Source organism: Drosophila novamexicana, unplaced genomic scaffold, assembly GCF_003285875.2.
Source record: "Drosophila novamexicana strain 15010-1031.04,08,12 unplaced genomic scaffold, DnovRS2.1 tig00001453-arrow-arrow-pilon, whole genome shotgun sequence".
Taxonomy (NCBI): Eukaryota; Metazoa; Arthropoda; class Insecta; order Diptera; family Drosophilidae; genus Drosophila; species Drosophila novamexicana.
In genome coordinates, this window is record NW_020824860.1 from 596,026 (window position 1) to 729,858 (window position 133,833).

General features: G+C 41.7%; 6 protein-coding genes across 6 annotated transcripts; 2 read left to right on the forward strand and 4 right to left on the reverse strand.

Moving 5' to 3' along the window:
• Positions 1-359: 359 nt before the first annotated feature.
• LOC115767737 (MAP kinase-activating death domain protein) lies at positions 360-35,757 on the forward strand. Its single transcript, XM_030712049.1, has 23 exons — positions 360-614; positions 8,204-8,368; positions 9,109-9,530; positions 9,656-10,163; positions 10,383-10,744; positions 11,236-11,362; positions 13,737-13,769; positions 14,887-14,981; positions 15,044-16,142; positions 16,207-16,410; positions 16,697-16,747; positions 17,794-18,163; positions 18,225-18,610; positions 18,764-19,249; positions 19,693-19,809; positions 20,088-20,345; positions 20,928-21,167; positions 21,790-22,062; positions 22,143-22,310; positions 25,954-25,962; positions 31,022-31,094; positions 31,182-31,228; positions 32,930-35,757. Exons 2-23 carry the CDS (start codon positions 8,246-8,248, stop codon positions 33,788-33,790), a joined length of 6,312 nt encoding a protein of 2,103 aa, XP_030567909.1. The 5' UTR covers positions 360-614; positions 8,204-8,245; the 3' UTR covers positions 33,791-35,757.
• LOC115767736 lies at positions 11,387-12,149 on the reverse strand. The gene has a single exon (XM_030712048.1). It carries the CDS (start codon positions 11,988-11,990, stop codon positions 11,562-11,564), a length of 429 nt encoding a protein of 142 aa, XP_030567908.1. The 5' UTR covers positions 11,991-12,149; the 3' UTR covers positions 11,387-11,561.
• A 1,630-nt stretch (positions 35,758-37,387) lies between the features above and the next one.
• LOC115767782 (probable cytochrome P450 4s3) lies at positions 37,388-40,011 on the reverse strand. Its single transcript, XM_030712111.1, has 4 exons — positions 39,705-40,011; positions 39,183-39,636; positions 37,774-38,492; positions 37,388-37,704 (listed from the first exon to the last, which is right to left on the reverse strand). Exons 1-4 carry the CDS (start codon positions 39,853-39,855, stop codon positions 37,547-37,549), a joined length of 1,482 nt encoding a protein of 493 aa, XP_030567971.1. The 5' UTR covers positions 39,856-40,011; the 3' UTR covers positions 37,388-37,546.
• A 15,246-nt stretch (positions 40,012-55,257) lies between these two features.
• On the forward strand, positions 55,258-73,458 carry LOC115767740 (nose resistant to fluoxetine protein 6). The gene is made up of 10 exons (XM_030712051.1): positions 55,258-55,297; positions 59,505-59,885; positions 67,056-67,202; positions 67,987-68,255; positions 69,176-69,464; positions 69,519-69,864; positions 70,583-70,945; positions 71,864-72,180; positions 72,249-72,397; positions 73,152-73,458. The coding sequence occupies exons 1-10, from the start codon at positions 55,258-55,260 to the stop codon at positions 73,383-73,385; spliced, it is 2,535 nt and encodes an 844-aa protein (XP_030567911.1). The 3' UTR covers positions 73,386-73,458.
• A 3,189-nt stretch (positions 73,459-76,647) lies between these two features.
• On the reverse strand, positions 76,648-77,463 carry LOC115767738 (probable 60S ribosomal protein L37-A). Its single transcript, XM_030712050.1, has 3 exons — positions 77,391-77,463; positions 76,998-77,133; positions 76,648-76,927 (listed from the first exon to the last, which is right to left on the reverse strand). Exons 1-3 carry the CDS (start codon positions 77,391-77,393, stop codon positions 76,785-76,787), a joined length of 282 nt encoding a protein of 93 aa, XP_030567910.1. The 5' UTR covers positions 77,394-77,463; the 3' UTR covers positions 76,648-76,784.
• Positions 77,464-78,759: 1,296 nt separating this feature from the next.
• On the reverse strand, positions 78,760-111,655 carry LOC115767755. The gene is made up of 10 exons (XM_030712074.1): positions 111,498-111,655; positions 93,771-93,947; positions 87,120-87,332; positions 84,850-85,668; positions 83,896-84,075; positions 83,422-83,841; positions 82,915-83,359; positions 79,867-79,968; positions 79,636-79,794; positions 78,760-79,055 (listed from the first exon to the last, which is right to left on the reverse strand). Exons 1-10 carry the CDS (start codon positions 111,604-111,606, stop codon positions 78,845-78,847), a joined length of 2,835 nt encoding a protein of 944 aa, XP_030567934.1. The 5' UTR covers positions 111,607-111,655; the 3' UTR covers positions 78,760-78,844.
• Between the last annotated feature and the right edge of the window lie 22,178 nt (positions 111,656-133,833).

Consider the following 133,833-nt stretch of genomic DNA (forward strand, 5'->3'; position numbering starts at 1 on the left):
GTGTGTGTGTGTGTGTGTGTGTGTGTGTGTGTGTGTGTGTGTTGTGCATTGGAACGCACGTGGCTGGCAATGGTCATGCGCAGTGTCTGGAAACGGAATCCAACAAGTGCGGCATGGAAATGAGTAGAGAAATAAAAAAAAGTGGCTAAGCGCCAAATGGCCGACTGGCGCGCACGTCATTTCCAGTCTGGCAACGCGTATAGGAATTTCAACATGCGGCCACACACAATAGCCACCACAACTCACCACAATCCACAGCACACCACAGCACAGCACAAAACGGGCCCGCGTCCTGGCTGCTTATTAGTCACAGTAATCAGTTATACTACGAACAGCGCGCAGCATAGACGCTTTAACGGCAGTTGACGAATTAGCACAGTTGCCAGTTGAAGCTGAGTAGCTGCATTTGAGCAAAATAAACAGTTAAACGTGTGCCTAATTGCTTTTGAGCGCGTGTTTTATACTTATAAACATTATTTTTTTCTTGTTCTCGTTGTTGTTGTTAATTATTGTTGGAGCAGTTTTGTGTGGCGCGTTCGCAGCGCAACAATTGTATTGCATAGAAAATGTTGACGCATTGAGCTGATTGACAACAATAATTGCCTGACGAACTGGTAAGTAAATGAATGCCAAAACTGTGCTATGCTTCTTTTGAAACACAGCTCTACGCATATGTATGTGTGTGTGTGTGTGTATACTACTACAGCAACAACAATAGCTTTGCTGCTGCGGCTGTTGTTGTCATTGCTTTTGTTACTGCTGCTGCTGCTGCTTAACGATTTTTCCAGTGACCTTGTTGCGTACGCGAACGCCCGCTGCGTGCGCCTGTGTGTGTGTGAGTGAGTACGCATGTGTGTGTGTGTCATTGTTACTCCTGCTCTGCTGCTTAGCCTTGTCAACCCACCTCACCTGCGTCGCGTTTTCTTTTGGCTGGCTTGGAAGTCCCAGCTGTCGGCGCAGCGGCGTTCATTTTGCCTATTTTTTTTGCTTTGCCTTTGTAGCACACTTTTGAGCGCATTTCGCATTTAATGCGGGCCTTTGCATGTGTGCGTGTGTGTGTGTGTGTGTTTGTGTTTGTGTTTGCTTTGGCCTTTGGCTTTACTTATTTTCCAATGAATTTTTAATGCAGCATTTTTATGTTTTGTTGCCCACTTTGCATTAATTGAATTTCCTCATCACATTTCGCGCTTGTTACTTGTTTTGCCGTTATTTCAGCTGTGCGTGTGTGTGCGTGTGTGTGTGCGATAAGCTTTGACAGCTTTGCTGTCACATTTTGTGGCCTTGATGATGTGGCTGGCTGCTCCGTTGGCTTTGCTTCAGCTTCAGCTACAGCTCCTCTGCTTCCTCTTGCCTCTTTCCCATTGCCCATTCCCCATTCCCCATTCCCCATTTATTCGCTGTTGCTGTCTCTGTCGCTCTGCTTGGCTTTGACCATCAGCCTAGCGTAACGCAATGCAATTGCCGAGCCTTTTATCGATTTTCTGGCCCAACAGCTAACAACTGGGCACGTGCGAGCCAACAATAACAACTAGAAAAACAACAACAACAAGTCATTCACACCACTCGACAGGCTCCAGGCGTGCACACACACACACACACACACACACGCACACACATGCATGCTTACACATGTAAAACGAGTCGCACAGCGTCAAATTAATTGAAAAAGCAACGCCCGAGAGACGTCGCCTCAACACTTGAGTTCATAAGTAAGTGGCCCAGCGAGCCGCAGACGGCGACGGCGACGTCGACGTCGACGTCGACGCAGCTACCCTTCGTCCAGCTCTTAAAGCAGTTGACGTGCAGCTGATTTGAGGTAGCATACTTTTGTGCTGCACTAAGGCCACATAACGGACGGCTCGACAGACGGACAAAGCAACAAAGAGAACAGAGCAAAGCCAGCACAGGCTGCATATACCCTGCCACACAAGCACGTCCAGCTAAGGCATGAGGCTTGCGCTCAAAGCGAGAAGGAAAGGTTATTGAAGAAATCAACTAAATATATTTGAAGGAATCTTTTCATGTTGGCAAATAGCACAATTTATTGAGCTATTGAAGCAACGCACAAGAAGAGGTGACTCAGTGGGGTGTTAGCGACTCGGAGATACCCTAAACCCAACGTTGAACGTTACTAATATTCTACGAGGCGCAGGGCAAAGGTATCCGAAAAAGTAATAAATCTCTGTATACAAAACTGTTTGTCCTAGCTGACTGACTGACTGAATGACTGATTGGCTGACTGAATGATTGACTGACTGACTAACTGAATGACTGATTAATTGACGGACTGAATGATTGACTGATTGACTGACCGAGTAATTGACTGACTGACGGATTGAGGGACTGACTGACTGATTGACTGATTGACGGACTGAATGACTTAACTGATTGGCTGACTGACTGACTGATTGACGGACTGAATGAATGACTGATTGACTGACCGAGTTATTAACTGACTGACTGATTGATGAACGGACTGACTGACTGACTGATTGACGGACTGAATGACTTAACAGATTGGCTGACTGACTGATTGACTGACTAAATGAATAAATTACTGACTGAATGACTAAATGACTGACTTATTGACTAACAGATTGACTGAATGATTGACTGACTGACTGATTGACTGTGGGAGTTGCTGCAAAAAAAGTTTGTTTTTATCGATGCTTATCGATTTTATAGCAATCGTGCATTGATTTACGGCTAAATGTAGTTCGCACTCCAATTGTTAGCTAACTTAGCCATTTAAAAGCTAGATTTTTGTCAATTTTTAGCCAATTTGGTGTCTCTAGTTGCGAGAGTTATGTGTCGATAACGATTTTTATCGATTTCATAGCAACTGGATTGATTGATTGATTTAATATACTCGGGGCATAGCAGAAGCTGAGCTCAAAATCGTACGAGTCCCTAGCTCTGACATTGCACAGGCAGAAGGACGAACAGGCAAAGGACGAATGTACAATAAGACCTCATAATAGGTTTGCCTTTGTACGCTTCTGGGAATGCATTTTCAATAAAAAAATAAATGTTCAAGGGAACTATTGCCTTGCACACTTTCCTCTTTGTGCAGCGGATGCTGCCTTTTGCTTGCCTTTCACCCAATTTCCTAGGAATATGTCCAATTAGACATAAATAGAAATTATATTTGAAAAGTTCTAAAGTCAAAGACGCAGCAAATTTTGAGAACGCAATCGATTTAATTAAAGAAAGTGCTTTCTTCCTTTAACTCAAGTAATGATTGAGCTATATATCAGATAATTAATGATATATATCATTTCTTAGGGTACTTCTTGGGTCGGTGTCTAACGCGTTTGTCGCGTTCTTTAAGCGCTTTCCTTATGCGCAGCTGCTTGCATTTGAGTTTTATTGTTAAGCTTATTGTGACACAGTATTTTGCCGTATTTTCCAACATTTCCTACTCGTCATTTCCGCCACGCTGCCGGGCAAAATAACTTTTTTGACAGATTGTCGTTATTGTTGCAATCTTTCTTGTGCTTCTTCCTGTTCTTGTTCTTCGCGATGAAACAATGTGCGGCAACCATTTTTAAGGCGCTTGCAACTTTTCGCCAGAATTTCCGAGAAGCTTACATGTTCGTTGAGCTCTTGCAGAGACAGAAAAATAGCCTTGATGCTGTTCAGTTTCTATTGAATATGAAACCGAGACTCTTTCCCCTTAAATACAGCTGAGTAGCTTAAATATTGATGGAACTATTGCCAAAGTTGAACAGGTAAAAGGTTTTTTTTATAATTTTTTGCCAAATTTCTCTTGATTTGAAAAAGACAGCAAATGCTTTTAAGCATATTGACAGCTTGTCCAAATCCTTAATGGACCAAAGAGAAACGCAAAGGGGCAGTTTTTTTTGCCCTCAACTCATTTACGACTGGCAGATACCCTGCAGCTGGCCTTACAAACATTCTAGCTTCTTCGTCAAACACTGAGACACGCAGAAGAGAGAAGGGCTGCGGTGCTTGTGCTTCTTCTTGCATAACTTCGGTGCATGGAACTTAAATGTATGTAAATACTGCGATGCTTAGCGAAGTGGGGAATATATCCCAGGAAATGGGGGTGTATATATAAGCTAAACTTGGTACGTTGCGAGTTTCACTTGGCAAATCCTGTGTGACAATCGATATGTATCGATGTACTGTAAATGGCAACAGATATTCAGAATTAAAATAAGTTCTTGTACCTATGATATACGAGTATCCATTTCCCTGGATATATGCAAGTATTCAGTTCTTGTAGCTTGCTTAAAAATGGCGTTCGACTTCGACATGATTAGAACGAATCAGTTCGTGCTGCATATATATATAAATACATATACATTATGTATACTTGCTGAGCTCGCAGCTGCTTGCTTCGGGTCACTTTTTAGACACTTTGATTGGTTTGAGGGCGTAGCCAATTTGGCTTTGATTGGGACGTGATTAATTTTTAATAGTTTGTCCAACATTTTGCCCAACTCTTGTTGGCCGATAATGACGGCTATTCTGGGAAACAATTATATTCGTGCCATTTGCCAGGGGCTAGTTAAATATTCATGATGCGACCAGAAATGACAGCTTAGATAAGAGTTTTAGTATTTGATTTTAAATGTTGAAGCTTGTTTAATGTGCCTTATCCAACACTGGCTAATTGAAGAGGCGAGAAACCCTCTGCAAACAGGAAACAGGCTTCAGAGGCGTGGGCTTTATTGAGAGAGTTATCTCTTTTATGGCAGCATTTCATAACAACGTCGTTGACAGTGTTTTCCATTTTCCCTTTTCCCTTTTCCCTTCTTTTTTTTTGTTCTATTCTTATTTTTGTTAATGACAGTTTTGCCTTTGGCTATTTTTATCGCGGGGGCGGAAACAATTGAAATGCGTCGCATTCTCGGCTACAGCCTCTGATGACGCGAGCTCTTGAAACGCGTTGGCGTCCTGCCTGCGTCCATTAAATGAAATTGACGACCAACTGGCAAGTGGAATGTGGCAAGTGCCACAGTAAATACACTAGCATATATATGTACAGATATATATTTATATATATATATGTATGTTGCAGCTGCAATTGCTCAGCAAACGTTTACTAAGCACCGCTGCCAGTTGGGGGAATAGAATATAGAAAACCGCAGCCTTGACATGATTAGCCATGGCATGTGGCATCCATGTTTATATGGCTTTTAGCTGGAAGAGTGCAACCGGCCAAATGCCCCGCCCACACACACACGCATACAAGAGTCGCATTCCTTGCTTGGCCTTGTGGCTTCAGCATAAAAACTTTGCGCAGTAATGAAAATTGTGAGATGCAAGGCCAAAACGCAGTCATCCTTCAATCCGATGCCGCCCTCAACCCCGCCCACAAGTACAAACAACATGTTCAAAGGGTATTACGAAGTTGTGCCCGTTTATGCAAATGCTAAAAGTTGGCGTTTATGCGAAGATTTTAAGTCTATCTAGTCTATCGATAATTATCGATTACCAGATATGCTAAAGGTAGGAGTTGGCATATATGCGATGACTTTTAGTCTATCGATAAATATCGTTTTTCGGAAATGAAGAAGTAATACCAGCTATCTATGCGGCGATTCTTAGCATATCGATGACTATCGATGTCTAAGTATGATAAAATCTATTCGACGACTTTTAGTCTATCGATAAATATCGATCTAGGGAAGTCTTGAAGTTGTTCTCACCATTGTAAATTGTAGAAATTGGCAACTATGCGACGTTTCTTAGCATATCGATGCTCAGATATAATAAAAGTCTATTCAACGACTTTTAGTCTATCGATAAATATCGATGCTCAGCTATGTTTCTTAAAGCATAGTTAGAGCTAGTTACACCAGAGAATTGTTATATACAGATGAGAAATATTTAACTTAGTTTTCCTTAAGAAAGAGCCTTGCGCTTTGGTGTTTGCACACTTTTGATCAAGGGAAAGTAGCAAAGGAAGCTAAAGTGTTTTGCATGCTCCGCTCAGCGTTGTGCCTAGGGTAACTTCTAGTCGTCTACGCCCGACTAGTTTAATTTTACTTGCTTTGCGCTTTGGAATTATGTGTTGCGCGTTGCAAATCCCACAGTAGTTGTCCTTGAGACAGTCCCAAGCTTGTCAAGTGCCATCAAGGTCTCAACCACTCTTGTTTCTCCTTCCGCTCTGCCTCACTCCCCCTCTCTCCCTCCTTCACTCTGCCTCTCCCTGCCGCCCCCTCGCAGCCGCATGTCAATCATGCCAAATGAACTTTCTGTCATGCCAATCATCAGAGTCAGAGCCAGAGCCAGAGCCGCAGCGAATATTTGCATGCCGCACTCGCCTTTTCCTAAACAATTTTTTCCATTTTCCGTGTTATTTTTTTTTTATTTTGCATTTCACTTTTTTTCTGCACATTTTTCTCATTTCCCCAAGACCAATGCTCAAGCTGTTTAACATCCGTTCGCGGCTGACGTCAATGCGATTGGTAATTTTGCAATTTGCGTTATTTTCTAAAGAATTCTCTTTTCTGCCAGCGACATGCGCTTGGCTTCTGCTGCTGACAGCAAGTCCCTGCCCCCTGCCTCATGTCCCATGTCCCCTGCACCATGTCCCTGCCCCTGGCAAGGTCATTAGCAGGCCACTGACTTGATGGGTCTGGTCCTTAGAGACTGATTGGCTCGAACTGTCTGCAGGTCGTTGATTTATAGAGCTTTAAAATACAAAATAAAAAGTAATTCGAATAGCGCTGACCTTTTGCCCAACAGCAGCTGGACTGGGCTGTAGTTAAGCTGATATGTGCTTAAAGGTCTTTCCGATATATAATAGGTCAAAAGTAAAGCTGACTTCTCGAGCAGGCGGCAGCCCTCCCGCTTTTCATTAACTTTTATTCAGCTTAAAGCCAATTTAACTTTCGCTAACCGCTTTCACTTATTAAATATACGCTGTGCGTTTATTGAGGATAACTTCTCTAATGCGCTAATTGGATGAAATTGTGCATTCGCAGGATTTCATATTCTCGCCCCCCTTTCTGTTTGCCAGCTTAGCATTAAAGGGAATTTAATTGAGCGTCTGGTCTTGGTCAACTTCCGAGAAAGCGCCAAAGTGAATTTATAAATACGGACCGCGACCGGGGGCGTAAGCTCCACTTTGCGCGTATTTATAGTTTCATAAAAAGGCTTGTCCGTCAATGTCCATGGTTAATTTTAGCTATTCCCCTTTGCATAGTTGACTGCGAGCAAATAAATGAAAAGAAACCCGTTTATTTATTATTTTTAAATCCCATTCAGTTTCCATTTTGCGTTGTGCTTTGTGCATAATAAATGCAAATAGGCACATGGAATAATTGAAAATTGCGACTGGATTTGCACCAGCAACTGAGTTCAACGTAGATTTGAGCCAGCGACTGCAAGCTTGCTAGTTTGACGAAGATTTGAACCAGCAACTTAACATAATAGAGTAATCGTAAACTCCTGCTGGATTTGAGCCAGCAACTTCACGCTTATTAGTTTTGCGCAGATTTGAACCAGAAACTTCACGATTGTAAGTTCGACGGAAATTTGAGCCAGCGACTACAAGCATGTTACTTTGAACAGATTTGAGCCAGCGACATTACGCTTGCTAGTTCGACGCAGACTTGAACCATCAACTTTACACTAGCTAGTTCAACGATGACTTGAATCATTAACAAGTAGAATAATTGATAATTGCGGTTGGATTGGAACCAGCGACTGCATGCTTGTTCGTTTGGATGCAGATTTGAACCAGCGACCGCACGCTTGTTAATTCTATGCATACTTATGTATACTCTATGAATAATATGTGTTTTTCTCTAGAGAAATGCAGCTTTTGAAATCCAGATGAATGAATGCAGAATTTATCAGAAATTAAATTAGTCATTTTTTTTTTGAGTTTGAATTTGATTTTATTTTGCATGTGCCACAGTCAAGGACCTGAGGAAAATCCGTCCTTTTAGTGGTAATTGTTGGCATGCGCTTGTTTTCAGGGCTCAAATTCAATTTACGGCTTACTGAAAGGCTGCCTCGTGTGGAGCTTAACTCGATTAGCAGACATGGCTAATGGATAGAAGCTCCTGCCCAAATGGCCTTGTGAACGGCAGCCCTCTGTTCCCTCACTTCCCCTTTGTTCCCTGTCTTCCCTGTGTTTACTAATGGTGTTTATCTTTGATTTCATCTTTCATCTAACCCCCCCTCTCTCTCTCTCTCTCTCTGTGTGTGTGTGTACTTACAGCAAGGTCCCCGCCCAAGGGTAGTGAGTAGAGCATCCCACAAAATGTCGGATCAGCAACGCGCCTCGTTATGCCCGCGACTCGTCGACTACATGGCCATTGTGGGTGCGCACACGACCCCGCCAATGCCCAAGGGCATGCAGGGCAGCAAAGCGCCGCCCGTTCAGGTGAGTCTTGCTTCTGAATATGCCACAATGTACAAATATTCAGCTTGTATACCCCGTGTACCCTGTGAAACTGCGCAATTGTTGTGCAAATGTACTTAACCAACGGGACGAGGGCATCCAAGACAACGATTAGAGTCCATTCGGCTTGTCAAGAGTCAAGTTTAGATGTGGGAACTCCTTTATTTTAATGATAGTCTGTTAATTTTACTTAAAATCGATAAATATCGATAGAATCTTGTATAACTCATGCTGAAGAAGATGTTCAGTTTTGGTATAGCTTAGATAGCTTAACTTAAGCAAAAGTGGTCGCAATTTCAAGGAGTTTGTCCTGTTTAACAGCTAGAAGGAAGCCTCTCCGAATCTATATGGGAAATATATTTGGGAACTCAGAAACTATAAGAGCTAAAAACTTGAAATTTGAAATATATATATTTGAAATATCGATAAAAATCGATTTCAAGGCATGATTCTTAAAGCAGCGAAATGTAGGTCCTCATGTAATAAGGAATGTATATTTCATGGAAAGCCCCCTATAAAGTAGCCAAGCTCTTTGTATGCAAATCTCACAAAGATCGGACTTTAAGAACCGAAGCTATTCAGAAATGCGGTACGCGGGGCAAAGAGAAGAGAAAGATGCACATACTATTCACTTGCAGAGCGGGTTACAGGGCATCTTCTAGTCGATAAGGCTCGATTAGAACATTTCGACATTTTGAGCTATTCCCTTGGACGTATTGCAGGTGCCCGACTTGCTGCGACGCTATCCACCATCAGACCATGCGGACTTTCCGCTGCCGCTGGACATGGTCTACTTTTGCCAGCCGGAGGGCTGCACCAGCGTGGGACCGCGACGGACCGGCTCCGCCATACGGGACATGACCTCGTTTGTGTTTGCGCTAACCGACAAGGATTCGGGCAAGACACGCTACGGCATCTGTGTTAATTTCTATCGGCCCATCGAGCGGCCCTGCTCGGCAACGGCCGCTGGCGCCGAACGTGGTAATCCGGCTGGCAATGGAGCGCCGGGTGGACACGCTGCTGGCGGCGTCGGCGGCAGCGGCGGCGTCGGGGCTGGAGGTGTGCGCGGTCGACGCTCATCGGCGTTCCGGCGGGAATCGTGGCGCAAGAGCATGGAGCGCAGCTCAGACTCGGCGTTCAGCAGGCAAGTGTGTGCGTGGCAGGCAGCTGCTGCTGCTGGTGCTGGGTGGCGGGACGCTTTTGGCTTTATTGATCTAACCGATTTCCAAACCATTTCCATAATAGTTACGGCCTCTTAACTACTTCTAGCGACTACAGAAGTAACGTAGCGCCCAGCGATTCGGATCGTGAACTGACCTCGCGTCGCGACTCTGACCAGCAGCGTCTCCATTCGCATCAATATCCGCCAACTCAAAGCGGTGCTTCGGCGCCCAAGTTGGGTCTAATGGCACCCTCAGCGGATTCCGAATCCGGCGGCAGTCATTCGCCATCGCCGCGGGCCTCACGCAAGCGCACCAAGCTGCGCAATCAGTCGCTCACCTCGCTCTGCATCATATCGCATCATCCGTTCTTCACCACGTTCCGTGAGTGCCTCTTCATACTGAAGAAGCTGATCGATGCCTGCAACGAGTCGTCGTCACCGAAGCGTGTCGGCGCCTCCCAGAAACTCAATCGGGACAATGTGTGGACGGTGCTGACGGGCCATGCCAGCGAGGCGACACCCTCCATTGTGCTGCACGATGTGCGCGAGATCGAGACATGGATATTGCGTCTGCTCTCCACGCCAGTGCCGGTGCCGGGCTCTACGCGTGTCGAGGTACGTTCCAAGATTCTCATCCATCATTTTCGGGCTAGACTTGTCTCAGTCTATTGGAATACCAGATCTAGAAAATCTAAAATTAAATCCTTCGATATGTGCTTGTTCCCATTTTTTAATATATATCTTAAGCCTAACGAGTTTTTCAAACAGATTCAATTATCATTTTTGCTATTTTTATAATTTGCCATTTATTTAATTCTTTTCATCATTTCACAGGTGGAGGTGCTGTCGCCAACTGTGCATGAACCATTGCTGTTCGCACTACCGGATCACACACGCTTCTCGCTGGTTGACTTTCCCTTGCATTTGCCACTCGAGCTGCTCGGCGTGGAGACATGCCTGAAGGTGTGGACTTTGATCATGTTGGAAAACAAGGTGCTATTCCAATCGCGCGATTATAATGCTCTCTCCATGTCGGTAATGGCATTCGTGACCATGCTCTATCCATTGGAGTATATGTTTCCAGTGATACCGTTGCTGCCCACATGCCTCAGCTGTGCCGAGCAGTTGCTGCTCGCGCCCACGCCCTTTGTCATCGGTGTGCCAGCCTCTTTTCTCATCTATAAAAAGAACTTTAGGTACGGATAGTGTCCTCCGGGTGGTGCATCGTAGCGCCCGGTAGTGCTGTTTAATGTTTCGTAGGGCTATCTTATGCCTGGTAGTTTCCGGTACAGCTCGGTAATGCCTGGTATAATTTGCAGTATCGGTAGTTCCGAGTACCTGGTAGTGCCTTGAAGTACTGGGCAGTGCCTGGTAGTACTTGGTTTGCCTGTTACTACCGGATGGTTCCTGCTAGTGACTGGTCGAGCCTGGTAGTGCCTGGTAGTACTTGGTTTATCTGTTACTACCGCATGGTTCCTGCCAATGCCCGGTACAGCCCGCTAGTGCCTGGTAGTACTTGGTTTGCCTGGTTCTACCGGATGATTCCTGCTATGACCCGGTATAGCCCGGTAGTGCCCGATAGTACTTGGTTTGCCTGGGAGTACTTGGTTTGCCAGGCCCTACCGGATGGTTCCTGCTAGTGCCCGGTAGTGTCTTACAAATATTTATGTAAATCAAAAACTTGCAGGTTGCCCGATGACATTTGGGTTGTGGATTTGGATTCTACCAAGCTGACGCCACCAACAGGTGGATACGATGAGATACCTCCATTGCCGGAGCCCGAGGGTACCATACTGAAGAATCATCTGAAACAGGTAAGCCCCTTGTTAGGATGGTTGTAATTAAAAATACATGGACATGCATTAAGATTTCTGTGCATCCATATAGTTGACTGGGGCACCATTTAATTTTGTTGCGACAACTACTTAATCGTGTTTAATTGATGTGATTGAGATGTGTATGTGTGTGGGTGTGTGTGTGTGCGTGTGTGTGTGCATGCGGGTGCGACCATGTCTATAGGGTCTGCTCTAGATTCTTCTTGCAGGCCTTAAGTAACTGCATACCCTTATCGTATAGGGATAGATTAATGCTCTTGAGGGCCTTCTCCCTATGCAGAAAGCGCTCGAATTTGTCGTACTCGTTGCGCATCTTGAAGACAATATCTGGTAGCATGCCCTGCACCTTCTTCACAACCTGCATTTGCACGTGTATGCGATTATCTTTGGCACCCTCGCACTTGAATCTCTCGAGGCGTAGCTGCTCCATGTCTCGCTCGTGCTCATAATGGAGCTTCTGTTGCAGCAAATGCTCCAGCACGGAGCTATACACCACCAGCTGATCCAAGCGTGGATCCATGGAGTTTGGCACTTTTCGCATGCTTTCTGCATTCCGGAGAGATTGCGTCACTTCTGTAGACATGGTCGCAATTTTTTGTCTCGGCATTTTTAATTGGCTATTTTCTGTTGGTTTATTGATTTTTCTTTTTTGAGCTTAAAAATCGGGAAACAAATTTTCCGATAATAACAAATCGAACCGCAAACGAAATTTCCTAATAAAACTATGCAGCAGAACGGAAACGAGGGGGCAAATAAAAACTGGCAAACTGACAGCTGAGTCGTGCACAACTTTCAAGCACAGGCCCAAAACGTCTACTTAACAATAAACAAAAAACTTTGTCTCACATTAATTTATTGCAGCAATTATTTATGATTTGTGCCCAGAGAAATTAATTCCGGTCAGAATTTCCGATTCAGTATAATAAACGTTTTGATTAGGATTTAAATAGCTAGGATATATGTTAGCCAAGCTAGATTGAGATTAATTAAGTTTTATTTTAGCCCAAAAAGTGAAAGACAAATGTCAAGACTGACAGACTCTCTTTACCCAGTAAATGGTATTCTAGTTTTATCATGAAATGTGTAACGCATAGAAGAAGACATCTCCAAACCCATAAAGTATCTATATTCTAGATCAGCATCCGTTTGTCTGTCCCTCAGCTATAAAGCTACCTTCTTAAAGTACAGTTCAGATGGGGAAACCGACCAGATCGGACCACTATATCAGATAGGTGCCATAGGAAAGATCGGTCGAAACGTAGGCAGGAAAACATTTCTGTTTATCAAGATACCTTACTCAAACTCGACATTTATAAGTCTTACTATGTCCCATACATATATACAAAATGATATCAACATCAATAAAGATCGGTCGAAAAGTAGTCTTTTGTATTGCAAAATATTCCGTTTTCCAAAATATTTTCAAGACATTTTCCTCGATTCTCACCTATATGTGTAAGGCAAGGGTATTTAATCTTCGGCGTGCCGAAAATATACTGACTTTCACGTTTTAATTTTTTATTTAAATCAGTTTAATTAAGGCGCCGCCGGGTAATTTCTTTTAGTGTATATATCTTTCCTGTACATATCAACACATATTGCTGGGTATTGGGTACAGGGTATCTGCTAGTTGCGATAATACTTAAATGTTAATTTGTGTGATTGTTAAAACACTTCCCGATGCTCGATACACGCATTTACTGATTTAACATGTCATATTTAATTGTATATCTATATCTAGATATAGGCTTTGATTGTCCATGTAAAATGGAGCTCAGCTCTGTTATGCGCCCGCTTCGAATGTTATAAAAGATATCGATATATTTTCGATACGAAGCGCGCATATCGATAGTCCAACGGTTAACCGTTGATAAGTGTACTGTTTAATTTATCGCCTCTTTCCCACACTTTTGTATGACTGTGCTCTATATATATAAATATATCTACATATTTAATACTGTATTATGAAATGTCTATATCGCCTTGGAGTCACACTTACAGAGCCGTCCATGATTTAAACCTAACTCTTTTTATATACACATACATATATATATATATATTTGTTTGTATACTTTTGTTTTTATTTCGAACACTTTTTCGATACTTTTATTGCTCTATCCGTCTCTCTCTTACTCTCTCTCTCTCTCTCTCTCTCTCTCTCTCGCCCATTCTATATTTGTGTCTATCTTTTTGTGGCTTTTACTTCGCTAATGCTGTACTCTACTCTACTTCTAACAATCATGCATTATCTGTTATACGAATTTCTTAAACTTGTTCACAACTACAACAACAACAACAAAAACTACAACAACAACAACAACAATAAAAACAACAACAACAACAACAAATGCAGGCTATGCTACTTATGGATGAAGCTGGACTTGGTGTAAATATCGTTCACATTTAACATATGTTAAATAACATTTCTTCCTTGGTTCTTATAACATTTTCTTATGATTATCATTTGGTTTTGAGTTGAAAGCGTTTTGTACATAACAACTACTAAAAATACTACTTATACTATGAATTGTTGTATACTAAACATAACATATTAACATATTATCTAGTATTTAACATACATTTAAACGCATGCAGACAGTCACATTATGCATAGAACATAACATTTAACTTTAGCTAACATAACTCATGCGTATGGGCATTTCCAGAAATGGTTCCACCACAATCAAAGTCCAAAAGAAAACGTATTTTTCTCATCGAGAAAAAGTATTATCAAAATGTAACGTGAAACAAATCTATAGTTAACAGTTGTGGAAAAAGATGTCACTTAACATAGATACAACTTAACATAGATGTAACATAACATAGATACAATATAACCATGTTAAACATGTTGAAAACCCATGAAACAGTTTTTGAAGTTTTCTTCATACTTCTCATCTATATTTAGAACCACATCTTTCGGTTCAAACCCTAGTTTGAACCATTTTTTCAGCTTTTTAAAGACGAATTCAAACGATTTTGTTAACATAAAATTCTTTTCTATCTGAATGAGACTGAGAATTAATCATGTTGAACTGAAAATATCTGCCAAAAGCTAAGAACTTTGGCTTTAATAAAGGTTACTTCGTAGCATCCACCCAAAGTGGTATCCAATTAGATGACCTTGAGAAGCATTAGAGAAGTCTCAGCATTTGACTAACCATAAACTCATCCTTCGATTTGTGGCCCTGGAAATGCCTATAGGTGCTTTGGCTAGCTCTCTGCACAAATAAATCTCGCTACATCTCTGAGCTCTGACTGGGGCCTAGCCCAGTTATTGGCTTTCTCTCATAGCGTCTCTCTCTTCCTTCTTCTGTGTGCATGCTGTATGTGTTTAAGCTTCACCTTGTAACTAGTTATCCCTAAAATGGCCCTAACCCCTGCCGCTCTTTCGGTCTAACCCATCCTTATAGCTAGCCCTGTTGAAGTTGCAGCCTAGTCAAGTTTTTTCTACAGCTGAGTTTACTAAAGCGACGATTTTTTCTTTCGATTCCTTGCGACAGGCTTTGACCTCAATGACGGCCTCCAATCAGGCTGTATCCTCGCAGCAGCTGTTGCCCTCGGTGCGCGATTGTCTCCAGGAGCCGCCACTATTGGGGTGAGTGTTGAGTGTGTTGAGCATGTACGGCGGTTCACCGGTTCTAATCGACATCTGTTTAGGGTCTCACAAGTGCGTCTGCCCTTGCAAACGCCTCCACACTCGGCACAGGCCAGTCAACGGAACTCGATGTCCGCACAGGGCGCAATGTTGTCCCGCCAGCCCAGTCCGATGAATTCGCCGGCACTGAATCCCTTTGTCTACGGCACCGACGTCGATTCGGTGGATGTCGCGACGCGTGTGGCCATGGTGCGCTTCTTCAATGCCCAGAATACCCTGGCCAATTTTGCGGAGCATACGCGCACGCTGCGTTTGTATCCGCGACCCGTTGTCGCCTTCCAAATCAATAGTTTTCTGCGTTCACGACCGCGCGCCTCCTCGTTCCTCAATCAGTTTTCGCGCACGCAGGCTGTGGAATTCCTGGCGGAATGGTCTCTAACGCCCACAAATGTCGCCTTCCTGCGCGTACAGACGGGCGTCATGGACCCGATGCAGGTGGGCGATAAGCCTAAATGGTTTGCCCACTCCCTGACGCCCATACGCTTCTCGGTGTGGGATGATGGCAGTTCGCTAAATGGTGCATTGCGCTCCTTGAAGCAGCTCGAGTGCCAGCCAACGGATGAGAGTGGCTCCGATTCGGAGGGTGCCGACAGCAGCAGCTCCTCGTATAGCTCACTGAGCGATTTTGTCTCGGAGATGGCCTCATCGGATTTGTCGCCCAGTCTGCATGATGTTTTTGGCTCCTATAATCGGCCGCATGTCGTGCCGCAGACGTTGTCCTCCAATCTGGATCCGGCACTGGTCTATCATCCGCCCAGCAAGCTGCAGTATCCGGAGGGTTTGGCCGGACCAGCGGCCAGCAAGGGGGATGAGGAGCGTGCCGATTCACCGGTATCATCCTCATCCAGTCGCTCGGACCTGAGCTCGCCCAGCTTCAATCGCGACTCGGAGTTTGATTTTCAGCCCAAGTCCGGTCAGCAGCCGGCGCCGGGTGCCTTTGAGCTGGCCACACCGCTGGCCATGCGACTCGAGGCGACAATTAAGATGGCCAGCCTGGAGGCCGAATCGGATACAACCTCCACGGTCACCGGCAAGAGCATAGCCAGCAGCAAATTGCAGCGCAATACCAGCGATATGGAGCGCACCGAGAAGAAGATACCGGTAAGCGAAAGATCTTCCCTTTTTTTTTTGAAAAAAAACCTAACCCAGTCCTGGTTCGTTGTAGCCACCGCTGACGCCGCCCGTTAAGCAACCGAGTGTCACCAATATATTGGCTCGCACTGGCAGCTCCGGCTCCAGTTCGAGCAGTCCGGGTCGCCAGAGTTCGCAGAGTTCCCTATTCGAAAACTTTGCCTCGCACGCCAAGGAGCTGGTGCGTGAGACGACGCGCCAGAGCAGCCAGGAGGGTCTGTTGGCCCATGTGGACAAGGTGAGTTGTGTCCGTAAGCAAATTGATATATATATATATGTTATATACATATATATATAGAATTGAATGTGCATCCATTGTCGGACTCAATGTGTGTTGTTGTGCTCTCTGTTGTTCATCTAATTTGATACTGTGATAAACGTAATTCGAAATTCGATTAACGATTAACGATTAATCGAAACGTTTCTCATCGATATCGATATCGATCAACCAAATCGATAATCGTAACATAATCGCACGTTCTATGTGTCTACTTCAATGTAAACCAATGTATAACTAAGTATAGCATGCACAGGACGAAGATCTAGATGATAAAATGCGTCACACCTTCGAAAAGGTTGGTACCCAGCCACTCGCACACTCGCCCTAACCTCTAAACACATTTAACATCAAAAAACACACAGACACATGCACACGCCCACGCCCACGCACGCACGAGCATTAATATTACCTTCTTCCATGCCCAGGCCCATACTTAAAGAATTTAGAGTTCGGTTAAGGATATCTCTGGTGTGGTGACAACTCTATAAATGTCAAACCTATTGGAGTTACAAGCTAAAAATTAATCATAAAGTCATACCAAAGAAAATACTGTATACTGTACTCATGCAAGTTAAGTTGAAGAGAATCAACTATTAAAGCATGGTGACAACCCTGATTTGATTTGAGCTGCAAATCTGGAGGACGAACTCCCATAGATAAGATAAAATCATTTTGAACAGGCACTTCAGGAATGTACTAGAAATTGTGTATAATCAAATGAAATGAAAACGATTTAAATAACATGGTGGCAACCCTGTTTTGAATTGAATCTGTAAAGCTTAAGGAGACATCTTAACAGGAATTCAAAAGATCATAGTAAAACAGGATAGGAAATGAATAGTAAAAATTACTGAATTGAATGGAAACTGTGTAAGAATGGTGACAACCCTGTTTTAATTTGCATTGCAAATCTGGGGAAGGAACCTCCATAGATAAGATACAAGTAAAGTATGGCGTTTCTTCATAAACAATTATCGAATGAAAGAGAAACTGTAACATAGGGTGACAACCCTGTTTTGCAATAGAGCCACAAAGCTGTGGGATGTAACTCCAAAGCTAAAAGTGAACTGTGAACTGTAAAGGACTGAAGGAAATCGATTTTTTATGTCACCACACAACAAAAATCTAAAAAAAAAAAACACTTTTCGAGGCAGCTGTCAACCCTAGAACCATTGTAGCTTGTAGATTGCATCATTTCGCTGTAGTTAGTTGTCCCGGCTGTCATTATACTGCACTCTGCGCTGTTGTTCTGTAGTAACTCTCAAGTTATACCTTGCATAGTGCCCGAATTGATATATTGCAAGCTTGGACTAATTTGATTTAATGCTCTGATCCTCACAGTTTACGCTGCACGCCAAGAAGGCGGCTGGCGAGGCTTCCAAGCAGGCGCTGGAGGTGTCCAAGCAGGCGGCTGGCGTTAGCAAGAACACCTTGGAGGATCTCACCTATGTGGGCAAATCAACGCTGGGTGATCTGACAAAGACGGCCAAAGAGGCGGCCACCAAGAAGGGCATCATCAAGATCGAAGAGCACGGCTCGGCTGCGTCCAGCAATGCGCCCGCAATGCCCAACTCTCAGCTGGCCACACAGAAGCAGGTGCAGCAAAGCGGCTGCGGCGGCCCGGGCAACAATTTCTTTTCCTCGATTGGCACCGATTTCAATGGTCTGGCCTCCACCACAACTACCATGTTCTCGGGCATGTTTGGCAAGAGTAAGTCCGGCATTGATGTTGCCGCATTTCAATTCCCAGCTCATGTTACCTTCACGCACAGAGAACCAACAGAAGCAGGCGGCGGTGCAGCACAAGCCCTCCAATATGGGCGGCGCTAAAAACAAGGCGGGCAGCAATTTTGATCCGTTTCCCAGTCGCAAGGGTCTGGTGGAGCGTACGCCGCTCATAAAGCATTCGGGACCGCGGCAAACCCAGGAGGATCTGACGCGCCAACAAAATCAGGAGCGTTCGCATAGCAATGCCGAGAATCAGGCATTCCTCAAGGATGTCACCAATCAGGTGCTCGCCGGCGAGGGTGTCGGTTGGCTCAAGCTCAATCGCTTCAAGAAGCTGATGGAGGATGAATCCTATCGCACGCTCGTGCTGAGCAAGCTTAACAAGACGCTGGACAAGAAGATAGCGCCCGATGATCATATTGACGATGTGGTACGTCAGAAAATGCCCCAAGTCCAAGGCTATAATTCACACTAATGATACGCCTTTTGGCCAATCCTTCATCTTTCAATGCTAACTAAGTGTTATTTTTATGGGACATATTCTATTAAACCCTTTCCCTTTTCGTTTCCGTTTCTCAAATAGTGTGTGACCAAGCCCGTGTGGAAGGGCATGCTGAAGTGTGTGCAGGCAATTGCCGGCGGCCTGGACGCGACTTTTAGCAATTTTGGTCTCGGCGGCATGGCGTCCGTGTTTCAGCTAATGGAGGTGGCGCACACGCACTATTGGAGCAAGGAGATCAACGAGGGCAGCGACATGTCGTCCAGCTTGTTGTCGAGTCATGCGGCTAGTCCCATGGGCAGTCGTGAGAATCTGCGCTCACCGAGCAGTCCGAATGGCTCACATTCGGGTCTGGGCAGTGAGTGGGCCTCGCCGCAGGAGTCGCGCAAGAGCTCAACCCATACGGCCCTGTCGGCCACAACGGCAGCGACGGCAACAACAACGGCCGCCGCCCGTCGTCTGTCCTCGGCGGACAGCCAGGATGGGCAGTCGACCACAGAGATGTTCAAGGATATGTTGTCGCAGAAGAGAAGTGCCTTGAAGAATATGCTCACCTCGTTCGATTCAGATGTGAGTGTGGCAATTGTAAAAGCTTACAGCATTAAATACTCGTTAGCTCAATCATTCAATCATAGCTGCCACGCCCATGCCCATGCCAACGCCCACGCCCATGTCCATGTCCATGTCCATGTCCATTTATGCCGTAGTCAGTGTATCAATGCTGTACACCATCGTATGCCAATATCGTGCATCGCTATCGTAATCGTAATCGTAATCGTTATCGTTGTCTATATATCGTATATATCTATATATATATAATTATATATATAAATGTAGCAAGCGCTTATCAGCATATTAATAATATATCGTAGTCGCATAATCGGGCCACGCCTCGAACTTCAATCAATGCTCAATGTCGGCCTGCTAAGAATAATCGTATATCGTATATCGTTTATCGTCTATCGTCTATCGCAATCAATACATATCGTATCGTATCGTATTGTAATTTGTAGGCTGCTGGCTCCACGGGCGCGCTATCCGTGGTCAGTGATCTGCTGCCAGCTGGCAGTCTGAGCGTCCGCATGCCATCCAGCTTCCGTTCCACAGTCTCAGACACCGAATACGAAAATGTAAGTACACAGCTCGATGACCCCGATCGATCGATTAATCGATTAAACGATTAAACGATAAAAATATTAATCCACCCATAAATCGATATGTTCAACTTGTCTCAGGCCCCGCCCAAATAGCCCACAAGGAGGCCAATTATCAGCTTGTCAACTTGTAGTTGGTTGTATTTTCTTTTGGCTCGAGATCTGCACCGATCACCAATTTATTTATATATATATATAGATATCTGATTTATCTGCCTTGATCTAAGCTGTGCATTGTCGCTGTTCTTTCACAGACCACCACATCGAAGGATTCGAAAAAGAGCACCGGAAATTTGTGGTCCGGCAAATCGACGCTCAGCGCCGGTTTCCGTTATACGGGCGGGCATTTGATTAACACCTCATCCTCACCATCGCCGGACAGTCCCCGGGTATATCTATTCGAGGGCCTTTTGGGCAAGGATCGCCTCAATCTGTGGAATCAAATGCAATTCTGGGAGGACGCCTTCTTGGATGCGGTCAGTCAGGAGCGTGATATGATCGGCATGGATCAGGTGAGCCGAGCTTTATCTAAATATTTGTGCAGGTATTTTATCGTCGCAATCTTATTTTAAATATTTTTTTCTCAATTTCCATCCATTGAAGTGAAAAAAGGGGGAAACTTTTGCATGAAGGAATTATTTTCTTCTAGATATGCAATTGTTTTTATTTTTTTTCGATCTTCAATGTGAAAACGCATTTCATTCAGGCTTCATAGATTTTGTCAAATTCACCTCACAAGGTGGATTCGGGACAACAAGATTGTATGAATGGAAGTTATTTCTTCATTCGATGAAAGTGTTTCTTAAGGACTTGGAGCGAAACATGAGTGGAAACGGCTCGATGAAATTGAATTGTGTTTTAACGATTTTATTGAATTCCACCTCCCAAGGTGGAAACTGGAATTTCGGGATTGTGTGAATGAAAGTTTTATTTTCATTGGATTAAGCGTATTTTTTTAAGTTTTAGAGCGAATAATTAATGGAAACTGTTTATGAAAAAAAGCCGAATCGAATTCACTTCCCTAGGCGGAAAATGCATGGAAAACTTGAAATCAATTTCATTATAATATGCATTTCTTCGATTTATCCATTCAGGGTCCCATTGAGATGATGGAGCGCTACAAATCGCTGAGCGAATCGGAGCGTAAGCGTTTGGAACACGATGAAGATCGACTGCTGAGCACCATGCTCTACAATCTGACGGCAATATTGGTGATGCTGAATGTGAGCAAGGATGAGATTCGACGCAAAATACGTCGCCTGCTGGGCAAGAGTCACATTGGGCTTGTCTACTCGCAGGAGGTGCACAATGTGGTTGATCAGATTAACAATCTGGTGAGTTCTTCTTGCATTCCCATGTGCCCTGAACTTATTGGAAATGAGTAAAGTATGTAAGAGGCGCTAGGCAGGATCTCCGTCTTGATTAGGTTGTCGAACGAGTCGAATGAGTCAGTCCTGATTGATTTTGGGAACTACAAAAGCTGCAGATTTATAATTTTCTATATATAAATTTGTCGCAAGCAAGTGTATCATATCATATCATATTTAGCCGATATCCGATACCGATAAATATCGATTTGGAGATATAGTCTTTTAAGCATAAATCGAGAATTTTGGTAAATAATTAGTTCAAACTTGGTATTTAGGCTCTTGAATAGTTTACATAGGTTGGAAATATTTCAGTTTTTGGCAACCTACCTCCAGTCTTATAGAAATTAGAACAAAAGCAAGCCTTTAAAGCCAGATCCTTGAGCTTTGGTATGCACACACTTGTTTAAGTTATGTTCAAGCACTGCAATTTTCATAAAGATCGGACTGTAAATACCAGAGTTACTCGGGAACACACTTCCCATAGATATTGTGGGGCTAGGCGAAGCAGAAGCTAGGGAACGTTGTGTTCAGGCTATATCTCTAAGAATTTTTACTGCCTACGATCAACTGTTTACCCGCCTTACAGAATGGCAATGACATAGATCTGAAGCCGCTGGGCTCCCGGCTGTTGCATCGCCAGAGCTTTACCGTACACCAGGGCGTCGATGTGAATGGACCGTTACGCTTTATGGAGGTGCGCGACGATGGCCTTGTGCTGCGCTCCGTGGACGGGACAATTGTGGAGCGCTGGTGGTACGAGCGTCTGGTCAACATGACCTATTCGCCAAAGACCAAGCTGCTCTGTCTCTGGCGACGCAACGGCGGACAAACGCAGCTGCATAAATACTACACGCGCAAGGTGAGACCCAATCATCATATATATATACATATATATATATATATATATTGCATAATATATGGAATTGTGTGTGTGTGCAGTGCAAGGAGCTGTATAATTGCATTAAGGAGGCAATGGAGCGAGGCGGCACGCCCACAAATGTACCCGAACTGGGCGGTGAGTTTCCGGTGCAGGACATGAACACGGGCGAGGGTGGACTGCTGCAGGTCTGTCTCGAGGGTGTCGGTTTGTTGTTCTCCAACAGCAAGGTAAGTGTTATTGTCTTGATCTCTTGATTACGCACACGCACACACACACACACACACACGCACACGCACGCACACACAAGCACACTCATAGACACACGCACACACACGCATACACACATACATCTATATCGACATCTACATCGACATATACCTCGCCGCTCTCTAAAAATACTCGTTTTGTGTACAACTCTCTGCATCTATATAAAAAGCCATAAACATATATAAGCATCAAGTCCATTCGCCGGCCCACTAAATCTCCCAAATTTCCCATCTCCCAAGCCCAAACCAAAAAAAAGAAAAAAAAGAAGGGACACATATTCACATCTAATGAAAAGTCTACCCAAATTCATTTCAAAATCTTTCACACACACTCTCTCTCTCTCTCTCTCTCCCCCTCTCTCTCCCTCTCTCTCTGTCTCTCTCCCCCGTCCTTGTGGAGCCAGAAAGTTCCCAGCTGTTCACATAACTACAGACATTTACATACATAATATATGTATTAATCACTTATGTATATCCGAAATCTATATACGATATGCCCGGGCAATTGGTGTTGGTTTTTTTTTTATCCGTTTTTCGTTCGTTTTCTTTTTTTCTTTGGTTATTTGTTTTGGGGGCGTGTCACAGCCTCAGCGTCCACCATTTGCCGCAGGCCAGCCCCCGTCTCCCATCCGCAAAGTCGCAAAGGTTCAAACCCCAAAAATGTTTCCCATGTGCGTCCATAACTTCTATGTATCAGATATATATACATCGAAATATGTATATATACATATATATATAGATACGACAAAAAAGTACAGTACAAATTCAATATGAAGGATATACATACTCAAATACTTGTACTCAAATTTTTTGGGCCAATTTTGTTTTGTGTTATCGTTTTCGTCTTAACATTTCTTTTCGATTTCCTTTATAATTTTGCTTTCGATTTGCCTTGGTTTGCTTTTGCCTCTTGGTTCATTCGAATTTCCCTTTACTTTATTGATCTACTTAATATTCTCGTTTTTCCTGCGTTTTATACAAGGACCTTCTCAATATTTTGCATTATGATTTTTCAACTATCACAAATAGCTTAGTTCCTAAGCATAGGCTAGACTGCCCTTCAAAAGAACTTCACAATAGATATATTAGCTACACGCAGTTGCTTGTTACCGTAACGTCTTGGATGTACAGTGTTGGGCCATTATAGCTGGACGATCTGCTGGGTCAGTCAACTGTTTCGTAGCACCCCAACAAAGCCCCAAGGCGAAGGGCATTCAATAAATGGAATATATATATCTCAAGTAGCTTTGCATAAAACTCTGAAAATGTTAGCTTACCCGCCCCACTTTCCCGTTTCACATTTGATATATATATATGTTTCAATATTGTTTTGAGCAAGTTTTCTTTTTATTTTGTTTTTGACTGTTTTATTTGCGTTCATTCACGTACGCCTCTTACCCCTAGCCCCCTAAACCCAAACGATTATCATAATATAGAAAATGACCGACATACATTTACATTTCGAAACTTTCGCTCGTTTCGATTGTCTTTGCTTTCATTTCATATGTTTTATTTGTCTCGCCCTCTTTGATATACTTATTTTACTTAGACAACGAGCGGTACCGTATCTTGAATCCAATAATAAGACAATCCACTCGAACGATATAAAAAATATATGAAAAAAAAATAAAATAAAAATAAAAGAAATCCATATATCATATAATCCATATATTGTGCTAGTGAATGTACTGAATGCTATATTCATTATACTCTCTCTCTCTCTCTAATTTATTTTTATTATCCTAACCAAATTGAACACATTCTCTTACGTCGACTTATGATTACGCTTACGATTTTGATATCATTGGGCTGCGCCATTTTGTTTTTTTCTACTTCTACTTTGGTCTCTTCTTCTTTTCTTTGTTTTTTTGTTTTTTTTACTATTGATTTCTTTTTTCTAACAATTGTTCTTGATATTTATTATATCGCATTTGAGCTGCTCTCAAACGATATCCGATAATTCTTCATCATTGCCATCAAGTTTTTCTGCAAATTCTTTTCGCTACTTTTTTGTAATGTGTACAATTTTTGATTATCGAAAATAAATTTAAAAAAAAAAACACAACTCTACAAACAATAACCTAAAAAAAAATATATATATATATATTTGATAGGGCTATATATATATATATCTAAAGTTAAGATACGCTCAGGCCCCAACAAAATGGAGAAATCGTTGTGTGAATGAGGTTACAATTCTTTTTTTTTTTTTGGTTATCGCTTTTCAGTTTTTGCGCTGTGTGACAACTAAAGGTAACCAATTACCGTTATTTGAAAACTGTTTATCACGGTGCGCTGTGTGAAAGCTAACGGTAAGCAATTACCGTTATTAACGCGCTGCGCTCTTTCGTATGCCGTTGCCGAAGAGAGCGAGAGAGCATGTCTGCGTTTCTGTGTGTGTGTGTGTGTGTGTGTGTGCGTGTGTGTCGGCAAGCCGTTTACCGTTAAGTGCTTTGTTTCCTTTAATCTCTTTTGTCAATGTTACCACAATTATTTTTGAAATTTCTTTTTTTTTCGTGTTAAAATCCTGGAATATGACCACATCTTGGAGTAGGCGTATTATCCCCACCCCCACCCTATCTAAAGCAAAGAAACGTATATATATATATTAAAAAAAAAAAAAGAATATACTAAAAAAAAAATACCAGTTGTTTTTGTGCATATACCAAAAACTGGTCGCTTTTGAGATGGTCCTTGTGTATATTTGCAGTTTATCGTTTGTCTCTAGAGCTTCTTTATTTTCAATTCTCTTTAACTTCAGTTTTGGTATTTTATTTGGTGTTTGGTATTTTCATAACTACCTCTGTCCTATCTCTCTCTCTCTCTCTCTCGCTCTCTTCTTTCACTTGTGTCTCTCTCTCTCTCTCTGTCTCTTTCTTATCTCGATTGTTTGTTAGCTTTTTTACAGCTTCAATTTGTAATTTGGTTTGCTTATTTTACTTTGGTATTTTCTATGCGTTTTTCTTCTACTCAATTTGTCTTATTTTTCTTATGTACGAGTAATAAACCACAACAACAACAACAGCAACAACAACAAATAACTAAGATTTAGCTGTCCTACCAAATGTCCCAATTTCCAAAAAAATGATAATAAATAAAAAAAAATAATAACTCTACACAACAACAACAACAACAACCACATTTCATATCGTTTCTCCTTAGTGCTACAAAAACCAAAAAATACCAAAAAAATACCAAAAATTCGCTAGATATGCTATTTCCAAAATTTTGCAAACAGTTACCAAAAAAAAAAAACCAAAAAAAAATATATATATATAAATATATGAAAATCATCTAAAATTAAATTAAAATGCGTTTTGTCAACTTTCTTTTTATAATTTTCTTTGTTGTTTGTTTAATGTTTTTTGTCGTACGTGGAACGCTGCTCCGTTGCTCTCCCATTTTGTGGACTTTGATTCAAACACACACGTTCCCTACGAATCGAATCGAAACGTTACGAATAATTCGAATGATTGGTCTGCCTCTCTTACATGCCAAAAATGAACAAAAAACAATCAAAAACAAAAAAATACCTAAAAAAAATACTAAAAAAAAAAATAATACTAAAAACATATATGAACTGAATATGTCGTTTACGATAAAGGATTTCGAGGTATTGCAATGAACAAATTTCTTGTTATATTTGAACTTAAATTTTATATAAGCAACTATTGTTCTTTAAGCCCTGCCCCCTAATTTACTTTCCCAACAACATTTGCGTTTCTTTCAATTCAAATAACAATTTCATTTTGTGTTTGTTTCTTTTTTGTGTTTTCCAACACCTAGTTCACTATTTTCGTTAGCAAACACTTGATTTTCTTTTGTAAACACCCACGCAAAAAAAAAAAAAAAAACCCTAAAGAAAAAAAAAACAACAACAACAAATGGCATACAACAGTTAAAGAACCCTATACAAAAAAAAAAATTAAATCTAGTAGTAGATATATTTGATTCGAAATAATATATATATATAAAATTATGTATATTATTTGTAAGCTTTTACGTTTTGAAATTAATTTATAATCGAAATTGTTGGCTGGATGGTTGGTTTGTTTGTTACGTTTGAAACAGAGCCGTAAACAACTTGTTGACGTTTTCCCACACTCTTTTTACTTTCTGATCGAATTGAACGAAATGAATATCGTGTACATTTCCATTCCATTCGTTTCATTTCTCACAGTTATTTCGTATTACGTTTCCGTTTCCGTTTCATTTTCATTTCGTTTGCGTTTCAATTCCAAATACGAATACTGCATATACATAGCGGGCGTTTGGAACGTTTTGGAACTAATACATCAACTAGATATATATATATATATATTTATATATTTTATTGTGTGTGTTGTTCTACAGTTTTTTTCAGTTATACTCTCTCTCTCTCTCTCTCTCTCTCTCTCACTCTCTCGCTATCTCTATCTCGCTCTCTCTCTGTCTGTCTATCTCTCTCTCTCTCTACACACACGCACACGCACACATACTCAGACGCAGGCTACACTTTTGGGGGCTTACTCAACCAGCTTTCAGTTTCAATAACTGCTCGATAAATTGCTATCGATATCGATAACGATAACGATAACGATAACCATATGTTGGACTTTTAAGCCCACTTATTTCCATTTCTTTTTTAATGTTTTCTTGTCAGTCTGTTTGATATTGGGAATGCTCGAACTGAACGCAAGTCTGCGCTTTTTTCAATCTGGTTGCTTAACCCCTCACACACACACACACACAACAAAAATCAAGTGCATTTAGGATTATCCTGCAGAGGGTATTGAGTGTGCAGCACTTAGAAGAAGATGTCGCAGATTCCAGAATTGATATATATATATCTATCAGTCGAGTCATGTCTCTCTGCCTAGTTCTAAGCGAAGTAATCGCTCAGTTTTCAAAGCTATCCTAATGAAATGTGTTATAGCTCTTTCTTTCTGTGCCATGCAGTACATATATTAAGGTCCAAGCGGAATCGGAACATTATATCATCCAATTTTCGATTAGTCGCCTTCAGTTCACACAGCTATATAGATGAAACATCGCATAGCTTGATCTTTATGTTGTGCGCAGTAAATATGTCGAGGAACAAGTGGAATTGGAACATTATATCCTCATATTCTCGATCACTCTCGTCTATGAACGAATGTCTGTCTGTCTAATTCAATGCTAAGTTCGCTTAGTTCTTGAAGCTATTCACATATTCATGTATGCACATCTACCTCTTTCTGTTGCGGAACATACATATGTCGAGGTCCAAGCGGAATCGGAACATTATATTATGATATTCACGATCTGTCGAGTCTTTGTAGGCCTAACTGTCTGTCAACGTGAACTTTTTAGTCAGTTCTCAAAGCCATCGAGATGAAATTACGAATAGCTTCCTCTTAAATGTCGAGGCTCATGTGCATATGTCGAGGTCCACGCGGAATTGGAACATTACATATGCTGAAGTTCTTGTGTGTAAAGCTCATTAGTCTATCATATTACCCCGACCAAAGTCTGCTTACTCACGATCTGATCCATATCGGTTAACTATAATGTCTAGGAACAATCGGTCGAAAAATTTGATCTAAATCGAACACAATGGATTCAAAGTATATCCAAATGTCTGCAAGGGTATTTAAGCATCGGCTAGCCGATGTTTTGCTTTCCTCCGACGTTCGTTTTGCTTATGTTTTGGCACTGTTTAGCGAGCACTTGCTCCTTGAATGTTTCAATCACAACACACATACCCTTACACCTACACAACTGCAACATGTCACACATACACACAGTTCTATCTGTCCTACTCAACAGACTTTGTTCACAATTTCCTATATATAACTTCCATAGTTTGTAGCCGTAGCCGTAGCTATTCGAATGCCCAAATTAGTTGGGCCTCGCATCAAGTGGGAACAGCTTGGAAACCGAAACCGAAACCGGGCCCAAGTTTCCAATTGGAAAAGTTGAGCTAGCAAAATGTTTGTTCGGCTTGCCGTACAACGATTATTTGAAGCACTTAGATACTAATTAGACGGCATGTAGCTTCACGTTCTGCTAGCATCTTTCATTAGTTAGTTCGTGTTTTTGGTAGAACTGCAAGCTCAGTAAAGCTCAAGACACTCGACTTTGGTTATATTTGTATCTCTCGCTTGCTCTTTAAACGAAAACCTCACCAAAAAAAAAAAACTTAAATAAAGTTAAATAATAGAAAAAAACTTGTTTTATATTTATAATTTTGCTTGTGTAGTTTTGAGTTTCAAAGGCAAATTGTAGTTCTAGTTTATAAAAAAAACCAAAAAAAAAAGGTTAGCTAACTTTCAACTTTCGAAGAAAACAAATAATTGTTTTCGACGACATGAAATGACACTCGTTTGCGCTTTATTTAATATTTATTTGAAGCTCTTGCTAGTGCGAGCACTTGCCCTCTCACTCTTGCTCTTGCTCTATCTCTATCTCTGATTGTTAAAGTTTCGCTCTATCTGTCTCTGTCTTACACTTACTTTTACTGTGTTCCTATCTCTGTCTTACATTCTCTCTTACTGTGTTACTTTCTCTGTCAATATTTATCTTAGGCTCTCGCTCTATCTGTCTGTTCCCCCCCCGCCCCCCTCTCTCTCTCTCTCTCTCTGCCTTATGCATACTCCTGCTTTGTTACTTTATCTTTTTACTCCTTTCCCAAAATGTCTACCTATATATTTCTTTCTCTCTTTCTCTGACTTGTACGTACTCCTTCTATGTTCCTTTTACTTTCTACATCTAGCTTTAGGTTTCACTCTATCTGTTTCCATCTTTCTCTCTCTGTCTTTTTGTTCTCCATATGTCTTATGTTAACTCTCTTAATGTTACGATCTCTCTCTCTCTCTCTATCTATCTATCTATTTGTCTTACATCTATTCCAAGAGTCTATTTTCTGTTAACTGTTAACTGCGTCTTTCTTTTATGTTTCATTCCTGCGTTCCTAACCTTAAATTTGCCAATTATGTTCTACTCCTTATGAACGTAGACTACAAATATTCAAATAAATTATACTTGTTGATGCCAGTGCCCTGTCGCTCTCATACTGAACCGCCCGTACCGTTCGAAATTAGCATAAGCATGCTCTTACTCTAATCCCATGCCTAAACCCAAAATAAAAATAAAAAAGAAAAGCTCAAGCAGCCTACACACATCGTACCATTTAAGACAATTACCGATCAGTAGAAAAGATATCCAAAGTTTTCTTTTATTATCAGGCTGGGCGTATTTATTTCCACCCAATCGCCGATCAAACCATCCGTTCCCTTTGAGACTCTAAAACCCTCTCAACTAATCCACATTAACGACTTTCGTCTTGATTTGATTTTATGGTTTACTTCTTTCTAAACTTATATCCATGATATTTTTTGGACACACACACACACACATATATATATATACACACACTCGACACAGTTAAATGCATAGTGTTGTTTTTGAAAGTTTATTCCAATTGAATAGTTCTTCTACTTTACCCCCGCCCCACCACTCGTTAGAATCTATATATATATACAAACTTATATATATATATATATATGTATATAACCGATTCCCAGCTAATTTATGAACGACCATCTCACAAGTGCTAATTAGAACAAAACAAACTCGAACCCGAAAAAGATCACAAATCAAAATAATAATAAAAACAAATACGTTTTTTTTTTTTTGTTTTTCTTTTCATATATATAATAAATTATGATCAATTAAAAGTATAAAAGAAAAACAGTTCGTTTACCTGAGTTTGCTGCATACTCATTTCAAATTCAATTGCCATCGTTTCGTTTTGATTGAGTTCCATTTTGTTCCGGTGCAAAACCAACGGTAAAGTGTATCATTTGTGTTCCGTTTTTACGTTTTGCTGTTTCGTTTGCCTTCCATTCGTTTCCCTTATGAAGAAAAACCAAAAAAAAACCAAAAGAATACAAAATATCTTAATCCCAAACAATTGACCTTTTGGATGCAATCGATAATCGATAAACGATGATCGATACTAACCGTTAACCTGCCTGCTGCTGGCTGGCTGCTACGGCACTCGCAGCTGATTTTCGCTTTCCTTTTGCTTTGCTTTTGCTTTTGCTTTGCTTGTGCATGCCCCGCCTGCCTCTGCTGCCACTGGTTCTGCTTTTGCTTCTGCTTCTGCTTCTGCTTCTGCCTGTTCATGCGCTTGCGTAGCATTTAGCTTTTGTTTGAGTTACTGTTACTGTTTCTGTTTCGTTTCCGTTTCGTTGCGTTGAACGTTAGTTCCACTCTCACACACACACACACACACACATACACACACGCAAAAGAATACACGTACACAAAACAATAAATGATATGAAACTGAGAAAAGCAAATACAAATATTTGTTAATTTAATATTATTTCATGCATATGCATATTAACCGATACATGATTATTACGTACTATCCACAAATCTAACTGTGTGACAATTGAATTAAATAAATACAATTCTTTGTTTCTCTACCGATTTGTTCCCTTTTCATTTGCATTTCGTTTCGTTTCGTTTCGTTTCGTTGCACTTTTGCGTTTCATGCCGCACTCTTTTGTGACGGTTAAACCGAAAGTAAAAAAATATATTTAAAAAAAAAAAGAAAAGAAGAAGCTGAAGTTGAGAAATCCCATGCAATTGTTCGGTTCGAGTCAAGCTAAACTTTTCATATTCTTGTACACAAATAATTTCAGTTCTTTGTGCGTTTGGATCACATACGCAAATGCTTTACACAGAAGGGCGGCATTTTCGTATTGGAGGAGTACAGTAAGTGCCCGACAAACAGTGTTCCATAATCGTTTACGTATTCAATGCTCTGTTCCAATTTCCATTTGTTCCACACATCACTTGCAGATCCGAAGACGCGCAATCTCATCCAGCGAAAATATCAATCTAGCATGGTAAGTGCTCTATGCGTACAGACCCAAATGCCTCGCACTGCACCACATGCATTCGCACAGCACCACAATTATGTTCAAAAGATTTTGGTTGATTTTTGGTTTTTTTTTTTGAAAAACTTTTGCAAATTTGTTGTGTACAAAATGGAATTGAAACAGCACCTTTTTTTGGCACTTGAATCACATCATACGTATGCATACGTTTGTATATAATTATATATAAATATATACTTTCTCTTTTTTTTCGGTTTTTTTTTTCCATCACAATAATATAATATATAAATATATAACTATATTTGATTTGCCTTACCTTTTTCTATTCGTTTTGTTTCGTTCTTTGCTGCCACTTTCGTTTCGTTACCTTGTCAACATTTCTATGTACGAACAACAACAACAACAACAACAACAACTACAACAACATCAAATTAACAACAACAACAACATGCCTGCCACCATCTCCACCAACTAACACAATCACTTCACATCACACATCAATCAATCAATCAATCAATCATTGCATTCAACATCAAAAAAACACGCTGCAAAACCCGTGAATGAAACGTGAAACTGAAACAAAAAAAATAAATCGAATGAAAATGTAACAAAAATAAGGCCTCGGAAATTGTGCTCAGCTTTCATCGTGTGACGTCCGTGCGTTTCGCCTACGTATGTCATCTGAACGGCAAGGAGCAGGCGTCAGCATTACCGGAGAGCACGGGCGCTGAAACGTTGGCATTGGAACACGGCCGCAACGCGACAGCGGCAATCAATTCCAATGTTCCCACTGAAAATGTGCTTTAGGCTAAATTGATATAGTAAAAAGAGAAAAAAGAGTAACTCCTTTTTTTTTGTAAATAAAATTTGCACACAAATTGTTTATTTTATTTTCTGTTTTGTTTATACCCTGTTCACAAAGCGCAGTAAACGAGCATATGGGTTGCGTGCACTGTTCGTCCGACTTGGAATACCAATATTTGCCACAATTCTAGACTGCAGGCAGACTTCTCAAGACTTTCATTACATTTTCAGCTTACGTTGGGTTTCAGGAAGGTTTCTAGATGTTTTTTTAATTCGATTACGATCTTAGCTGTGGGCTCTTGGCAGGTTTATAATGCCTACGTTCCCTTTCCTTCATTATCCTAAATCCAAATAGTCTATAGATTCCCGATATACTTCATGATCTGATGATCTGTTTTATGTCAGAAAGCGTTTCTCATGAACAAATGTTGAAAGCTTCAAGAAGCAACTGTGTACAGGGTATTGTGCAGTCGGTTGCATCCGACTGCAATATTCCTGTAATGTATATGTGTGCGTGTGTGTGTATGTGTGTGTGTGTGTTTGTGCTTCCAACAACAAGAACAACAAAACTCACAAAAGCAACAACAACATGTAAGAAAAAAAAAATATCGTTCACTTCATAAGCGCAATTTGTACAAATGTGATGTTTTCAGTTTTTTTTTTGTTCCATTCCATTGTTCCAGTTGCATGCTATTTATGATTTTGGTTAGTTTGGGCGTTCGTTGGTTCGTTGCTCGATGTGATTAATTCACCACAAAATAACCCACCACACACGATCACAACCACCTCCATCTCCACCTCCACCACACGTCACCAACTGTTAACCAACACACAGCCCCAAACAGTTATTCAGCTATTGCCCAACACTAACGTACGTGTAATTGCCTTGGTGATCCCGTCATGCAGTCGGATCAGATATGCTACTCGGTGCTGTGCGTCTTCAGCTATGTGGCCGCCGGACAGGATCAGAAGAAGAATCCGGTGGTGATAACGCCGCAAATACAGGACATTCATGCGCAGCAGAAGCAGAAGCATCAGCAGAAAGCCAGTGTTAACAACGCGCCAACAGCAACAGCTGCTGCAACAACAACAGCAACAGCAACAACAACAACAACAACAGCAACAACAACGGCAACAACAGCTGCGCCTGCAAGGCAAAGCGCCGGCAACAAGCCCGGCAATGTAACCATAAGGCACACGGTGCCCATCCAGAAGCCCACCATAACCATGTCGACGGTGCAGCCGAATGCGAAGCTGCCCCAACTGCCGCCACGCGTCCAAGCGCAGCCATCGCAGGAGAGCAGCAGCTGCAGCTCATCGCCAACGGCCAAGCTGCGGCACGGACAGCCGCCCGGACCGCCGCCGGCGATACCGCCGCGAACCGGCGCCATTGCGCGCGCCGGTTCGATGCAATCGCCGCCGAGCCGGCATTTCGTGCGACAGGCATCGGCGAACTCAACGCCGCCGCAATATACGCCACAGCCGCCGCCCCCATTTGTCATACCCAAGCGTTTGGCGCGCGCCTCCACGCTGACAGCAGCCCCACATCATATGCAGCATTCCCAATCCCAGCAGCAGTCGCAGTCACAGCAGCGCGCCAGCTACGGCAGCGTCGCCGCTGCGCTGCAGTCATTGCCTGAGGGCAGCGTCGGGCACGTAGCCAGCGCTGGCTCCAATTCAAATTCCAATTCCAACTCTAGCATCAGTCCTATTTCCAGCACTGGCCACGTAGCGGGCGCATCGCCTCAGACGCATCGCAAGCACTGACGAAGGAGTTCCTTTTTCAAGTTTAGTTCAGGTGGGGGCGGAGGCGGTCCCAATGGCGAGGAGCCGCATCCGCAGCCGCACAGACGCGACGTCTGTCGCACCATATGCATACCCTGGCTATGAGCGAAGCTCTAAGGATATCCTTGCGGCCCTTTAACCATCGTAAACCCATCATCCATTTGGAGTCTAGCTTTATAATGCCGTGGTCTGCGATTTCACTGAATATACTAGATATTCCGTATAATTTATAATCTAAGGAAGCTTCCCAGTCTCGACCTCAGCTCTATAATACATATGATCCGTTCGCTTCTTATATTGCTAAAATCCTAGAACTTGCTCTTAAAATGTTCTTCCAACATTTCCGTTTTTCCGCTTCTGCATTTTTCCAGATTTACAACATAAGATATTCCAAGAAATATTTCACTCGATAGTTCTCTATCTAGAATTCGGGCTCTTTACGCTTCCAGCTTTGTGGAATTCTTAATAGAAACAGATAACTTTAACAGATCTTTCAGATATGCTGCCAGGTTTTCAATCATGTTTGTAAGCAAGTTTCCCAGATGGTTCGGCGCTATCAAAATTCTCTGCTCTTCCAAACTCTGAGCTCTACTGCATTTCTCTGCGAACCTTCTTTTCGCTCTCTAGCATACTTAGATTATATATATATGCTTTTATCTGGTAAAGTTTCTCCAAAGGTTCTGTTTTTTACCCTAAGCAGAATTCGTTTTCGATCGCAGATTAAAGACAAATTCCTAATGCTTTATACGAGACACGATCCGATTCGATTTGATCGCAACCCTCGCTTGTTCCTATGAAAACTGTTTAGGTTTAGGTCTGTCGATTCGCTAGACACGAGTTACATAATATGCTATATATATAGATATATATATATATATATGTGTACGATTACTCGAGCATACAATTGTTATCTATATATAAATACTTGTTAATGCAAGGGTATTTGCTAGTCTAGTCTAAAAAGTGTTGTTCTCTGTATGAAAAAAAAAAGAAAATGTTCATATACCACATGCTATATACGATACGATATATTTACATATATACATATATATATATATAACTACGATATTTTATGTTATCCAATGCTAGCCTAGACGCATCATATCATTAGCTCACACACACACACGCACACACACACACACACACGCACACATACATATACCACATATAACTAGAGGATTACGATATATAGGAGAGTAACAGGCGATGTATATAGATGGTTTATATATCGAATATGGGCACAAAATTAAACAACAACAAACAAAACAAAACAAAAAAAAAAAAACAACACAAAAAGGTAATTGAAGGCAATCTAGATAGGGAAATGTAACATACCAAATATGATAGATACCATAAAACCTAAAGGAAACCAAATTATTTCCAGGCTAATGTCAAGGAATTTAACTAGTTGTTAAACCAAAAAATTTGAAAAATTACCCAAAAAAAATATATTTAAAAGATAAACGAATTGAAAAGAATCAGATGCGACTCGCGCGGAATAAAATATATATATAGATATATATATATATATATAAAGGTTTATAGCTTAAGGAATTGTCAGGGAACATAACATAACAGCCAGCAGAGTTAACAGAGCTTTAACAGAGTTGAGCAGCAATATGTGGGCGTGCGCGTAACAGAGATTTAACAGAGTTCGACATAGGTATATCTATATATATATGTATATATATACCATATATCGATAACTTATCCATACCTACGACTTACTGTCTATATATGGGGCAGACAATATCTGCCCCAAGCATATATATATATATATATTTTTTTGTTGTTGGCTTTGGATGTTAACAGGAGCACAATATTATGCTAACCAAACATACATATATATGTATATACAAGAATATATATGACGTCTTATCCTACAAATAATAATACATATATATCTATATAAAATTGTATTTTCCAAAGTTCAAAAACGTGTGCAAATAAACACAAAATACCACAACAAATTTCATGTTGATTTATTTCGGTTCGGTTAGGCTTAATATCATTATCTATGTTCGGGGTCGGGGTTTATACTATATAAACATTGCCAGATAAGGCAGCAGCATTTTTATTTGTCCCAGTTTCAAAGTCTAAGGCCGGGCGCTCGCCTGATCGCGCCCACTTCCAAGTGCGTCACGATGAGTTTGCCAAATTCGAATATTACTTAAAATAGGCTCGATTTACTGCTTCATCCCCTCCCCCAAACAAGAAACAAACAATAACAACTTATCTCCACTTATTTACAAGCTCATAATGTTGGACTCTTTAGCCAGCAATCCGTAGAGACTTTATTTTATATGGTTTATGAGGCAAAGAATTGTTTGCGGCACCTTATAAAAAGACCATCTGGCAATTGACTGAACTATCTGAACTTTGTTATAAAAAGAAATGCTGGGCATTTTGGCATTAGAGGGAGAGGGAGAAAGAGAGTGAGGGAGGGGTATATGGAGCGCTTATCAATAGAGCTAATGGATCTCTGGTGCTATAGGAGCGAGAGAGAGAGAGAGAGAGAGAGAGAGAGAGAGAGGGAGAGAGAGAGAGAGAGAGAGAGAGAGAGAGAGGGAGAGAGAGAGAGAGAGAGAGAGAGAGAGAGAGAGAGAGAGAGAGAGAGAGAGAGGGATTAAGAGAAAGGGAGAGTGATTATAAGCCAGAGATCTCTAATGCGAGAAGAGCTAGAGCTAGAGAGAGAGAGAATGAGAGAGAGGGAAGGAGAAGGGAAAGGGAAAGGGAGAGACAGAGGCAGTGAAAGAGAGGGAATGAGAGTGAAAGAAATCACAGATCTCTGATGCTAGAAAAGCTATAGCTACATATATGGAGATATCTCTTTCTATACCATGATAAATAAAGATTTTGGGAATTGGGTGTTCCAAACATAACTCGAGAAATTTGAGAACTATATATATACCAAACTTGTTATGCAATTTTACGTATGGCACACACAGTTGAAGAATATTTCTCCTTTCTACATATAAATATCGATTTTCAGACACGGTCTTTTGAGCATAACTCGGGAAATAAGAGAGTTAGGCAAGCCATATTTAGCAAATAGGTTCTCACATGGCATACACAGATATCAAGTATTTCACTATTAAGAAACCTTGCTACATTTTGCCAATATCGCCTAACATTTACAGAATATCGATAAATATCGATTGTTGTACGTGGTTTTTTAGGCCTTACTTGAGAATTGTGAGAGTTAGGCAAGCAAAACTTGGTATTTAGGCTCTCATATTGTATAGATAGATGACGAATATCTCACAAAATAGAAAATTCCAATATCTTCTACCATTTTTGGAATACCGATGATTATCGTTTCTGTGACATGGTTTTTTTAGTTATAACCCGAGAATTATGAGAGCTAGAGCAGCTAAATTTGGTATGTGGACTACGAATGTCTCATATTTTGAATACCACGCTACATTTTCCCTAGAATTCGAAAAGAAAGCCCTAATATTAGAGTTAGAGCAATAGATGCCATATTTAAGCGCTGAAAATAACATAAAGATCGGACTATAGACACCGAAGTTCATAGAGATTGAATTGCCGGCACACATTCAGATCATATGTTATCTAAGTGGGTATTCACACGCTGAATTGAGATTAGGTTTTATTTGAATTGCTTTTGAGCTAAAAAAAAAATAAAAAAAAAGACATTTAAAGATTAAATACATGCAATACAAATAGAGCTATATTATATAAACGATACTTGGGCGTGAGCTAGTTTGGAGGGTATTAGGGGCGTGGCCGTATGCGCACCCGAATCCCATTGCCGCTCTTCATCACCAGCTCGGCGAGCGGCTGCGGCTGATGTTCGTGGACGGGCAGGAACTGATAATGCCGCAAGAGCATGGCCAGCGAGCACTTGAGCTCCAGCATGGCGAACTTTTGACCTGCAGATAGCATATTTAATTTTCGGGTGTGTGGAGGGGGGGGGGGGGGGGGGATTGGGGTCGACTTACCTATGCAATTGCGCGGTCCGGCGCTGAAGGCGGCAAAGGCAAATGGATGCAGCTGATGTTCGTTCAAATAGAAACGATCCGGATCGAAGCGTTCCGGCTCGGGAAAGCTGTCCGGATCACGATGCAGCATATACACCAGGCAGCTAATGGAGGCGCCCTTGGGCACCGTCACCTGGCCCACCTGCAGATCCTCGTGCACGTTGCGAGAAAAGAACGGCACCGACGGATACAGACGCAGCGTCTCCTTGATGACCGCCTCCAGATACGGCATCGACTCCTTCTCCCTGCCCTCCAGCTCGAGCGCCTCCTCGTAGACGCGCTGCTGCACATCCGCGTGCTTGGACAGCAGACTGATGGCGAACGCAATTGCCGAGCTGGTCGTGTCGTGGCCCTCAAACATGAACGTGTCCACCTCCTCCCGGATGTCCACGTCGCTCAGCTCGCCGCCGCCCTCCATTTGCGAGAGCAGCAGCATGTCCAGAAATGCCAAACGCCGCTTTCCCCCAATATCGTTGTGCTCCTCCTCCTCCTTGCCGTTCTGCTTGCCCAGCTCCTGCTGCTGCTGCAGCAGCTTGCGGCGCATGTTGATCACGCGATGCGTCTCCTCGTGCAGCACGCGCAACGCCGCATTTCGCTGGCGACCCGCCGCGGACAGATTGAAGAGCAAATTGAATCTCTGCCAGAAGGAGAAGCTCTGACGATGCAGTATGCGGCAAATGCTAAAGCAGCGACAGCGAAAACTTGGTCAGAATATTGGTTTCAGCTACAAAGTTCTTATTTTAAGCACATATTTCGTTTTCACTTGTCACACAATATGGAATTCAAGAGCTGTTGTTCTTTCACTGAGAACGTTTTCGCCTATTTCAAGCATGCACAGTTTTGTTTCAAGTTTGCCGAGATGAAGACTCAATCTCGAAAACTTCCAATAGCTGGAAACTGGGAATTTTATTTCCATTTTCACAATATCGATAAATATCGATTGTAGCACATGGATTTGGATATGGGCTTAACTTGCGAACAATGAGAGCTAGAAAAGCCAAACATGGTATGCGGATTCTCATATTGTATACACAGATGTGAAGTATTAGGAATATATTCAATATTTTATGCCTTTTTCGTACTACCGATAAATATCGATTTTGCGTCATGGTTTTTTTGGGCATAACTTGAGAACTATGAGAGCTAGAAAAGCCAAACTTGGTATGTGGGTTTTCACATAGTGCAGCTTGCGAATAGTTTATATATTTTGTATGCCACGCCACATTTCCCCTAGAATTTAAACCTTGAGAATGTCATAAAGATCAGTCTACGATAACCGAAGTTAATCGGGAATGCATTTTGCATATGCGTGGTATCTCCTAGTCGAGCACGTTTCATTGTGCTCTCTGTGATGATTTGCTTTGACTTACGTCTGAACGGCGCGCACATACTCCGAATCGCTCTGCATCTGAGCGTGCTTCTTGATGCCCATCGCCGTCTCGCAGATGGCATCGAGGGCGAAGAGCGTGATGTAGGGATAGATATCGAAGGGCTCGCCATCGGCATGCTCGCGCAGTCGACTGACCAAAATGCGACAATTCTCCTCCATCGGCTCCTTGAACTCGCTGAGTATGCGAAAATGGAAGCCCGGCGTGAGTAGCTTGCGCCGGCGATGCCACGACTCGCCGCCGTTCGTGAGCAGGCCTCTGCCCAGCCAGGGCTCCAATAGCTGATAGTTGCGCGATTTGCTCAGCAGCGTATTGTTGCCGAGCAGCTGTTTAATGTCCTCGGGCGACGTGAAGAACACCATCAGATCCTTGCCGAACCAAATGCGAAAAACTGGCCCATGCCGTGCGCGCAGCTCCTTCAGCCAGTTGAGTACCTCTGACGTTTCATGGCATACATTATATTATTGTTTTTTTGTTTCTTTCTGGCTCTCAGCTTCAACTTACCGCCCTTCTTCACATTGGCTATAAGCTCGCCCACGCTGGGGCCGGGCAGTGTTCTGGAAAAGCGCTGCAGCTGCACAAACTTGAGTATGTGCGGCAAGTAGCGCAAGAAAAGCGCCCACAATGCAAATGCGAACAATGCCAAGGTATTCATTTTATGAAAAACAAAAAACAACTACACGAGCTGTGCAGGTGTGCAGGTGTGTGCAGCTGTGTGTGTGTGTGTGCGTGTCCAACTTTCTGCACAGCTCAGTATTTATTTGTCTAGGTTTTTTATGATGTTGTTGACTTAAACAATGCGTAGCGCAGCACCGTTCGCTTCTCGACAACTAACTGAACTAAACTCATTTTAGAAATCAACGACAACACGAAACAACACGAAATCGCCAGCTGCGAGCCAACCACAGAAGATTACATACTCTAACTAACACAAATTGAGCAGCAATAAAAAAATATACATGGCACTAGCACGATAGTTATACAAGTTGCAGCATAAACGATTATAGATGCACAAGATACAGATACATTTACAGGGTGAAACTTGTTTTCTAGCCTGTAAGATACAAAATACGCCCTTGCAAGGAGATCTGGGATAAGAGTTGTAAGCTAAGAATAATAAGATACTTTATCAAGATAATATATATTCTAGCAAAAATGATACTAGATACAAGATACAGATACATTTACAGGGTAAAACATGCTTTCTAGCATATTAGATACAAGAGATACGACATGAGATGAGTTTTAGGATATAAGGTATAAGAAAATAAAAATAAGATACTTTTTAATGATTTAAAATGCAAACGAGATACAAGCTTTAAGATACTTTCTAGCATAAATGATTTTAGATACAAGATACATTTACAGGGTAGAAGATGCTTTCTAGCATATAAGATACAAGATACGGATATGAGCTGAGTTTTAAGATATAAGATACAAGAAAATGACAATGAGATACTTTTTCGAAGATATACAAGTAAGAGGTTCTAGTCGGGAGCTCCCGACTAGGGGATACCCTGAATTCTCTTCTTCCAACATCAAATGCATATATGTATATATTCTATTTTAGAAGCTATATGTCAAGTTTGCTGACTCTAGCTCTTATTATTTACCAAAATTGCCCAAAAAACAGGATATCGATATCGATTCTTATCGACTGCTTGGAAACGGATTAAGTTATCGATTATCGGAAACAAACTCGATCTGCGCAGGCACTAGGAGCATCTACATCTAAAATTTCAATTTCTCTAGCTCTTATAGGTTCGGAGATCCTTGCGTTCATACATACGGACAGACAGACAGATGAACGGACGGGCAGACGAACAGACATGGCTAGATCGACTCGGCTATTGATGCTGATCAAGAATATATATACTTTATGGGGTCGGAGATGCTTCCTTCTGCCAGTTACATACATTTGCATTTTGCACAAATACAATATACCGTGTTTACCCATTTTTAATGGGTTTAGGGTTTACAAAAAAATAACATGTAAAGATATCAAAGCTGCTTGACTCAATTCAAATATGAAGTCTGCGATAGGTTTAAAAGGTAAGATACTTTACAAAGGAGATGAAACAGATACCAGATGCCTTCTAGGAAACAAGATAAAAGACTTTATTTATACAGATAAAAGATACAATATACAGATACAAGGTAAATCCTGCTTTTTGGAGTGTATCAGATGTATCAGATCAATATATTAGATCGATATACAACTTTGAGGAATTAGAAAAGAATTACAAATCGTGATATAGTTGTGATCTGTCTATGCCAGCCGAGAATCTGCATAGCCTACATAAAGCCTAGGCTGAATATCGATATTTATCGAGAAATTATCGATTAACTTTGAGCGTCCACATACCCTAATAAATGTCTCTAGTTGTGATAATCTTCGAGCCAGAAGAAGAGACAATCGCTTTGCTGGACTTCGATCGAATTGTATGCCTCTTACTTGTCATATAGCCAATATACCCAATGGACTGTAGCTACTCTTTTTCTCATATAAAGCGAGGTATATTTTTAAATGTCAACTCACGATGGTCAGCTTCTGACTGATCGATCGCATATGCCCAACCGCAGGCAGTGCACATCGAACCTGTCGCGATCTGTTGCTTCCCATGTCGCTCACTCTCTCGGAGGGGGCGTAGGCGCTACGTAGAGGGAGAGAGAGGGGTAGAGGGGTGTGTGTGGAATGATTGTAACGTATTGTAAATCGTATTATGACCGTCGTGAAAAATCGTATCAAAACAAGTTCCATAAAAGCGTCGCGCCTGACCTACATGAAAATGACGAGCATCGGCGCTGGAGGCCAATGCGTAGAGCTGCTCGGCTTTAAGCTGGTTTGAAACTCGGAAAACCAGAGACCAGAGAAATATGTAAAAAATTAAGAATTCAAAAATATTTCAAGTATAAGGCACAAAATCGGGGCCGAAAATGCATGCCGCTTGCGTCTCAATCTCAAACGAAATTTTACAACAACGAAGCAAAGCTAGAAAACTTTTCTTTTGCTTCTGTTCAAGCTACGTTGAACAATTATTAGAAAGTTTTCTGGTTCAATTCGCTGCGGTTCAAACTCAGTTGAATTTACATTACATTTACATTAACTATTAAGCTTGTCATACTATATTAATCTATGTATATATATATAATATTATACAGTTCCATGTAGAACCGACTGATCTTTGCACATTTATCTGGCATTTGGGGCCACCCTAATAATGCCTGAGTCTTATTATGCAATCGACGAATTGCTTCCCTATTGTACAATGCACATTCCAAAGTTCATTTGGTTTTGCGCTTCAACATAAATATCTATATGGAATACTAGTGTGTGTAGCCCGGCGTTGCGCGCACTTTTTTTTTTACTAATAAGTTCAAGAAAATATTTTTTTCCACATTTTCAACACAGAAAAACTCTATACTAAAACAATATATACTATATACTCAGAGAGAAACTAGATTTATATATAAGTCAATCGAATGAAAAACAGAATTGTTTCACGCAACAGTTTTACGCGCATTTTCCGCAGCTGGAGGTGGATTTGGAGCAAAAACTTGTGCATTGTGAACTGTTTTCTATAGCTCTTACCTGATTTTTATCATTTCTACCAGTTGAAAGTTAATGCAGCTATGCTTTCAGGCATTTGCTTTATTTTACAGGGTGTCTCTGTGTTGTTCAGCTTTTTCGTGCGGCTTTTTTTTTTAGAACAGTGCTAAGACTTACACAAATCAGTTCGATTGTTAAAAAGTGCTTATAAAAATACGCAATAAATGGCATTTTTGATGCAACAAAAAAAAATTGGCGACAGTGTGCGACTAGGCGATACCCTGTACCCAGCAACTATAGATTATCTTCGGTGTTTATAGTCCGATCTCTGTGAATATGGCATAGAAAAGTGTGTACTTAGGCAGAGTGAGGGTCTACCTTTTGTCTTTGCATGTTTTAAAGCAAAAGCAAATCTCAACATCGATTTTTATCGATATAATATCGATAAATCAAAATAGGAATTGATAAAATTAAAAGAAATGGTATAGTTCGCCTTCACACAGAGAAATACGGCTAGATTGACGCAGCTTGTCGTTCTAAACATGGCTATACTTTATATTCTAAATGGGGTAGGCCATGTTTCGTACTGCCATTTGCACAACAGCCTTATATACCCTATATTACGCAAAAGATGATGTGCGTAAAAGTCATGGAATACATAAAGAAAACTAAATATTGAGCACAGCTGAAATTGGGGCACGCAATCAGTCAAGTTTAAATAGTTGAGCAAGAGCGCGAAGATAAGAACTGATGTATTTATAGACTTAAGTTTGCCAACAACCCTTCCCTCCCCTCCCCACACCCCCTTGCTAACAGCTAAACTCAGAGCCAGATGGTTCAACTTAAACTTATTCACATTCATTTAAAGCCTGGCATACTTTTAGGCTGTTTTCTTATATGCCTATAGATAGTATTTTGTATTGTTTAAGTATATGTTAGTTTTTTACACTGGGATAAAAACTACGCCCAGCTATGAGTATAGGCATAGCTTGCATCTCACAGGCTAACAAATGTTCCCAATCGGACCAGATTTCCTGTCGCTATATTTCTACCATATCTGTTGAATATAATATTAAATAACTTTCAATTATAATTGAGTATTTCTCTCTATTCTGTACTTCTCTCTATTCTGTATTTCTCTCTATTTGTACACTCTACTCCAAAAATAGAACCTAGCGGCTTGATCAAATGTAGCAATAAATATGTTTAGCCTAAAACATTTCAAATAGGCTTAACATGTTTCTAAATGGAATACAAGTTCTTCGGGCGAACATTGAATTAGCTGAAACTAGTTCAAATTAGGTGAAACTAGTTCAAATTAGTTGAAACTAGTTCGAGCTGGTTCTTAAATGATTTACTGGTTCAACTGGTTCAAGAGTGAATTTCATCTGCTTAAAATCTGGTTTCAAAACTGAATTTTAACTAGTTCAAAACTGAGTTAAACTGCATCAAAATTGGTTCCAAGTGGTTCAAAATTTGGATTGAACTGGATCAAAATTGGTTTCAAATAGCTTTTAAACTAGTTACAAATTGTTCACAACTAGTTCAAAACGAAGTGTACTCCGGTTCCGAAGTGAGCTGGAACTGGTTCAAAATTGTGTAAAAACTGGCTCAAATCTTGTTTAAACTAGTTCAAAAATGGCCTTAGCCATATCTGAGCATAATAAGTTTTAAACAATTGAATAACTAAGAAGCTTCAAAAATTAGGTCAATGGAAAAGCTCTCATAAAAGAATCTCTCTTCGATAGGCATAAAATGTGCTTGGTACAAGTTTCTTTCAATGGCAATAATTGTATTAATTGTGGATTGTTGAAGGCCAGCAGAGAGTGGCAAAGTTTGTTCGAAAAAGTTGCCATTATCGGGTCAAGGTCGACGCACGATTTGGCGCTGTTCCACGTTAGGCAACACGTGCGTCTGGCGGACCGTCAGCCAAAGGCGACGTGCCCAGCTGTGTTGTTGGACTCGCGGATTGTCCCATGACAAGCGACACGGACTTAATCCACGAGCGTGGGTTACGCACTTGAACGTGTCGGCCCGAACGTGTGTCGCCTCTTTGAGCTGTTCTCCATAGTCGCAAATAATTGGAATGAAATGGCAGCGCGTTGTGCACTTGGCATGTGCTTATTAAACGCTTTGATTAACGATAAATTAAGTGATAAAACCAGTTGGTAAGTGACTAAAATAAACTCTATAGGTGTCCTCCTCATGCTGAGTGAGTTCTCTGGGCCTAGCAGTTATCTAGGTTAACCCATTTACAGGGTATTCATATGCTGTCAAATTTTGTGTAATGCCGCAGATCATCTTAACTTCTCGCTTTTATGTATATTCGAATTCTTATGAATTTATATATTTGCTTGGAACAGAAGCTTTTTCCTTTGTGCAATTCAGGCCAACAAGTTCGGTATTGAGTTTGCCTGCGTGCGACGCCGGGTAATTTCCTCCAGTATATATCTGCCATCTACACTTGACCGCCTGGCTTAGACGTTTAAGGTAATGTATTTTCTATTAACAAGCTATGCAAAGTGGTCGCAGTTCAATGCCCAACGAACCCGCCGCCGACCCGCCGACCCGCCGACCTTTGACCTATGCGACCCGCCCCCTGCCTGACCGCGATGCCTTGGGCTGAGCGCATGAATTCGCTGAGTGCAGCTTTTGAATAGTTTGCTATTAAGTTGATAATTGTATTTTAATTATAATTCAGTTTTTTTAGCGTTTGCTTTGGCCTGTTTAGCTCTGAGAAATGTCACAGCAAGCGCTGAGGCAGCACTGACCCAAGACCCCCCCCCCCCCCCCCAGCCCACCCTGGCCCCCGTCTCACACCTTGCAAAGTGAGAAATTGAAATAATTTCAATGTGAATGCATCAAAAACAACGCATTGCATTGGTTCGCCTCAGATCTTGACCTTGGCATACCAAAAACGCTGAACACGACCCACAAATGCAGCTGCTGCTGCTGTCCAGTGAAAGAGCGGGCCTATGCCAGGGGGAGGGGGGAGCTTGGGAGCAGGTGGGGGAGGGGTTGAAATTTGATCAATATCAATATGCTGACAATTTGCATTCGGGCAGCTGACAATGGGCAGCTGACCCATCGATATGAACGCCCGATTCGATTGATTGACCCAACGAACTGCTCAACACCTACACGAGCGTCGGACATATACCCTGTAACCACTGGAAACGATTGAGCAAAGGGGCATATCAGAGACTAAGAGACTAAGAGCTGAGTCTATCTATCTATCCAGCCATCTGTCTATTTATCTATATATCTATCTATGTATGTATGTGTGTATGTATGTATCTATCTATCTATCTATCCATATATATAATACATATATATTTATCTATCTATCTATCTATGTATGTATCTATCTATCTATCTATCTATTTAGCTATCCATATATCTATCTATCTATCTATCCATATATATATCTATCTATCTATCAGTTTATCTATATGACTATCTCTCCAGCTATCTATGTATCTATCTATCTATCGGTCTATATATCCATCCATCCTATCTTTCTATCTATCCATCTTTCTATCTAACAGTTCATCTATCAGTCCAGGCTACTCAACTTCTCCCCTTTGTTATGATTAATTTGCGTCTGGGAAAGCTGTGTAATGGATATGCCTAAAATTATCATTCCAATTAACTTAATTATAAATTGAAATGCAAATAAATTACGTGAAGGGAAGAATATTATCGAAGTATTTTAATCAACAAAACAAATTGCAATTTGCTAAAAAGCTACATTTTTTGTTGTCTTCAATACACATATGAGTACAGTCAAACTTCTATGTGAACAACAAGAAGAGAATAAAAACTCGGGCCACTTGACCGAAATTATCTTATTCAATCAATCAGTCAGTTAATCAATCACTTAGTGAATTAGTCAATCAGGCAGTCAGTTTATCAGACATTCACTTTGTTAATCATTCAGTCAATCAGTTGGTCAGTCAGTTAGTCAGTCAATACAATAAGCTATAAGGTAATAAAACAGTCAATCAATCAGTCAGTCTGTCCATACACGACTGAGCGACTGATTGATATTTAAAGATAATACATTTAAATATATGTATAGACTGGCTGACTGAGTGATTGGCTGATTAACTTGATTGATTGATTGGCTTACAGAGTGACTGATTGATTGATTGACTGATTGATTAACTGACTGATTGACTCTCTGAATAACTGATTGATTGCTTGAGCGAATGACTGAACAGCTGACTGATTGATCGATTAACTAACTGACTGACTGATTGATTGATTGACATATGTAGATAATAAATTGAAATAGTCCATACATAGACTGACTGACTGATTGACTGACTGATTGATTGTCTGGTTAAATAAATCTTATAGCTGTAAGTAACCAATTCCTCAAACCATCTAATTGCTTGCCTTGATGTGTAACTTGAGGTCATTCATTAAGAATTCGAACCTTCGACTTCTCGAAAATAATTTGCTCTACACACCCTTTTTTCTATAATTTTCAAGCATTGTCATGTTTATTTCCTCTAGTTGAACTCAGCATTTTAATTTCATTCACTTTTGAAATAGTATTTCTGGTAGAGAGAGAGACGAAGAAAGAGAGCGAGAGAGGGAAGGGACTGTAATATTTGATCAGTGCGACAATCCAATTGACGACTCATCACTCGCCAAATAGGTGAGGTAAATATTTGGAGACTCAAGCTTGTCGGACAACTACAGAGACACAAGTAAGTACATGAACGAGACGATGGACTTCCGTTGAGACTTGGGCAAATATCAGTTTAGTTGGATCAATAGATCCACGAGTGTGCATGAGTTGGCAGATTCGATGGAATAGGCGTTACCAGATAGGTCAAGCTCCATTGCGGCTACTTTTATCTGCAACATTGGAACTATTATTAACTGCCGGCACTTAGTCTGCATCACATTCGTGTGCAAAGCTCGAAAACTCCCACCGTTAACTTTGGAATTCGATGTGATCTATTCACAAAAGACGCGCCTCACTGGAGATTGTTTAGTTCCGGGCCGGGCAAAGAGTTGGACGCCAAAACTTTGATTATCGCAAATATTTGTAAACTGAAGGACGCAGCTTTCAAATATCGCTTCGATTTTATGGTATTAACAGATGGATTAAACTAGGTAACAGGCAGACGGACAGTCGCCGATGCTGATCAAGAATATCATATATATGTACTTTATGGGCTCGGAGATGTCTTTTTCTATGCGTTGCACATTTAATGACAAAATGATGATGCCCTTTACAGAAGTATAGAAGAGAAAAGCTTTCATATGTTCATTTTTAGCTTTGAACTGGAAACAAAATAGTCGCTGGTTCGATTAACTGTTCGCACCTGACTTAAGATGTACTTCGTCATATATTTTCGCTATTTTTTTTGGAAGCAAATCGGAGACTTGAAACTTGAAACTACATATCGATAATCGATAATCGATAACTTGTCCCGCTTTCAAGCAAACGATAAGTATCGATATCGAAATCCTGTTTTTTTGGGCAAATCTCTTAGATATTGACAGCTACTGTCGCCAAATTTGACATTTAGCTGCTAGATAAAGTATCTAGCATTTTTTAGCTAAAGCCGCCTCCTTCCTCAGCATTTGCTATTCATAAAGGCAGTTCCAGGGTAACACCTAGTGGGGCACTCCCAACTAGAGCACTCTCACTTGTTTTATTTCATTATTTACTTAACCGAACTATATATAGGAAATGTTGGGTTCGACTCGGACTACGGCTAAAATTTGAACACATGACTCAAATTCATGTTTTTCAAATTTTCCGGCTTGGAATTGATTCGGTTCGAAGTCTGACTTCTTTCTTCGAGATAGTTATTATTATCGCAGGGCATATGATTGCAGTTTGTGACCGCTTGGTATTAACAAAGAAAAGTCATGCAAATGGTCAAATTGTTGCGGACTTAAATTAATTTGGCGACTAATAAAAAGCGCTGGAACAACTTTCAAAGACATAAAAAAAAACATAGACCCACGCATTCTAAAGCCAATGATTATCATTTTGGCGCGCAGATAATGATTAATTAAGCAGCCGGCAGAACTTGCTGACAATTTTAGACTGTTTTTTTGTTTTTTTTTTTGCAATAGACGAGCCTTAAAAAGCTCAACGAACGGGCCCAAAGGTCACTTACCAAGACGCCACGAGCAGACATTCCGGGCAGCCTCCAGCAGGCGAATGGCCAGAAACCAGAAACTCTGATGTAAGCAAAAGAAAACAAGCTAAATAGATAGCTATGCTTAGCCGACTATCGAATACCCTGTTGATATTTGCAGATATGCGAGAAATTGTGTGAAGCTCGTAATTGTTAAGTTTGCCAGATAGATACCTTCTACAAGAAAATGAGCTTATATGAATCTTAACCAAACAAGTTGCGTACAAATTCTTGAAAAGTTTTCCCTCTTAGCAAAACTTTCTCAGCTAACTCTGTTGTTTCTCGTGCGTTAACCTTCAAATTTTCTGTATTTGCGCCAAATATAGAAAAATATTTATATTCTAAAGTTGACGAGCGAAGCTCCTAAAGTTCTCGAGCGCGAAGAGTTTGAGTCAAAAGTTGCGCCTCGTTTTTTATTAAAGAGAATTCAACAGAGTTCGCAGAGCTGCCAACTGAATATGCTCCACTTCAAGTGCTCTCTAGCTACAGGGTATGCCAGCAACTACTTAATATATTTGGTATTTTAATATAAACATAAATTTTGTTTAGTTATTTCTTCTTTTTCATTTTTTTTCTTTGGCTTTTGCGCTTTGCGAATTGTATAAATATAAATCTTTGTATTATTTTATGAGCAGCTGCCTTGAACTTGAGCACGTTTAAGAGCTAGTTGCGGGGCAGGGGCAGGGGAGTGGGAGGTGGATTTAGTTATGGTTAGTACAGCGCTTAAACGAGCGTATGTTCATATGTTTAAGCCAACATACACACACGCACACACACACGCACACGCATGTGTGTAAGGGACATTAAATATGTGCACATAAATCGCTTTTATGGCATTCAAATTGTTGTCAGCAATTGTTGTTGATTGTTGTTGTTGTTGATTGTTGTTGTTGTTGTTAAGATTCCACATTTGTTTATAGTAGATATATAAGATCTGCTAACTGCTTGGCCAGATTGTCTTCCCGCTGGCCTTTTCATTTTCGCTCTAGCACTTGTTTCCTTGTTCTGGGAGTGTCTTCAATTACGGCCAAGCACAGCAACAACAGCAACAACAGCAACAACAACAACAACAACAGGAATATCCCACACATTAAGCAAAGGCGACAAAACTTTGTGTTAATTGAACAGGTTCTGGAACTACTTCCAAAGTCAGCGTAGACCAATCTTCAGTCATGTAAGAAACGCAGTTGATAAAGTCTGCTCGACTGTGAGTTGCCCTAAAGATGTTCAAGCAAAAACTCACATGCCTCTATTTATTGCCCCGTATACCCTGTATAGCCTCAAGCCCAAGAGACTGGTTCTTAAGACTACTTACGACACATTTCTTTCCCCATTCAATAAAGCACTTAAGCAAGACAAAGATAGCATAAACAATGCAAGTACTCGAGTAATTGGGGCTAGAAACAAATCAATGGGTATCTGTTAGTCGAGCGTTTGCTGCGTTAAGTACAGAATATTGATGATGTTTTGAATTAATACAGTTATAAAAGTTGAGCTCATCAAAGGGAGAGAGTGAGCGGGAAGACACAGAGAGTGAGAGAGAGGGAGAGAGAAAGGGGGAGAGAGAGCGAGAGAGAGAGAGAGAGAGAGAGAGAGAGGGAGAGAGAGAGAGACAGAGATGGTATACATTTAGCTCTTGGCCCAAAGTTTGTTTATCTCTTCAGGCATTCACCCTAGAATCCCTGCTGCTCTGCCTCCTCCAACCCCTGATCCTCTCGCTCGGCTTTAGATCAATGTACCCAAATGCTGTTCCAGCTTTTATGAACTTTTGGCTAACTGAAATGTTCAACTCGCTGTTGAACTTAATTGCTCGTTCAATTTGAGCGTAATAAATAAAGCAGAGGCAATGAAAAGTCCGTAATTCAATTAAATGAAATACCCTAGCATGAATGGAGTGTGAAGATTTATAATTAACTAATGTTAGACTTAAAGTAAGAACTAGTTTAAACCTTATTCCGTCTTAATTTGATCGAGAATTTAGGCCCATAACTAAGGCTTTTGCACAGCTATAAATGAAAATAAGTTTGAGATTCTAGTCGGGAGTTGGCGACTAGGGAATACCCTGAACACTCTTCCACTGAGAGCGCATTTGCTTTAGCAGTAATCATAAAATTAAATAAATACATAAATAAAATCGGACTCGAACCCGTATCGACCCGCATTACGACAATCTGTTGTCAAAAGTAGACATAGGTCAAAATATCCCACGACTATAACCCGGTAAAATCTCATCCGATTTTGACGAGCTTTGGCTCTTTGTTCATGGTTTGGCCTCTGCATCAATTTGGCATCTAAATCGGGCAACTTTATTCTGGCTAAGAATTCATGTGAAAGTTGTACCCTCAAGTAACCCTAATACACATAGGTCGAAATTTCCCACCCCCATAACTTGGTCAAATCTCATCCAATGCTCACGAGGTTTAGCTCTTTGTTCATGGCAATACGGAAAAGAAGTATTAGTTCTTGAATCGAAATTTAAGACATATGTTTATATGCATATATATTTCCGTTCGACTTATGTTGAATATAGTTTTCCATACGTTCAAGACTTGTATAGCCGGACTCGAACCCGTTCGGCTGTGTACTTGACTCAAAATGCCCTTTCAAATTGTCCACACAAAGCGTATAAAACTAAATGACTTAGACGAGCAAGCTTGAGACAGTAGGAAATTAAAAATTCTGGATAATTTTTGGTTTTTTAATTAATTTGTTAGTTATTTGCGCAGCGCAATTTGAATTTGAAGTGCGGCATTAGAGGCGAATTAAGGCATTAACGTATTATCGCTGCGACTTGTTAATGGGACAAAGAGCCCAAATTAAGACAATGCCCAATCATGACGTCACTTGGCTCGGGCTGGTTCGGGGCTTGGAACAGACCTTCGAAGAGCAGCTGCGACTTGGGCCAATAGCCAAATAGGCAAACCCCAAGCCAATGCCCGCCCTGCCCCTTCGAACAAAGCCAAATGCGAGACATGGGCAATCGAATGGCAACAACAACAACAACAACAATTGAGGCAATGTTTAAAATTCCAGCTACGAATCGTTGCAGTCGCAACTGCCACTGCGACTGTTATAAATGGGTTAACAATTGCCAAGGTCGCTGCAAGACATATATCGATAAATACAAAATGTACGTATCAAATATATCAATGCATAAATTGCCCTAGAGGAAAGTGCTCGACTAGCAGATACCCTGCTAGTTGCCTACAATACGTACACAAGCATACCATGCCATTCCATCTTGACTTTCGAAACCAAAGCGCAAGTCTTTAACTTGTCAAATACAAGTCTTAACAGTTTTCTGGGGCAAAGGGGCGTGGCATTTCAAAAGTGTACTCCATAAACCTTACCAGAAGCTGCCTGCCAAGTTTGCTGCAGCTGGTTTTCAAGATCTTCGAGCTATGTGAAGAGAAAAACCATATCTGAAAATCGATATTAATCGATATTTATCGATATTATGCGCAGATATATCGGAAATTTCAAGTCTCTATTGGCAATATGCCCGTTTCGTATGCATTTTCAATGGGTATACAAAAAAGCATAAAGCAAAACAAAAGACTTAAGCGAGCAACTTGGCTGGGCGGGCGGCCGACTGGCCCATCATCATTATTGGGCACATGGGTGGGCAAAGCCCATCGGTGCTACACCCCACAACACAGCTTGTGCACACCACCACCACCACCCCCCCCCCCCCTTCGCCCTGGCCGAAACAGTCAGTGTTGGGCAGCGTCTGGTTTCCCACGGCGTCAAGTCTTTAGGCTCGTGTCGCGACTTGCAGCTCGTCCACATTCGGACAAAGACGAGTTTCGAAAGTTCTGTTCAGCTCTCGGCTTGCAGTTCGAATGCATTTCAGACGTTTTATTGGTTTTGCAATGCGATGTCGAAAGGCCGCCAACAAGTCGTGTTTTTTTTGGAGGGGGGGGTGCTTAGACACTGTAAAAACTTAATTTTCCGTGCATAGTTTGTAGCTTTTCATTTGCATTTGAGCTAATCTTTGGTATTACAACGCACCTGAAAATTCAACTGCGTAAGCTGCGCAAATTCTTTTGCATATCTTTGATATTTTACGTAATTCTCTCATTTTTACTGAGATTTTATTCGAGCTGATTTTTGGATTCGCACTTAAGCATAAGCTAAGAAACTTTTTCAAGCATAAAATCGCACTTTGCTCGTTTTCGAAAACTAATTTCATATATTCTCAAATATTTGAATTCAATAAGGCTTAACTAAGTGAGGTTAGGTTGAATTATGTGAGGTTAGGTTGGGTTTAGTTAGGTTAGGTTGACCAAAGTGAGGTTAAGTCAACTCATATTAGCATAGGTTATTATAAATTGAGCCAGATTGGTTTAGATTAGAAGGGATTTGTTTGGATTGGGTTAGCTGGGCATCGGTTTGCTTAGTTTAAATTAGGTTAGGTTGAGTTCAGTTAGGTTAGGTTGAGATAAGTTAGGTTAAGTCCGTTCATATTAGATTTGGTCATGCCAAATAGGGTAAGATTGGCTTTAACTAGATGGGATTAGCTAAGATATGGTTAGCTGGGAATCGGTGAGCTTAGTTTAAGTTACGTTAGATTTGGGTTTGATAAGGTACGGTAATGGTATGTAAGCTTAGAGTAAGGTTAATTGAATTGGAGTGTGTTGAATGGGGTTAAGAGAAGCTTGTTTTCACGTAGAACTCGACACGAATGAATCATTTCAGGTGAAAGAAGATATATATGTAACTAATTCGAACCTATTATCAGTTTTAATTGTCTCAACTTTAAAAAGAGATACTAAAGCAGATACATCTGCCGCTTCTTCTTGCTTTTATCTATTACAGCTTAAGATTCAATTGCAAAAGCAAACGCCCCGATTTCGCATCGCGCTGACATTTTGATTTTTATTGCCCAACAGTTCAATAGATCAGATATATGTGGTAGATCACGTTTGGTTTTGTTTTTGTTTTCAGATTCGAGATTTTGTGAAGCCGCATTTGTTTGGTTTTGAATGCGGTTCATAGAAATACATTTTATGGCTCGTTTTCGTACAATGTAGGCCCAAATAGACCAAAACAAATTTGCGTTAAACTGTTTGGTCGTCATACCACAATCGCCCCTCGATTCCCTCTGCCCTCGCCCCTCTCCACCCCTTCCCACTACCCGCTCGTATTGAATGCATTTGGATTTGCATTCGCTGGTTTTGTTGTTGTGACTGTTTGTGGCTGTTAAAAAGGGCTCAGCATTTGCATTTCCAGTTAACTGGGCCCCGAAAATCTTTTGACCAAAAGCCGCGGCGTGACCTGCCTCAAAATTGGTTTCGTTTTGCCAGACGCTCTGCGTGTTAAGTTTATTTGTTTGCTGTTCGCATACCCTGTAAACTATGTAAATGTGGACATTATAATGCCAAGAACAGATACCTTTGGCCCTGGTGAGCTTGGGCAGTCATATCTCGAGAACTCTCAGCATTAGAGCTGGAAAATTTAGAATACATATTCTCGCAGTCCTTAGTCTGATAAATGATATACCATATTTTAAATCAGCCGTCTCACTCCTGAGTTCATGCGGCCAATAGCTATGGAAACAGAGTAATATTGCAGAATTTGCTGCAGATACTTATTATTTATATTACAAACGCCAGACAATTACATTCTTAAACCAATTCTGGCTCTGTTCCATATATAAATCGAAAATTATTATGAATTTGAAGAACTTTAAGGCCAATTACAGGGCAGCTGCTGTCGAGCTTTCTGGTTGCTTGCTGTGCAAATAAGAATTCATCATCTTTAGCGCGTACTTTAAGTGCGTGTTGTGCTAAAGGTTTTGGGGCGCTCTTTTCTTTGGTTTGGTCAATTGCACAAGCACAACAAAATCAGTCCTGAAAACTGCAAATTCGCACGAAATGCCAATATGCCAGTCAGCCAACAGCAAGAGCAACAACACTTCAATTGGCAACGCCAGCTTGCCCAATAGCCAAAAACATAAACAACAAGAAAGAACAGCTTAGCGCTTCGGCACGCCGAAGATCCAATACACTTGCTGGCATTCGGCAGATGTGCCTTGCATCTACTCAAAGCTGAGTCGATTGAGGTTATCTGGGATTACTTGAGCTTGGATCTCGGCTCCATTGCGATTGTCAGGTCGATAAGTATTGTTAATTTGCCTACATTTTCCTCTAATTTGTATTTTCAATTGCTTTTTATTGCTGTTTGCCTTAGAATATGTCATTAAACATGGATTTGAACCAGCAACTTCTCTTTTGCTGGCTCGACGTTACGGCAAGTATTCTATTTCAATTGTCAGGTCGATAAATATTGTTGATTTGCCTCTAATTTGTGTTTTCCTTAGAATACGTGATTAAACATGGAGCAAGTTCTCTTTTGCTGGTTCGACGTTACAGCAAGTGAGCCAAGCAGATTCGCAGAGCACACTTCTTTGCCAGAAATTTGGTCTAATTATCCAATATACCGCAGAAGCTAAGGCAAATACACAATTTGCCAGCTTTTGGATTCTACATCAAATGAATCACATTCAATCAAATGAAATACACTTTTGTTATGACATTTTATGTAGACTCTGGCAACTTTTCAGCGACAACTTCGACAAAAAGGCTGGCCACAAATCGCAACAGTTTGAGACTAACAAAAATCTATATGCGTTACGAATTGTGTCAGTAAATTACAAGACTCTCGTTGCAAGTGCAACCAAACGTAAATAGCCAGCCAGGGGCAGCTGGGGAAGTAAGCTGGGAGGGGGTCGTGGTTGGGGCGGGGGGAGGGGTTGCGGCAACTGGCGCTGGGGCAACAAGTGCCCGCAACTAAATCAAGTCGCTGCAGTTGCAGTAGCTGTTGCATTCACTGTTGGCTGTTGGCTGTTGCCGCTTGCCACTTGAAAAGTGTGTGTGTGTGTGTGTGTGTGTGTGTGCAACATGCAACTAGCCCCCCCTCCCCCACCCTCCGTGAGCAGCGCCTAATCAGTCGCTGGTTCCGCGGAACCAAAAACTCGTTCAGCTGTGAGCCGCAGCGCCGCCAGTTGCCACATTCTTTCTTGGCCAGCGTGCGGCCCAATTCGCTGCCAGAAAGAGAATGTTTGGCTTGACTTGGCTAGAGTTGTCTTGGCGTTTGCTGGTTCCGTTTGCAATTTGGTTTGTCGCAAGAAGCAACAACAACAACAACAACAGTAACAACAACAACAAGAGCCGGCTTTGGTATTGTTGTTTATTTTATTTTATGGCCAACCGAGCTGCAAATTGTTGCTGCCCGGCGCTTGGGTAATTTGATATTGGCAACCAGAAGCTCACTTTCGTTGCATTTTGCGTCAGTTTATGTTGCTTCTTTTATTTTCATTTAATTTTTTTTAAATATTTAACACAATAAGTGAACTATTTCTATCGCTTGGTCCATAAATATTCCCTGCCTAAGATCGATAAGATATCGATCTTAAAGCAAGTTACTTTTAGATTATTTCATAGATTGTAGAATCAATTCTATTTAATTTATTTATTTATAATTTGTTTACCCTGTATAACAAAAGCCTTTAGACATGTATATTTATCGATATTTATCGATGCTAGGCAATAAAAAGTTATCCATCGACAAAAGAAAAACACATACGCATATTTATATACCCTATATCGTAGTTTTTTTTCCTATATGCCCTTTGACATAAGCAGAATAAGCTCATTCATAATATCGATAAATATCGAACTGGAAACTGGAACTGCTTTTGGCTTATATCATGGAACTTAGCTTATCTATTTAGCCACAGTTATCATATTTTTAGATAACTCTGGAAGTGCTGAATGGGGCTAAAGACAACCAAGTTATTTCGGAATGTACTTTCGATCAATTGAAGCTGGGCGGTTGCCTTGCATCGAAGGAAGTTGTATTCTTGTTGTCATACATTTGTTGTTGCGCGGATTACAGGGCATCTGCTAGTCGAGCACTCTACGCGCAACGCTCACTTGTTGTACTTATATCAGTTGTGCGCTTTGCACAAGTGACGAGTCACTTGCCACCTGCCACCTGCCGCATGCCACCTGCCACTTCTGCTGCTTTGTCTTCTTCATTGCAGTTGGTCGCTCTTCAGCTGGAAACCTTTGCCCGTTGCCCAAGCCTAATTAAGCAGCTTAGCCGCAACATCATTTGCGACGAGATCCCGCAAAAAAAAGCTCATTGAACGATTCTCTCGGATCTTTTAGTTGCCATTAATGCCCTAACAATGGGTATATCGCTCTTGGCAGTCGATATGTACATGTCATGCGTCATGCTAGAGCAGAAGGTTTGCTTGTTGTCTTCGAACCGGCGACCTCTCGCCTGACAGTTCAACGCTCCGCCCCGAAAAGCACAGCTGACTAGACGCGCCACCCAATACACACTTGGCTTGTTAGGGTATTTGACGTTCGGCCACATTGTAGCTAACAGTTCCTTCTAGCTGCTTGGCCTCAGCGCTTGGAGCTTTAGTTGTTTATTTTTGTTTTCTATATAGGCGCTGCGTCTAGTCAAAAAAAAAAAAAAAAAAACAAGTTGCTGTTGGCCAATAACTTGACTATAATTATTTGTAGACTTTTTGCCAGTCGAGCGTTCGGCCAGTTGCAAAATCGCTTATCATCGCATACAGACCCGATATCTGACAACTTGGTCAACTGGCAGCCCAACTGAACCGAGCCAAGCTCAACTCAAGTCTTCGAACTCAACTGAACTAATTCGTCTAATTCGCTTAGCCACTCGCTGCCCACTTTTATTTGGCTTAAATGGGGCTCTTATGAGTCTTGCCAGCCAGATCTTATGCTTTAATCGTACAAATAAAGCTGACTCAATAAAGAATTATCATTCTCGGCAATTACATAGAAATGATTATTTCTCTTTTCGAATCTTTATATTTGCATAGCTCACTCGAAACTGAATCGCCTTTCAGACGTCTCCAGCTTCTTAGAGAATATATATATTCCTGATCAATATATATATATAAATTATAACACATATGTATTTCCCATAGGAACATTTGATAATGACTATTTTTTTTATATAAACCCAAAATAGATTCTGTGATGGTTCGGTTCACGGTTCAAGCAATATTACTGCCTTTCGTTTCGAGGCGGGTTTCATGCTTAACTAAACCTCGATAGAGGTTCAAGCCCCGTTCTATCAAGCCTAAACCCGGTACGCTGTCTCGATAAAAACACATCACGGTTTGTTTTTGGGAAGCTTGGTTCAAGCTTCGATTCGCGGCAAATGAATAATCTGTAAGTACTGTCACGAACCGGTTCAACTGAAAACCGGTTCGCTGTCTCGATAAAAACACATCACGGTTTGTATTTGGGAAGCTTGTTTGGTTCAAGCTTCGATTCGCGGCAAATGATTAATCTGTAAGTACTGGCACGAACCGGTTCAACTGAAAACCGGTTCGCAGCCTTGCTGAAAACCCTTCTCGGTTAGCTTTTGGGCAAATTGTTTGGTTTCAGGTTCGATTCAAGGCGAGAAATCATGCTCGAACCGGTTCAGTCAAGAACCGATTTATAGTCTAATCAAAATATATGTGTTCTCCAGATGCTCAATGCATAATAATAAATAAAGCTAACTATATGCTGGCTGCGCATTTGCACTGACTCCGAAGCGTGTTTAAATTCCCAGCCATATATACTATATGGAATCTGAATATGCGAAAGATGCTTCGATCGGGCGCAACTATTTGGCTGAGGGTTGAAAAAAAAACTCCCATTATTGTGTCGTACAAATATGTTAAATTGATATTTCTATTGCTTTGGGGCGCGCATAATCTTTGCTGGATCTGTGGGAACTGAGCGAGATCGAAGCCCAATCAGGGGGGGGAGTGGGGGTGGAAAGGGGGTAGGCAGCAACTAGCTTTAGCTAAAACAAATAGATTTCGCAGCGCTAACGATTCGCATGCACATCACGAAACACAATGCAATCGACAATTCTTGACGAGATGTGCAGCAGGCATCGAGCAGCCGCTAAAAATTCGGTTTGCATTTGGTTTTGAAATGTTTTTCGGTCTGCGGCTAAAACAGACCAACACGAGCACAGCACATATGTGTGTGCGCGAGACACACACATACACACACACACCTGACTGTGGCTGCGACTGCGACTGCGGCCGAGCCGCCGCCGAAACCGTCGAAACGGCCGTCTGAACGGTCTTCGTACGCTTCGCGGCACTTGGACAATCAGTTGACGTTGAATGTTACGTCTTGACGGTCGCTAAATTAGTCGCTGGGCTCTGCCAATACACACAAACACACACACGCACACACACAAGCTGCGCCCGCGCGCTGCTCAGCAATAAAAAAAAAAAACACACAGCTAAATAATCAAAGAATTCTACACAGAAATTCTTTTCGATCTTCTGCACATTTTTTTCGTGTCATTTTTTTTTGTTGCTTTTCTTTTTTCTTGGTTTTTTTTTTTTTGTATCGTGCATACGCCGTGTGTGTTAAAGTTTCTGGTGTTGTTATGTGCCCAGTTTCCTTCCGAAAGGAATCCATTTGAAGCGCGTTTCTCGGTGCCTCGCTTCCTGCTGTGTCATGTGGTGCCCGCTGCCGTTGCTGGCGCTGTTGTGCTGCTGCCTGAGCGGCCGCTGCTGGGCGCTAGATGGCGCTGCGGCCGCTGTAGCGAATCCCACATGCAGCCTGAAGGACAATTGCAATCCGGGCGAGAATCTGCTGTCGGTGAACGCGGACAGCGATCCAGTTGAATCGCACATCGCCTCCATATTCGAGGATAAGGTCAACTATAGCCTAAAGCTGTTCGCGGATGATGCCAATGCGGCAACAACAACAACAACAACAACAACAACTGGCAGCAGCACCTCGACCACAGTGCTGGATGTGCTCCACGATGCGCTCGCTGCCGCCAATCTCAGCGAGCTGCACCACGCAACCACCACAACGAGCCGCAGCACCGCCAACTACACGCTGCGTCAATTGAGCGACAAGCGCGAGGATAACGATCAGATCGAGGATGACGAGCGCGGTAAGTCTCCCCATCGATATGCCCTGTCAAAGCCAGAACATTCTAGGGTAACTCGGCAACTATGAGAGTTAGACTTGGCAAATAACGTATGTGGACTTGATTTAATCATACGATGATAAATACTTTGATTCTGTTAAATAGAACTAGGCTAAAATATTTGCAACATCTCTAGCCTGATGGAACTCGGGAACTTTAGAAGCTAGACAGGAAAAGTTTGGTATGTGGGTTTGATTAAACCAAAAGATGATAAATTTGTATAAACTGCTTTGCAAACCATATTTCGTTATAGTTGTCTAATCGAACTCGGGCACCTTAGGAGCTAGACTGTGCACATTTGGTATGAGCTTCTTATTAAGCCATACGAGAATTAATATTATGTTTCACTTGGAATAATCTGTTTCGCAAATCTGTTAAATAGAATAAGTCAAAAATGACTTACAGTTCAGGATCTTTCGGAGCTAAAAGGTGTTTTTTTTGTCACATTATAAATACCCTGTTCTACTCCCGCACAAATGTCAGTTGTGAGTCAAACAGTCAAACAGACTAAAGGAACTCAGGAGGTATACAAGCTGCACTTGACAAACTTGGTACTCAGATACCCTAAGCTGAGAAATGTGCGAGGAAATGCAATTATGGAATGCAATCAATCAAGTTTATATGAACATATCCATACAGTCGAGCCAATCCAGACAGTCTGAGAGATCTCGGGAACTATCCGAGTTAGACTTTGCAGATTGGATATGTGGTCTGCTTAATACCCTACACAGAAGTATATTTTGTTTTATTTTGTTTGTAAAGCTTAATATGCTAATTTATATAAACAAAGAGAGAGAGAGAGAGAGAGAGCTCATCTAGTTACAGGGTATCTTTTAGCTCAGCACTCTTCACTTGTTGCTTGTTATTTTTGATTTTATAATTTCCAAAAATGTATTTGGCATAGTTACAAATCATTTCAATTGGGACTTTCTCACGCCACCCGCGCTCCACACTTCAATGTTGTTTATTTTGTTTTTGTATTTTCTTTGTTATTTCTCTTGCTGTCCCCTTTTATGCGATTTCAATTGTTATTGTCATTTATAGCTGTTAATGTTATTACACACACTCTTCGAGTGGACAGTACCCCCCCCCCCCACTCTCCGCTCCGCCTCCCTTCGGAACACTTCAAGCTTCAAGCTGTCCCTTTGCGTACTTTTGCACAACGTCAAATGTTGCATAAATGTTGCGCGTGCGTTAAATAAAATCAATTGCCCCTCCCCCTCCCCACAGACAGGTGTCTCTTGTGATACGTACCACGTACGACGCCATCAACCTTAATGGCCACAAAGACCTCCATGGGCAGCGCTACGTGATCAAATCGAACCCTTGAACAAGAACCGCCCACAGCCCAATTACAGAGCACTCAAATCCGTAGAGCAACAAGTTCATATACGACTTGCAGTTACCCTCTAAAAAAAGAAAAACAAGCTAAATGCATTTCTGCTAACTTAAGCAACATGGTCAAGGCTATTTCCCGAGAATTGTGTAATTCAATTTCAAGTTCTCGCAAATATTTGACGCGATTTTAATTTTCATGCTGTTGTGATATGTTAGCGTATTTCTTGGCTCTAGTTTTTATAGTCTCTGAGTTATAGTTGGGCAAATGTATATGATTATCATTTATTAGTTTATTTGATAATCTGGCAAATGATTCTTTCAATTAGCTAAAAGCGTAGAAGATATGCATATCTTGAGATGAAACAAACAAGGAACATAGCTTTAGATCTTACAGTCTCTGAGTTATGAATCTATAGTGCATATTAGAGTCTGCATACCAAATTGCACAGTTGCAGCTTTTGTAGTCTCTGAGTTACAGATAGTTGGACAGCTGAGTGCTCAGATATACGCAGATATCTCTATCTATATGCCTATCGTCCAAATAGTTAAGCTCAGTCTTTTATCTATTTGTATGTAATGTTCACTAGAGTCTGCGTAGCAAGTTTTATACTTAGATCCAAACTAACTATTTTGGCATTTGGCAGCCCACACACGAATTGTCAATTCATATTTATGTTTAGTTCCATTCAAAATATATATATTCTTTTTTTATGATAAAGGGCATAAATGTGAAGAGATTTAAATGTTAGCTACTTGTACGTAGGCTGAGACAATTGTCAGCGAGCACTTCCGGCTCGATGCGTCACGCCGCGCGTCTCATTAACAAGTCCAAGTGTCTGTCCACACATTCCAAGCCCGCGCACCTGCTCTCGCACCCGCCCCCTTCGCTTGTCGCAGCTGCAGAGTCTCTGTACTGTGCCCAATTTAAATTGTTGTCCACTTATTCTTGCTAAAAGGTTCGGCCTTGTTGTTAAGTTTTGGTCAAATATTTGCGCTGTGATTGCGGGCGGGCCAAGCGCAGTCGAAAAAAAAGCCCCGTGCACTGGGCTAGAACAGACTCTGTACATATAGAGTCATATATATTTATATATATATATATATTTTTTATAGGCCTAAACGATAAGCTGTGCTCCCGAACCCGAGCCCAAGCCCAGAGGCCGTTGCAATGTGTCAACTTGCACGGAACTTGTGAGTTTCAAGTGTTGACATATGATCTTTCCCTCAAAGACAGGTTGTTGCAAAACAATCTTGATCTGTTTATCGTTAATCAACACTAGACCTCAGTCTAAAACGTTAATCAACACTAGACCTTGGGTTGAAGCTTACGAGTAAGGGTTGGCTGATAAATAAAGCCCTCTGGGCACACGTTTCGCTCAGAAAGAAAGTGTAGTGTTAAACAATGTTGATATATTTAGCGTTAACCAACACTAGACTATTAATGGGTGTTGGCAGTTAATCTAAGCCCACTTAGCCCGTGTCCTGCTCCACCACCAAGCGCGTATCCTTCTCGTAAGGACTTAACTTATTGTTCAGCACTGTTGGCATGTTTAGCATTAATCAACACTAGATATTAAGTACAGCCGCACATGGCTGGCACAAGGTGCAACTGTTGGCACATAATCCTCTCTTATTGTTTAACACTGTTTGGCATTAATCAACACTGGATTAGATGCAAGCGTACATTGTGCAGCACTCGTGCAGCCTCGCACGAACGCAACGTGACTTTGGGCCTTTGACCAAAAACTCGTTGCTGGCCAATAGACCAAGCAGCTCATAAAGCTAAGAGTACTCTGGCTGCGACTTTAATTGTTGTTTATGATTATGAGGATGACGATGTCGACGACGATGCTGATGATGATGATGGCAATGATGATTTGGCACTTAAAAGGTTACTCAACGATAGGAGCTTGTCAACTGAAGCGTTTATTAACTGAATCAATCAGCATTTAGATAGGCCAAATAGAGAATTCTGATTATCAAATTGAAATTAACAAAAACGGTAGCGAATCTTTGCAATAACAGTTGCACTTATAAATGGTTTAGGTTTAGCTGAAGGCGCCCAACTAGTGAATACCCTGTAAACAAGTGCAATACTGATTTGATCTTTTGAAAATCTGGAAAATCTTTAAGAATTTGAAATTGAATTACATATTTACATACTAGCTGCAACTAAAACACCTCGCTTCAATCACTTATAGGGTATTCCTTAAGAGCTTAAGCTAACTGCAAATTTTATTAGCAAACATGTTAAAGATACATGCTTGAGAGTACAAGATATTTCAGATGATGCCACGCTAATTGGCCGCAAGAATAACAATAACAAAACGAGAAGAGAAAAAAGAAAAAGCACACAATCGATAACTTGCAGATCGATTAAAACTGCGGAGTCATGATCAGTTAACTTGAATGACAACAAAAGAAATAACAAGATAATCCGCAAGAATGAAGAACACACAAAAACAAAGAACTTTCAATTCTTGTGTACGCCAGAAAGAAAGAGCTTGAACGAGGGAGAAGGTGAGGCCACATTAGAGTTATGTATGAAAGACCACAACGAAGATTTAATACTCTTCCAATTAGTACAAACATTTGTTTGAGAATAACTTTATCTATATGTGACTCTATCGACTAGGCTGTTTAGATTTATCGATATCGATTAACCTTAAGTTGATAGTCGATCATTTATTTGTTCTAATCGAATGTCGTTTTCCTTTTGTGCATCTCATTTCTAAAGGACCAAATAGTTGCTCTCCTGCAAAGCATCTGCTGTCAATCGGTTCAAAAGGAAATCGATTATTAATCGATGCAAGTCTTTTGTTCTTTGCTCATGAATTTTATCGCCTCGAATCGATTACTTATCGATTAAAGCATGCAGATTGGGCTGCATACTCTGATATACACGTCAACTCTTCTTCCAGTCGCCACCTTCACTATTTCCGCCAATTGTCTTGAATCGATTATTAATCGATCCGCGTTTCTTAATTATGCAATAGCTTTTTACTTCCTGCACGTTATCGGTGTTCAAGTTCTTTGTCTCTTGAACTTTTAATTGTCTAGAGAAGCTGCTTTCATATTTCCCAAACGTTTCAATCGCATTTACCATGCCGGACACATCATTTAGTTGGCCCTAACTGAAGATTTACGAGTACCGCCAGCCTGTGGAATTTCCAATTCTTCCTTGTCTACGGGCATAGGGTATGAGTGTGAGCATTAACATATGAGAGGCAATGCGAGTATTTGCATTTATTTTCCTATACGCTGTTCGCTAAGCAATATAGGGTATATTGGTTTTGTGTCCGAGCAGACTTGAAACTTTATATAAATGTATTCATGACATTTCTCTCAGTGGAAAGAAGCGTATGCCACAATAAGTTTAAGGTATTTCTTAGTCGGTCACAGCAACAGCGAACAGGGTATTGCGCAGTCGGTAGCATCCGATTGAAAGCCTTCAACTGGCTTTCCATATGGCTGCGGCAATTTTAGATTCTAATGTGGATTATCGCATCTTTGGACGTATATAGAATATGACGACAGGGCAGACACACACACACACACACACGCGCGCGCAGACAACAGAAACACACACACGCCCACACACAACAGACACACACGCATTACGCAGTCGTCGCTTGTCGCCGCGCTTATCTGACGCACTTTGTCAGTTTGGGGACTGCCCAGCTCCCGCCCACGCCCCCTCCCCCACTTCACCTGTCACGCTCCATACGCGCGCGCGCGCTTGCCACGCCCCGCGGCATCGATGCGCCCCAAGACGGATGCAGGCAATGAAGCGTAACTAGCTGACAGATATGTCGGAGCGACGTCGTCGTCGTCGTCGTCAGACGCAACGCATGCGGAATGCCAAATGAGAGCTTGACAAATTGAAGATTTGTTCAGCTTGAGCATAAAAAAAAACCCAGAAGAAGAAGAAGAAGCAGAGGCAGCAGCAGCAGAAGCAGAAGACAGCAGGCGACAGCCCAACAATGATAATGATAATGTTAATAAGAACAAAGCAACAACAACAACAACAACAACAACAACAGCAACAACTCGCAAATTGCGTGCTGCATGCTGATTGTGGCACGAGCACAAAACCAAGCCAAAGCCAAGCTGAACTGGAATTCGAATTGGAATTGGAATTGGAATCGGAATCGGACTTGAAATTGGAATTAGAATTGGGGTCTAGCTTTGGGCTTGGCACGCACGCAATGCCATAGAAAATACAATAAATAAATAATAATTTATAAATAAATAAATAATATGAGTAAATAAATAAAAGGCAGCAACATTTGTTTGTTATGTGGCGCCTCATTAGCAGACATTTCTATGCACTCGGCTTCTGTTTGGGCTTGCAGCGGTTTTTCTTTGGTTTTTGGCCGCGTTGCCAACTGCGGCTGTTCACAGTTCCACTTCCTGTTTGCGGGCACGCGTCAATTTCACAAAAGGTGGCAACATTTATTTCGATAAGTGCTCGTTATGCGATAAATTGCCTAGCCCCAAAACTAAGATACCCTGTGTTTTTCTTTAGGCAAAGGACTCTCTCTCTCTCTCTCTCTCTCTCTATAAAGGTTGTCTAGGCCAGAAAGTCGGCCGAAAAAAATAATGTAAATGTGGCTCAGTTTGCTGCAAAACAACTTTTTCATATTTGACTTTCAAATAATTTCGGCAAATATCATAAATTCAAACAGAATGCATATTTAATATTTGCCCCAATTTGTTCCTCTTTCTCTCAACTTTAAACAAACTATTTCAGTCTATTATATTTACATAATTTCTTTGCTCTAAAACTGTGAACTATTTTCAAATGTTAAAAGAAAAGAAGCAGCAAATTGGTGAAACAGAATCTTTTTCTAAAGAAAGCTCTATTTGGGCTTAGGTAGGGTATTTTTTTGGGTTATCGATTTGGCTTTAGGCCCTGTTTATTGTGTGACTCAGCTATACTATATGCATCTTATTAAACAGGCTAGAAGATATATAAGAACTCGCGCTTAAAACCTAAGAGATTTAGAGGATTGTGGTATCTATTCTAATCGATTGCTTGGCAATGGGGCATGTTATCGATTATTGGACAACCAGACAGAAGGGGAGACAGACGGACGGATGAATCGACAGAAGGACCTCGGCTATTGGTGCTGATCACGAATATATACTATACTCTATGGGTTTAGAGATGCTGCCTTCTGACTGTTACATACTATTGCACAAAAACAGTATACCCTTTTAATCATTTTCAATGGGTTCAGTGTATGGGAGACAACACTTATCTTCGCGATGCGGTACATTAAATACGCTTGACAAACATATTTACATAGATTTGTGTTATAAGAGGCAAGTTGTAACAAAGCATCGATGCTACTTTTGAGTGATTGAACCATGCGAATCGTCGTGTCGAGTGTTTAAAGAAACATATAAACAAATAGGAAAAGACTGCAAACTCAGCACAATTAATAGATATTAACTTTGTTTCAAGCATAACATAGCATATCGATATCCAATGCAGATGAACTAGGCAAAGAGTCAAAGGAGGCAACTAAAATCCTCCGAACATGTTTGCTCCACAAGCATTAAAAGTCAATTGTTATAATTATCAATTGTAAAACTATCGTTAATCAATGCTATCGATAGACAGCGTTAATTTGCCATCTCTAGCAGCGCAATACCTTGGCGCAATCCCTAAGCGAATGGGCAGCGCCAATGTCACTTGCAGTTTTGGCCGCCAGGGGGCGCCAGGGCTTGAATTCGACTGGCACATCATTTGATGTAGATTGTAATTTATGTGAAATTTGGTTTGTTTTGCAGTTTATTTGTACAACATTGGCAAACGGTTTCTGGCCATCTCGCAGCCTTTCGATGCGGCACGCAATCCGGATGCCTCGCCGCTGTGCCGCGCGCAGATGCGACGCTATATGACGGCGTTGAACAATTTCGATTTGTGGGCCTTGAAAAGTGAGTATCTAAGTGCAAGTGTGTGTGTTGTGTGTGGCAGTGCTGCCAAAGCTCGAATCAGAATCAGAATTCGAGTCATTGCCAACCGGGCAAGAGGCAGGCGAGAACCGCAGACGCGACGACATGAATTGAAAGAGTGCAAAGTCAAATGAATTAAATAATCAAGTTCTGAAATTGCAAACACACTCAAACACACACACACATGTGTGTCGTGCGGCTAAAGTGAAGGTGAAGCGTCGAACTTTACCCACATTTTGCGCGACTCAAGCAACGACAGCCGCCCCAATGCCAAACGCAACAACTGAATTTAAGCCAACTGCAGCAAATTGCAGCAGCAGCAGCAACAGAAGCAACAGCAGCAACAAAAACTTTGCGAACTTGGCATCAAACTGCGGCCAGCTGGCTGCGAGCTCAGCATCAGAACTAGAGTTGGGCGCGTGACACGAAACGAGCACGACTCACTAAGAACTGTAAAGAATCGCACGAAAAACTTATATATAGAAACTGCATACTTTAGAAAATATGGAGCGTGCACGACTGGCAGATACCCTGCTGCGTTCACTTAAGCCTAGATAACCTGCATAAAAATATAAATATATCGTGTTTGATGTGCGTATCATCGAATTGCGGCGCGCGCCCATCTCTAATCAGAACGAGTTGTGCGATGAAATCACAGTCAAGGTCGCGGCGCTTGTCGTCTATGCACTTGTGTGTGTGTGTGTTTTTATTTATTTTGATGTAGCATGCAACGCCTGATAACTAACTAATACGCCATTTCTTGCAGTGCACGATGCCAGCGGCAAACTGAACTCGGGCATACTCAATGGCAACATCAACCAGCCGGGCGACTTTGATCAATGCATGGGCATACAGCAGGCAAACGATGACGTCACAAGCGGCAACAATAACGATGACACGCAGGCGAATTCGACGCTGCGCGGCCAATACTGTTTGGCCTACGCACAGCCAGTGCTACCACATAAATCGAAACGTTTGCAGACCTTCTTCAAGCTGCTGCAATCGCACGGGCCCTTCAAGAGCGAATTCAATGACGTAAGTGGAGCGAGCGAGCGTGAGAGAGCGAGAGCGTCGATTAGAGAGAGCAGTGACGCACGCAGCCAACTGCACAGAAAGAAGTACAACCTTATAGCCGGCTCCTTTATTTTGGCTTGCCAAAATGCGGTTCTAAGTTCGGCTTAGAACCGGTTTGCAGCATGCGTATAAAGCATCGCTGTCAGCCTAGGCTTTAAGGTTTTTATATTTCACATTGTATTTTATGCCTTTTATGTGCAGCGCTCAAGTTCTCAAGTTCGTTGGCCAAGTGCTCGCACTTAATGCACTCGAAATGGCGCGCTTTGCACGTGACTGCGATTGCAAATGGATTAAAAGCCATAAAAGGCAAAGGCGTCCATGTGTATATATGTGTATGTGTGTGTGTGTGTGCATTAGCTTAGGCGCGGCGACATTTATAAAAATAGCCTCACGAAAGTTAGTTCAGCTTTCGCTCGCACAATTCGCCGCGTTGCTGGCCAGCATTAGAGAGCGAGAGAGAGAGAGAGCGCAAGAGCGAGCGAAATGCCGCAACAAACAGCCACAGTTGTAGTTTTTGCGGCGAGTTCGACATTGAACTTGACGAGAAATGCGAGCAAGGCGAAGCATTCGATTTGATTTCGCCACAAGAAAAAAAAGAAGAGCAGCAAAAAACAAAGTCGCATAAAAACTAAAAACTATTTGGCATAATATGCTAATCATTGGGCTAGTCAAACGGCTGAGGTTCAGTGAACCCAATAAAGCGGTTTCTTTTTTAATCGAATTCTACTTTTTCGATTTTTACGATCACAACAAATCGTTGGAATTTGCGTAAATTCGCCATGTTTTCTGTTCGCCAGCAAGTGACTTAAGCAACAAACTTGCGCATTTGACACAACTCAAATGAAATCATCCTCCTTCCACCCACCTTCACACTCTTACAGCCGGGTCACCGTGTGCCGCGCTACTCCCTGATCAATTGGGGCATCTGCGTGCCGTCGGGCTGCACGTACCGCGACGTCGAGTACAGCGTGGCAGAGTATCTGCGGAACCAGACGGCCGCGACGGGTATCAGCTTCAATGTGCGCGTCGAGCCGCAGATGTGCCAGGTGCGGGATCCACAGCCCTGGGATCGGAACACCACCTGGGCGGTGCGTTTCTTTGTGCTGGTCGTCTGCTTGGCGATACTCTCCACGGTCTACGATCGCAGCACCAAGACGCAGCCGAAGCAGAGTAAGTGCAGCTGCCAGATGTGAGCGATATCCATCCTAAATTCCTGCCCTGCAGATGACTGGTGCACCGCCTTCTCGCTGGACAAGAATCTGCGCTGGCTTTTCAGCACGCGCAGCTCGCCGGGCGACATCGAGGCTGTGCATGGCATTCGATTCCTGAATGCGATTATGCTCATCTTCTCCCACAAGTCGATGGCCATGTTCTTCAATCCGTACAACAATCGAACGGCCATGTCGGAGAGTCTGGGTCAGCCATGGACGGTCATCGGACGCGCCGCCTCCCTCTACACGGATCCCTTTCTCCTGTTCAGCGGCATGTTGACCTCCTACTCGCTGTTCGGGCGTCTCATGAAGCAGCAGCCCATTCGGCTCAAGAATGAGTACATCAGTCGTCTGATGCGGTAAGTTGGGCTGAATCTTGATTTAATAACATATACACTTGTTTTAGTCAGTTACAGGGTATCTCAAAGTCGACTATTTTCCTTTAAGCCAGCTGATTTTCTATTTCTAGCAAATATTTGAAAAAGTAGCTACTTCAAATAAAACTATATTTTCCAGGATATTTACTACACAACTACTACAATAAAATTCCAGGGTATTTACTAGGCGACTACTTTCACAAGCTTACGAACTGAAATCTTTTACTTTTTGCCAAAACTTCCAAAGATTTGGCAGAAATATAATTGAGAATCAATCAAAAATAACAGGGTATCTGCTATTCGACTACTCGTTAGCTTGATACGAACTAACTTGCTTAGTTTTATTCTTATTTAATTCAATAAAGTCTTGATATAGGCATTATTTATAACGAGACGTAAAGTTACAGGGTATCTGCTAGTCGACTACTTTCACAAGCTAACAAACTGAATTCCTTGACATTTTTTTTAGAAATTTGTCAGAAGTATTTGTGAGAACCAACTGAAAATTAGAGGGTATCTGCTAGTCGACTACGCTCACAAGCTCACGAACTAAATTCCTTAATCTTTTCTCTCAAACCTAAGAGACATAATTGAGAATCAATTGAAAATAACAGGGTATCTGCTAGTCGACTACACATATCAAAATTTTTATAAATATATATCCTAATTGTTTCATCTCCCGCCTCTTCCCTTTTCGCAGCATTGTTCCGCCCCTGGCCGCCCTGATACTCTTCTGTACGTACGTGCTGCCCCTCTGGGGCTCCGGCCCGCAGTGGAACCTAGTCGTGGGCCACCATGCGGACATCTGCAAGCAGCATTGGTGGCGCAACCTGTTGTTCATCCACAACTATTTTGGATTCAGCGAGATGTGCCTGACGCACACCCATCATCTGGGCATCGATACGGAACTGTTCGCAGTGGCGCCGCTCTTCATCTTGATCCTCTGGCGTTGGCCTCGTCGCGGCCTTCTTGCCCTGCTGCTGCTCTGCACGATCGGCACTGCGGCGCGCTATTACACAACCATTGTCAACCAGCTCTCCAACTACATATACTTTGGCACCAAGTGAGTAGATGCACACTCTTCCTATACCCTGTACGCATTAAAAGTGGGTCATGTCCGATTGCATGGTCGGTATGTATTCTTGATTCTTGGAGTTGTGATATTATCCGTTCGATATCAATTTTAAAATATCGATAAGTATCGATTTTTAAGCATGTCAAAGCATCGATAAACTGTTTCGATATCTCTTGCCTTTAACGCAATATCGATAAGTATCGAGTTTTAAGCATGTTTCTTTTAAACATGTCTGAGACTATGTGAGCATATCTTGTCTTATAGCTCTTTCAGATTCATGTCGTTTCAAAGCATCGATAAGTTGCTTTGATATCTTCCTAATATCGATAAGTATCGATGTTTAACCACAGCTTTTTTTAACATATCTAAGAGAATTTTATGAGCATATCTCCTATTGCTCGCACATATAACGTTCTTTTCAAAGCATCGATAAGTTGTATCGATATCGCCCCCCATTTGCCTTATATCGATAAATATCGAGTGTGTAAAGTGTCACAGAGACTATATGAGCTAGAGACTCGAAATTCTCCCGCTCCGTTTGATTTGTCGCAAGTAATCGATAAATTGCTTCGTTTCGATTAAAATCGATAAAAATCGATTTGCAAATTCTGTTTTTCGAGCACAACTCGGCGCCTATACGAGCTAGAGACAACTAATTTCGTATGTAGACTCTCATGTAGTATATCTTTGGATCTATTTGAACTGTTCCCAAGCAAAACTAAAAGAAGCGCCGTATTTGAAGCTACAGTCTGGGCCTTTGGTATTCACACACATTTGTGTGCCATATTTTAGATCGGACAACAAACACCTAAGTTATGCAAGAACGGAGAAAGAATAAGATCACTTTTACCTTCTCTTTAATCAACTCTCTTTCCCCTTTCTCCTCTCTCTCTCTCTCTCGCTTAGCATACAGCGGCTGTTCCGCACTGCGGACTACATGTACTCGTTCCCGCCGCACCGCTCCACGGTGTACATCATGGGCATCCTGCTGGGCTATGCGCTGCGCAAGTATCAGGGCGTCCAGCTGAGTCCGCTGCAGCTGCGTCTCGGCTGGCTGGCGGCGACAGTCTGTGTGCTGGCCTCGCTGTTGGGCCCGGCGCCGATGGGGCACATCGACTACGTCTACAACTCGACGCATGCGGCGATCTACGCGGCATTTGCGCCGATTGCCTGGTGCCTGTTCTTCTCCTGGATTGTCTTCGTCTCCCACAATGGCTACAAGAGTGCGTAAATTGGCCGCAGTTGCTTCCGTTTTCGCATTCCGACTTATCGTTTGGGCTTTTCCTTCCAGATAAACTGACCAGACTGTTCAGCTGGCGCGGCTTCCAGGTCTCCACGAAGCTCTCGTATGCCATTTACCTCACGCAGTTCCCCGTCTTCTTTTACAACGTCGGACGAAGGCGTCACATACACCACTATTACAACTTTGTCTCCATTATTGTGAGTATATTGCAAGGTCGAATATATATATATATATTCCTGATCCTGGTGCAGTTGATGTAGACACATGTCCGCTCAAAAATATGTAAATGTTCCCATGGGAAGCTAAGATAAATCCTATTCCGATTAAAACCGATTCCAATCCAATATAAATATAGTTCCCATGGGAATTTAAGATAAATCCTATTCCGATTTGAACATATTCCAATTGAAACCATGCAAATATGATTCCCGCGGGGAAATACGTGAAATCCTATTCTGATCGGAACTTATGCCAATCCGAATTATATAAATATAGTTCAAATACAAATATAGTTCCCATTGGAACAATTGGTCCAAATTTCCATGGAGAGTGAAGATAAATCCTATTCCGAGCGGTACCTATTCCAATCGGAACTATTCACATATATAGTTCCCACGGAAAGTCAAGTTAAATCTGGTTCCAATTGGAACTTATTCTAATCGGAACAATATACATATAGTTCCCATGGGAAAATAAGTAAAATCTTATTCTAATCCGGATTATCTAAATATATAGTTTTAATGGAAAGTGAAGATAAATCCTATTCCGATCGGAAGCTAGTCCAATCGGAACTGTACAAATATAGTTTCCCCAATGGAAAGCTATGTTGCATCTGATTCCAATCGGAACTATTATGAATTCATATAAGTATTGCAAAACTGTGGGATTCTATTTACTTGTTGCTGTTAAACTTTAGCTATTCGCAATTAATTGAAAACTTGTCTGCTTCAGCTCGATACCAACGAATTCATCTCGATCTTCTTGGCCTCCGTCGCGCTGACGGTGCTCTTCGATGCGCCCTTCCAGAACCTCAAGAAGCTGCTGATCAAGCGGCCCGCCATCCAGTCGAAGGCGCCAGCGACAACGTCCAGCACAATGCCAACAACTGGCACTGCCTTACGGGAGCAGCAACTGGAACCAGAACCGGAACTGGTTCCACATCAGCCGCATCCGCACGCCGATTAGCCTGAAGCTTTCTTTGTATTTGTATTTTGTAAATTTGTCTTAGCATTTAGTGGCAATGTATTTAATTACCCGAATACCCTACCCCCCCCCCCCCCTCCCCAACCGCCCCACACAGCATCTCGCTCTCTCATTTACACTGCCTAACCCCGCCCCTTCCCCCCCAAACTCCCCACCTAGTCTTAGTGAAACGCTTTATACATTGTAAATTGTACATTTAGTCAGATTTCGCGTTGAGAAAAATACGTTTTATTTGCATTTTTCTTCCTTTTCTTTTCTTTTCGTTTTATTTTTTTTTTTTTGATAGTCTTTAATTAACCGGCATTATCTTTATCAAAATCCTGCTTTGCTATAAAGATTGTCAGCATAATACTAGATATATATATATATATATATACGAGATATCTAATCTTAAGCCAGGTCGATTGCGCTTTATTTTATTTTATTTTTATGATTTTTTTTTTATTTTTGATTTTGTCCTAATTTAATAAAATCGTGAAGCACGTAAATATGCTGTACTTCTATAAGTTGTAATTTCTCATTTTTATAGTCGACTTTTGGGCGGAAAGATGCAAAAAAAAAAAGAAGAATGCTGTTTGGCGCATTAAGCGGCCTTGCCCGGCTCGAGTGCATTAAACTGAACTAACTTAAACGATTTTGAAGTTTATTCTCCAGATTATTTCTGCATATTGTTAAATACAATTGCTTCCTGCCCCTCTTCTTTTATTTTTGCAAAAGTATTATGTGCTCTCCTTTAATCTTTGAAGTAAAACACTTATTTCTGAACTAAGAAACTTGGCATTGGATTTGTCAAAACATAAAAGCGATAACTGCGTCCGATCTGATGACATTTTGGCTGATGCCCTCGAAATTTCAGCATGATCGGACTTCAAGCACCGATGAACGTCTGAAGCGAAGTGAAAGCAGGTAGCATGCTGGTAAAGTGCACTCGACGCTGGGTTCAAACTATTTCCCAGTCGCACATATACCCTAGCACTAGCACAAGGTCTCAAGAGTATCTACAAATTTGGCGCTTCTTCGTTGGAATTTGACGAACATTTCGAAAAGACAATATTGATATGAATGTGAACAGCTCACAATGGCTACGAACATAAAACAAAGGAATATAGACTCTTGTAGAGTGAACTAAAATATAGGGTATATGCTCTTGTAGCATAGCCTATGTCCTACATCTTAAGTTCCCAGGCAATTGTTGGCTTCTCAAAACAAAGAAAACAAGCATCTTCTTTCGAGTAAAAACGAGTATGAGAAAGAATATCTTCGGCACGTCGAAGATTCAATACCCTTGTAGCCATTTCCCTTTTGCAGTTAGGTGAGAAAAGTGAAGCTTGCAAATACTGAACTCAAGAACGAACTTTACAACCGATCTTTCCTATGGCAGCAGCTATAGCATATAGTCGTCCGATTTTGATGAGATGTTGCATTTATGTAGGATTCATAGTGAAACTTATAAATGACGAGTTTGATCAAGATATCTTCATAAACAACAAGTAAGAGGTTCTAGTCGGGAGCTCCCGACTAGGGGATACCCTCAACCCTCTTCTTCCCACATCAAACGCATATATATATTATATTTAAGAAGCTATATGTCAAGTTTGCTTACTCTAGCTCTTATTATTTTCCAAAATTGACCAAAAAACAGGATATCGATATCGATTTTTATCGATTGCTTGGAAACGAAGTAAGTTATCGATTATCGGAAACAAACTCGAACTGCGCAGGCACTAGGAGCACCTACATCTAAAATTTCAAGTCTCTAGCTTTTAAAGGTTCTGAGATCCTTGCGTTCATACATACGGACAGACGGACGGACGGGCAGGCGGACATACCTAGATCGACTCAACTATTGATGCTGATCAAGAATATATATACTTTATGGGGTCGGAAAAGCTTCCTTCTGCCTGTTACATACATTTGCATTTTGCACAAATCCAATATACCCTGTTTACCCATTTTTAATGGGTTCAGGGTATAAAAACAGTTCCCATACAAGAGCCCACCTTTCGACCGATCTTTTCTGACAGATATATGACATAGTGGTCCGATCCGACTCGCTTCGACATATGTACTGTGAGGGACCTTTAACACTGAGAGACTAGTTCGCATAGAAACAGACGAACGGGACAGTCGGACCTGGCTATAACGACTCGTCTGATCTAGAGTACATATACTTAATGAAGTCGGAGATGTTTCCTTCTATGCGTTACATACTGCACGACAAAACTATAATACCCTCAACAAGGCTACAATGATCTGCGAAGGCAGTGGGAGGGCCTAGGTTCAAATTTCAAGTCTTTAGCTTTTATAATCTTCGAGATACATTCGGAAATTGCATGAAAGTATATATGCTTTCTTCTGCCTATTCAACACGGATTAACCTTTTTTACAGGGTATTAAGATCGTTTCTGGACTAACTGAATTATATGCCATTCGAAGTGTTTGCTTACACAGATAATATTAAAATATATGCATGTATCTAAAATCTCTTCAATTGATAAATAATATTTAACTATTTAGAGGCAGCCACTTACCAAGCATGTATCAGAGAATGCCTAAATCAGTACAAAATTTCCTGCTGGGTCGTGATTTTGCTGCTCATGCATAAAGCAAATACAGTTATGCTGCCTGCCAAAACTCCATTAACTGTTATCCTAGTGTGGAATGCCAAAACTCGATTAACTGTTATCCTAGTGTGGAGTGCCAAAACTCGATCAACTGTTATCCTAGTGTGAAATGCTTAAACTCCACACGCACTAATTAATTAATTTGTTTTCCTTATTATTGTAGTTTAACGATTTAAAGCGAGATAAAGATTTGCTGCCATTTTCCTCGATTCTGCTTGCTGCTGCGCCCGCTCACGTTTACAGTTAGATACAAATGTGAACGTGCCGCCCCTTCCAGTTCAAGCATCAAAGCGCAGAAGGTAGCGCAAACAATGCTTAAGCTCCTTCTCCTTGAACCTGCTGCTATTCCAGTGCAGTGGTAAATAAAAAAGAGAAGGTTGCACCAATCTTGGCCTTGCGCTGCAGCTACTCTACGTCACAACAACAAAATGTTCAGCTGGCATTCACCTGGAACGCCAGCAATGTGCAATTGCGATTCACAATAAAAAAAAAAAGTAACATAAAAAAAATTATAAAATAAAAAAACACACATTTAAGCTCTTCCTAGTTGCACTTCCTGTTGTTGTTGCGCCGCATGCCACATTTTTCACAGAAAACCGATAAAAAAAATATAAGCACAATTTTCACTTAATGAAAAAAAAAAACATGTTAATTTATTAACTCCAACCAAATGTTGAAGCATTCATTTTTGTTGTTGTTGCTGCTGCTGGATGTTTAAATTGTGGTAACTGCTGCTGCACGCCCGGAAGCCGAGAGCCTATTTGCCGGACTGAGCCTTCTTGGGCTTGGCCTGGGTGCCCTCGCGGAAGCCGTTGCGGAAACGGCGACGCACCACCTTCAGGTGGCTCATGCGGCCGGTGCCGGTGGTCTTCCTCCTCTTGGCCTTGACGGACCAGTTGTCTGTTACCGAAAAGCAACCAATATTAGTAAAGAGAGTGGAGGGGTGAGGGCAGGCAGGGTAGGTACTTACATGAACGCAACTTGGCAGCGGGATAGCCGCACTGGGCGCAAGTGGACTTCTGGATGTGGTAGGAGGAGCGTCCACAGCGACGGCACAGAGTGTGCGTCTTGTTGTGGCGTTTACCAAAGCTCGAGGTACCCTTCGTCTGTAATCGAAAATCGCAATTAGTATTGTGCACAATAATGGGCGCGCCACCATAGATTCGCCAATTTGTTTGTTATTTTTTGTTGCGGCCGCCAGTGCATATTCGGCACGGGGCCATGGCAAATTTTAACATAATCACACTTGGCGGCACACACGGTAAAATTACAATATATTTTTATTAAAAAATATGCGCGGATGTTTAGTGAAATTGGCGATTTTATTTTGGCTTGAACGTGGATAAATTTTTTGTTAACGCACCATCTTGTATGGCGAACGCTCGTAGAAGAAAGAGCGAAAGAGAGGCCCAGCGCACAAATGTCAGTTTGACAGCAGCTGTCACAAATATGGCGTGCTGGCAGGGTTGCACACGGATACAGCGCCCTCTGCTGGCCAACAAGCGATGACTATCGATAGTGAGCGCGCAGCCAACTTCATGTGTGTGCAACCGATTACACACGATAGATGGCGCTAGCAGCAGGGCGCGCAATTCAAATTTGAATTAAAATCAACTTTATTTCGCATTTTAGTTAAAATATTCATTGTTTTATTTATGAAATAAATTATTATTATTTACATTGGAAATAATGCACGAAATACAAATAATATTGCATACAAAAAAAAAAATGATTAAAGAAACATTCGCTTTATCCAATAAAATTGTACACACGCGCGAAATATATGCAAAAAGGTTAACTATATATATAGAGAGAGAAAATTGTGGTGTGTGTGGGTGTGTGTGGTGTGCAGCGAGAAATGGAACTAAGTGCAGAGATATATGTTAATTGCCGAATAAATTGTCTAAAGACTTTTTCGAGTACTTCTTTCTTTTTTTTTTTGCCGTCAATGGCACGCGTACTACAAATATTATTAACTTGATTCGATTTACTGATCATGGGCTATATAGGGCAGATATATATGCATGTACTGGGCACTAACGTTACGTAACTAAGTTTTAATTTGCGACTATGCGCAAGTCGATTTGGCCTAAGGCCTCGCCTCAGGCTAAACCAAGTTGCACATAATTCCTGCTCTGGGTTAAGGCTGATCGGTTGATATCGGTATTATTTACGGTGCTCTTCCTTTTCTTTGTTTCTTTTTGTTTTCTTTTTTCTCAACTAAATTCTAAGTTATATAAACCACGCCACGCCTCGCCTCGCGCCTCACACATATTTCGCTTTTATTAACTAATTCATAAACAAATTTCAACTAAAAACTTTGCAGCAAGCTTATACGAGAAGGGGGGAGGGATGGGGGGGGGGGGGGGGGGGGGGGGGTTAGTCAATTGAAAACTAGTCACGATTTCTATATATATATATATATATATGTATGTATATGTATATATATATAGCATATATGCTTTTGCAGCTGATTGAATTTTACAAAAGTTTTCAGAATTTCTTAAGCTCTAATATGCCTGCTTTTCTTCTTCTTCTTTAGCTGTCATTTCTGCTTCTTCTTTTACTTAATTTTTCTTCTTCTTCTTCTTATTTTTTTGCTATAAACAGAAAGTGTGCACCTACAACTAGGTCGCAGCTCGAAATTCAACAAAAAAAAAAAATCAAGCTCAAGTTGAAAAACAAAAAAAAAATTTGTAAATTTAAAATTAAAATTAAAATGAATTTTGTTGTTGTTGTTGTTTTTTTTTTTTCTTGTTTCGTTGTGCGTTCGCCTCCCTATTGCTCCTCCACGCTGATGGTGATGATCATGGTTGGTCAATAGTGTCCGCCGGGTCCGACGCCGCCGCCTCCGCTGTGTCTGTGATGTTCGCGCCGTCCGGCGGACTGATCCCTATCGCGATAATCGCCGTTGCGCGAGCTGCTCTTGTGATGATGATGATGATGCCGCTTCTTCTCGCCCTTGAGGCACACATCCGACACGACCATCTCCGAGTTGTCGCGCATGCCATAATTATCCCGGCCGCATCTGTGAATCGAGGTGAATTTAAAGCTATTAGGTTTTGTATTTAACATGAACTTTAACATGCACTTTAACAAGCACTTCAGCATTCACTTCAACAAAGACTTTATGCTTGTACCTTATGCATGTAGTTAAACATGTACTTTAACATGTACTTTTAAATGCGCTTTAACATGTACTTTGACATACAGATTTATGTGTAGTTAAAAGCCCGTATACTTTAACATATACTTAAACATGCAGTTAAACATGTGCATACATTAACTTGCACTTGCGCACAAGTACTTTAACATATAGTTTAACATGTAGTTTAACATGCAGTTAAAAATACATTTTATCTATTAAGTGGCAACATCTGGTTCAACTTGAATTTATCTTTGTTTGTCATTAGATCCACTTGGCAAATATAGACAACAGTGTTGCCACCTTGTAAATAAATGAAGTGGCAACACTTTATCATGTTTAACAGCTGCTTGTCAAATATATTCAACAAGCAGCTGTTTGCCATGAACATGCGAACACGCTTAGCCATTTATCCGCTTGTTAACTTTATCCTCTTGGCAAATTTTGACATTTGTTAACTTACCTGTCCAGATTCTCGCGGGAGCGTTGCATATTGTCGCGCAAATTGTCGCGAGAGCGCGTCATGCTGGGCGGATCGAGCGTCTCCTTGCGGCGCAGTGCATTGTGCGAGCTGTTCTTGGAGGCGGACTCGTGCAGGTTCTCCCACGCCTGGCGATAATATCTGTAAGCGAGAGAGAGAGAGAGAGAGAGGGAGAGCTTTAGCTGTGAACTATCAATTGGCATAGATACGAACCTGTTGAGGCCATTGCGAGAGCCGGAGGTGGAGCTGTCAAAGCTGGCGACCGTGTTGCAGTCGGGCGAGGCGCGATGCCGATAATGCTGCGTGGTGCGGTTTCTAAGAGAGAGCAAGAGAAAGAAGAGAGAGATCATTTGTTAATTAGTTAACTTTTTGTGTTCAAGAGCGAGTGAGAGAGAAAGGGCGTGCACTACAAGGTCCACAACTGGTCGGTGTTAGTTACAAGAGAAAGAGAGAAAAGAGAACACAAGAGAGAGAGAGAGAGAGAGAGAGAGAGAGAGAGAGAGGGTAATAAAGAGTGCGGGAGATTAGATACACATAATATACAAATGAGTTGAGAGATGCAACACAAAAATACGAGAGCAGAGAGAAACGTGCAATGTATGAAGAGAGAGAGAGAGAGAGAGCAAGAGAGAGAGCAAGAGGGAGAGAGAGAGAGAGAGGGAGGGAGAAATAGAGAAAATGTATGCAAAGATCATGTGTGTATTCGTATGTGTATCTGTGTGTGTTTGTGTCTATGTGTGTGTGTGTGTGTGTGTGTGTGTGTATGTGTGGCCCGACAACAGCGTTTGATTGATTGAATAACTGATTGATTGATTGATGAAAAGTAACAGCAAAAACAGGCAGCCCCCACAGCATTCGATCGAAAAGTCACTTTCAAGTTCCTGAATTAAAATTGCATTGCATTCAGTTTTGTTTGATTGATTGATTGATTGTGTGTCTTGGCTTGTTGATTGAGCGTGTGCTGTTGTATTTGTATTGTGTTGTTGTTTTAATATGAGGTATATGTGTTGTAGTTGTTGTTGTTGTTGTTGTTGTTTTGGCTGCTTACATTTGTGTGTATGGCCGTTGTGCGGTTTGATTGAAGGCACACAGTTTCGTTTTGATTGATCTGATTGATTTGATTGATTTGTTTTGGTTTTGCTTAAATTGCTTGATGCTCGATCGAGTTGTTGAGTTGTTTGATTGTAGCTCATCTTTGGCACACGTTCACATTACGTTCGCAGGTAGTCTTCGGTATTTGGTTGCACATTTCAAATTCGTTTCGTTTCGCTTCGCTTCGTTTCGTTTCATTCCCATTTCATTCCACGTCTCTACGCTTTGGTCACTCTTTGGCTTGTCCTTTCGCTCTCTTTGCCTGCTTACATGTGGCTGCTGCTAAAGAGCCCCGCCCTCGCTCGATAGCCACGCCCATAGGTGCTCAGCTCGCGCCGCGCCAGCTTCTGATCGTCGAAGGGCAGCGCCAGGACGCTGTACCAGAGCGAGGCCGCCGGCTCGCAGCGCGTACTCGAACTGATGCTGCCGTATCCATCGCCAAAGAGCCGCATATGATAGCCACCGAGCAGGCCGCCGCCGCCGCCGCCGCCGCCGCCGCTCCCAATCTTGCCGCTGCAGCGCGTCAGCTGCGCCGTCGAGGCGTAGCTGGTGGCGCTTCTGGCCGTTGCCGTTGCATAGCTGGGCAATCGGTTTGACGGCGCCCCGCTGCCCCCCCTTGCCTCCTGCTGCGGCCTCTCCTGCTTCTGCTGCTGCTGGCGTCGCTGCTGCTGCTGCTGCTGCTGCTTCCAGTGGAGCTGCTGGTGGTGGTGCGGCCGCGGATGCTGCTGCTGGTGGTGATGATGGTGGTTGTGATGATTGTAATTGGTAAAATGTTTAGCGAGGTGCCGCCGTTTGCTGTTCGGGGTGCTGACGAATGATTTGCCGAGGGGTGAGAAGAGAGCGAAAACGAAAACGAAAAAAGAGAGTTGTACAACAAGAAAGAGAAAGCGTTTCGATGTAACGATGTATGCGTGTTTGCGTGTGTGTTTGAGTGTGCGTGTTGGTGTGTGTGTGTGTGTGTGTGCAAGGCAGAGAGAGAGAGAGAGCGAGAGCGAGAGCGAGAGAGAGAGAGAGAGAGAGAGAGACGCTGCTCTACTTTTGAGTATGTACAATTATGGGCGAATATACAAATGAGAGCGAGCTGAGCAGCTGGGTGAGAGAGAGTGAGAGAGAGAGAGAGAGAGAGAGAGAGAGACAGATAGAGAGAGAGAGAGCGAGAGAGAGAACAACAACAAACAACAACGACAACAACAAAACAATGGAACAACATGGGAGAGAGGAAGCGAGCAACAATTACAGGGTATACAGGGTACATAGGGTATACAGGGTATACAGCATGGAAAGGGTATATAGTTTGTGTCAAAATTTTGGTGTATTTGCAGACATTAAATACGTAAAACTATGTTAAGCACCTAAAAGTAAAGCCATCGTATTACTTTCCAGTCTTTACTCAGATTCAATCTACAAGTTTTCTTTTATTGAAATTGTATTTTGTTTCAATATTCAATTTTAAGCCTTGATCTTCAGCTTTTAGTCGATCTTAAGCTTCAGATTTAACTTTTACTATTTTCAATTCAATTAAATTTTGTTTCAATTTCAACTTCCGACTTCATTTCAATTGTGGCTTTCAATTTCAGTTTCAATCCTTTTTCTTATTTCAATTTCAAGCAGCTTTACTTGGACTTTCAATTTTGATTTTTTCTCCTTTCAACTGTGGCTTTCAATATTGGTTTCAACTTCTTGTAAAATCTGAGTTTATAATTTAACTTCAAAAACAATTTCAACATTTAATGTAACTTGATCTTAATTGAGCTTAAATGAGCTTTAACTTCAATTTTACCATTCAAATTTAGCTTTCAATTTTGGCTTTCAATTTCGGCTTTCAACTGTTGCATTCAATTTCAATATCAATCTAAACTTCTTATAAAAAGTTAACCTTTTAGTTTTAATGTTAGCTTGTAAGCTCGACTTTTTAATTCTGCTTTCAATTTCTGCATTCAACAACTTTAATCAAGTTCTGAGTTTCAATTTCAGCTGTCAGCTTCAATTTTTTTGGTTTACCTTTCAACTGTAATTTTCAATATCGATTTCAATTTATAAAATTTGTATATTAGTTTCAATCTGAGCTTACAACTTCGACTTTCAATTTCGTCATTCAATTTCACTTTTCAATTGAACAGACTGTTCAATCAGCTTGTATGTTATTTATCAGCTGAAAGAGGCACTCACCTTCTGACGAGAATGACAATCGTGGTGATAACAGCGGCCAGGAAGACGAAGCCACCAAAAGCACCAAGAGCCACAATGGCGCCCAGATTGAGTTTGGCCTCTTTGGTCTCCTTGCGGTCGGGATTGTCGACGGCGAACGGAACGTTGACATTGGGCGATTGATTCTGTCGTATGTTGACGCTGTCCGCAATCTCATTATCCTGCGGATGCGAATTGAGTATGATCTGCTGTGTGTTCCGTGTGCTCGTCTCCAGCGTGGGACGCGTGCGCGCCGGAGTCGGCGCATAGGTGGAAACTGGCGCCGGCGCATGCTGTGTGGTGCTCGTGGCCGGCGTGCTGCTCGGCTTCTTGGGAATGAGCACGGGCCGGACGGTGCGCCGGGGCGGAAACTCCTCGCGCACCGTTCCCGGCACGGGCACATTGATATTGTCCTCCTCGGAGTCGGCTACAGATTGGATTGTGTTTAAGAATCTATCTACAATATGCTCTGCTTCCGCCTTTACTCACCCTCGCCGTTGATCTCCACGTGCGGTGTGCTGTGACTGGGATGTGGATGCGGATAGCTGGCAGCGGTGCTGGGCGTGGCACTGCTGCTGCTGCTGGAGGAGGAGGATGAGGGACGATAGGCTGGCGTGCGGCTCGTGCTGGCCGTGATCTTGGGCCTATACGAGGGCGGCGCGGGCGTTGCAGCCGTGGAAGGCGGCAAAGGTGGTGCAGCGGGCGTGGTCAGCGTTGAGGGCTCCAGCTTGATGCAGCGCGGCAAGGCGCTGCTCCACTGTCCCGTAGCCAGGCAGCTGAGCACACGCGGACCCTCCATGCGGTAGCCGGGTGGGCAGCTGATCTCCGCCTTGGAGCCATAATAGGTGCCATTCGGCGCACTGATTATCGTATTGTAATAGTTGCCCGGCAGCGTATCGCACTCGACAACTGTGGAAATGCCAGGATTAGTCGATTGCAAGGATTTCACAGACATGGACTTACTCTCGCAGCGTGGTGGCGGTCCATTCCAGCGCTCGTCAAAGTCGCAGGTGAGCAGCGCCCGTCCGATCATCTCGTAGCCCTCGTCGCAGGCGTACTTCACCAGGCTGAGGTAGCCGACGGTGCCATTGAGCAGCCCATACGAGCCGTGCGCTATGCTGGCGGGCAGGCCGCATTCAATGTCTGAAACGAAGGCAAAGGCTATTCAAAATCTCTCTCAGAAAATTCAGCCCTAACCCCACAATTTGACTTAACTCTCTTTGCGATTGAATCAATAATTGAAATGATTGAAATGAACGATTGAAAAGATCGAAAGGGAATAATGGAAATAAATGATTGACATGAAAACAGGCAATGACAAGCGCGATTATTGAACTCCACGGTTGTGACGAACGATTGAAAGGAATGATTGAATTGAACGATTGAAAACGAACAATTGAAACGAAAGATTGGATTGAGCAATTGAATCGAACGATTAGAAGGGTTGATTAAAGCGAACGATTGAAAAAAAATAGCTAAAGTGAATGATTGAAACGAACGATTGATACAAATGATTACAATTAATGATTGAAACAAGCTATCACTATTGAACCGAACGACTAAAGGGAAAGATTGAAACGAATGCTTGAATTGAGCAATTGAATCGAACGATTGAAAGGAACAATAGAAGTGCATGGTTGAAGTGAATGGTTCACACGAATAACTAAAATGAATGATTGATATGAACTAGCACCAATCAATCAAAAGATTGAAGACAATTGAAGGGAACGATTGAAACGATAATCTGGAACTTAGTTGAATCGAACTTATCCAGAAAGATAAGAGGTCTACCATTCAGTACCATGTTTGACTTTCAACTAGGCTTAGGTAAAAGTACATATTCCTATGGTCTTCACATGATATACTACGCATGCATCCACCCCGGATCATTTTCTTAGTATGCTGTTGGGTACTTACATTTGCAGACGGGCGGAAATTCGTTGTAGAAGCCGGTCTCAAGGCAGGTGCGTGTTGCAGGTCCCACAAGCAAATGATTCGCATCGCAGCTGTATTTAATCTGAGCGCCAACCTCGTAACCATTGAGCGCAATCATTGTGGAGTTCGGCGGCTGTTCGGGCCGGCCGCAGGTCTTCGGCTGATGCTGGCATATGAAGTTGAGCAGCGTATTGCAGTTGGTGTCGCTCCATAGCCAGCCCTTGGAGCCGTCAAAGCGGGCGCAGTCCTCATCGCCGCCGGGATGATTCCAGAACGAGACGGTCAGCTCATCGCCATTGACCCACTTCCAGCTGCTGCGATCGCTGCCGTCGCGCACAGCGCCCATCCAGTACTGGGAGCTGACATCGCTGCGATGGCGACGCCACAGCTCCCAGCTGATGAAGCCCTGCAGCGCCGGATTGCTCTCGCTGATCAGCGTGCCGCCGCGTGAACGGCAGAACGAGAGCGCGTCCAGAAAATTCAACGGCTGGCGATTGTAGAATATATAGCATTTGCCATTGTAGGAGGCCAGCGCGCCCGGCGGCTGATCCCGGAACGTGGGACAACGTTCGATGGGCAGCGCCTGATCCGTATAGACGAATGCCTCGCATATGGACAACGGATTCGGTGTATTGTTCTCCAGATGTACGCTAACAAAGGCGCCCGGCATTGGCGGATTGCACGGCAGAAAGAGCGGCTGTCCGGCCTCCAGCAGGCCCGTAAAACGATTGCATATTGGATTTGTGCCCAAATCCGGACGATTGTTGCCAACGCGCACCACAATTGTCGCCGGCTTGTTGCCTGCAAATCAATAAGAAGACGAAACAATGAGCAAATGTTGCATGTGGCATGCGGCATGCGGCATGTGGCATGCGGCATGTGGCATGCGGCATGTGCAGCGGGTCAGCGAAGTTCAGTGCACAGTGAAAGTAATCATAAATATTCGGCTGACATTCGTGCCCCAGCACCTGCCCCCGCCTCCGTCCCTCCGTCTCTGCCCCCTGCCGCTGGCCCTGCGACTGAGCCGCCGCTTGAAAATCACATAACATTTTTGTTGTATTTTCTGATTGCTTGCGGCAGCCACAACTTGTTGCAGCCAAGTGAAAGCATTTGGGAAAAAAACACACACACACACACACATTGGCTGACTCGTCCCAGCTCGTCCCACCCTTTGCCAACCTGCGAACCCGTCCGGCGAGTTCGTGCCCAATGCTGAGCGCCTGCAAAAAAAAAACAATCTTCGCATCGAACTGGCCTTAAAACTGCCTTTTTATAACTGGAGTGTATTTGAATTTGTACACGAAATGTGCTATGCATATATATTCTCGATCAGCATCAACAGCCGAGTCGTTATAGCCAGCAAAACTTATTTCTGACCAAGATATCTTGACCAAGCCCCTCACCTTTAAGCCAAACTATGCTGCTTAAGCACGTGCCAAATCCCATCAAGATCTCGCATCTATATTATGTAGTTCTATGGGAAGAATCGAAATGAGTTCTTCCATAGCAAGATGTTCTGTTTCTCGAAGATATTTTCATCGAGCTCAGCATTTACAAGCTTTACTTTTCTCACGTATCTGCAAAAGCTGAAGGCAATTGACTAAAAGAGTATTAAATCTTCCGAGATAAGTATGTATTCTTTCCAGATTCTCTATTAGTAATAGATAAAACCCCAAACTAAAAAGTAATACAAGAAAGCTTCACTTCACTAAGCTATTAAAAATATACTCTTTAGTATATTACTTCTTATTTTAAGTAAGCTTTTAATATGTCTTATTAAAGCTACAAGCTAGAAGCTCTCCTAGCTAATTCCTGCTTATAAAGCTTTCAATAAATAAAAGAGCTTTAAAAGCAGCGGAAAGCCTTCAGTTAAAAGCTTAAAGCTCAATTTTGATGTTTGTGCAGCGAGCTTTTGCTTTGTAAGCAGCTGAAAGCTCTTTCAAAAGCTTGTCCAAATAAATAAATGCTTAACTTATTTCGTATTAATATGAAAAACAAATTAAAGCTTTTACTTAAAGCTCGAAATTGCTTGAACTTCATGCAATTTAAAACGATTGAAAGCCTTCCCAAAAGCTTGCTTAAAGCTTAAAGCTCTTCAAATTTGTTTTTCCTTAAAGTCAACTTGGCATTTTTTTTTTATACTTAACTCTAAAAGGGAAATGCCTGAAACTTAAAGCTCGCATAAAGCTCAAAGCTTCACACATTTCAGGCAAATTGAACTTTTGTGAGCAACGTTTGATTGTGAAACTTACCGCAACAGGATTTACCAAAGTCCAGACGCACCAGCTGCACCATGTAGGGCTCCAGCAGATTGACGTACCACCAGGGCGAGCGTTCGGGTTTCGTTAGGGAGCACGTCTCCGGCGTAAAGAAGGCCGAGGTGGAGCCATCGATGGCCTTCTGTGGTGCGCCGGCCCCATCCGTTGATATTTGCATTGGCGCCTTGCCAGCGGCCACATTTAGCACTGCAAAGATGAGAAATATTTCGCAGGGTTAAGATTCGAAGAGATTCGCATACAGATTGAGTGTGTTTTGTATGTCTTCAGGCTTTTGTCTTATTGTTTTTGGTGTGTTTTTCTTTTTCGACATTTCCCAGGCCAAGACAAGGTCTGCCCAGCTGGCCAGGGCTAACACAGTGCGCCGCATAAGTCTGTGCCTGGCCCTGACACGCTTTCTGGGCTACAAAACGAACAAATTTAAACAACAAATCTAACTGAAACAAAAAAGTTCTATCTGCCTGCAAATTTGTCAAGTCAAAGTCGCCAACTCGTCTGACCTCCACTGGCCAATTAGTTGAGCGAAGGGGCGGGGGGCGGTAGGCGGGACGGCTAGAATCCAGCGAGTGTTACAAGGCCCAAACAAAATGTGGGCAACTACGTACATATCTCAGAGTGCATAACTAGGGAGTGCCTGATCTGTAGATACCCTGTAGATACCCTGCAGATACCCTGTAGATACCCAGTAGATACTCTGTAGATGCCCTGTAGATACTCTGTAGATGCCTTGTAGATACCCTGTAGATGGCCATTAGATACCCTGTAGATACCCTGTAGATACCCTGTATATACTCTGTAGATACCCAGTAGATACTCTGTAGATGCCCTGTAAATACCCAGTAGATAATCTGTAGATGCCCTGTAGATACCCAATAGATACCCTGTAGATACTCTGTAGATACTTAGTAGATACCCTGTAGATACCATATAGGTATCCTGTAGATACCCTGTAGATACTCTCTACATGCCCCGTAGATACCCTGAAGATGCCCTGTAGATACCCTGTAGATACTCTGTAGATGCCCTGTAAATACCCAGTAGATACTCTGTAGATACCCAATAGATACCCTGTAGATACTCTGTAGATACTTAGTAGATACCCTGTAGATACCATATAGGTACCCTGTAAATACCCTGTAGATACCCTGTACAGGCAGCTGGCTACTTTTTATGCACACACTGGCTGTGCTTCTTCTTCCTTTAGTTCCAGACTCTGTTTGAGATTTGCAGCCTTGAATAACTTCGGTGCTTATAGTCCGATCCTTGTGATATTTTCAGGGATTTAATATGGCATACCAAAATATGGGAATACCAAAGCGCAAGTTTATATCATTAAAAATTTCTATTTATTGTTATTATAACATTTTATTAGATATCGAGAAAACATTCTAAGCTCGTGCTGTGTATATTATGGAAAGAATATCAACCTAATATGTCAAGTCTCTTCCTAGTTTCCGGAATCGATTCGTTCACACAATAGACGAACATAACAAGATCGACTTTTATCGTGATCCTCTTCTCAAATATGTCTACTTTTTGGGCTCAATTCGAGCCTCTTTTCTCATATTCATACGTTTCTTTCAACATATTTTTTGCCCATTTTGAATGGGTACAGGGCATAACATATATATTTAAGCAAAAGTGAAATTTTGGATAATTTTTTGTTTCTTTCAACTTTTTCTTTCAACTGTTTTTGTTGTTGTTGTTGTAATTGTTGTTGCTTGGGCTTAATTACATTGCTACGCACTTGTGTGTGTGTGTGTGTGTGTGTGTGTGTGTGTGTGTGTGTGTGTGGCAGCATAGAGATTCATTAATCAGATGCATCTGTCGGATAAAAGGCACTCGGGCTCACTCAGCTCTAAAGCTAGGTAGGCAGCGGCTCATGACGCGCTCTCAGATCGCAGATCGCAGATCGTAAAAAAATCTTCCTCTTCTTCTTCAACTTCTTCTTCATTTCTTTTGGCTTGAACTGACTTTCTACAGAGCAGAGCAACTGCTTCCACTGATCCATGCTTATCTGGCTGGCAGGTGCCTCCACTTGGCTCCACTTGGCTCCACTTCCAGCTCCATTTCGGCTTCAAGTTCAAGTTTCAAGTTTCAAGTTTAATTGGATAGTCGGCTTTGGACAGCTTTGTGACAAATGCATTTGCATTGGCGATTTCATTTGAATTCAATTTCAATTTAATTACAATTATTTTTACAATTCCATGTTAAGTTTGCAGTTTTCTTGCTGTTTCCATTTCAATTTCCATTACTTTAACACTTAAACAATTTCATTTCAATTTCAATTGTGTTATCTTAGTTAATTTTAATTAAATTTTATTTCAATTAGATTAAATTTTTAATTGACTTTATTTAAATTCAATTTCAATCGGACTTAAATCAAATTTCTATTCAATATTAATTCAATTTTTATTCAATTCAAATTAAGTTTCTGTTCAAGTTCAATTTTATTTAAAATCATTATTCAATTTCATTATTCATTTTCAATTCAAGTCAATTTAAGTTCAATTTTATTTTATATTTATTCAATTTAAATGAAACTTCTATTCAATTTGATTTAAATTCAATTTCAATTCAATTTCAATTTGATTTAAATTCAATTTCAGTTGAACACAATTTTAGTTCAATTTTATTTCATATTAATTAAATTTTATTTTTTAATGAATTCAATTATTTATTTGAATTAGTTCAATTTCTATTCAATTTCAATCAACATTTTATTAATTCAATTTCAATTTCAACCGATATTTAAATTGACTTTTTTGTTCTATGTTTTTCTGACTTGAAATTAGCTGGTCTCTTCAATTATATTTCAATTAAATATAATTTTAGTATCAATTCAAAAATTAATCAATTTCAATTTGATTTAAATTCAATTTCAATCTGCATTATCCAAATCACTTTTTAATTGAAAGTTTCCACCATACATTTTCATAGCTTTCCATTTGTTTTTAACTTCACGCTCTGAACTCCGTCATTTTTTGGTTCTAGCTCTCCAATTTCTTGCTTCAATTCGATTTCAGCCTTTCAATTTCGCTGTCTCCTCGCAGTTTCAGTTTCAACTTTAACCTCACTTTTAAATGCTTTCCCTCTGTGACAAATGCCTTTGAACTGTCCCACTTTTGTTTCTGTTACTGTTACTGTTTCTGTTTCAATTTTCAATTTTCGAACTTCAATCTTCAATTTCCATTTGATTTGAGCTCTCAACTATTCAGTTGTGCGCGCCACCGCCTGCTGCGTCATCGTATCCCAATCATCGGCATATTCAATTTTGCGCTACGCTCTTTCAATTCTCCATTGTTCAATTAATCAATGAAACTTACGATTCGTACCGCCGGCTGTTCGTTGCCATCATCATTCAGTTCGGACAATTTGTCTGCAGGGCGCAATTTGCCACTCGAAAACCAGTGACAGCCGTAAATCAACAAAAACAACACACACACAAAAACCGTTAACGCTTATCGAACTATTCCCGATCCGTAGTAGCTGGCGACAAAATTGACACGCACACCAAGTCGTGTTCAGCTGGCCCTCAACCTAATCCCAACCAGTTGTAACTGAAGCAATCAAATACAATTCTCTTCTATCCTCGCATAAGGCATGCATCATTGAAAAAGTTATGGATAAATTGTGTCGCAGATCGATTAATGAATCTCGATATAGTTATAGATAGATTGTTAGATTAAGATTCAGGTATCAAGTGTGAATAGCAGCTCCAACAGGATTGTATTTACGAGCCATAATCCTCATTCATAGCTCTCCTAGTTATCGATGTATAAAATTGACGATCGAGTATTCAATCTCATATAGATATTAATACAGAATTATCTATCAAGTGTGCACACCAGCTTTAAGCCCGACCACGTCGAGCTCTAACATGCATCAGTAGTTGCCTCAGTTATCGATAAATGTTGTTGACTATCGATAAATGTTGTTGACTATCGATTAGTTACTCGAAGCGAAGGATAGAGGTTCATGCAGATATAGTTATCGAGTGTAGTTTTGCATCATATTTAAGAATTTCATCAATAGTTCACTTAGTTATCGATAAAATGATCGATACCACCCAAGATTAAAATGGAAGTAGAAATGAAGATATCGATTCATAGATGTGAAAACCCGGGCTTCAGACTCTATCATTTATTCATTGGTTCAAACCAAAAGTCGAACCGACGGCGTTTCCTTCGACTGGCAGCCTTGCTAGCTCTTTGCAGGTGCATTTACTAGTCAGGTATTAATTGTTCTTCCCAGTTGAATAGAAAGAACTTCGCAACTGCGGAGGTATTCGAGTTTGGCATGCAGGCAGGCAGGCAGGTTGAATCGTATCTATTACAAAACAGTTGTAAGTCGATTCGAAACTGGTTTGACTAATGACCAAAATGTGCCCCGAAACAGTTATGCAAACTAATCCGTGAAAAGAAAAGAGAATAAAACAAGTTTCCAGTCGCGTGGGCGTAGCTAAACGATGTTTAGAAAAGAACTATTTCTGTTTGAGCTGTCACTTCAGACAGCCTCATTCAAGACCGAAGTGCAGCAGATGTGCTGCCCAAGCAGCTATAAGAAAAGGGTCAAGGCTGTGGTCGCCCAATCAGTTGCTAGCCAATTCAATTTCCAATCTAAAGCTGTTTATTTCTTGTTCAATTTCAATTCAATTTGAGTTCTATTTCGATTTGAAGTCAACTAAATTTCAAATGTGAATCCGTTTCAATGAAAGTTTAAGTCAATTTCTTTTCAAATGTTCAAAGTTAATTTCAAGCAAGTGTATTTCAATTAAATCCTGGTTTTATTTCAATAAGGCTCCAACCAACTTTTTAAGTCCATTTCAATTTCAGCTTAATTTCAATTTATATTTTTGTCAATGCAAGTGCATTTCAGCTTAAAAGGAAGTTATTCTGTCTATTTCAATTCAATGTCAGATCCATTTATTTTTTTTTTCATTTCAATTCAATTCAATTTAAGTCTTGTTTCCATTTTAAGTAAATTGCATTTTAAATTTTCTTTTAATATTTAAATTTTGTTTATTTTAATTCAGTTTAATTTCAATTTATTTGTAATTTATTTCAATTAAGCTCAAAGTTTATTCAATTCTTTGGTAATGCATTTCAATTCAATCATTAACTCGATTCAATTTCAATTTAATATTTGAACAATTTCTGTTAAATTTGATTATTAAAAAATTCATTTATTTACATTTTAATTTGGATTCAATTCAATTTTAGCTACCATTCAGCTTCAATTCAATCTGAGCACACTTTCAAATCAATTTCGATTTCAATGCTATTCCGAATCATTTTCCAATTCAGCTTTGCTTTGTTTTAGTTTCAATAGAAGTGTTAATTGAATTTGAACTAAACTAAGATTTGGTTTCTCTGCATATAAAATCCACATTATATTTCAATTTCGACATATTTTCTATATAGCTTCAATTTGAATGCGATTTGCGTGAACCGCTTCTGTCAATCAATTTTCACGTTGTTTGCCTTAACGGGCGGAAGTTGTTGTCAAGTCAACTCCACTTGGTAAATCACTTAGAACATTATTTTTTTATATATCTTAAATGTTGTTCGTGGTGTTTGAGACGAGCCACAAGAAAAAAAACAAACACGAGCACGAAACGAACCACCAAAAATGTGGGTCAATTCGTTGCGTTCAATTCTCGACTCGCATTTTTTTTTGTGGACGCTTTTTTGTTGTACTTTGTGTCTGTGTGTTCCGCCTTTCATCGAGAAGACACACACTCGCACACACACACACACGCACACACACACTCGCACACCAAATTGTGCGTCGTGTTAATCATGTTTCACTTGGCAACTCCACACGACAACTTTGCATTTGGAATTGGTTTTCGGATCTGGGATTCGGGTTTGAAATTGGAATTCCGATGGCGCGTGTATCATTGAGAACGTTCGATTCGTCGTGTCGTTTTTGTTGTTGTTGTTGTTCGTGGTGAAAGTTGTTGTACACATATGGAGAGCACATGCCTTCGTTTTCAGCAGCTACCTAGTTGAAGGTGCTAATTGACTCTACAAAATGCTCAACTGGCCAATTGGATGTGGCAAGTTTGTGGCTTAAGTCTTTTGTTTGCCTCTGGCACTTTTGAATACCCTCTATTTGATGTGGTTAGGGAAATGATGGAAAAGGTAGCGCAAGTGCACGGAACAGGCAGTAAAAGACTTCTAAATACCCTATATAAATACCCCGTAATAGCACAAAATGTGGCAAGTTTGTGGCTTAAGTCTTTTGTTTACTACAAACACTTTTCAATACCCTGTCCCCATTTGTGTAAGGAAATGATTGAATAAGTAGGGGTAGATACCCAAATACCCTATAGAAATACCCTACAATGTTTATATGTTCGAGCATATGGCTAGCATATTGTTTGCGCTTACAGGGTATTTGCCATGTGCATGTGCCGCATAGACCAGCAGGCAGAACGTATGTTTTGTCTTTTGAAAGCATCTTGATATCTTAAAATAGGGTATCTGCTGGTCGTATAGTTCTTCTAGCAAGCCCGCGTCGGCCATAAAAATGGAATGTGCTTAAGCAATAATTGGCCAAAATGTGATTTTGTTGTTTACAGGGTAACTGCCAGTCGAGCAGTCACTGCCTTGGTTTACTTACCACAGAAGGGTATACCCTCCGGCACCCATTGGCCCTTGTCACAGACACGTCGCGCGGGTCCCAGCAGCTCAAAGCCGCGCTCGCAGCTGTAGGAGGCGACGGTGCCCTGCGTCAGGTTCGCGCTGGAGAAGACGACGCTGCTGTGCGCCGGCGAGCCCGGAAAACTGCAGTCCCCATCTGAAAGAGAGAGAGCGAGAGCGAGAGAGAGAGAGAGAGAGGGTAGGTTAAGTTAATTTTTGTAAATATTTCGGGTGAAATTTGTTTAAAAATTAATATGCATTTATGCATGGGAACTTCTAGCCGTCTATTAAAAATTCATCAATAATCAGCGCTGCGAATTGGCCTCTGGCCAGACAACAACTGAGTGAGCTCTTAATTTGGCTGATTTGATGAGCCCTAGCATCCAAGTTGAACTACCTCTCCAGTCATGCATATAAGCCCATGCATATTGCCCCTAGTGTTCAGCTGAATAACGAGCTTCGAATTCCCGATTTGCAGTCTCCAACTTCCAGGCCAGGCTCTACTGAAATTCTTTAGCTATAGGACTTAGGCTTAGTTCCAGAGAACTGTACGACAAAAGAGAGCAGACTTTCATAACGCAGTTTATTTCACGAGTACTGCAAATCCACCTCTTTGAGTGGAAATGGAAGCACCAGGGTAGAAAACGGATGAATTGATTGTTGCTAAAACTCAAGAAATATACTTGAACTATTTATAAAAATCAAGTACGTGAAATATGTACAAATACAGTCCAACATATGCGACATTTGCAAAATTCCAAATAAAGTAACATTTCGATGGAGATTAGGAAACACATTGGAGCACCTTTCGAGCCGGAAATTGTGATTGCAGTTGCACAAAAGAAAAACGCGCGATTCAATACGAATCCTACGGGCAACTCATAATATTTCGACGGCAATGTCGACATTTGTCGGCCAACAACCTGTCAAATTCCCAAGTCAACTGGCCAACTAGCTGGCCAATGGCTTTGGACTGGGCAATTAAGCAAGTTCCGTTCCAGTTTGCATTTGCACGCTGGACACCAAGTTGTTGACTCGCTTGTTGGCGTTGGTAAAACGCCTCAAAAATGCCAAGCATTCGGCATTGCAAAATGTTCTCAGCCTCTGTTGTTGCTGTTGCCTGCCTGCAATTGCTGTCAATGCAAAGCGTGAGAAAAAGTCCACAACAACAACAGCAGCGACAACTATCGCTGTCAAGCATAAGGCAACAAAATGCTTCCAGTTGTGCGATACTCTGTTCTGGCTGGGACAAAAGCTTAAGATTTTGATTTGAGGGAGTGTGTGAGAAAGTCGGACCAAAGTCAGGACTTATAAGCGAGTGTGAGATATGTCCAAAAAACCTGGTTGATATATCGATATTTATCGATTTTATGCATCATATTCGCAAATATCGAAGAAATACATATCAAATATTATGTCATTAGAATATTTTCCAATAGCTATATTACATAAATATTTACCATATATACCAATGAAATTTTTGGTGTAATCGATTCTTATCGATATACACGTATATAGTCGATATTTATCGATTTTAAGCTACATATTGTCAAATATCGAATAAATACTTTGAAATTGTAGTCTGTACTTCATATAAATAGTTTCCATTAGCCACATTCCAGAAATATTTACTAGATATGCTCAAAATTATTTTATAGATTGTAATACTATACTACTATCGATAGTAAGCAACGTATTGAAATATATCGTAGAATAACTATAAACTTTTAGTCTCCAGTTCATAAAAACAGGTCCCACTAGCCATATTCATAAGTATTTACAAGATTTTCTTCTTCTTCTGGATGTGAAATCGATATTTATCGATATTACTGTATATGGCGGCAGATATCGATATCGAAAGAAACATAAACTGCTTCTGCGCACAATATACAGTATAAGAGTTTGTATATAACTTGTCTCTAATCAGGTGAGAATTACGCATGAAATAATTTTCCACCCAAATTCCACACTTTGTTGTGGAATTTGTCTTTGTTTTACTTGCAAAAAGTGAAACCTTTTCTGCAACATTGAATTGTTTCTGGTGCTTGCTGTTAAGTGCTAAATCGAGCAATTATCACAAACAGTTTTCCATATATATATAGAGGCTATTTCTAGCTAAAATGCATGGGTACAATTGCTGCTGGTTTAGAGAAAAAAAAAACCTTAGTAACTTGCGCCGCACCTCGCTGCAACCTTAAGGTAACTGAATATCTTTAAATCTGTGAGATTTGCGAACAACGTATCGTATGCCAAATCAAATGTCTGGCAATTGTTGTTGCTGCTGCCGTTGTTGTTGTTGTTGCCTTTCAGTGATTATATTTTCAATTTAGCTAGTTCCCAGGCGCATTTGCATGTCATGCGATGGCGACGGCGACGGCGACGGCAAGCTGCGGCGTCTGTTCATCATTCGGATGTGAATTGCTGCTGACCGCTGACCATAGATCATGATGTTGCTGCTGTAGCTGTTGCTGTTGCAGTTGCTATTGCTGCTGCTGCTGCTGCTGCTGCTGCTGCTGCTCCATATGTGAGTCAGTTTGATATTGCTGCCGCCTGTTGCTGTCGTGTCGGCAGCAAATTCCAAGCAAAACATTATCATTCCCCAGATACAGACTCTGAGCTTGAGTTCTGAGCTGTTGCTGTTGTTGTTGCTGCTGTAGTTGTTGCTGCTGTCGTTGTTATGTATGTCATTTCATGCTGCACACAGCTGGCAGATCATTAGGCAGCGCTTGCTTTATAGACTGTGCACACTCTTGGGCATTCAGTCATGCCATAAATGCTCGAATAACTGCAGCATCATTTGACCAATGCAACTTTCCAAGCAACTCCAAGCAACTCCAAGCAGAGCCAAGCAGCTGCAACAACAGCAACAATTGCTGGCGTGTTATGGCCAGTTGCAAGTGGCAGACAGCCGCTGCTTATACAATCAATGTCGAGCAATTTCATCATAACGGTTACCCGTTGCCTGCCCCATGTTGCTGCTGATGCTGCCTGTTGCTGTTGCTGTTACCTGTTGCTGCTGCCTCTGCTTTGTCTACAAATTGCTGCGACCGGCACTAATCAAATTAGTGCAGCCAAATTTAAATTCATCACACAAAATGAAAATAAATAAAGCAGAAAATCAAGCAGGAAAGAAAGAAAATATACATAAAACGGGGAGACAATTGCAATTGCCGGAGCCAGAAATTAAGAAATCAAGTTCATGAAAATTTTCAATTTCAGTTTCAGTGCGCCGCGAGGAAGAGAGAGGGGCAAAGATGAGGTGTAACTCCCACGCTGTGTGCTGAGACGAGCCGAAAAAGAAATTGGAACTGGAACTGGAACTGGCGAGCTCTGCTGCCCGAAGAGAGCTAAGGAAAAGGTTGAGCCAAGGCGTCAGCCAAGCATGGCAATTGTGTGCGGGTCGCCTAGCTGACTATATATACATATCTATATATATGTATATATATATATATATATCTATATATATGCTATATAGGGTATAAGCATAAGCTGTTGTTGTTGTTGTTGTTGTTACCTGCCGCAACGTGCAACGTTTTGTTTGTCAGCTTTTTTTTGTTGTTGTTTGCTTTTCGTTTTTTTGCCTTTGCTTTGCTTTCATTTGGCTTTCTACGTGCGCCAACCTAGTGAAAGTGATAGCCCGCATATAAAGCTATAACTATATGTACACACACACACACACACACACACACACACACGCGCGCACACACACACTTGCGGCCAGTGACAACCAGAGCAATTTGTTCAAAAGACGCAGCAACATTTTTGTAGCTTGGCATATTCATTGTGTGCACGGCATTTAAAATCTTCGTATATAATTCATAATAAACATAATAATGTTAATAATTGTAATGAGCCATAAAATAACATTAATAATTTGCAGTCAGCTGTTGCTTTTGTTGCTGCTACAAATTGCCCATCAACGCCTGTTGCTGTTGTTCAGAAATCGAATTGTTTACACAAAGACTGGCCAAAGAGCAGGCCACAGCAGGAGTATATGTAAGGGGAGTGCGGGGTTAAAGTGACGGAGGGGGGTGGGGCTTGGTAAACAACTTACAGATAAAAAGCATTCATCGAGCCAAGAAAACACACACACACACAAAAAAGCGAAAGCTTCGCACAGCCGCGCGCCGTCCAGCCGGGTCAGCAAGGCCACCAACAATGCGCCGCGCTGCTGTGTTGCGGGGGCACGTGCACCAGGGGGGTGGAGGGGGGGGGGAGGGTGTAGCGAGGAGGGCAAGGGTGTGCTGGCAGGCAAGTGGAAGTATTGTTGCTGTGTTGTGCTCTTTTCGCGAGCGCAGGTGAAATGTTAATTGCATGTGAATTGAATGGGCGCTGATCAGTCAATTAGTGTGGAACTAGTTCAATGAACTGTGCGAGCAGCCAAAACTGGTTCAATGACTTGAGCGCCAACTGAACTGCAGCAAGATGAACTAGCTAGGTTTAGAACAACTAGTTCACTGACAAGTCAAGCAGCAAATGTAGCTAAAAGGGCTGAAAAGCTGACAACACGAAATGGTCAAATGAACTAGTTCAGCGGCTAACTAAGGGCAGCTACATAACTGAAATATTGCAAAAATGAGCATTCGAAAGTAAAACAAACAATAATTAGCTCCAACCTAACTAGTTCCAAAGCTTAAGAACTAGTTCCGAGCTAGTAAATGAAGCCAGAAGGGAAGTTATAACGCGAAATGAACGGGCGAACTGGCTCGGCATGTTGAACAAATCAAAGCCTGAAGCCAATGTGAATAGTTAATGTAACTAAGGGAACTAAGTGCTTCGTATGTACAGAAATTAACCGAATGAACTAGTTCCGAAGCACAAAGGTCAGCTAAAGAACTAGCTGCGAAATGGCAAACAAAGCCTGAAGTTAACTATTGTGAAACTGAAGGAACTATTGTGTTTTCCATGCACAGAAATGAACCGAATGAGCCGAAGAACTAGTTCAGCTGAGCTGCAAACTCCAGGCAAATGTTGCCGAATGGACTAAACTCTAATAAGCAGCTGCTTGGCTTGAGCAATTGCCCAGGCTTCCCCTCGAAACCCCCCCTGACTGGAGTGCCCCTCACCTGGCACGATAATTGCCGGTTGCACGACGCTTTCTACTTGCAACCAAAAATTGTGAGACGCAACTTGAGGCAGAAGAGTCGGAAAACAATTCGCATGCCACGGCGACAACAATTTGCGTATGCCGCTTAATTTCATTTTAAATGCACGACAAGTGCAACAACAACAACAACAGCAACAACAATAAGAGAAATACAGCCTAATTGCCTCTAGAGGGAGAGGGGTAGAGTTGGGGCTGCGGAAAGGCCAGCCGCCCCGCAATTAGCTTGTCTTTCTTCGCTCTGGTCTGCAGTTTGCGTGAGAATTTGTCAGCTCGTTTTGGGCGCAGCATTTGACCCCGCCCAACTTCACTCAACTCTACGTCTAATTAGATATGCCCAGTTTCAGGGTAGGCGGGGGGGAGAGGTGGCTTGGAAAGGAGGCGGGCGGGTCGGGTCGGGTTGGGCAGCAGTTGTGCGAGTTGCAGTAGGTCGCGTCATGCGCTGATTGCTCAACGCCCACGCTTCGGTTGCTGCTGCACAAGAAGAAGCTGAAGAAGAAGAAGTTTCAGTTCCGTTGTTGTTGCTTCTTCTTCCTCATCTACTGCTTCTGCTTCTACTTCTTCTTCTGCTTTGGCTGCTGGTTCAATTACGAAATTGAAAAGTGCAAGTGCGGCAAGAAGGAAAGCAAACATTTGCCTTGGCTGATGACCCAATTGAGATAGTTCAGCGACAGCAGCAGCAGCAACAACAACAACAACAGCAACAACAACAACAGCAACAACAACAACAGCAGCAGCAGCGAGTGAAAAGCGCAGCGTGTCCAAAAGATGCGCCCATTATAAAGGTTTTCCCTTTTTTTTTCGGGCTGCCCAAAGTCTGCGGTGCTTAGCCAGCAGCAACGGCCAGCAATAGGTGGCAGGGGGGGGGGCAACAGTGGACAGAAGGGCAACAACAGCGGGGCAGGGGCGGGGGCCAACAGGTCTTTACTTGTTCGCCGCAATGATTCATGGGCCAACTAATTTTTAGATATCGTGCTGAGCGGGCGCATTGCCGCCACATTAAAGCAAAGCAAGACAAATGCGAGCATGCGCGACTAGCAGATACCCTGTAGACAGATAGCAACACAGATACTCTAGACAAACTCTGCCTAAGCCGTGGAAAGAGGAGCACATTAGTTTTGTGTCAATGTGTGCAACAGGCTGAAGGAGAAGCAAAAAATTTTGAAAAAATTTAAAAGTTTAGCAAAAGTAAAGTACATGAACATAAAACTCAGATCGGACTATAAATACCGAAGCTAAGCAAATGTGCATGGAAGCTAAAATATTTGTAACTGTCAGCTTGTACTCATCTCATAGTCAGGCATGCCCGACCAGATACCTCTTGTTTTCAATTTCTTTTCCATTATTCTCATAAGAAGCTAATGAAAATGATTAAGTAAAGTTGTAAGATAAGCCGCTTGTATAACAATGTTTAGTTTCTAAAGTTTTATTTATGGACAAGATTCTTTGTGCGAAGTTCGAATTATTTGAGAAAAAATGACTTACGAGTGGAATATGAATGGCTGCTATTTTGCATACCCTTTGTTTTAGAGCTGTTGCCTATGGCTACAGGGTATTTACATGTATAAAACACAATTTTGTAAAGCTAAGTCTAAGCTACACACTTTGTCTCCCCTGCTGCCTCTGCCCCAGCTGCTGTCCCTGCTGCTGCCCCTGCCCCTGCTGCTGCCTCTGCCTCTGCCCCTGCTGCTGCCTCTGCTGCTGTTGTTTGTCAAATCAGAAACGGTTTAAACCGTTAGCCTATCAGCGCTCATAATGATCATAATGATGAGGCAGCTGATGTTGCTGTTGTTGCTGCTGCTGTTGTTGTTGTTGTTGTTGTTGTTGCCGTTTGAGGCTGATTGGTTTTGGATTTACATAAATTGGCGCGTTGCTTCACTTGGCCGGTTTTCGAGAATTTCATTTAAGCCGCTTCTTGAAGCAGACGCTGCCTGACCCAGTTAGAAGTTGTTGCTGCCGTTGTTGTTGCTGTTGTTGTTGCTGTTGTTGCTGCTGCTGTTGCTGCTGCTGTTGCTGCTGCATTTGGCCTGGCGGGCTACAAATTAGCGGCAGCTTGTTAAAAGGCATTTCGCAAGCGGCTTTTTAGGTTTTGTGTGCAATGCAGCAGTTGCAAGTTCGTTGCCTAAGTCTTTTGATTTGTACTTCCGCTCAAGTTCAGAATTGAGACATTGAGGGAGACGTTCGTGGGAGGAGGGGGAGGTCTGCTTATAGCATGTCTGCGAGTCGTTGTCCGGCTAAAAGCTGTTAAGCGCATTAAATAAACATGCGCTGACTTGGCTCGACCGGCTGCGTCTTCTCTTGCCTGTTGTCTGTTGTCTACTCGCAGGCATTTATGTAACGGTACGCACAGCAGCAACATAGGCGGCCAGACGAAGTCAACAACAATAAATATTTCAAGCTTAAACAGTTATATAAAACGCTGCTCCACACACACACACACACACACACATAGAGATAGAGAGGGACTAAGAACTAGCAATAGACAATGACAGCATCGGAGTCACAGCAGCAACATCTTTCACCTGCGCCAACTGTTGACAAGGTCTCGCTCGAAAGTGGAGCCAGTCAGTGAGTGGAAGAGAGGAAGAGATTGGGGACTTAGAGCAGAGCTAGCTTATAACAGGTTCGATACGATTTTGCGGCACTTTTGCCGCCAAAGGAAACGCTTGATTGCCGCTAAAGCAAAGCAAGGCCAAGCAACGGCAACAGCAACAGCAACAGCAATCGACAGCAGCGACATTGACCAAAGCGATGCTGCTGCTGCTGTTGCTGTGGTTCTGCCTGCAGCCGTTTGCCAGTTGACCGCATTCCAAGTCAAGTCAACAAATCAATGTGCAAGCGTAGAAAGAAAGGTGTTGGCAGCAGCAACAGCAGCAACTGTTGCTGTTGTCGTCGTCCTTCTCTGCCTGTGTGGACACAAACTGGGTCAAGACGAGCCCAAATGTGAGTGTGTGTGTGCTTGTGTCTGTGTGTGTGTGTGTGTTGTGATAGCAGCAGCTGCGAAAACACCTGCAAGTGCAGCGCACGACAGCAACATGCGCGGCGGCACGGCAGCAATAGCTAAGCGCTGCGCATGCGCAGCTTGCTTTACGGGTCATGCGCTGCGTGTATGTGTGTGTGTGTGTGTGTGTGGTTGTGTGTGTTGAGAAGCGTTCTCGTTGCAATTGTTAGCTTGTGTGTGCGTGTTGTTGCTGTTGTTGTTGCTGCGGCTGCTGCTCGCTAGCAATTTATCATTACGTGTTGCTGTTGTTGCTGCTATTTTTGCATTTATTTTTGGTTTGTGCCTAATTTGTTGCACACGCTCAAGAGATTTTTTTTTTATTGTTGTCGTTGTTTCAGGCAGTTTGTTGTTGCTGTTGTTGTCGCTGCTTGGCATCTTTTTATTTTTTTTTTTGGTTAACTCTTGATTTTTTTATACGTTTCATTTTGATGGCATTTTTGCGGTTTTGCGGCGATTTGCTGAATACTTTGTTTGGCAGCCGCCACACAACAAAATTGTGGTCACATTTTTGTTGCTGTTGTTACGAGAACAACAACAACAATACCAACAACAACAGCAGCAGCAGCAGCAATAAATAAAGACTCTTTTGGGCTAGAACCTTCCTATAATTTGCATAAAAGCCAAGCAACAGGCATTAAAAATGACAACAACAACAGCAACAGCAACAGCAACATATAAGCTACATAAATAAGACGAATGTGCCTGTTGTTGTTGTTGTTGTTGTTGTTGTTGCAGCTGCTGTTGCTGTTGCTTTTGGCCTTTCTCCTGAACAAAGTTCAGAAATGTACAATTTTTGTCAACGCGTCATCGCGTGCTATGCAAATGTATAGCAACAGCAACAACAACAAGCACAGCAACAACTCGGAGTGAAAATTAGAAGCAGTTTAGCAGTCGTTGGGCAGCGTCTTTTATTATTATGAAAATTTCACTTTAGTCGCTGCTGCTGCTGCTGTTGTTGTTGCTGCTGCTGCTGTTGTTGTTCTCGTGCTGCCTGTTGTTGCTGGCGTGCCTTGATTATAAAATAAATGTTGCTGCTGCTGTAGCTGTAGCTGGTTGTTGCTGTTGCCTCAGTTTTGTGGCTCTGCTGCTGTTGTTGCTGTTGCTGGCATTCCAATTGCTCGCTTTTTACCGCTAGACAGTTGCCAGCGGCAACAGCAACATTATGAAATCAGAGGCTGCAGCTGGACAGACAACAAACGAGCGAGCAGCAACGCCTAATAACAACGGCAGCAACAATTGCTCTTGTGTGGCAAGTGTTGCTGCTGTTGTTGCTGCTGCTGCATCGTTTATTGATTGGCCATCGCGGCGCATTTTAAGCGCAGCGTCATCCATACTTCCGATTGCTGCGGATAAGCTAGCTAGCCAAACGGCCATTGAACTTCTGCCAGTCAGATGATCATGATGTTGCTGTTGTTGTTGCTGATGATGATGACGGCGTCAGCTTGGTTGCGGCACAAAAGCAATTGTTCAGCATTTGCCATGCATTAGCTGCATCAGCAATGTCCAGAGTCCAAGTGCAAGTACATGTTAGCAATTAGCTGGGGCCCACAGATCTTGCGCATATATCCATGCATGTATATATGTGTGTATATATAAATGCATACATATGTCTGGTTGGCATAAGGCAAAGTTGCAGGCATTCAGGCGCTAATCTATGGCAATTGTTATTGTTATTGCAATTGCAGCGGCAGCAACTGTTGCACCGTGGTTCAAAGTCAGTTGGCAGCAGCAGCAGCTGCACCGTGGTTCAAAGTTATTTCGCTGAGGCTCAATCAAGTTATGGCCATGGTGTGTGTGTGTGTGTGTGTGTGTCTGGCAAGCATGGGCTTGGCTTTCACCCACATCAAGTGCGGCCCAGCATTCTTCTGCCTCGAGTGTGTGTGTGTGTGTGTGTGTGTGTGCCTGTGTGTGGGCGCTTGCCAGCGCATTGTTTTGCCATTTTCGTCTTCTTCTTCTTATGTTTTTGCTACCTGCTGCCGTGAAAGTTGCGTTAACCAAAGATCTAAGCTATGCGCAGCTAAACTCTAGACAGCAAAAAATTCAAAAATAGCTTGGCTTCAAAAACTTTAATGTTGACAAAGGCGAGTTTTATATTCATTATTTCCATAATTTCTTCAAGGTATTCAATTTTATTATGAAATGTGCGAGTACTTAAAAGAAAACATCTTTAATTTCATTAGTTATATATTTATTTCTCATAAGCCATGTCTGTCTTTCTGCTCCTTTTTGTGTTCCCAAGCAAACCTTAAGCTCAATCAAACATTCTCTACAAAAATTCTCTTCTCTTCTTTCTTGATTTCTACTGTATAATCCAATAATATCAGATCTTTTGCTTCATTCCTCAATCTTTTTCATTATCTAACAATACCATCTTCTTATGATTATGATATTGAATAATATTTGATCTTCTGATCTTATCCACAATCTAAAAATATCTGATCGTACTTCTTTGTGATGAATTTAATATCTGATCTTCCGATCTTCTTCCCATTTGTAATAATAACTGATCTATTTCCTAACTAATGAACTAATGATAATAATAAAAAGCGAATAGTTCATCTTCCGATACTCTTGGTACTCTAATAATCCATCTTCTTCATAATAATATTTGCTATTCCCGATTTTGTCATATTCTAATAATACCTGACTAAACGATGAAAACTGTTTATGATAATAGAATCGACCAATATCTTATCTTCTTAAATAGTTGCAGATAAAGCTTAAGATCTGATCACCTTGATCTTGTTCATGGACTTCGTAAGTCAAATAATCGAATTGAATTGATTTCGTATTAAAGCACTTTCAATAGGTTTTCGAAAGTTGTGAGAACATTTAATTTACTATAAACAAGTATTTAATTGAATGAGAAAACTTTAACATTGATTAATTTTAATTTTTATTATTATTATTATTATTATTATTATTATTATTATTATTATTATTATTATTATTATTATTATTATTATTATTATTATTATTATTATTATTGTTATTATTATTATTATTATTATTATCATTATCATTATTTTTTCATTATTATTTATTTTACTAACAATATTATTACTGTAATTATTATTATTTTAATTATTACAATTATAAATGTTATTATTATTATCATTATCAATATATTATTATCATCATTGTTTTCATTATTAGTTTACTTTCATTATAATCACCATTATCATAATCATTATTACTCTAACTGAGATGATTATTATTATTATTAAGTTTTTATTTTATCAGCCCGTTTTTGCAATTTATGCCCAAATCGATATCTATCTATATATATTTGGCAGTCGATTTAAAGGCATTCATTTGATGGCAACATTGCAACAGCTTTTTTGTATTTGTTTTGTTTTGTTTTGTTAGTGGGCCAGTGACGAAACGCATACACGAAGCGTTTAAAGTTATTAACAAAAGGCAATTATTTATAACAATTTCGATGGCGTTCGCCGTGTGGCATTGATAGCTGCGAAACGAGTCATGAATCAGGTGCCATTCCGTCAGTCAGTCAGTCAGTCAGTCAGCCAGTCAGTCAGTCAATTGTTGCCAGCTCGTTTCAAAATGGCAACAACAAGCGGCAGGCAGCAACAGGGGCAGATGCGAAGGCAGAGGCAGAGACAGGCAGCAACGCGTCGCACATTCATTACAATTAATTAAATTAAAAAGCGCATAAATTCTGTCGTCCAGACATTAGCTACACCTTTTTGCCTTTCAGCTTTCATGCTGTCAGCACTGGTTATTGCTGTTGTTGTTGTTGCTGTTGTTGTTGTTGTCATTTAAATGCGCTACTAATAGCAAACAATTTCATTTATTTATTAGACGCTTAGTTTCACTTTCCGCGCATTTCACTGCGACACACATTACAATTTCTATGCAACGCCAAACGAATGACTTAGGCAACGAACGCGAAAGTTATATGAAATTTCCATGTGCGTGTGCGTGTGCGTGTATGTGTTTAAAATAAATATTCAACTGCAGCTGATATTTCATATATAATGAGCATTCCATACAAATGAGCTGCACCCAGAGAAATAAAACTCAAGACTCCGATGACTGCCGTCAGAAATGCATATGCCACCTATATATACACATATATGTGTATGTGTGTGTGTGTGTATGGGTAGCTTTATGACAGCCAAAGTCTGTGCATTGGATCATCTTTTATTGTGGGTTGACGTAAGTCTGTTCAGCTTCTAAACAACAGCATGCAGGCATCTGCACTATGCAAGCTAGGAATGTTGCCTTCATCGAGCTGAATCAAAAACTCGATCTATAAGACAAATATCTGACAATATTTCATAAACTGATCTTCGTTATGATTCAAATAATAGCTGATCTTCCCATTTCGGTGAAATAATAACTTATTCGCCGATCTTCTTTCTTATGAACTTCTTTGTAGTCAAACAATCTATGATCTATTCCCGATCTTCTTCATATTCTAATACTAACCGATCTTTTGAAGAGAACTTTGTTTGATAATAAAATCTGATGATCCGAACTTTTGATCTACTTTAGAGCATAATAATATCTAATCTCTCGATCTGCTTCATATCTTAGCAATATCTGATCGTTAGATATTATTCATAGACTTTTCATGACAACAAATTCTACTTATATGATCTTCTGATCCTCCTCGTAATCTAATAAAATCTGTTATTTCCCGATCTCTTCTATATCTGATCTTCCTCATAATCTAGCCATATCCGATCTTCACTCAGTTAGGTATCAGATTATATTAATATATCTGTTATGTCTTCATACAAAGCGTTTGCTTCAGTCTTTTGCCAGCGCAATGAAATATCACTCCATAAGATTGATAGTAGCTGATCTTTGAACCACATAAACAATGACACCTTTTGTGTAAGTGCTCGAGTTTTCATTTGTTATCGCATTTCTCTGCACGTCTTTTGTTTGAAGCTCGTGTTTTTGCCCCGCACATTAAAGACTGATCGTGAGCCTTCTGATCTTTTGTAGCTTTGCGATCAATGGAAGTTTTTCCACAAGTGCCACAATTTTCATTATTTTGAGCTTTGCTTTTCATGGGCTTAATTGATCCTTAATTGACGAGGCCCGATTTATGAGAAAGCCTTATTCTGTTATGATCTGAACATTGATCTCTGTGCTGATCACCATTTTCTAGATCGACTGCGCACAGCTTGGGCTGGTAATTAATGTAAATAGAAAATGTAGGCTACTGATCTTTGAATTTTTGAATAAACACATAAATTTCTCCTGCAACTGCTCGACTTTTTGCTGTCTGCAGCGTTTTCTTTACTTATGCTTGTTAACTTTTTTTTTCTTCTGTGAAAATGTGCAGTTTTTGAGCATTTTATTTGGGTTATGTGCTGGGAACTTGTTTCTCTAATCCAGCAGCCAAACCTGCTGCCATCTAGTCTCTTAATCTCTGAGCCTGCCTGCCTGAATCTGTGCCCACTTACTTCGCCTCCTTCGCTTTGGCCCGTGCTCTCCGATAATTTCTATCAAACGCCAACGCAAACTGTCAGCCAAATAAGTGACTTTTTTTTTTGTGGACTATCTGGCAAGGCCAGCAGCTTGCGCAAGTTGCTCAGTGTCTCATTTCCATTTCCATTTCCATTCCACACACAGTGAGACTGGCCCACTCCCTCGATACGTGCCAAGGCGGCATCACTTGACGAAGATTGCACCTTAAATTTATTCGAAGAGCGACAACAAACTTTAACTCGAATTGCGTAAAGTTGTGAGGCCAAACATACGCGAGTGTTGAGTGCGCATTCCGTCTGGTTTGTGGCACAAGTGCGCGACAATTGCGCAAGCTTTGTGACATTTGCCCTCGACAATTGTCACACGCCCGCCCAAAATGGGCTCATTATCAATGAAAACACCAATCTAATTCATTAGACGCCGCTTATCGCTGCGATTATCGCAACTGCCAGAGCAAACCATAACAAAGTTGTGCAAAGACACAGCTGAAGATAATTTCTATTACTCGTGTAACTCGGGAACTTTTCGAGTTGGAGATATGCAAATTGGTGTGTAAAAGCTCTGTTAGGAGATTTAGTTAAAATTGCCATTACTTAAATATCATATCTGATTATTCCTCCACATGTCCATTAATACGATAAGCGTGCCCATGGAACTCAGGATCTATTGAGGTTAGAGCTTTGAAATTTGGTATGTAAATACTCTATTATGACTTATTGTTGAAACTACAATCACCTAATTAGTACACCTGATATTCCTTGACTTGTCAATAAAAATACAAAATGTTCTCATGGAACTCAGGATCTATTGAGGCTAGAGCTCTGAAATTTGGTATGTGTTTACTTCTTCAAGAGTTATACTTGACATTTTAATCAGTTTAAGTATACACCTGATTATACGCCCACTTTTCAATAAGAGTACCAACTGTTCTTATGTAACTCAGGATCTGTAAGAGCTAAAGCTCTGGAATTTGTTATGCAAATACTCTACAAAGAGATATAGTTAAAAGTTAAACCAGTTTTTTTTGTACGCCTTTAGGCTCCCATGGAACTCAGAATTTGTTGGAGCTACAGCTATGATAATTGGTATGTAAATGCTTATGTGAAATATAAGTTTTAAGTCAATTTTATGCATTTGCCATATTCGAGCTAAAATACAAACAATTTTTGGTTTTCAACGAACTGAAATAAAGGTATGTTTCATTTATGTCTGATGCTTCTAATTGAGCACACTTTGAGAAAGGGCAATCTTTGTGCCCTTTGAACTTGGGCTCTATGAAAGTTATAGCCATGGGATTTGGTTTGTGCACACCCCATTGATAGATATATTGAAACGTGCTCAAATCTTATTGATATGCATAGTCTCGCGGAACTGCAAAGTGACTTAAAATATATATTAAGCAAATTCACACTATTCTGCATCTTTGAGCATTGCATAACGCGAGAGTTATGCAAGCAACTAGTTCGTTGGAAAAAGGATACTTTAACACTTGGCGGTGGGCTAAGCCCACTCGCGGCTCGGTTGCGGTGTCACAAGCGAGAGAGAGAGAGAGAGACTCGAGTGCGGTTGTCTGGCTGAAGTGCGTGCGTGATAAACGCCTACGGCAGCCGCCTTTTTGGCTTCCTCAACTGTGGACGACTTCCTTGTTTTAGCCAGTTTTGTTTTGACGGCGATTATGTAAGGGCGGGCGGCCAGCCACCGCCTCGAAAAGCCAAGCGAAGTGAGTGAGAGAAAGAAAACAAAACAACTGATGCTTGCACGCATGCGCGCACAGTGTGCCACGCCTTAAACAAATGCTGCATGCCTTGCAACATTTTCTGTGGTTGCACAAATGAGCCGTGCCATCGACAGGGGCATCATAATACCAGCAGCAGCAGCAGCAGCAGCAGCAGCCGTGAGTTATGTATCTTTGTATCTGTTGGATGTGCGCTCGATTCGCAATTTCGCATTGCAATTAAAATCGCGCAGCTTCCGCAGTGCAATGAGCCATTTGATGATCATTAACGTGACGTTAATGTTGTTGCACAGCCCTGATCATTATCGCATAGATATATATATAAGCTGGGCTCGTAATGTCCTCCCTGCCAGCCTGTTTGCATTTCTCGTCGCGTTTGCACTTTTACTTTTCTTATTGTCAACAAATATGGAATACAATTGAAATACAACACAAAAAAAAACGTACATATTAAAAACTTTCCCAAACGTTGAGAAGTGCTTTGATATAAAAACAACAAGCTGCAACGCTTTCTGTTGTTGTTGTGAAATTTTTTCTCGAGCTGCTCGTAAATTTTATTTGAATTTCTTGTGGCGATTATTATGATTAACGCGCTTATCTGAGCACATTTTTTTTTTCGGCTGGCTTTTCAGTTTTTCCAAGCCGGTTTCTCGTTTTTCGTTTTTTTAATTGAAATTAATTTCCTACAAAGCATTTCCCACAGCTTTAATTTATTGCCGCTCGGCTTTGTTGCTTTTGTGGACACTTTTCCGAGATTGATGCGTTTCGATTCCTTTGGCAAGCTGCGTTCATTTTCCTTTTATGCTCGACGCGAATTGAGCTTTATTCAAACAACAAAACCGTTTGTTAACTGTAAAATGTCGAGCCTATGCCCCACTTAAGGGGCTTGTCTTTGTTCTCAAGTTCAAGGCGTTGTTGTTGTTGTTGTTGTTGCTGTTGTTCTGGCCCTTCCCCTGCCCCTTCCATCTGCAGCCAGCACCTGTCTTGGCTGTAACCCAATCTGTTGCCACGTGCAGCAGCTCGGTTTGGTAATTGGAGACAAGAACGGCACAACAGGTTGCGCCTGGTCGCTGCCACGTGCAGCTAGCAAGTTTGTTGCTTAAGTCTTTTGTTTTCTTTTTCTTTTTTTCTCATTTTTTTTTTGTGACACATTTGGCGCTCAGCCGAGTCGCTGCTCTCGCTGCTTGCTGACCCAAACAAACATCCGTTTCCTGCGGTCAACACGGACGGACACGCCCACTAGCTAAACAAGCCCATATCAAAGTGTGCACAGTGCACGCTCGCTAAGGTGCACCAAATTGTTAACTATGAAAATAGCTTCAATTTGCAGCTTAACTGATTTGTCTTGTCTTCTATGTAAATGGATTTTGTTTCTGGAAAGTTTTTACATAATATTTGTTGCCATTTTGTTCACTATAATAAGCGCACACTGTACTCTATAGAAAACACAATGATATTATGTATAATTACAATAGGTGCGATTGCCTTTTCCGTGATTCCACACAGGCGAGGTGAATTTGGCGAAAAGCGTGAAACAAGCTCACGAATAACCTTAATGAAATGAGTTTGTTTTCCTTTTTCACGAAATTTCCACACTTGTGCGTGGAATTTCTAGAAACTTCGTTAAATATTGTGCATTAATAACGTGACATGAGCTAAGTACAGTAAAACTTGATGCACTTTTGTTAGTCTTATCGTATTGATATGCCATCCAAAATCGTTCACTTAGAGCTAAGTTTTCAAGAGGGTCGCAACTAGATCATAAGTTGGGGAACCTAATCGATAAAGTCGTTTTAAGAAGGGGAATTACTTTATTGTCAAGCCTTGAGCTGCCATCAGTCAATCAATTAGGGAGTCTGGGTATATAACTCCAAAGAGTTTTGTTAAACTTTCTGATTTTTTAGGCAGCTTATAAAATCGATGGCAGTTGACGCTAGCGTGTGTTTACTGTGCCTGCAATATGCATATGAGCACGGCTTCGTTTCATTTGTCGCGCGTATCCCACGAAACAATTAACGAGCACAAAAGCTGACCGATATAAAGCGAACAACAACAACAACAGCAACAACAACAGCAACAACAAGTTGACCAATTGCCGGCACTTGACTAGAAGCTGGACCCTGTCGTAGCTGTTGTTGTTGTTGTCGCTTTATGAACGTGGGAAAAAAAAGTGCACAGGCCGCGCGTCGCTTTTTTGTTTCAAAAGAGAACCGGAAATCAAAAGCCAGCGACAAAAGTGTATGCAAAAAATGCGCCCCAAAAATATAAAAAATAAAAACAAATACCAAAAATAAAATGGGTAGAAAAAATGAAAAAAAATAAAAATAAATAAATAACAAGCGAGAGAAAATTTGTTTGCCTTCTGTTTCGCAGCATTTCGTCTTTCGCTTGACACACTCACCTATATTCTGCGCCTGCGTCTGCGTTTGCGTCTGCGCTGACGCCAGCAGCAGCAGCAGCAGCAGCAGCAGCGCTGGCAGCGGCAGCAGCAGCGACTGCGTGCGTTGCATTTTGTCGCTCACTTTTGTTGATCTTCTGCTGCTGTTTCTTGTTCTTCTTGTTTGTTTTACTTTTTGGAAACTTTTCTCCTCTAGGTTGTTTTTTTTTTTTGACTTTTTGGCTTTTTGGTTTTTTCTTAGAATTTGCAATTTGTTTTCACACTTTGCCTTTGTTTACACGTTTCTTGTTTTCTTTGAATGCGCAAAAGTTATGATTGTTTCTCGGCAGCAGAAATTAATTTTTAAGAAATAAACAACAAATTGTGCAGAAATCTTTTGCGATTTGCGTTGCGGCCAGCTGGGCAACAGGTGCGCCTGGAAAGTGTGTCAGCCGAGCCGAACTTGTTTATCCTTTGCACACAACAAAAATAGAAAAAAAAATTGTTTGACAAAAACAACAAAAAAAAAAAAAACAACAGGCAAAAAAATGAATGCGCACAATTTCTCGAGCACCAGGCGCGTACCGTTAGGTCGTGTCAGACCGTTAGACGTGAAAAGTCGCGTTCGAAATTGCCTGGGCAACAATTAATTAAATTATAAGACGCGTCGCGCTGCGCACAGTTCCGTTCGCTTGGCGTTCAGCACGGCAACTGAATTCGTGGCCGTTCGCCAAGTCGAGCTTAAGCCGACGTCGCCTCGACTCTCTCTCGCTCTCGCTCTCGCTCACACACACTCTCTCAACGACACGAAGACGCACGCGCAGCCGAAGCAATACGAAGACGTTTTCTTTCACTTTTCACGCACAGGCGCTCTCTCGCTCTCTCGCTCTCTGTGTCTTGCTTTTGCAGCTGTGGTCGAATAACCAACCGTCGTCTCGTGCAGCTCGAAAGCAACTGAAAGTTCGCGTCGCCGCGTTGTGCGTCTTGTAAGCTGTCAGCGTCGCAGCGCTGCATGCGTGCTGCCCGCTGCTTGCTGCTTGCTGCGCTGCCGCCTGCTGCGCAGCCACTTGCTGCGCTTTTGGCAAGTGGGCAAAGCTTGCGCAGCCGAAGCTTAGGGCTTTCGATGCGTTTGCTCTATCGATCAATGGCAAATTGTTGGCCAAGAAAGTTGCCACTCGCCGTCGCGCTGTGGATGCCACAAAACGGTAATAACAGCTAATACAGGTTATGCAACTGCGGCAACTGCTGGCCAAGTGCTCTGGCCACTGCACCAAATTGCAGCCGCAGCACAAATAATTCTTTGTGGCAAGTTGTGCCGTTGCACAAGCATTTGCATGCCACAGCAACAACAACAACTGCAACAGCTTTAAGTATGCCAAATGGTCAGCAAATTGGAGCAGCCATCGATGCCAGCATTTGGAGCAGTTGCTGCCACTGCCACAAAAACAAAAACAAAAAAAAAAGTAGAAGAAAAAACCGGCCAACGCACAATTTGTGTGTGGCACATTTGGGCCAAAATGCCAGACCCGAAAAGGCACCCCTCCCCAAAAGAATATGCTAACAAACCGGCGGTGACATCTGCGATTCGCATGCCCCATATCGGGTATGCCCGGCTGCCCGCAGAGCGGCTGCCGGAATTTGGCTGTTCTTGTTGCCTTTTAAGGCTAAAATGCGGCAATGCTAGCCGCAGGCTGACAACTTGGTTGGCCACTTTTTTTTTCACCCATTTAATAGAACGTGATATAATTAATGGGAATCGAAATAAGAATTTAATATATACAAGTTCCAATTTCAGATGAGAGCAGAGGAAACATTTTATGTAGAAACTATCTTGAGGATAAACCAAGCGCTACTTTAACTTTAACTTGCTGAAAACTTGCCAAAATATTTGGTTTGAGTTGGGCTTATCTCAGCTTGGGCTCTGTGAAGAATGTTAAAAAACTTTCTTTTTGAGGTATTGAAAGTCGTTAATAGACCATTTACAATGTACTTTACAAGTCAGTTTACTAGTCATCATTTTTCTTCTATGTATTTAGCCTCCACTGGGGATCATGGCACTCCAGATGCTCTATTTAATTCTAAAATTCGCTTGCAGTTCCGCTGCCAAGTTCTGGGAGCATTTGCAATGAATTTTACAAGTCAGTTTGCAAGTTAGACTATTTACCAATTTGGGTTTTTCCTTGGCTATTCAAGCTACAATTATATTATATATGTTATTCCGAAATTGTCCAACATAATTCCTTTGCCAAGCTCTGAGTCGTTCCACATGAAGATCGGCTGTCATTTGATTGAACGATTGTGCAAGGTAGTTTGGCTTATGGGCTGAGCGTTGGTTCTGTGCTGGTTCTATTCTAGCGGGAGAAGAATGAACATCATAATTGGCCAGGCGAATGATCATTTGGTTACAGCCATTTGAGTCAGGTAAATGAGCTTGGTGCTGTGCTGTGCTGTGCTTGGATGTGCTTTACTCGGTTCGCTTTTGGAGCATTGGCTGGGCGAATTGTCATCACAATTTTGCGTGTTGTTTGTGCTTTTAACCCAGTTTGAAATGCTGCTGCAGCGGCAAAAACAATGACAACGTTGCCGCAAGTGATGACGGCGGCAACAACAAGCACGCTGATTGCAACATTTTGTTTAGCCAGCAGCCACTCATCAAGTTGTCAACTGCCAATAGAACTGGGCGCAGCAGCTGCTCCATTTCCATTACGGTGTTCATGTTTGACAAAAATAAAAAAAACCATGACTTGCATCGTTTCTAACCTTATTCTTTGCGTGGCGCCACCTGTCGCACATAATGCCTGAATCATCAAAATAAGGCTAAGCTGCCTGAGTGTGCTGTCAGGCACTAATCCAATCATATTGTAGGTGGACAAATTTAGAGGGGTGTCGAATTTTGATTCCACTCATTCCTAACCTCACACTCCGCGTGGCGCCACATGCCGTCTGCTCTAGTTGAGCTTATGTGAAGCTCTTTGAATGCCTTGCAGCTAGTTGCCAAATCATATTGTGTCCTCTAACATAAGCAACATGTGCTTTGGCAAATGTTTCATTTCCAATCATACCTAACCTCACTTAAATGACGCATCACAATTAACGTTAGACACTTCTCTTTGAGGTTATGTGCTTCACTACAAAAGACGCTTTGTGGCTTGCAGTTAACAGTTATGCACATTGCGTTAGACAAACGAATAAGATTTGATTCGGAGGTAATCTCAATGTGTGCGTGGCGCCACCTGTTGTACGCGCTGCTCAACTCGTTGAGGTTAGGTTAAGCACTCTGAATGCCCAGTTAACAGTTAACTAATCAAATTGTGCCTATGACTGCAGAAACATTTAATTAGACAATGAGGAAACGGCTTTTGGCACGGGCTGAAGCTCCGGCTGTTGATGGGGCAGCTACCTGGTAGATGCTGGCTGTTGGCGGTTGCTTCTGCCACCGCCCAATTGTTACGCTTGGCGGCGACGGCATCGGCGGCGGCGGTGGCGGCGGCGGTGGTCAATGTGGTCAGTGGCTGGATGCAGCGGCTCAGCGGCACGTGGGCCACAGACGCCCACCAGGAAATCAACTGAAGCGCACGCAACAACTACAGCCAAGAATGTTGGCCCAAACCAACCTATCTTGGCCCGCTCTCCTTGTGGCACTACCCCTCTCCCCAAATCTGGCAAACGTGCCGCAGCCGGCCAAGCACAACGAATTGCTGCATTTGCGTTCACGATGCTCAATTAAGAGTGAGCCCCGCTTCTCTCGTTTCTCTCGCTTCTTCTGCTGCTCTGCTCGCCCCACAGTTCCAGTTCTAGAGCCAGTCGCCCCCCTCCCCCTCTGCTCTAGCCTGTTGCCGCTTCATTTTCTATTTAGTGCTTTATTATTTTTAATTTCCAGCAAAGTCTCAAGATTAATGTTCTGAGTCGCTGCCTGCCAGCTGCCAACTCTAAGTCGCAGCGCCCAGACACAGTTCTGCTGCTGCTGCTGCTTCTTGTTCTTGTTCTTCTTCTTCTTGAACTGGTAGCTGCCGCATGTGGCGCATGTGCAGCAGTTGCCCTGCAGCTCCCCTGACACAGCGCATGCTTCATTGCCACGAGCCAAATGCTTGGAAAATAGGTTTGCAATGCTTGCGCCATTTTCCATTTTCCATTTTCAATTGCAAGCGCAAGAAATGGACATACTGCGAGTTGCAAACAAATTCAAATTCAATTGGATTATTAAATTACATTTATAGTTGCATCATAGTTAACGAACTTTTTGGATTAGCTTATTTTTTGCTGGAATATCGCTTATCTTCAATTTGATCTAGCAAAAAATATAGTAGAGCGCATTTCAGTGTTGAAAAACGGTTAAAGATAAACTTGAAAAAGGTTTGAAAGCGCCAAGTAGCGTGTCTTAAGCAGCATTTAGTACGGTTTACTATTTGGCCCCTTGGCTTTTAACGCTTATCATGAAATATAACAAGCTGGAACAGTGTTGGGAAGGGCCACAAGCTAGGCTGACTTCTAGTGTTTGAAAGCCACAAAAAAAAAAAAAATGAAAAATCAGTCTTAAGAGTGTAGAAAAGAAGTAAATTATAACAAATTATAAAAATTTCAATTGAAATGAATGTCACACAAACAAGATACGGAAACGTGTCATATGCAGTGTTGGTTAACATCTAAATATAAGCTTTAACAGTGCTGAAAAAGGCTAAATTGTAAATAAAATGTGTATTAAAAAATCATTTTATATACAAATGAATGTCACATAAACAATATACAGAAATTTGTCATATGCAGTGTTGAAGAACATGTTAATACAGGCTAAAACAGTGTTGGAAACAGCCAAAACAAGTGAATAGATGTAAGAAGCTGCTTTAGTTGCGCAATTCAATTACCTGCTGCGGATTGGACTCATTGGACTCTAGTGTGTGTGGATTTTGGACGCCTTTCGCACCACTGTGCGCCCACATTGTGTGTGGCAAGCGTTGGCCCAACTGTGGCTAAGTTGCCAAATTCATATTTAAGCCACAGCTTCCCCGTTGCTGGGCGTTCGTAAGTGTGGCTAAAGTCAATGTGGTTATTACTTAAACACCGTGAATAGCCACGCAAAGTGGGGCTAAGACACAAAGTGACTGCACTTTTGAGTCCACTTGGACAGCTGTGCGGGAACACAGCCCACAACAGCCACAGAAATTGTTGCAAAAATTAAAGTGAAATGAAACGAAAGTAAAAATTTGTTATTGTTAACTGTTGTTGGCGTCCGTTGTTAAAGCCCTAAACAACAAGAGCAACCACTCGAGCCCGAGCTGCCTCCCTTGTTACAGTTAAGTATTTGCAAACATTTCAGCCGTGGACGTACTGTGGCTCGTAATGGACGACTGCAAGCAATCCATCCAGCTAGGTGAAATGCCTGCCCAGCGCAGAATTCAACAATGTTACATAAACAGCAACCACAACGATCAAAGCAGCAGCAGCATTGCGTGTGACAGCGACAACAATAAACAAGAGCTACTCTAGTCGGGTGTGCCCGACCGGAAGATACCCTCAACCCGGCGCCTATAATAGACGCTGCAAATACTATATTCTATATCTATCTATGCCTATATCTATATCTTCTATAACTTCGAAACTGTGCTTCTTCTCCCATCTCTGATCCCATACTACGTAAGAGGAACTGTGTTCTACAGTAACTCGGCTATTTACAGTGCGATCTTAATGAAACTTTCAGAGCTTAAAAATGAGACAAAAATGTGTGTGCATACCAAATACCAAAACTTTACTGCTTCAAATGTGCACATATCAATTAAGAGTTGAAAGGAAGTAGGTTAAGAAAAAAGGAGTTATTCCTACCTTTTTGTATATTATATGAGAGCCTATATACCGAGTTTTGTGTAGCTAGCTCTAATATTTCTCGAGCTAAGCTCAAATAAACATGACTTCAAATCGCTAATTATCGATTTAACGAGAAAACAGGCTTTATATGGTCTGGGATTAGTGTCTAGCCAGTTCGACTCAGATCTTGACAGGGTTCAAACTTCTGCCTGTTACATATATGCGCACACAATCTTTATGCCCTACGCGCATTTATTAACGGACTTAGGGTATAACAAAACATTGCAAAAATAGCATAAAATACACAAAAAACCATTGAGTGCTATGACTGGAAGGGGGAGGAGGAGGGGAGGGGGGAGGATAGTGGGACAGCCAAAGTAGAGTAAAGTCGAGTCGAGCCACCGGCCGGCTGGACAAATCTTCAGGTTGCGTTGGAGTCCAACAGATTGACTTTGTCGGGCAGTTGTTGTTGTTGTTGTTGTTGTTGCTGTTGTTGTTGTTGTTGCTGTTGTTGCTGCTGCTGCTGATGGTTGTGTCACACTTAATAATGGGGCAAGCAACTGTAACAGCAACTCATTTCATTTCAAATAAAAAGATGACATTTTTGTCTTGCTTTTCTTTCAGTTTTGTTTTCCTTTGTTTTTCCCCAACGCATTGAGCCACATACCAAATAACAATAATGATAACAACAACAACAAAAACAACAGCAACAACAAGTATAATAACGACAGCAGCAATAACAACAATACACAATAATATAAATCACATTTTAGAATAAAAGTCAACTCATTGTGAATGCCCTTACAATCACATTAATAATATATGTATATATATCTATATCTATATCTATATATAAAACTGTTAGGCCTGACTCACTGACTAATTGACTGACTGATTGACTGACTGAATGATTGATTGACCGACTGACTGACTGACTGATCAAAGCATATGTATATATGAATGCATGCATGTATGTATGTGTTTATGTATGTATGTATGTATGTATGTATGTATGTATGTATGTATGTATGTATGTATGTATGTATGTATATATGTATGCATGTGTGTGCATGTATGTATGTGTGTATGTATGTATGTATGTATGTATGTATGTATGTATGTATGTACGCATGTATGTATGTGTGTATGTATGTAAGTGTGGACGTATATATGCGTATATCTATATGTTTATGTATACATGTTTGTATGCGTGCATATGTATATGAATGCATGTATTTTTGTATGCATGTATATCGGCTTATCTGTATGCATGAGTGTGTGCATGTATGTATGTGTCTATGTATTGATGTATGTATGCATTTACATGTGTGCGCATATTTGTGAATATATGTGTATGTAAATATGTTTGTATGTGTGAATTATGTATGTGTATATGTTTTAATAAATGTAAATGTATGTATATTAGTATTTATGTATGTTTGCATGTATGTGTGCACGTGTGTATGCATGTATATATGTAAATATCATCTATGAACTTATATATGTAAATGAATGTATGCATATAATTTGTATGTTAATGTGAAAATTAAAAAAAACGTATTATTAACTAATGCCCTACTACGCGATTCTCATGAATTTATGTAAGTCCCATATATTTCACTTCGAGTAGTCTTGGAGGAGGCGGTTTTCTATACAGGAGATTGGCTTCAACATGGGAGGAGGCGACTGCAGCTTGAACAAAGGAGGAGGAAACGGCTTCAACTATTGAGTAGACTGCGTCTTTAACTTTGGAGGATGCGGCTGCTTCAGGAGGAGGCAGCCCTCAACAATGAAGGAGCCAATTGCTATGGCTTTGGCGAAGGGTGCGAACTAAATTTGAAACGTGGCCATCGAAAAAACTGATACGTATTTTGAATAAAACTATTTCTCGACTTATGTTAGAACAATTACAATTGTATGCATGTACGTTTGTTTGTATGTATGTTCATCCTTTTACATGTATTGCATGCAATTTAAAGTTGATGAAAGCACGTATCTTTAAATACTGCTCTACTACGCGATTCTCACTAATTCGAGTAAGGCTGAAGCAAGCTAATAAACATTTATTCTTCTCTTTTGGTTTTTTCAGTGATGTCTTTATGTAAAAGTTTGACTTCCACCTACTGACGATCAAATAATCAGGCATGAGAATTTACAGGTGAGTGCGTAAGTGTACTTCTTAAAAATCAATTCCTTCTTGCTATAAATGAGACATGTTTCACACCTTTAATATATGATTATGATTCAAGTAATTGCGTATTTAATTGTTTTAAGTAATTGATCGATATTAGTTAGTGTTATCGAAAGTGCTATCGACTCTTCTGTGCAATGTATTTAAGCTCTCTGCCTGCATCTCAGTTCCCAAAGCGCTTGGACTCTGTTGGAGTCGGCTTGCCACAATTTGTGGCAATAGCTCAGCGTCGCTCGCTTCATTTGGCTTTGGCTTTGGCCCTAAACAACGCCGAAGGAAGTTGGCGTCAACTGGGCAAAAGTTCTGCGCAAGTTCGTTGCCTCAGTCTTTTGTTTTCTTTTTGTTTGTTTTGTTTTTGGTTTTTTGCCTGGCTGGGCGCGTCCCAGCAGCGGCTGTCTTTGCCACTTGGGCATGCCGGACACGTGTGCCACGCCCCGCTTAACCCTTATGCGCCGCGCTTTTGCCAATTTGACAATTTTATTGATGTTGTCTACGTGCTTATTGACCGCCTGATGCCAACTTTCATTTTGTTAATTCAATTTTGGAGGAATGAAAAGTTTTTCCATTTAGAAATTTTTCGCGCAATTTGAGCACTTTCGATGCCAAATTACAGAGTTGCTGTTGCTGCTGCTGCTGTTGTTGTTGTTGTGGTTGGGCCTAGGCAGAATTTATGGTTCGTTAGGCTCCTAAGTGCTCGCCCCAGCTGAGTTATTGGGCTGCCAACACCTGATGCGATCTGGCTGCGCTGTGAGCTGCAAAGCCTAACTGTTTGTTTTTCTTACTTTATTTTCATGCTTAAGCTTTTGTTTTTTTCACTCCTGTTGTTGTTGTTGTCTGGCCAACTGGCCGGGCAATTAACGCATTCCACGCATTGCCCAGTGACCCATGCCCCCCCTTCCCCTCGCTCACCTCTCATATACAGCTCCTCGCTATTTTAAAAGCGCGCTCAGCGTTGCTTGAAAGCATAAGAAATCAAAACAAGTGAAAATGCATGTGCACGACTTTGCAATACCCTGTAGTCATCGAACGGAATATACCATGTAGCTGGACGGACTGGGAAACAACCCGCAACCAGATTTGACGCGCTTGATTGAGCAATAGCTCGTTGCTAGAGTGTGCACGACTAAGTGATACCCTGTTAGCGGGCTAAGACTACGTGACATTCTGTACTAGAGAATTTACTGCACCTAGCTTAATTTGCCGGACCAGGAGATACTCTCTAAGCAGGCTCAGACATTTTCAAGTGCTCGACTACCAAATGCCCTGCAGGCATGGGACGCTGCTAGCCTAAGCTACCCTGTAATCAGGCTAAGCGTGATCTGTTTGCTCGACTGGCGTTGGTTACCTCAGCAATATACCCAATTGGAAGCAGCTGTATGCGTACAGGGTATGCAAGAAAATATGCAAATAAATTGTTGTGTGTGAGGCGAGTCTTCAAGCTGCTTAGCTGCCCGCTGCCTACTTGAAACTTATGATTATGGCCTGGCCAAATACCAAAACAACAACGGCAACAACAACAGACGCAAAAGAGTTTCTAAAAGCTGCTTTTTCGGGGCTGTTGCTGCTGCGGGTCAATAGACGCACGTCAAGCGACAGCAACAGCGACAACAATTTGTGTGTCAATAATTTATTTTAGGAATCGGAATCGGAATCGCTGCGAACTAAACGAGGTCAGGAGAAAGTCACTGCACAGCAGCAACAACAACTACAGTAAACACTTGTCGCTTGTTGCTAAATTGGCTGAAATTATGATTAGTTGTTGCTGCTGTTGCTGCTGCGGCGAGGATTGCAAGTTGTCAGCGAATCGAGACGTGTGACGAATGGCCTGGAAGTGCAGCCAATGCAGCCAGCTGGAGGAGCACAGCAGCAACTGCAGCAGCAACAATTGCCACATTTCCGCATCGCATCGGCAGCCGTGAAAGCTGCACCTGAAGATGGGCCGCAAGGTCAGCCACATAAAATCCCGCTGCCAAAATGTCAACTAGCTCTCCCTTCTCTGTTTAACCCAGCTCTCCGTCCAACAACAAACAGACAGTCAGTCCATTGCCATCTGCCATCGCAGCTCAACAATTGCGCATACGCCCCGTTTTGGGTCGCCAAATGGTGGGAAACACAAACAGACGACAGCGATAACAATGCAACAGCAGCAACAGCAATGGATGCAACAACAACAGCAACAACAAGGACAGGAAAACTAGCAGCAACAACAGCAGCAACAGCAGCAGCAATAGCAGTCAAAATAGCAACAACTGCAACATTAGTAGCAGTAGCAGCAACGGGAGGAACAACAGTAGCACCAGCAACAACACCTGCTGCTACAACAGCAGCAACAGCAACAGCAGCAACATCAACCGCAGAAGCATCAACAGCAGCAGCAGCAACATCAACCACAGCAGAATCAGCAACAACAACAAGAACAACAGCAACAGCAGCAGTAGCAGCAGCAATAACAGTCAAAATAACAACTGCAACATCAACAGCAGCAGCAGCAGCAAAAGGAATAGCAGCAACGGGAGGAACAACAGTAGCACCAGCAACAACACCTGCTGCTACAACAGCAGCAACAGCAACAGCAGCAACATCAACCGCAGAAGCATCAACAGCAGCAGCAGCAACATCAACCACAGCAGAATCAGCAACAACAACAAGAACAGCAGCAACAGCAGCAGTAGCAGCAGCAATAACAGTCAAAATAACAACTGCAACATCAACAGCAGCAATATCAACAGCAGCAACATCAACCGCAGCAACATCAACAGCAACAAAAACAAGAACAACAGCAACAGCAGCAATATCAGCTACAACAGCAACACCTGCAGCTACAACAGCAGCAACATCAAGACCAGCAACAGCAGCAATTGCCGCAACAACATCTGCAGCAACAATGGCAGCAGCAACAATTGCACTAAGTAGCAGCTTATCATTGCAATATCAGTAAAATCCGAAATGGAGTTGAAAATGAAAAAGTTGTACCTTTTTTGGAGCAACGTATACTGTATGCCCTGCCAAAAGAGTTAGCATATGGATTAACTTGATTGTTTTTCCTTTTGAATCGTGAAAAGTGAATCGTGAAAAGTATATATTTGTGTACCAGGCAAAGCGAAGAATCTCAGGCGTCTCTCTTGTTAAGAACGAGCTGGGACAATTAATTTTGTGATTGGTTGACTTTAGATATGCTCGCAGAACAAGCTAATCATTTGATAAAGCAGTTGGAACTCGGGTTATCTTTAAGCCTTACGATATTTGTGCGCCTGCTCTCGGGCGTTACAAACTGCTGGCCGAAGCGAACTAACCCGATTTGAAGGGCTTGTTGGTGTTGAGGGGCAATAAACAAAAGCTGCAAATGCCACAAATTACACATGTGAAAAATGAAAATGAAAATGAACGCGAAAATGAAAACGAAAACTGAAAAAAAAAATTGTGCAAATGACAATTGCCAAGTACATGAATGCGTGTGTGTGTGCCTGTGTGTGTGTGTGTGTGTGTTGGTGTTCATATGCGAAATGCAGTAAATATAATTTACGACATGGCCAAATGTCGTCTTGATGACCCGCTCATTAAAAGTGAGGCAGAAGAAAAAAAAAAACAAACGAACAAGTGGAAACAACTGGAAACTGGAAAACCAAAAGACTTCGAAAGAGGCAGAGGGGAGTGGGGAGGGGGGGGGGGGGGGGGGGAATGATCAACATCATCATCATCATCGTCGCCATGACAAATGCGTGAGAAAAGCAACTTTTTTTATTTTTTTTTTTGTGGAACTCAACGCAATATGCTCTATAAATTATGGGGTAATGGAGAAAAGGTAAATCTACAAATAGCTAAAAGAAATGTTTTGCCACAGAGGCCCGAAATTGTAGATCAAAGAGCTGCAAAACGATTTTCCGACAAACAGTGCAAAGACTGTGTCTTCCATAAATGAAGTGAGAAGAATTGTCGAACGGGAAGATTGAGACTGCGAGACTTGGACTTCAAATATTGTGGATTCAAGAACTTGTAAGCGAAGCTAAATGGGAGGAGGGAAGAAAAAAGAGGGGGCAGAGACTCGGTAGAAGGGAAGAGAGCAGAGTCTAGACATAGTAAAAAAAAAAATCGTTGAGAGACTTTGAGATCTTCGAGAATCGAAAACGAGCATGAACTCTGCCTGTAAATTGAGCTCCGATGGAAAAGGAATATAAATAACATAAGATAACAGAAATGGGGGAAACATAAAATCCCACTATTCCACCGATCTTTGATAATGATATAATGGGCAGATGTTGACAAGATTCTGCATATAACTGGGAATCATAATGCAACTAATAAATCCCGAGTTTCTTAATATAAGAAAAAAAAAGGTGTTCAATATCAAAGCCAACATTTCTAGCGATCTTTCCTATGGCAGCTATATGATATAGTGTTTCGATCAGAGCCGATCTATGTACTGCCTGCAATAGAAAGACGAACCTATGCGAAACTGAGAGACTCGTTCGCATAGAAATAGACGGACTTGGCTATATCGACTCGTCTGTTGAAGGTGATCTAGAATATTTATATATACTCTATGGGCTCGGGAATGTCTTCTTCTATGCGTTGAACATTTCATGAAAACATTACAATATTCTGCAGCTGCATTTAGTTTTACTCAAATGGGTTCATTTGTTTAATTTCTTGCCATTTCGCTGCCCTTTCTATAAAAGAGTTAGGTATCGCAGACCGATAAGCTAATGCATGGATACATCAAGTTGTGTCGAGTATAACGCAATCTAATTGTGTTTAATATTTGATGAATAAAGGAAAATAGAAGTTTAGCTGCTCGCGCTTAACGTGTAGAACTCCAAGTCTTTGTATATGCTCTATAAAGCATCAAATAAGAAAACTTTCGCTTAGAATTCCAAAAATTTACAGATCGAAGAATTAAGATTGGGGTAAGATGAAGATGCGGTGCAGCAGTTGAAGAAAGTGCTGGAAAACGAGAGTCGTTACGGCAAAAATGCTTTGATGTGGTTCGCGGCGCAGCTTGACAAAAGAGAGCGAGAGAGAGCGACAGAGAGAGAGAGAGAGAGAGAGAGAGAGAGAGAGAGAGAGAGAGTGGAGAGAGAGGGGCCATAGAAACTTACTCAGAAATTGGTTCAATCTGTGTGCTATGATTTTTATCAGCCATAATGTCTGTACGTTTAATGGCTGCAAGTAACCCACCTCCCCCCCTTTCCATACTCTGCCTGCCTCCCCCCTTTGCTCTTTCAAGCCACCCCCGCCCCCTGCTCGCCGACGCCTCTGTACCGTGCTTTGCTGCCCTGATTGAATGGCCGTGTGGCATTTTTAGTGTGCCAAATGTGCAGTCATGAAATTTACGTTCTTATGACTATCAACACACATGCATCTCGCACACACACACACACACACACACATTATACCTCCCCTTCCCCTTGAAGAGTCTTTTTCCCCGCCCTCGTGGCTGCTGGCTGTGCGCTGAGGCATTTGAACTGATTCTCTTTGAATGTGGCCGCTGTTTAATTGTTTCATTTGCCATTTGCCGCGTGCTTTCCTCATTCCATCCAAGTATCTTTGAGTATCTGAGTATCTCTGCGCAGCTGTGTATCTGAGCAATTGACAAGTGCCACAGTTGCGGTTGCCGTTCGTTGAAATTACTTAATAAAAGTGAAACTAACTGCCAGAGACGACAATCATAAAAAGTCAAGAAGAAGAAGCAGTTAAACAAAACTAGTTTCCACTCGATTCGATTCGAGTCGGGCAACAAAAGTTTTCTAAACGGAAAACGAGAGTGAAATCTTCAGCCGGTCAAGTGCTTTAGCTTGTGCCCAGAAAGCAAGAACAACTTAACCAACCTTTGCCCACTTCAGGCTTCAAAAGATGCGTTAAATGCGCACAAATGATGCACTCGGGCATACCCTGTACTTGGCATGGTCAGCTAAGTTGATCACAAGCCTTTTATATTTAAGTGTATATTAATTTGCCATGAAAAGATACATGAATCGGTCATGATTTGTAATCAAAGTCGACTGGCGGATACCCTGTAAAACTCTTGTGCTTATATGTCTGTGCTAAGAACATGCTCAAAAGGCATTTGGCATTTGAGTAAATAGACAGTGCCTGTAAAGCCTGCAGGCAAACATGATCGACTAGCGTATACCCTGTAGGCAATTAATGACGTCAATCTATCGTGTGCATATTAATGTTGGCCAAAAGATGTCTAATAACATTGAAGTAGAATGGCCGTATATAAGAGCGGGCATGCTCGACTAGCATATACCCTGTAGCAAATATATATTTATCTATATCTGTCAAAATCTATATTTGACAAATATACATGATTATTTCTTTTGAAATTTACCAAGACAGTGCCAAACGAAAAAGAGAATGATCGACTAGCGTATACCCTGTACAACAATCTTATAATATATCTGTGTCATGTGTCATAACAAGATAATTGCATGAAATTGACAGCCAAAACTCTATTTTTGACTTTCTTAAAAGCCTCGTACTCCAAGTTACCTAAGGCTCATATCCGCTTAGTTAGTTAGATTTCAGCTTTTTAAAAGTATATCAACAAATACCGTTAAAATATAATTTCTAGCAATTTTCGAGTTAGCCGCCAGAGTACAAACAACGAGTCAATCTAATTTGAGCGTCGTTTTTTCAACAAACTTTAATAGATCCCCAGTTCGAACGGAAGAGCAGGTACTATATATGGATGCGATTGTTGTGCTCATGACAAATGCGTTAGCATGCTTTTTAGGCTAAAATATGCCGCACATTGCGGGCAATTTATGGCCTTAGCCCAGCTCACATAAAACAAATCAACGAGCGGAAATGCCGATATCAACAGCAAGTTTGTGTTCTAAGTCATTTGTTTTTTTGCCCCTTTTGGCTCTGCAAAAAACCAAACGTTGGTCAACAGGGAACTGGGGAAGGTGCCTGCGTGCAAGCTTGCGGCGCCTTATTCACAACGTTTGGCACCATTGCCAAAGGGCCGGGTAATGGATGGAGCGGGGGGCGCGGCGGAAGGGGGGAACTTTCACTTTACAAAAATGTGAACAACGACGACGACGACGCGACATGGAAATGAAAATTTATTAGCAAATTATGATTTCTGTGGCCAAGGCAGGCGGGCAACTGACCACTTGACCACTTGACCAGCCAGCAACAACAACAACAACAAAAACAACAACAACAACAACAACAGCCACAGTTGAATGGCGAATGAACTCGAGGGAACAACAATTCAGGGCAGCCCAGGAACGTGACTGTCGCCAGAATTGAGCCCACGGATGAAAGAAAGTTGTTTGTTTTTTTTGCGCTTCTTTTTCATTTCGCTGCAGCCAAAACTTTGTTTATCATACCCTGTACACAGCGAGCGCCCAAATGGGGTATACAACAAAATGCAGTGGGCAATTCTTAAAGACATTCGCGCGTATCTTTTCATATATAAAAAAAAAAAATATGTCAGAGTGCTTTACTCGGGTTGCGCGACTGGGGGATACCCTGCCTATTCTTTAAGCAACGTCAAGTACAGCTCTCACTAGGAGTGAGGAGGGGTAGCTATAAAATGACAAAGACTCGATAAATATGTATATACTATTCTAGAAGCAACATGATATAATTTTGTGACTCCAGCTCGTAAAACCTACGAGATTTGCTCAAGAAACAGAATTTCGATATCGATTTTTATCGATTGCTTGGAAACGGGGCAAGTTATCGATTATTGGAAAAAAGCTCGTACTGCGCGGGCACTAGAAGAGGGAGAAGAGTGTATAAATTCTTCGAGTCTAGCTCTTATAGGTTTCGAGAATTCGGCGTTCAGACAGACGGACGACTCGGATCGACTATTCGTGCTGATCAAGAATATATATACTTCTTATGCTCGGAGATGCTTCCGTCTGCTTGTTACCATTAAAAATGGGTAAACAGGGTATATTGTATTTGTGCAAAATCCAAATGTATGTAACAGGCAGAAGGAAGCAGCTCCGACCCCATAAAGTATATATATTCTTGATCAACATCAATAGCCGAGTCGATCTAGCCATGTCCGTCTGTCTGTCCGTCGTGAAATTTTAGATGTAGATGCTCCTAGCTCCCGCGCAGATCGAGTTTGTTTCCGATAATCGATAACTTACTCCGTTTCCAAGCAATCGATAAAAATCGATATCGATATCTTGTTTTTTGGGCAATTTTGGTAAATAATAAGAGCCAGAGTTACCAAACTTGACATATAGCTTCTAAAATAGAATATATATATGCATTTGATGTTGGAAGAAGAGGGTTCAGGGTATCCCCTAGTCGGGAGCTCCCAACTAGAACCTCTTACTTGTTTCTTATGTTTATCATAACATAAGCTCAACATAAGCTGTTTTGGCTTTAAGTGTGCGCTGTTTACAGGGTATTTGCTGGTCGTGTTCTCTGGCCCAAAAAACATTTGGTTGGGCTTATGTTTTTTTGGCTTGGCCTTTGAGTCATGAGCTGGCAATGCGAGCTCGAACCAAAATGAAAACGAAAACATTACCCGGCGACAACAACAACAACAACAACAACAACAACAACAACTGTGCAAATACACACAGAAGAAAAAAAAAAAACAATTTTCTCAATTTCACGACAGGTTTTTTCTTTGTTGTTGTTGTTGTTGTATTTTTCCTTTCATTTCTTTTGCGCGGCGGCCGGGCAAAATATTTGCTTAACAATTTCTACTGTAACAACTGAAAAAGAGAGACGCACAACAAAGTTTTTCTTCTTCTTATTTATTTGAAACCTTTTTTTTTTTTGGGGGCAACGCGACAATAATGCACATTAATTGTGTGTTTGCGGAGTGGGAGGAGGGCGAGGCGGGATAGGCGGGGGTTGCAACAGCTGGCAGATGATGAAATCGAAGAAGCAACAAGCCAGAGTGCTCGAGTCGGGCATGCCCAACAAGCAGATACCCTTGAATGCAGCAGAGAATCATTTGTAATCATCTCCTATATGCAATAAGACTTTGTGCTGCTTCTTCCCTCAGTTCCATACGAAGAGCAATACGTGCTTGAATAACATCGGCGTGTGATCTTTTGGAATTTTTCAGGAATTGAAGATGACACCACAGTGCGTGCTTATACCAAAGCCCATGGCTATAACTAAGAGAAATGTGTTGCCTTTTCTGCTAAGCTTCAAGTTTACATGTTTCTAGCTCTTATAGACTTCGAGCAATGCTGAGCAGGGCAAGATTGCCTCTGGCATTGTTGTTGATCAGGAATCAATAAGCCTCATGCTGTCGGAGAGGCTTCCCTCTGTTACAAACATTTGCCCGGAACTAATTTACCCACTTTCAGTGGATGCAGGGTTGAACAAAAGAAAAAACCTGCACAGAGCTTTGGCATTGTCTTTAACCCTCCCTCCCCCCTCTCGCTCACCAGCGACAACTTCGCGATGCTGCAATCGTCACCCACGTTCAACACATCTCGAAGTAGAGGAGGATGAGTCAAAAGAAAGTGAAACGATGGGCGTGGCGCTTGCCCAATGCGGCTGCCCATGAAAAGAAATTGAACAGCGAAGAAGAAGCTGCAGCAGCAGCAGCAGACGCAGAAATGAAAGTGAAAGAGTGGACGCCGCTTGCTAAACGATGATTCAATCCATTCGACTAAACAGCTCACATGCCACGCCCCCCGTACGCCCCTGACATCGAGTTAAGGCTTAGTCATAAACTTTATTGAGTTAAGGCAAAAGCAACAACAACAACGACGACAACAACGACGACAAACAACATCAACAAACAACCAATTCGGTTGTTGCATCTCGAAAAATCCCAAATATGCGAAAGTTTCTTATCGCATATGCCATAAATTGGTTGCCCCTTATACCCCCGCCCTGCCCGCCTGTCATCACCCCACCCCACCACAGACTCAGACCCAGACTGAGATGAACCCAACGCATCGCATCTCATACATAAATGTGCCATAAAACTAAACGCTAACGATTCCGCATCGCATTTTTCACACGTTTCTTTAGCGGGGCGAGATTGTAAATATATGGAAATAATCCATTTTATTAACCGAAATCGAAATATCTTTGGGGGGAGAGTGCGAAGTTGGGTGATAAGGGGGCGATCATATAATTGCGAGTGAGCAAGGGCAAGCAGAGAGCGTGAGAAAGCAAACAGGATGAAGAAAGTAAAAGAAAACGGAGAGTGAAATATGAAGAAATGTGAAATAAAGAAAGAAGAGAAAGAAGAGAAACAGGAACAGAGAAAAGAGAGATAGATACGAAAGCAAGAGAAGTGTGAGACAGGGATGCAGAGAGAGAGAGAGAAAGAGAGAGAGAGAGAGAAAAAATGAGAGTGTGAGAGAGAGAAAGAGATAGGGGATATGGGGAGAGAGAGAGAGAGAGAGAGAGAGAAAGATAGAGTAAATGAGAATGACAGAAAGAGAAACTGGAGAGAGATAGAGAGAAAGAATGAATGAAAGAAAGAGAGAGAAAAAAGGAAAGAAAGAGTGAGGTGGGAGTTATTTAGAGAGAGAGAGACAGCGAGAGAGAGACAGTGAGAGAGAGAGATAGAAAGATAGAATGAATGAAAGACAGAGACAGAGAGTAGTGGAAAGAGGGCGTAGAGGAGGCAGGGATTCATTTTATATATCTTAAATCAAGTCTCTTTAATGAAATACTTGTCAAGTCAAGTTGATTTACCTTAAGAAGCGAGTGAGAGACAAAAAGTAAGATTACCCAAGACAAAAAATAGAATAAGAGATGAAGATCTAATGATATTCCTAATGGAAACTATTCTCTCTATTAACTAATTAGTTAGTAGAAAAAGCACAGAGAAAGAGGAAGCTGATAACATGAAATGTCGCATTTAATAAAGTCGTATATTAAGCAGAAAAGTCTTAAAGGAAGACAGCTTTGTTAGAAAACAAAACTCTTTCTCAAACGTTTTACGGGCAACTTTCTTCTGTGTGTCTATTTTCAATTCGTCTTTGTGCTATATCCTTAAAGGTTGCGTGATATTTCGGAATTGTTAATCTAAGCAAGCTTATGTTTGCATTCATTTTTTATCAATTCTTCTTTGAGCCGTATCCAGCTTTTTCAGCTTTTGCTTGCACTTCTTTTTATCATTTCTCTTTTGAGAGATATCCTAATAGATTTCGACAAGCAAGTGCAATGGAGCATGGAATGAAATATACTGTTGCATCTGTAGTGCCAGCTCCAGTTGTTTGACCTAGTCGAGTGAGTGGATGATTGGTCAAGTTAGCCAAAGAGCCGGCAAGACATGAGGCGACGCTTTGGCTTGGCCAATTGCCAGTGGCTGAGCGCAGAGGGTTAGGAGCTGTGGAGCCTCGGCTTTATGTCATGGCCCAAGCAAATGCTGATGGATGAGCCTTGACAACGGCAGCGGCAGCGACAGCGGCATCCACTTGGACTTCGAATTCGACTTTGACTCTGGCTTATCGCTGGACAGCGACTGCGGGCCATGTTTACCGTTTCGGTTTCAATTGGCAATCGCCGATATTGGCAGCTTGCGATGTGCGATCGGCGATCGGCGACTGGCAAATGGAGAGAATTTAGCCAAAACGGATTCGGTTTCTGGCATTTGGCATGGCAGGCACGCGCAGCGGGAAAACTGATGGAAAAGCTGGCGCATAAATCGACGCCAGTTGTCAACGTGTCGCCCCATCCAACTGGCTCTGGCTCTGCCTCTGGGCTTTGCATGCCAAGCGCCGCGCATGTCTGGCCGATTGAGCAGGCGCTGCGACAGGGGATCGCATCGCCTATTCACAGTTGGAGTTTGGCCAAAAATTAAAACGAGCCGTTACGCAGCCGCTGACAACGGCAAATGCCGGTGGCTCAGCGGTTGAGTGCCTGCACATAAATGCTCAGTGGTCAATGGAGTCCGATTGGCAGAATCCATCGAGAGCACCTGCGATCTGTAACTGTGCCTGTAACTGTTACTGTAACTGTGCCTGTGCCTGTAACTGTAACTGTAACTGTAACTGTAACTGTAACTGTAACTGTAACTGTAATTGTAACTGTAACTGTAACTGTAACTGAACTGTAACTGTAACTGTAGCTGTAACTGTAACTGTAACTGTAACTGTAACTGTAACTGTAACTGTAACTGTTACTTTGACTGTTTTTTTTAACTGTACATGCACCTATATCTATTTCTGAATCTTTACCTGTACCTGTGTATCCAAGTATTTTTACGGCATTCCCGAGTATTGCTCATTACGCTCCATAAATGCGATCGGCCTCGACCAAGTCTTGCGGCATCTGCAGAAGAAAGCGTTGTGCAAAAAAAAAAATTTAAAAAACCAAACAAAAAAACCGACAACAAAAACATTGAAATAATAAAAAAATATCAAATGATACGAAATAAATCAGATGGAATCGCTTTGAGGTCATTCGGCATTTGTGTTGTTTATTTTATGATTTTTCTTCTTCTTCTTATTTTCATAATGTGGCAAGCCAAAAACTCAATTAAGCTGGCAACTTTACTCAATTAAGCTGGCAACTTTATGCATGCGAAGGTGGTGCAAAGCGTTGCCAAGCAGTTCACCCACAGTCACCCACAGTACCCAAGTCCAACACACAGATACACACACGCACAGCAGTTGACAGACATGATGAAGGGTAAGACGAAGAGGCAGACAGACGGAGGCGTGGCAGGGCTTGAGGAGCCGCAGATGGAGACGTTGCCACCGGCGGCAGACAGTTGATGTTGATGTTGCTCGTGTTGGGAGTGTCGCCTCTGGCGGCTGCCTCGAATTCCACAGCGTAGACAACAGCAACAGCAACAACAACAACAGCAACCACATTCAGTGTGGCCAAAGGGAAGGCAGAAGAGAAGCGGCCCGAAAGAGGTTTACATAATCAAATGCGAATTATTTATGGGAAATATCGTGCGCGCTGCATTATCAAATGGATCAAGCGGATCAGCCAGAATAAATGACATTTAGAAAGAGCAAGAGGGAGAGAGAGAGAGAGAGAGAGGGAGAGAGAGGGAGAGGTGGCTAAGTCAGTGAACGAGCAACGGGAATGAATGTGGAATTTTTGGTTTTTTGCCAATATTAATAGATTCCACTGCCTGCTGAATGTGATGTTGAGTGACAGAAATCTCTGATCCAAAGCAATTTTAAGAGCTAGAGAGAGTAAAGAGTGAAAAGACAGAGAGAGAGTGAGCGAGAGAGAAAAAAGCAAGAGGAAGGGGAAAGTTATGGCAGGTAAAAGGCGACGCTGACAATGAGAATCTAATGATATTTGTACCTAAAACCAATATTTTGCTGACGATGAATGGTATGAATATCACATAACAAAAGAGACAGGTGGTGGAAGAGAGAGAGAGAGAGAGAGGGAGAAAGAGAGATGGGCAGCGAGATAAGATGGGATACCAAAGATAGTCTTCTTCATTGGTTTGCCATATTCTCTCGCTCTCCCTCTCTCTCGCTCTCCCTCTCTCTCTCTCTCTCGCTCTCTCTCTGTCTCTCTCTCTCTCTCTCTACCACCAAAACCTGTCTCGTGAGACAGAAAACTAATAGGAGAGAAGCTCAGAGCGACCGCTTTTTTCACTTTCCCACAATGACACAATCCTTCTTGAATAACTTCGGTGCTTAGAGTCCGATCCTTATGCAATTTGTACGCTCTAAAAACTTATCGATATTCTTGAGAATTGGCAGAGATATCAAACAAGAATGGGAAGCTTTTTCTACATACAGATGGATACTTGGATACATGCAGGATTTGCTGGGCATGCAATATTTATTTCAAATGTCAAGTCCACAGCTCTTGTAGTTTTCGAGATCGACTGGTTCACACAGACGGGCACGGGTAAAGATTGAGACAAATATTGAAAGTCAAGGCTCGAACCAAACGCAAGAATACAAAAAAAGCGGACTGTAGAAAGGTTTGAAACTTTGCTCGCTCGCTGATGCGCGTATTTAACTTGAGCGCCGTTCAGGTTCGAAGCTTAGCTACTCTAAAACTTCGCTGATTAAGCGTTTGCTAGCCAAGGTACGAACCTTCGTCAAAAACTTTTCACCACACAAGCAGCTTCGGAAACTCTACCGCAGTGTAGAGCGTGTAGACTGGAAGCTGCCGCAATAGTCTACAAATGAAGGCGCAAAGCGCTGCCAGACTGTCCTGAATTTAAAATAAACAAAATAGCTGCAATTAACAGAAATTTGAACTTAACGTGTTGTCAGAGAAAATGTTGAGAAGTTGAAAAGAGCGCCTTTCGATTGAAATGTGCCAGATTCAAGCTGGCAACTAACTAGTTTTAGACAAATGTGTGCAGTCTGGTCACACTGGGCTTAGCGCAGACACCAACCGGGCAACTGGTGCGCAGCTGCCAGACGATGCTACGCTGCCGACGCAGCGTCGCCGCCAACAGCTGTGAATCGGCGAAATCGGCAA

What these genes read in the sequence shown, in the direction of transcription:
- LOC115767737 (XM_030712049.1), top strand. Translation starts at nt 8,246, where the DNA reads ATGTCGGATCAGCAACGCGCCTCGTTATGCCCGCGACTCGTCGACTAC. An exon ending in CAGGAGCCGCCACTATTGGG is followed by an intron (nt 14,982 to 15,043) that starts GTGAGTGTTGAG and finishes ACATCTGTTTAG; the next exon opens with GGTCTCACAAGTGCGTCTGC. An exon ending in TCACCTCGTTCGATTCAGAT is followed by an intron (nt 19,250 to 19,692) that starts GTGAGTGTGGCA and finishes TGTAATTTGTAG; the next exon opens with GCTGCTGGCTCCACGGGCGC.
- LOC115767736 (XM_030712048.1), bottom strand. Translation starts at nt 11,990, where the DNA reads ATGCCGAGACAAAAAATTGCGACCATGTCTACAGAAGTGACGCAATCT.
- LOC115767782 (XM_030712111.1), bottom strand. Translation starts at nt 39,855, where the DNA reads ATGAATACCTTGGCATTGTTCGCATTTGCATTGTGGGCGCTTTTCTTG. An exon ending in TATGTGCGCGCCGTTCAGAC is followed by an intron (nt 38,493 to 39,182) that starts GTAAGTCAAAGC and finishes TCGCTGCTTTAG; the next exon opens with CATTTGCCGCATACTGCATC. An exon ending in CGGACCGCGCAATTGCATAG is followed by an intron (nt 37,705 to 37,773) that starts GTAAGTCGACCC and finishes TGCTATCTGCAG; the next exon opens with GTCAAAAGTTCGCCATGCTG.
- LOC115767740 (XM_030712051.1), top strand. Translation starts at nt 55,258, where the DNA reads ATGGAGCAAGTTCTCTTTTGCTGGTTCGACGTTACAGCAA. An exon ending in TCAAGAGCGAATTCAATGAC is followed by an intron (nt 68,256 to 69,175) that starts GTAAGTGGAGCG and finishes ACACTCTTACAG; the next exon opens with CCGGGTCACCGTGTGCCGCG. An exon ending in CTCCCACAATGGCTACAAGA is followed by an intron (nt 72,181 to 72,248) that starts GTGCGTAAATTG and finishes TTTTCCTTCCAG; the next exon opens with ATAAACTGACCAGACTGTTC.
- LOC115767738 (XM_030712050.1), bottom strand. An exon ending in CGCTGCCAAGTTGCGTTCAT is followed by an intron (nt 76,928 to 76,997) that starts GTAAGTACCTAC and finishes TTTCGGTAACAG; the next exon opens with ACAACTGGTCCGTCAAGGCC.
- LOC115767755 (XM_030712074.1), bottom strand. Translation starts at nt 111,606, where the DNA reads ATGCAACGCACGCAGTCGCTGCTGCTGCCGCTGCCAGCGCTGCTGCTG. An exon ending in TCTCGCAATGGCCTCAACAG is followed by an intron (nt 79,795 to 79,866) that starts GTTCGTATCTAT and finishes TCTCGCTTACAG; the next exon opens with ATATTATCGCCAGGCGTGGG. An exon ending in TCCCGCGAGAATCTGGACAG is followed by an intron (nt 79,056 to 79,635) that starts GTAAGTTAACAA and finishes CTCGATTCACAG; the next exon opens with ATGCGGCCGGGATAATTATG.